The sequence below is a fragment of the Cydia splendana genome, chromosome 26, assembly GCF_910591565.1.
Source record: "Cydia splendana chromosome 26, ilCydSple1.2, whole genome shotgun sequence".
Classification (NCBI taxonomy): domain Eukaryota; kingdom Metazoa; phylum Arthropoda; class Insecta; order Lepidoptera; family Tortricidae; genus Cydia; species Cydia splendana.
This window is the reverse complement of record NC_085985.1, coordinates 4,169,366-4,313,544: the sequence shown is the minus strand read 5'-3', so window position 1 is coordinate 4,313,544 and position 144,179 is coordinate 4,169,366. Positions and strand designations below refer to the sequence as shown.

Below are 144,179 nucleotides of genomic sequence, written 5' to 3'. Positions count from 1 at the left end.
GCTTTAGGAGCCATTTGAAGGTAGATTTTGTTTACATACAAACTTTTATTTAAATACCTAAAGATACAGACTATAGTATGTACCTATTGACCTTATTTTGCCTTCAATAGAAAATATAAAATTGTGAAACCGATATTGTAGGGAATGTTTCCGATGTAACCTAACCACACTAAGCACGTATTATCTGGCTCACTGGCTCCTAAACAAATTGTTGAAAAAACCAGTTCCACGCACGATTTCCCTCGGCTGCCGGTGACACTTGTCATTTTTCCCGCCGAAACAATACGCCGAGCAATAACCAAACGCCAGATGCAAGATGGCGCGTGACTTTAGATTTGACCGCTTATTTTTTAATTTTAAAAAATTTTTGCTTTTCGTGGTCTTCCTTAGGATCTTAGGACTTAAGTAATTAATGTTTTAGATCCGGAATACGAATAGTATCAAAATATTGTTTTTTTTTTATAATATATAATATAAACGGCGAAATGCTAATTTTTGAAATACGAGCGATAGAAATTGGGAATCGAGTGGTATTGACCACTCGTTTTCAATTCTACTAGTGGAATTTAAATGCCTAGTAGTGGAGATATCATTGAACGAAATACACGAAATCAAGCGGTCGAATTTCAAAAATCGGCCCCCAGGGGGGCGATTTTTTAATTTCGACCACTCGATTTCGTGTATTTCGTTACATAATAAATATCTCCACTTAAATTTTACTAACAGAATTGAAATCGATTGGTTTATAGCACTAGATTCCAAATTTCGATCGCTCGTATTTCAGAAATTAGCATTTTGTCGTTTTCCACTGACTTTCGAGCGACGAAATCGAGCGATCGAAATTCATAAATCGGCACCCTGGCGTTGAAACATTAGTCCCATAGAATCCTGTCAGCGGTGGTGTTTAATGGCGTATGAACCAGATAAGCGCTGTTATGGCTGTGTCTAGTCTGGCAAAAAGGAAAGGGTCCGGAAACATGGCAGTTAATTATACCGGAAACGTTAAGGGCGAGTTTGTTGTAGTGTTATCAGGTATTAAATAGACTTTGAAATTTTGTCCCCTGTTCATATGGGGTATTTTTCATAATTAATAAAAAAAAACACTTTCAATGTGTCTCCTGGGTTAACGTTGTTCATAACTATTCCAAATTTCATTTGTATTCCGTTTCCTGTGTAATTTTCCTGAAATTACCGTGAACTTTTCAAACTTTTTGGAAACTTTTCGTAACTTGCATGTCTGTAGAAATAAATTAATACAGACACGGAAGAAAGAATGAGCGCGCCGCGCTTTGACAATACAGACAATACGTCAAGGATGGCGTCTTTCGTACCTTAATTGTCACATTAACAATCTGTATGAAAGTCGGTATAGTATAGATCATTCTTGTCAATATGACAAGTTCGGGGCCTGTTACGAATCGACAGACTAATAGTGTCATTATAAACGTACTTACATAATATTTTTATAGAAATTTGATATTAATTATGTCATTGCCACATTTTGTAACGCAGAGTAGCTTTGCTTAGGCTTGACAGTTAGCAGAAAGTATCCGCCGAAAGTATCTAGAAATGTAATAAAATAACCCCTAGAAAGATCATCATTACGATTTACGGCGATGCAAACCAACAACGAATTATACATCTTGTAAACTAAATCCAGTGTAATTAATTAGAGAAATCCCACTAATCACGGTACACTTGGAAGCATTTAATCTGCGCCCAGGTGTTGGTCGGAGTAATTCATCGTGGTTGATTGATGAATGAGCACGCATGCCGGCGGACCTTAGTTAAATTATGAGTCTTTGCATTGTACTTGTACTGTACAAAACATGCATTATACCTTATACCCGAATGATAAACAAAATTGTCCTACAAGTCCTACAATATTAAAGTTTATAAAGTTACTCTTTGTTCAAAACTGAAAACCCCGGCACGGGTATTGGTCGGGTTTTAGGATTCCGTACCCAAATGGTACAAACGCCTACTAAGACTCCACTGTCCGTCTGTCTGTCCTTCTATCTGTCACCAGGCTGTATCTCATGAACCGTGATAGCTAGACAGTTGAAATTTTCACAGATGATGTATTTCTGTTGCCGCTATAACAACAAATACTAAAAAGTCCGACTCGCACTTGTCCGGTTTTTTAATAACATATCTAACATATTCCTACAATACAGTCTGTGCGGAAAGAGAAGAGTCGTGGAATATAAGGGAACCAATACATTTTATGACTCTTCTCTTTCCGCACAGACTCTACCATCACTCTACCTACTGTGTAGGTAGAGTCATGGTGTAGATAAACCTATCTATTTACAGCCTACAACGAAGTTTCTCATTGTTCGAAACTAACCGTGTACACGGTGACCCGACCCCGACACGGGTACCCCGGTTTTTGCGGAGTTCCATTACCCGCCGCCAAATGACCTGTGAACTGATAACGCGGCGCGAGCGACAGGAGGGAGCGGGAGAGGAAGTGGACTTTGGTCTCCAGAGCCTTTTTGCGGAGATTATTACCCCCTTATTCATATGTCTACTAAAGTTGACAAGCCGCTAATAAGAGTTTGTCCCTTTCCATCATACCAATACGTCGGTAAGGGACAAACGATTATTAGCGACTGGTCAACTTTAGGAGACGTTTATAAATATGGGGGTTAGCCAGTAAACTGATGATAACGAACGTACAAGCTACGAGAGAACATATTAGACAGTGGAGGTAAGTTATTTGTCTAACAAAGGGGCTAAGTTGTTGTGGCCCGACGCACTGTGAGTGAGTGTGAGTGGTTCACAAAGTGGATATTTGAGCGATAGAGAGGCACATAAGATTTGCCATTTCGAGGTTGGCGCTAGCTGGTTGGTGTTGGCCCTGTTACGTGTAGGTACCTAACGTTAGAAAAAACCGGCGGTTTTTTCTGTGAGTATTACAAAATTTAAAAGTGGATAAATTACTGTCTTGGGTGAGACTTGAACTCAAGGCCTCAAAAAAAATACTAAAAGAAAATATTAAAATATTAAATATAGATGGTCAAGCAAATTTTATCAGCAGAAAAAGGCGCGAAATTCAGATTTTCTATGGGACAATTACCCTTCGCGCCTACATTATTTAAATTTGGCGCCTTTTTAAATTTATTCTAAGCTTAATAGCATCGCTCGCAGACGTTTCTGTTTGTTAAAAATTAAAATTAGCATTACAAAAGTTAACATTTGGATACATTTTTTTTAATTTTCATCATAGAAATAATGAGAAGTAGAAAGTTGAGAAGAGTCCGTTTATTTCATGAAGTCTAAAAGAAAGTCGCATAACCTAAATCAATACTAAAAAAAATAGCCCACCTGTGTACAACGAAATTCGCTACAGATCTAGTGCGTAATTGTTTTCCATCGTATTTTATCGGACACGTTCGTATTTATCATGCTTGTTCAGTCAACCTCAAAACTTTTTGTACCGAGACGCACGTTCGTACATTTCCGTGAAAATACGATGGAAAATCATTATGTATACACTCTGTAAGGTAAACGTAATAGTGCTCGACATGCTAATGCCCAATAGATGATACCAAAGGATGACACCTTGCCTCCTGTCACCTCTATTGACAATGACTTAGGTAAGTTTCAAGATGATATGTACTGGGACCGCGTCGAGCACCAGTACCTACGTTTACCTTAATAACTTGTAATTTGGGCTATACACCCCCGCCGCAGGATCATTCCGGGCTGTATTTCACTTATCGCGGGTTAAGCGATTTGCGCTCCGCTGGCTCTAATCAACCGCGCATACTACACAATGTGCCACAACGCCGCAGGTGTGGCATGCGGCAGAGATGAAGTCAACTAAATGAATAGTTGCTTTTTTTCGTTTAGTAGTACCACTGTATATATATTGTATGTAAATAAATGATTAAAAAAAATAGTATCTATGTTAATTATTATATCCCTATTCCCTGCTAATATTCTAAATTTAAATGCGATAGTACCTCCGTCTGTGTGTTGAGTGCCTTGATTCGACTAAAAATATGGTTGTCTGTAAAGTGGGTTTACGGACGATAATTTTGCGTGATAACGACTTTCTTGTGACGTGGACGTAACATTACCATGAAGATCTGTCCACAACGTTACCATGGAGATCTGTCCACAACGTGACACTTTTTCTTGCATGCTACCGGTGTTCATCGATTTATAATCAGAATCAGAATCAAGCATTTTATTCGTGATAAACTTATCGTTATCACGTCAAAATAGCTGCAGTGTTTTCCACGTAGTACCTATGTAGGTACCAGTTCAAAGTTGCCACAAACACTGCATGTCGCACAGTGTCTCCCGTCCTTAAGCGGGTCTTTTCAACGCGTGAGCATTGTCATTATCTGATGATTAACACTTTGGAAGAATACGGTAATGAACTTAATGGAGTGCACCGATTTCTTTCACAAATCACTGAATTTTCGGCCCTTTTCTTTTGAAGTAAATAGGTCGCGCTTAATATTCAGGTAATAAAGGAACTTAAAGTATGATAAGGTTTTTGTTCTGAGAACGTCGAGTTGGTTATTTAAAATATAAAGTATCTTCATAATGACTCTAATTAGGGCCTAATTATGACCTATAGGCAAGGATCGGAACCGGTTTTTCGCAAACTCTTCGAAATAACCATGTATTTCGTATTATTTTATACTCCAAATGTAGGATTCAGTTGTGTTTTAGGTAACCACTTCGTATTATTATATTGCCCAATTAGAAATGAAATAATTAACAAAGAACGAAAAACTAGCGTTTTCGTCAAGTTTTCGTTCCCATACAAAAAATACCGGTATCCGATCCCTGCCTATAGGTCTGCTATAGGTATGTGAATTTACGTAACACATAAGTCACTGATAACAACAATAAAAAAGAAAAGTCTGCAGACATTTTGATAGCCCACGCAGGGCATGTGTTATTTTCAACGTCACACTTCTATGAAATTGTGACGTATTAATAACACTTGCACTGCGTGGGCTATCAAATCGCTGCAGACTTTTCTTGGTCTAACTCTAACAATTTGGCTATGTGTGTACCTAATGTAATGTGAATGTGTGAACTTGGTGGAGGAATTAAAAGCGATGATGGCGCTAGCTGTAGCAAAAACTGTAAAATTTACACAAAATATGATGAAAAATTAATTGGGAGTATTACTGCAATGTTTTACCGCCAGAGTGCAGCACTAGTGCACATAGGCACATAGTATATCATAAAGTAAGTTATACATACTAGGCCTTAAACAATTTATTGACAAGTTTTCACCAAACGGAACCCTTGGAACGCGAGTCCGACTCGCACTTGGGCGGTTTTATTTTATAATTATTTTGAGTTTTGTAATCTTTAGCAGTATCTAAACGCATGTAATGTCAAATCAAAAGGTCCGTCCTGAAAAGACAAAAAAATCTACTTATGACAAGGCAGTATGGCTTAGAGCTTTAGCCTGTCCAGGTGGATGAAAAAAAAAAAGGTCCGTCCTGTCACTGTCAAATTCTGTAATACCTGTTGATACTATTTACGTTAATGGCCAGCTTTTGTGAACGAAACGCATAAAGGAAAATACACCTTCCTTTCTTTGTATTACAGCACAATTTTAAAATTATATTTTATCGTAATTTTTGCACAATACCTCATTTTGGATAGTAGAATGTCAAGTCAATCAGCTGTACATATTTTAGCAATAATAAAGTATAGGAAAATACGGTAAATTTTACGTAATGCGGTTTGTATCGCAACTATTTCAACCATTATTAACTATACCAAAGAATGCGAAAATTAAAAATACAGAGATAACTTGCAAAAGTCAAAAGGTGAGGTTATATTACTTTCAATAATTTGTAGCTTTATTTTGGAATAAAATACATAGTAATCATGTATATTCCTTAATTGACACCCCTGGAAAAAATATATCCATCTAATTTACACAGGTTTTATTCCAAACAAGCAGGTTAATTTGGAGTTTTCAGTGAAAAACAAGTATTTTAGATCATATTTATTAACACTTTAAACTCGCGTTTTGTACACTTATTTAGAGTTAGACCAAGAAAAGCCTGCAGCGATTTTGGTAGCCCACGCAGTGCAAGTGTTATTTTAAACGTCAAACTTCTATCAAATTATGACATATAAATAACATTTTCCTCAGACTTTTCTAGGTCTGATCGCGGTAGACCCGTTTATATCACTAAATACACATTTATTAAGTTCTATGTCAACTTCCTTATAGAATGTGCCTAGTTTTTGGTAATGAGAGGCCTGTTATCTTAAACTAACTTTGTGTAACCATATTATAATAAGTACTTGCTTTTTAAAAATAAATATTTAGTTCTCAAGTGTGTCAACAAACTTATGTGCTCATAAAATCTTGCCCATAAAAATAAAAATAAATAAAAGAGTTTAATATGAAAGTACACAAATATTTATAAACTTTGCAGCTCCTTCTAGAATGTGGTCTCATCCGCCCCACATCCCCCGGCTTCTTTGCCCTCCTGCCGCTTGCCCGGCGCGCCCTAGACAAGCTCGAAGCCCTCGTCAAGTGGCATATAGAGGCAGCCGGTGGACAACAGGTGTCCCTGCCTGCGTTGACAGCTGCTGGGCTCTGGGAGAAGACAGGACGGATTACGGAGGAGTTGTTGAAGGTGCAGGATAGGCATGGGAAGAAATTTGTGTTGGCTCCGGTAAGTATTTATGGATAGATAAACTTTGTGCAACCTGGAGAAGTGGCTACAGAACTGTGACGAGTGGCGTAAAATGAAGGAGGCCTACACCCAAAGGATAGAAAAGGGAGGAGGACCAGGAGGTCCCAGGTTCGAATCCCGGTAAGGACATTTATTTGTTTGTTCATTACAAATATTTGTTCCTAAGTTATGGGTGTTATCTATATCTATCTGTTTTGTAGGTTTAGTCATGTTTTGTTTCTAGGTATGTATTATATTAAGTTCATATGCACTAATTAAAAACATCTATATAAATATGTATATCATCGCCCAGTATCCATAGTACACGCTTTGCTTAGTTTAGGCAAAGAGAATTTGAAATAGAGGCAGATTGTCAAAGTAAATAAGGTATGGTGCAACCTTTCGAGCAATGGCGCGATACCTTTGGCGTAGTCTCGAGTAGTGACGACACTTTTTGATATTTATCAAATTGAACACATATCAGTGCAAGAATAAGGACCAAAGTCAAATGGCGTTCTAAAAGTTTTAATCTTCTGTCGAAAGATGGCAGTAAATTTACTGTGGCTACATAATTTACCATGACAATAAATACTATCGGACATTTTTACACAAATTGACTAAGCCCCACAGTAAGCTCAAGAAGGCTTGTGTTATGGGTACTCGGACAACGATATACACCGTGTTTTTTTGATTTCCGTTAATTTCAAGGGTGCATTCCTGAGCTTAAATCAAGTAACTTTCTCAAAGACACCGATGTTCTAATTAAGTCCATTTCGGAGATAATCCATAATTTATTTTTTTCCTATAAGGCCTCTACAAGCGTGTACACTTGCCTTAGGGCCGGCTTACATATTGATTAGTGTTTAGAATGAGTTCATACATTTGCTACTAAACTTAAGTACAATCTCGGTCGATTGATGTACGAAATGACATTGATATGTCACAGATTTCAATTGTTTGGTTGAGTTAAATGTAATGCCCGTGTTACAACAACGCTATATGCTACATTTAATTACTTTTTAAACAAAAAAGAACAAAAATGAAAACAAAAAAAAATTTTTTTTTTGAAAATTAACTAAGCCATTTAGTTCTTATAAACGTACTTAACTATACCCCGAAGTTAACGGAATTCAATAAAAACACGGTGTATATAATATATAAATACTTAAATAGGTACCTACATAGAAAACAACCATGACTCAGGAACAAATATCTGTATCACAAATAAATGCCCTTACGAGGATTCGAACCCGGGACCATTAGCTTCATAGGCAGGGTCACTACCCACTACGCCAGACCGGTCGTAACAATAACTGTCTATACACTCTATTCTCTTTCGTATATATTGTCCCCAAATATGTATTTATTTGTGTTTCAGACGCATGAGGAAGCTATAGCAGATTTGCTAGCAGATGTCGGGCCTCTGTCCTACAAGCAACTACCACTGTTGTTGTATCAAGTGAGTACCTACTAGAGATGTGCGCCGATGGCAAAATCATCGGCGGCGGCGTCCGATGGTTTTATGACCGGCGGCGGCGGCGTGATCGGCGTGAAATCGGCGTGGCATAATTTTTGATACTGCATGAGAACGTGGCTGTAGAAACTCTACATTAAAGCCTTCTGAGTTTTTACTAGGCTATCCAAAACATATTATGTGTGTCTTCTCTAAATTATTGCCGAAAATTATATCCCATCATGTCACTTGGCAACCATTTATTAGTTTTATTACCAATACTAACCTAACGATTAGCAACGGTTTGTTTAAATATTAAAATAAGAAGGATACTTTAAAACACTACATTAAAGGCAGTATTTTTACTTACTTTGTAAGCGGAATACAAATAAAACACAAAAAAAAATCTTTATATGTTAAGTCTTAAATCTATATTGACTTTTCCCAGCCGCTGTCGCCTCACCTAGGATTTGTTACGAAATAATGATAAACTACATACTTTACATTTGTTTGAACTGAAGTTTAAGAGAAATGTTAGAATAAAGATGGCATCGTTTTCGAAAGTAAACGTCTCTGGCAGGTTGATTCGCTCAACAGAATGTCTTTGAAGTGTCCCGTTTTATGGAATATTAAGGTCTACTTTGTTTTCTTTACTGCTAGCTTAGATCACTAGCTTGCATCATCAGATACCTGGTGATTTAAGTTCCTATAAGTAGGTATAATTGTTTAGGTATAGCTCATTACGAAGCTTTAACCTGACTTTTATAATTTAGATTGAAATATATATTGTTAAGTCTCTGAGGTCTCTAAGTACTCTGTCATTTCATGTGATGTTGAATAAAATTGTTCTATGTCTATGTCTATGTCTAAGTAAAAGAAGCTGATAATCACCATAAAATTACTAAGAATTGATCGTGTGTAATTTTAAACGAAATTGTATATTGTGTGATAAATAAATCAAATCATATCTATCATATGATGACCCTTATGCGTGTCACCAGCATCATACGAGAAATCATAAAATACGCAAATATAATCGTGGTGACAGCTTGCTGGAGATTCTAAGAAGAAAATAGCATGTTTATGTCCTAGGATATGAACCTGTTATTTTCTTGACTTTAGTTCACTGATTAAATTCACAATCAAGAGACTATTGGTGTAAAACAAAATGCGTTCTACAAAAAAGCTGTGCGATAAAATATCAAATAATAACCTGAGATCCAGAAACTAGATCTTGTTTAAATTAACGCTAAATCGTTATCACGGCTAACACCGCAACGACAAAATTGATGCCAATTTGGTTCACTGGCAAATAATAAGCGAAAAAGCATAAGGATCTTTAAATTATACCTCTGACACTATCTACTCACTACGCAACATGGAGTAAGACACGATAGGTATCAAAATTTCCCACGTCGATTATACGCCGGTCAAATTTATCGGCGGCGGCGGCGTGGAAAAATCGTCGGCGGCGGCGGCGCGGCGGCGCGGCGCACATGTCTAGTACCTACATCATACCTACAGTTGCATTAAAAAAAAAATCGGCCAAGTGCGTGTCGGACTCGCGTTCCAAGGGTTCCGTACATTAAGTTCGACTCACACTTGACTGCACATTTCTAATAGGTTTTCCAGTCATGTATAATTCTATAGTAATGATTTATTTTGTGTATTTTTTTCAAAATTTTAGACCCAGAAGTTTCGGATATAAAGGGGGGAATGATAATTTTTTGGCAATTTTCTTAAATAACTTCTAAATAACCTATTTATTTTAAAATTATAAAAAAATATATTTTATAATCTCAAAATGAGCTTTTTCATTTGATATTTAACACGACATAGTTAGATAAAGTTTATTTTTTAACTTTCTCATTTACCCCCACAAGTGGCCCCCATGTTTAAAATTCATTTGTTTACGTTACACGTCCGTCTTTGGGTCACCAATTTACATATGTGTACCAAATTTCAAATTAATTGGTCCAGTAGTTTCCGAGAAAATAGGCTGTCGGACAGACAGGCAGACGCACCAGTGATCCTATATAGGTTCCGTTTATTCCTTTTAAGGTACGGAACCCTAAAAAAAGGCTAGGATAAAATTATGATGGATCTTCCATTTCCAGATCAGCGATAAATACCGCGACGAGCTCCGCCCCAAACACGGTGTTTTACGAGCTAGGTCTTTCCGCATGTTAGATGCTTATGGGGCACACACGCTGGAACAAGCTACAGAAGTGTACCAGCGCGTAGGAGAACAGTATAGAAGGCTGTTTGACTCGCTACAACTAGATGTGCATAAAGGTATATATTATTATATTGTCTATATAATACCGCGACGAGCTTCACCCCAAGCACGGTGTATTACGAGCTAGATCCTTCCGCATGTTAGATGCTTATGGGGCACACACGCTGGAACAAGCTACAGAAGTGTACCAGCGCGTAGGAGAACAGTATAGAAGGCTGTTTGACTCGCTACAACTAGATGTGCATAAAGGTATATATTATTATATTGTCTATATAATACCGCGACGAGCTTCACCCCAAGCACGGTGTGTTACGAGACAGATCCTTGCGCATGTTAGACGCGTACGGGGCACATACACTGGAACAAGCTACAGAAGTGTGCCAGTGGGTAGGAGAACAGTATAGGAGGCTGTTTGACTCGCTACAACTAGACGTACATAAAGGTAGGTTTGATAGACGAATCCAAGCTTGGTGTCATAAGACTCATAAGCCAGATTGTAAACCAAGCACGGTGTATTACGAGCGAGATCCTTCCGTATGTTAGATGCTTATGGGGCACACACGCTGGAACAAGCTACAAAAGTGTACCAGCGCGTAGGAGAACAGTATAGAAGGCTGTTTGACACGTTGCGACTGGATGTGCATAAAGGTAAATATGTAAATAAATTAAAACTATACTATTTGACCTAGTTCCACAGAAAGGGTGTCTAGTTCTAGAGTAAATCTTTTCTTAAATTGCGACTGGATGTACGAGGGGAGGCTCAAATATTCGCGGCTTAAGCTAGAAAAAAGAAGAAGAAAAAAAAAAAAAGAACTGCTACTTTTTTCCTCGCCTCTTTGGCAGTTAAATTATTGCCGACATTACTGACGATTATTAACGATTAATTACTTGAATACTCTCTTTCATTTTTTTTTTGTAAGGTGAACTTTTCGGCCGCCCCTGGTACCTACATAAAGGTAGAAATGACAGTAAAACTAAGCTAGATCCTACGGCATGTTAGTCGCATACATACTAATACAAATATCTGAACAACTCCTATTTTCAGTGGCGGCACCTTGCGGCGAGATGGGCGGTTCAGAGTCGCACGAATGGCAACTACCCGCAGCGGCAGGGGAAGATAAAGTGTCAGTGTGTGTGGTTTGTAGACAAGCCACTGTTGAGGAGCAATGCCAGTGTGGGGGCAGCACTGAAACTGTCAGTAGTATGGAGGTGGGTTAATTTTATATGCATATTGTTATTTTTAGTCCCTATAGTTCGTTTTTTTAGCATTAGAAAAAGACTACGCGATCTTGAAGTCTTAATTTATTAATTGAAAACGCTTTTTAAAAATCAGTAGCTTACTTACTTGGTTGTCGCGGTGACCCAAAATGAGTCTTGGCCTCCAACACAAGAGCGCGCCACTTGGAACGGTCCAGAGCGGTTTAGTAAAATCAGTAGCTATTACTTATGAAAGCAAAAGGATGTAAATAATCGTATATGATTTATAATTGTTACATATTTGCCGTGTTTTCAATAAAAAGACACGTCAAGATGTTTACCTTTTTTCTAATGCTAAAAAAACGAACTGTACGCCTTAAAAACATATTAGGTGTTTGATTAGTCTAACTCCTTAACAATCAGGCAAAAAAATTAAATATTTGAACCTTCGAGCAACACCGGCTTCCGACACGTCGGGAGGGGAGGGGCCCAAGCGATATCTTACCGTACAAATCTTTCTGCCATTTTTTGCGGGGGGAAAGGTGCACCCAGTCGCACTTCTCACACACTTACATACAAAATCCAATCTGTAATGACGACACAAATACATAGAAAATGACACACGTCAAAGACAAATCTTGCAAACCTCGATCTCTTTTTGTGTATGGATGAGTCACAACACGCACACTAACACATTTTCGTCGAAGAATGTTATTGTATTCTGACAGATGAGAAGTCGGATTTGTTGCTCGACCGATCCGCAACTCCGTACTGGGCGAGCAAAATCGATAAATCCAACAATTACATGAGACTAAGATATAATAATTGTGTTTAAACGTAATTAAACGTATAATATGTAAAAAAAATATGTACATGTGAAATGTAACACCTTCTTTTTGTAAATTTGATGTCCCCGACCTCTTTTTACAAAAAAAAACCGTGCAATTAGACATTTTTTCTGCAGCAGTGTTCACGCGCGCGTCTGGACTCGGTCTAGTGAAAAATCCGAGCGCAACTAGTTTTATTACCCGCGCTAGATCAGGTGATCTTGTACCTCGGCAGAGGGGAAATAGTGCGAATGCCGCCTCCCTTCCGTGTTGCTCGAAGATTTGAACGTAGTATTTTTATTTATTTGTACTAGAATTCTGCCCAGTTAACAGAAATTGTGACAGGAGATAGTAAGATTGACATATTTTAACACATTCATTGCCACTAAAGATCGGTTTTTCTAGGATAGCGGTGCCGTCATATAGCGGCCGTCTCCATACTAAATAATACGGCTAAATATGGATGTCGTAGTATTTGTATGGAGACGGCCGCTATATGACGGCACCGCTATCCTAGGAAACCAGAGCATAAGTGCTACGGGCTTCGCTCGTAGCGCATAGCCACCTCTTCGTCGCATGGAGCGCGTAGTCGCTACGAACAGTGTACCCGACAGTCGGGTTCTTGGCGCTGAATGTGTTAAGACACAGTGAAAGCACTCATTTATAAGATGTATGTTTGCAGGTTGGCCACACATTTATCCTAGGAACTCGGTACAGCGAAGTACTGGGGGCTAACTATGTCGCACCAAGCGGCCCGCCGCAGCCTATACTTATGTCTTGCTACGGAATAGGTATTACGAGGTAAGTCCACATGACGACTATGTTCGTCAGTCGTGACGAGTCTACGAGCGCCTAGGGGCTATTCATAAATTACGTCATTTCAAATTAAGGGGGGGGTCTGGACATCGGATGATGATGGTAGCACGACGTAGGACGTAGGACGAAACGGGGTCATTCGAAGCATGTTTTTTGGATGATTTTAGGGGTGAGGAGGGGTCAAAAATTGTCAAAAATAGATGACATATTTTATGGACAGCCCCTATGTGCGCCAGTCGTGACGAGTCTATGCGCGCCTAGTGGCCCTCGCTTAATGCTCAACATTAAAAAAAATACTTATTTAATTTAATATACACATACCACGTTCTACGTTTGACTTTCGATTTCTAACGAATATTTGGAATAAAGGATAAATAGAAAACAACCAAGGGATGTGCTGGGTATATTTTATACACAAGGTATATTCGCCCGTAGCTGGCCACCCTAAACTATATATTCACCTATAAACAGTTCATTTTAGTAAAAGTGGCTAGTTATTGAAGGCAGGCCAGTTATTGAAGCCTTATACTAAAATGAATTCTGTTTATAGGTGAATAGAATTCATTTTTAGTTTAGGGTGGCCAGTTATTGGCCGGTGGCCAGTTACTGGCGAATTAACCCATATCTTTTTATGTCAAATACATTCAGTATGTTTGACATGACCATTTATTTTATAACAAACCTATTTTTAGGGTTCCGTACCCAAAGGGTAAAACGGGACCCTATTACTAAGACTCTGCTGTCCGTCCGTCCGTCCGTCCGTCCGTCCGTCTGTCACCAGGCTGTATCTCACGAACCGTGACAGCTAGACAGTTGAAATTTTCACAGATGATGTATTTCTGTTGCCGCTATAACAACAAATACTAAAAAGTACGGAACCCTCGGTGCGCGAGTCCGACTCGCACTTGTCCGATTTTTTACAGATTACTGGCTGCAAGTCTCGAAGCACTATCCACAGACGCAGCCCTAAGGTGGCCGGAGCCCATCGCTCCATATCGAGCTATACTTATCGGGCCTAAGGTATGTTTGCGTACTCTGTTGGTAGTGTATGGTTTATGAGCCCGTCAACGTGCACACTAGCGCCACTGCTAATTAATCGTGATTATTTAAATTTAACGACAGGTATTTAAAAAACCGGGCAAGTGCGAGTCGGACTCGCGCACGAAGGGTTCCGTACCATAATGCAAAAAAACAAAAAACAAAAAAAAAAGCAAAAAAAAACGGTCACCCATCCAAGTACTGACCACTCCCGACGTTGCTTAACTTTGGTCAAAAATCACGTTTGTTGTATGGGAGCCCCATTTAAATCTTTATTTTATTCTGTTTTTAGTATTTGTTGTTATAGCGGCAACAGAAATACATCATCTGTGAAAATTTCAACTGTCTAGCTATCACGGTTCGTGAGATACAGCCTGGTGACAGACGGACGGACGGACGGACGGACGGACAGCGAAGTCTTAGTAATAGGGTCCCGTTTCACCCTTTGGGTACGGAACCCTAAAAAGGGGGCCGCTACGTACTGTATTGCGTATTTAAGTATCTTTTGAATACATCAAACTAGTTTTTATGTTGCTGGATTCGTCAATTTATGCGTCCAAAGTTAAAACGGCCGTTTTTGTTTTGAGGTCTTAGTTCGACGAAACCAGCAACATAAAAACTAGTTTGTAGTATTCAAAAGGTACTGAAATACGCAATACAGTACGTAGCGGCCCCCTTTTTTAAATACCTGTCGTTAAATTTAAGTAATCACGATTATTTAGCAGTGGCGCTAGTGTGCACGTTGATGGACTCTTAAATAGTTAGAATCTAAATACAGGGGCTGTTTATTTAGTCACCTGCAATAATTTACGGGTTGAATATATAGGTCAGACTGTATGTATGTGTCTTTCTGATATTTTCTGTTTCAGGAAGGCTCAAAAGAATGGTCCGTCTACAACTCTGAGCAAATGCTCGGTTTGTTCGACAAACTGTCGTCCCTACCGGGCCTCCGCGACGACATTATATACGACGACCGCCACTCGATGACCGTCGGGAAACGGATACTTATGGCTGACAAGTAAGTAAGCGGTCAACGTAACCTATGGAAGGTCTATATTTCAGTTTATATAGTAGTACTAGCTTTTGCCCGCGACTTCGTCTGCGTGGAATTAGTACTAGCAGCTAGAGTAAGTACAGCGCCTGAATAAAATCTAATAGCAATTCGAGCATAATATGCTTAATTGTTTACACCAATTAAAAGGCACTTCATTAATTTTCTCATTTCCACCCCCCTTTTCACCCTCTTTAGGGATGACTTCTGACATAAAAACTATCCTATGTCCTTCCCCGGGACTTAAACTATCTATATGCCAAATTTAAACCAAATCCGTTCAGCGGTTTAAGCGTGAAGAGGTAACAGACAGACAGACAGACACACTTTCGCATTTATAATATTAATAATTAATAATAATATATATAGTATGGATTAGTATGGATTCTACTTGAAATAACTGACACCTAATACAGTACTTACTTCACTTCACACTTAAACCCCTGAACGGATTTAGTTTAAATTTGGTCACACATTTTATTATGTAGTCTGACAAAAAAGAGTAGAAATTAAAAAGTGGCAATACTGTTGTGTCGTCCCGTTTTCTTAGATTGATTTGAAAGGGACGACACTACAGTATTGCCACTTTAATTTCTACTCTTTTTTGTCAGACTATAATATACACATTTGTTCGCAGAATGGGCTACCCCTTGGTGATAGTTTGCGGTAAGGGTGTTTTAGAAACCCCGCCAAGGCTCGAGCTGCACTCGCGAGGCGAAACACAGTTGCTAACACTCGGCCAACTCATGTGGGTGTTACAGGGAGGAAACGAGATAGTTGCTAATAAAATGTAAAACAATCCTTATGTATTTAATTTATGTTACCTCCGCCACAGAATAAATAATAGTACTAGGTACAGAAGACTCACTCTCTAGCAAAACGCGTCTGTTACGATCAGGACAGATATGGCCGCTAGGTGGCGACAGCGCCACGCGCGGCTTATGGCTAGCCACCAAAATTGGTGTGGAACGGATGTACTTTTAGCTACCTGTTGCAAAGCGACGACATCGCGGAGTGAGCCACGCCTGCCTCCGCTCAGAGTTAACCCCTTACCAGTGGGGGGCTCTGGCTCAGCATTGCTCCGAGCAATTATTAGGGTTGGCACCACCTAGCTGTGGCCTATTTTATAAAGCTACAAGTTACAATTTACAAGCGGAAGTCTCTTTCTAACCCTATGTGTTAGAACGAGAATTCCGCTTGTAAATCGTAACTTGTAGCTTTATAAAATAGGCCACTGACGTCCCATTCCTAGCACGACCACAGATAAGATAATCTTGAATTTTGATAACCCTAAATAGCCGAAAGGGATATACAGTCAGCAGCAGTAGTTGCTAAGCGGGCGAGGTGTTCAAAATGATCTTGACGCGACTTTGTTAAGAGAATAAGAGCCCGTCAAGGTAATTTTGAACACCCCGCCCGCTTAGCTACTTCTGCTGCTGAATGTACGTATTAATATACCTATATGTAAAGCTGGTCAAGCAGATCTTGTCAGTAGAAAAAGGCGGCAAATTTGAAAAATGTAGGCGCGAAAGAATATCATCCCATAGAAAATTTGAATTTCGCGCCTTTTTCTACTGACAAGATTTGCTTGACCATCTTTATATATTTTTGGTTCAAGCAACTAGGAATATCAAGGTGGCTACAGCACTTAAAATAGCAATAACAGTAAACAAACTATACTCTACTAGTTAGGTACTTTCGAAGTCAATTAGCACTCCACGAGCATTCTGTTGTCCGACCAAGTGCCTACTCCAAAGAGTATGTGTAACTTTTTTTCAACGCAACGCAAAGCGCGCCAGTCGACGGTTGTCTGGCATCCGTGACTGCCGCGCGCTCTGAAATAAAAAAAAATAACTGTCAAAATATTATATTTTTAAATTCGTGTTTTGGACTTTGAGGTGAAACTAGGTAAGTGTTAATTTATTATTTTCGTTGTAGTTTTAAATATTTTATCTCAATTTATCTTAGTGATTTTGTACTCGTAGTTCAGTTAAAGTCCCTAATAAGTTACAACCGGTTCGGCTAGTTAGTGGTCAGACAAAAAGTTTGGCAATTGATTTTGTACTCATTGCTGCAGGTCACTTGTGATTTGAACGGCTTATTTTGAAATTTTTATAATTTGCTGTACAAATAACACGTGAAAAATTTAATATCAATATATGAAACAGTGTAATGTAACGAAATTTAGCAATAAATACTGTTAGGTAGTTTTATATCGACTAAAATTTATTTGTTTTTATTTATTTGTCCTATTGCATCTTTCCCGCTACTTTAACAACTCAACTCCCGTATGAATAAATTCATCTTTTAATTGTTATAACTTTGAATAAATTTCCAAAAACCTGTGAAGTCAAACTATACCTAGTCGATCGTTTTATTTATTAAATTATTTAATAAAAACTGTTTTTATGTATCATAAATACACAAATACTTATTTACCATTATTTTAATTAAATCATGAAAACAAGCAAGTAAACCAAAACGTGATCAACTCATAAAGGTTTTCCTTATTTGTATTAAAACAAAAAAGGACCTTCACTATACGGACTACAGAAAAGATGTGTAATTTGCAACGCAAATAAAAAACACGAAGCTCCTATATTTGTTTGGTTTTCGTATTATGTAGGTATGAAGTCGATGACCCGTTACAAACATTAGCATATGAATAATGTTTCCGGCATATCTGCATCTCATAAATCAGCATATTGGTTTTGGATCAGAATACAGCTATTCTCAAATAATAATATCTTGTTGTACAGTCAACGGTAAAAATATGGGTGTAGACAACTTACCCAAAAATATGTCCCATAGTTCTTAATTCGCTGACATAAGAGTCATTGGGACATATTTTTGAGATGATTTGTACACCCATATTTTTACCGTTGACTGTACCTACATTTACACAAGTACACAATCTATTATTATTAACTTAAAGTTTACTTAATTGTAATTTTTGAAATATTAAGGGTAGGCAAGGAAGGAGAAGGCCAATACAGTTAGGAACACTCCTAATTGTATTGGCCTGTACCTAATTTAGGCCCTACTTTTTACAGTGCTAATTTCTTGCAAGAGTTGGCAATATGTAGTAGGACTAGTAGGTATACAGTAAATACTTAAGTACTTAGTGACTGATTTAAAATAGATGTCTTGTTGATTTGATAATGTACTCTACCAAGTCTATCCAAATATTTAACGTTTACCATTCACACTTTTATGCTGAAAGGTACTGAGCAAGACTACGTCATACTCAAACAATTCTGTTCTCCTATAGTCTGTATCTTTAGGTATGTCAGATAAAAGTAAACAAAAAATTTTTACATTTTCGGGTAGTTATAAGATTTATTTGTTAACCAACCAAATACAAAACCGCCTAGATCAGTCACTGAACGACTTGACTTTAACCAACGTTATTTGATCGTGTAATGTTTTCATCTACCCTCAACTGGCTTAAGGAGCCATTTGAGGGTAGATTTTGTTTACTTTTATTTAAATACAGATACAGAGTATAGCTTTATAGTAAAAAATACTACGTGTATCACTTAGCCTTGAGCATAACTCGCAACTTACCGTAATCTTAACATTATAAGATTAAGTTTAATCTTATTTTCCAGATACGCTCTAAAATCTGTCGTAGGTACAGTCAGCATCAAATTGGTATTGAGATAATGACGGCCAAAGTGGGTATTTTTTTTATGATAACTAAACTATAATCCGCGGCTCCATAACTTTCCGAGCTTTTGCTAAAGACTGTTAATGACTGTTTAGCGCTAAAATGCGTTTATGAATCATGTTTTGTGACATCAGGTTATCAGAGACTAATGATCTGCGCTCTAACGTTTTATGAATAAGGCTGTTAGACTAAAAACATAAAATTCTGGAGTATATTGGAACACACAACACATCCTTATTTCTATGGTAAATCTTAGTTACTACATATATATTTGGCCACTTTGGCCGTCGCTGTCTAACTGTCTATTAGATGCAGACTGTACAAAACGTCATTGAAACTGTATAGCCATTGTACATTAGTTCAAGCAACAGATTTAGTAGGTATTGTTTAATCAAGTTAACTTGGTGTCGTAAAGTGTTAACGTTGTTAGAATTCGGCACGCGTTGCGTTGCCCGATAACAATCACAATAAAAACCGGGCAAGTGCGAGTCGGACTCGCGCACGAAGGGTTCCGTACCATAATGAAAAAAAAACGGGAAAAAATGCAAAAAAAAAGACGGTCACCCATCCAAGTACTGACCACGCCCGACGTTGCTTAACTTTGGTCAAAAATCACGTTTGTTGTATGGGAGCCCCATTTAAATCTTTATTTTATTCTATTTTTAGTATTTGTTGTTATAGCGGCAACAGAAATACATCATCTGTGAAAATTTCAACTGTCTAGCTATCACGGTTCGTGAGATACAACCTGGTGACAGACAGACGGACGGACGGACGGACGGACAGCGAAGTCTTAGTAATAGGGTCCCGTTTTACCTTTTGGGTACGGAACCCTAAAAACTAGGCATTATCAGGAGATTCAACTGCGTGACTTGATTTTAACTGCAATTTTGTTGTTTTTATGAGTTACCTGTTTTTAGCTTTAGGGGGTTTCTAGCAGTTTAAAGAGTATATTACTAATTTATTTTTGTTATCTTGTGCCCGCGTCATCATTTCCCTCGAAGACGGTAAATTAAATTGCTACTTCATACATACATACATTAATGTTACGTATTCGTATTGGTACACACATTCATATGTTAGTTACATATTGTAAACAATGTAAACATATACCTGTGAAAACAGGGCCTTATTAAGCAAAGTCTATTAACAACACATCCATACTACATCATGTTTTTATTTGTAGAAAGTTAATAACGGAAACATTAAAAGGTATAATTATCTTTTTAATTATATGATGCGTTAGATATTAGCTTTCTCGCGCTTGATTAAAGTTTGGTTCATGCTACCATATGCTACGGAGATCTGTCCGATAAGGAGGCATGTCAGGCATGCGACGTTGCTTAAAAAGTAGTTGGTATAGAGTCAGGAGGAATGGGATTCATTCATGAAAATTATTTCATAATGTATATATACCTATATCAACTATTTTAAACGCACTGTTTATGGCGTAAATAACGAAAAAATACCGGCCAAATGCGAGTCGGACTCGCGCACGAAGAGTTCCCTTCCATATATTAGGTCCTTACCTATGAAATTGGCGTTTTTGTTCATAGATATAAGTCTGATCCTAGTTTTTTTTTTTTTTACAAAAGTACATACACAATTACAATAAAACTACAGTGCACTCAATAAACAACGATTTTACATACAATTAATTGTTATTTTTTATTGTTAAGTGTTCAGAATTAAGCCTTGAAAATAGGTCTTTTCATGTGCTGTCGGTTCGAGTATTAAAATTACTTATATTTTTCTAATGGTACCAATTTTCAAGAAATGGAGATATTGAAAACATACCTTAAAGGTGTCAAAAATTACTGGAAAAATTTTGTTTGGTTTGAATTAGCCATCAAAAAAATATCCGCAAAATTAATTGTATGGAAATTCGTGTTTCGTTGAAATTCTCCGAACAAAACGCCAATTTCATAGGTAACGACCTATAACACAAAAAACTGCAAAAAAAAAGATGTTTAGTGTATGGGAGCCCCATTTAAATATTTATTATTAGAGATGCAACGGATAGTTGTTTGGCCGGATACCGGATACCGGATATTCGGCCTGACCATCGTCCGAATATCCGGTATCCGGCCGCCCAATATTCGGCCAGCGGAACTGTACCTACATTTCGGATTTTCAGGTGCGCATTCTGCAGGTTTGACCTGTTTCCTAGTGAACGTTCGCGCGGACACATTTCTAGGTTCGAAATGAGAGCGCGTGCAAGTCAGTGGAATGTTTAAATTGTTTAAAAATAATAGACAAGTACGATTATGACCGTGTCTGTTTCTTAAATCCAATTTGTTTACTCCAAAATCAAGCAATGTTACTATCCGGTATCCGGCCGGATAGTATAATAATGGCCGGATAGGCCGGATACCGGATAGTAACCGAATATCCGGTGCATCTCTATTTATTATATTCTGTTTTTTAGGGTTCCGTACCCAAAGGGTAAAACGGGACCCTATTACTAAGACTTCGCTGTCCGTCCGTCCGTCCGTCCGTCTGTCACCAGGCTGTATCTCACGAACCGTGATAGCTAGACAGTTGAAATTTTCACAGATGATGTATTTCTGTTGCCGCTATAACAACAAATACTAAAAACAGAATAAAATAAAGATTTAAATGGGGCTCCCATACAACAAACGTGATTTTTGACCAAAGTTAAGCAACGTCGGGAGTGGTCAGTATTTGGATGGGTGACCGTTTTTTTTTTTTGCTTTTTTTTGTTTGTTTTTTTGCATTATGGTACGGAACCCTTCGTGTGCGAGTCCGACTCGCACTTGCCCGGTTTTTAGTATTTGTTGTTATAGCGTATAGTGGCAACAGAAATAAAAATTTTAACTGCCTAGCTATCACGGTTCATGAGTTACAGCCTGGTGACAGACAGACGGACAGACAGACAGACAGACAGACAAACGGACAGTGAAATCTTAGTATTGGAGTGTCTTTTAGTAGTTAAGTCTTAGGAACCCTAAAAACGACAACGAAAATAATCTTTACAGTATACATATCATATGGTGCTACTTTACCGCACTAGTGCGATAATTAGCACATTACGTAACTATGTCGAAAATTTAAAGGGCCATATGTATACTATAAAACATTGTACGATACAGGTGATGTGCGAATAGGTTGTAATTCGCACCTCGTCAGGGGTGCGAAACTCCTGACTTCGGTCAAACTCGGCTCCGCTCGGCTCAGCATTGCTCCGAGCAATTATTAGGGTTGGCACCACTTGACTTCCTCAAAAAGAATAGATAGTATAGAGGGGTCCTGTCATTGTAAATTTTGTAGTCACTGTAAATTTACTGCCATCTATCGACACACGACTAAAACTCAAAATGAAAACGTATAAAGTTATCAAAAAATGTATATATATGGATAAATGATTTTATAATTTTTATATCATTTTGATCCATGTTCATTCACTGATATCTATGTGTTAAAATTGTTAAATATGAAACGGTGTCGTCACGCCATCTAGCCGAGGATAGGCTAAAGGTGTGTGCGCCACCTATTCGAGAATGACTTTTACTTGAATTCCGAGGCACGTTTTTTCCTTAGACTTTATTCGTCTTATACGAAGTTACATATGTCTTTGACTTCCTTTTGCGTGCACGACCACAGATAAGATAATCACTTGATTTTTGACAACCCTAAATAGCCGAAAGGGATAGTGCCATATATTAGAAAGGGACAGTATGATTCGACCCTGAACCGCTGTCAAACTTCGTTTTTGTAGGAAATTTCCTTTCTGTACGGTAGTACTATTAATTATTCTGTGACCTCGTCTCGATTTTAAACACTCCCTCGCTCCCTCCCTCGGTCGTTTAGAATTACCTATTTTTCGCACTTGTATCGTAATATAACCCAAGAATCACAAGATAGATCATAGACCACACTAGCCTTGAAAGTAGACATCACCAATCATTTCTCAAGATTGCAATTCAGATTCACATGGACGTGTATTGCAGGTCATCGCCCCACTTACTGGTCAACTCAACTCAGTACTAAAACGCTGTAAGCGCCGTACAATTGATACTTAAGATTCGTCCTTTCGTATTGTCATGTTCTTAGATTGACGTCAGTTCAAGAACGTAGTAAGCGCCGTAGATTTTATACGAAGATTTGTGTTTTCGTTATGGAAGATTGCTATACTAGTCTCAGTTCAAAATCGTTGTAAGCGTCGTACATGTGGTATCAAGATGCGTCCTTTTGTTCTTAAGGTAGTGGGGAACGGCCAATTGGAGATGACCCAGCGATTTAGGTGACGTGTAGGGGCGCAGAGGTCGACGTGATGTTTATATGACAATGACAAGTCATATCAGTTACTTTTCTTTTACTGGTGTGACAACAGTTTGGGAATCGCCTCTATAAGCCCTGTTACACCTTACTTCATTCAAAATCATACATTTTCCCAAAAATGCAAATTATATGTGTACCTACCTATTGCAATTAAGGATGACTCACGCTAGACCGGGCCAGGGCCAGGGCCGGTGCTTCGTTTTCATTGGAAACCACCACGTGATCACCGATAAGCCGTCATAGAAAATGACGTGTCGGACGCCTCGGCCCGGGCACGGCCCGGTCTAGCTAGCATCCAAGCTTTGATGATTCATTTGACATTATGTGACTTGTTGTCACATTTCCCGAAAATTTAATCTAATTTACGTAGGTACTTATGTATACAGGGTGTTTAGTACATACATCGTTTGCCAAACTAAAACGGCAGATAGGTTGAGTCATTTGCTATCTTCCCAGGCCTAGAAATTTTTAATTTTGCGCACTTTTTTTGTTTTTCAGCTCTATGCCAGTTTTTCGTAAATGACTCAACCTATCTGCCGTTTTAATTTGGCAAACGATGTACCAAACACCCTGTATATGTCAAATAAATAATTTGAATTTGTAATTGGAACCTTAAATCGGATTGCTAGGTTAGAAAATTAAAGACGCTAGGTTAGAAATTCTATTATGTAGTCGATAAATCGTACTTAGCCTGTAAAAGGGTTAAGTTAACGCAGATTGGGGACCAGCGTATCTGTTAGTTCAGAGGTCGGTCTTATCGTACTGCTAACGACCCTTTATTTCTCGGTAACTGTAGGCAAAAGAGCTATTTACGTTTATTTGAGAGATAACCGTTGTCCCAGGGCAACACCGATAGCCCAGTTATACATCAATAAATAATTAGGCAGTAGTTACCTGCAATAATATTATCCCAAAAACAATCGTGCAAAGCGCGCAAAAAATGAGCAAAGGTGACGTCCGCTTATCCAGATAAACGTACCTATAAGTATGTATCTTTAGGTATTTAAATAAAAGTAAACAAACAATTTTTACATTTTCGGGTAGTTACAAGATTTATTGGTGGCCAACCAAATACAAAACCGCCTGGATCTGTCACTGAACGACCTGACTTTAACCTGCATTATTTGATCGTGTAATGTTTTCATCCACCCTCAACTGGCTTAAGGAGCCATTTAAGGGTAGATTTTGTTTACTTTTATTTAAATACCAAAAGATACAGAGTAGGTATAAGTGGTTCTCATTTTCTTCTCTGGATATTAACATTACAGATAATATTATTGTTGCTTGATATATTGTTGTTGTGTTGTTATTAATTGTTTTTATTATATCTTTATTGTACCGCATTATTTCAAGAAATAAATAAACGATTATGATTATATCTCCATTTTGTATTTCACGTGCGTATAAATCCCGGTCATTTGATAGGCTTGCGTGGGGATATAGATTCAACACGTAGAGGCCCTTTGGAGAGCTTTATTAGCGTTAAATATTGAAAGTTGACTCGAAGGTTCAAGTTTCGTCGTTTTCTCTTATAACTCAAACAATTAACTGCAATTGCAATAATGCAGGCGACGCATGCATTGTTGCAATTGTACATATTAATCTCATACTTACCATTCGATAGAAGTATTAGAACGTGCAACTAAAAATACATTCACAATATAGCATATGAGATGCGTGAATTGTACTAATTTTGAGGGTTCTGTACAAATTAAATAAAAATAGAATGTACTAAGTATAGGTTATTTATTTTTATCGGTATTACTTAATTATTAAATATTTATCATTCAATATCATCATTTTTAAAGTTAATTTTACCAGCCAAGTCAACATAAGGAAACAGCTCAAAATTGTCATCCAATTACTTTGCCACTCTTGCCTGATTTAGTTAAATTATGTTTTATCCCTTTCTTACAATTAGGTACATAAGTCAAAATGACAGATAAAGACAAACGATTATCTAATTGAGATTTGCAGCGCGTTTATGAATAAGGGGGTTAAAGTAGGTATAATGAGAGCCTTTACGAGCGAAATAGTAGTTTTCACATCACCTAATCAGAAAATGGATTTTTCTTCCCTGCTAGGAGGGATCAAAGTGGCACTTTTCTGTTTAAGGACATTTCATTGCCAGTATAAAATATTAATATAATTAACTATGAACATCGTATGTACAGCCTGGCAAAAAAGAGTAGAAATTAAAAAGTGGCAACACTGTAGTGTCAACACTGAGATTTTTTTATTTTCCTCATAGTTGATGTGAAAAGCAGTATGTGTCACTGGTACTGCTTTTCACATCAACTATGAGGAAAATAAAAAAAATCTTAGTGTTGACACAAATTATTATGTTTCAAAATATTATTCAAGCTAAAAAAAAGAATGCAAAAAATAACAAATACAGTGTCCTAGAACAGAAAAGTGCCACTTTGATCCCCCCTAGCAGGGAGGAAAAGTGCCACTTTGATCCCTCCTAGCGGGGAAGAAAAAGCCCTTTTCCGAATAGGTGATGTGAAAATAAAATTAATTGTTATTAGCCTCTCCCCACGTAACCCCAGTAACTTGAGCACCGTTTTTACTGTTTTTATCGATGAGGTTACTGCTATTTGATCCGAGATAGTTCGAGTAATGCCCTCATATAGCTCGCAAGTCTCGCAATGCGTACATGTCTGTGTAATTAATTATAATTAATAATCAGTGTCTTATGATAGATCGAGTTTTATTGAGGATTGTTGCAGCAGTAAGAACGGTAAGTAGATATTCTTAAATATTAGTTTAATAGCGGTGGTGGCCGAGTGGATAAGACGTCCGACTTTCAATCCGGAGGTCGCGGGTTCAAATCCTGCCTGTACCAATGAGTTTTTTGGAACTTATGTACGAAATATCATTCGATATTTATCACTAGCTTTTCGGTGAAGGAAAACATCGTGAGGAAACCTGCATAGATCTGCGAAGAAATTCAAAGGTCTATGTGATATCCCCATTCCGCATTCTGCTAGCGTGGGGAATAGCCCAAGCCCTCTCGCGCATGAGAGGAGGCCTATGCCCAGCACTGGGACGTATATAATAGGCTGAATTATTTATTTATTAGTTTAAAATAAGAAGACCTGGCGGCTTGTTCGCACAACAAATCAGCATTGCGATACAAGGAAATGCCGCCAGTATCCTTGGTGTGCAATGCCTCAAGGGCCTTTTTAGGGTTCCGTACCCAAAGGGTAAAACGGGACCCTATTACTAAGACTCCGCTGTCCGTCCGTCTGTCACCAGGCTGTATCTCACGAACCATGATAGTTGTAGTAGTGCGAGTGGGACTCGCCCACCGAGGGTTCCGTACTTTTTAGTATTTGTTGTTATAGCGGCAACATAAATACATCATCTGTGAAAATTTCTACTAGCTATCACGGTTCGTGAGATACAGCCTGGTGACAGACTGACGGACGGACGGACAGACGGACGGACAGCGAAGTCTTAGTAATAGGGTCCCGTTTTACCCTTTGGGTACGGAACCCTAAAAACTACCATTTTGCGTTACCCCCTAAGCTTTGCAGTCCTTAACTATGCATGGGTATTATGTCTACAGTAGAGACGTATGTAGCGTATAACCCTAGGTAGGCAGCTATGTTAGGCACCTATAGATATACTATCTGTACCTAGGACACCTAGGTTCTTGTTAAAGCTAGCCTTGATGGATTCCAGACATTTAATGTATCGAGTGACCGTGTCGTCTGCGGCTTTACGCTGACCACGTGCATGTGCAACTATTATGTATAATTATGTGTTAACAAAATTGTAGCAAAAAAACTATTTTAATTATATGATTGATTTTCGTAGTCAACACTGTTCTATTAAAGTTGTTAATATTAGTAATTTGCATCAACATTGCGACATTTACCTTAAGGGCTTACTTAAAATCACTTCAAGTATTAATTTGTTTTTCATGATTACACATCGGTAACTCATGGCATTTAAGTAGCACTTAAAAGATTAGTGATGAGCACACATCGGTAACTCGTGGCACTTGACAATTTCTAACAGACTAGTGATGTGACAATGTTCTTCCTATGCGAGTCGAGAAAAAGAAACCACTAAAAAAAGGAATTAATTAAACTAATCTTTTAAGTGCTACCTAAATGCCACGAGTTACCGATGTGTATTCATGATCGTATTAAAGTTTTCTATCTAGTTACTTACATTCTAACATAATCAAAAGTAGGCATAGTACTTATCTACACTCTCAAATAGCTTTTAAAAAAGATACACCTCTATTTTGTAAAGCGCACTAAATTTACATTGTAGCAAATACTTTCGTAAGCAAACTGCAGAGATATATCCCTATTTCAAACCGATAATCGATGCTGGCTGTACAGCGTATGTACCATAAAATGAGTTAAAACTTCTTAATTTGACCCAAATCAGTTGTTTTTGTTTGATTTCATGGACATGCATTTACACGTTGCAAAACATATACCTATCTCGATTACCTTGGACCATACCCGTGTCCATGTATCCATATATAATTGATTAATGTACGTTATCTACTCATAATGCATTAAAATTCCACTTTAGTCATACCATACATTGTTTGTATGCGATGGTTGATACAATCATGATCCAATTGTTACCTACAACAATCAGGAAACATTGATCAATACTGATTTAGTTACTGATGTTTCGAAAGATTTTCAATGCCATTAAATTTGACAAACAATAACGGTGTCTAATTCAGTTTGAAACTTTGAAACTCATTGTATTCATAACTTTAATGTCCCAGTGCTGGACATGTAGACACTGTTCCAATAGTTGCCACCTTCAGTATTAGCGACGACTCGCGTTAGACCGGGCCGTGTCCGGGCCGGAGCTTCCAGCCCTTACTTTTCCAAGACATGACATGACATGACACATGATAATTTCCATTTTATTCGAAGGTCAGTTAACTATCGGAATAGGCTGTCACTGTCAAATACTAGGACTACGACTAGACTGTACTTAAACTTAGAATAAATGTAAAAGTGGAAAAATTACTACCTTGGTTGAGATTTGAACTCACGGCCTCTGGATCGATACTCCAGCACGCTGCCAACTGAGCCACCAACATCTCATCCATAGCCAGCGAATCTTTCCACAGCATCGTTCGCAGACGTTTCTGCTTGTTAAAAATTAATTTAGACTGTACTTTTCAACAACACTACACTCGTTTGGAAAGCTCTCTTTATTCATGGAAATCTAGATGCATGGTTTCATTTTGAAGACCAACTTAGTTTAGGTTTAGCCACAGAACACCGCCTCTAGAAACCTAATATTGGCCATTTTGTTCCCGACGCAAATCACCAAACTGTGAGGTGCGGGAGGGGTGCTCACGGCGTTGCGATTGGTCGTTTTAAACATGGCGCGCTGACACGTGTAAATGTAGGGATGGGACATGTTCATTACAGGTAGTGGGTACTGCTACCAGTGACATCGAAATTTATTGTGGTAAAATTGTTACCAATTTAGTATACTTAGAGTAAACTTACTTAATAATTATACTTATTGATTAATTTAATATTTCATTAAGTAATTTAACAATGTACCTGAAATTTTTACTTAACATATTAGGGCATTTCTGTTTAAAGTACCCAGAACTTGAATTTTAAAGTTTAGAATTTTTATATTATTTCTACTCAGAATCGCAATCTCTTTCGATACGAGAAAAAAGTGTCGCCAAAATCTCATACAATTATTTTCTTTTGTCCGTTTTATTAAGCTCATAGAAGGTTGCATTGAAAACATATTCAAATGGACCAATAACATATGCCTATTACAAATCAACTCCGAGTTCTCTCGCACTTCTTTGAAGTTCATCATCAGGTCCATCTCGTGACATGAGACCTAACTGCTCACCTAGAGGATTCTAAAAAACCCATACAACATATGTCTATCACAAACCAACACCGAGTTCCCTCGCACTTCTTTGAAGTTCATCATCAGGTCCATCTCGTGACATGAGACCTAACTGCTTACCTAGAGGATTCTAAAAAACCCATACAACATATGTCTATCACAAACCAACACCGAGTTCCCTCGCACTTCTTTGGAGTTCATCATCAGGTCCATCTCGTGACATGAGACCTAACTGCTCACCTAGAGGATTCTAAAAAACCCATACAACATATGTCTATCACAAACCAACACCGAGTTCCCTCGCACTTCTTTGGAGTTCATCATCAGGTCCATCTCGTGACATGAGACCTAACTGCTCACCTAGAGGATTCTAAATAACCCATACAACATTATGTCTATCACAAACCAACACCGAGTTCCCTCGCACTTCTTTGAAGTTCATCATCAGGTCCATCTCGTGACATGAGACCTAACTGCTCACCTAGAGGATTCTAAAAAACCCATACAACATATGTCTATCACAAACCAACACCGAGTTCCCTCGAACTTCTTTGAAGTTCATCATCAGGTCCATCTCGTGACATGCGGCCTAACTGCTCCGCTGGCCTAGAGGATTCTAAAAAAACTTACACAACATGTTACCTATATATTATGTCTAAAATGGTACAATACGGTATGACGAAGCACGAAGTTTCCGCAACTGAAAAACCATCATCGTCACATCACTAGTCGAAAGGGAAAGGGATAGCGCATTGCATTTTCAAGTTGACGAAAAGGGACGGACATACTTCGCCTCTGCTTACTGACCAGTATAAAATGAACCCCGCGGACAAGAAACATTATTCAATGAAATAATTAATTTCGCTTTCCTGTGGGATGTTATTCCATCTGTTTTGTAAGTAGAAGTCTTAGATGACTTGCCACACCATTTTACGCTGCAATATCCCATGATTTCCCAATGAATTCAATAGTTTACGATTTATTTTCTTAGACTCGTGCACACTGCTAACAGGTCGTAACCTTGGGCGCAACTGATCGGAGCGGCGCGCGAACAATCTTATATTTGACCTATACACCATACGGGCGGTGACCGCGAGTCGTCCTATAAGCTCGGTCTATAGGGGTTGGTCTGTGGGTTTAGCTGTTAGTGCCGATTGAATGAATAAAGTGAAATTTTGTCCTCTAGAGTGCAAAGTGATTTGATGCAAAGTTCTTCATGTTAGTGAGGTGGATTATAGGATGGCTTTTAAACGATTTAAATTATGAAAATGTTTGAAATTATGGTATTGATTTTGATTAGACCGGGCTACAGCTAATATTTTTCTCGCATTGATTCATAATTTTGTTTTACATTACCTATTGGAAATAGGGCTTTTTTTCCTGCTAGGAGGGTAACAGTGACACGTAGAGTTAGACCAAGAAAAGTCTGCAGCGATTTTGATAGCCCACGCAGGGCAAGTGTTATATTATACGTCATCATTTCATAGAAGTTTGACGTTTAAAACGACACTTGCCGTGTGAAGACTATATTGTCATTGAACCGAGTTGACAGGGTCAAAAGCCCCACTTTAATTTGATAAGACGCTTCCTCGTGCCGTCGCCCTCATTCGGACCCTTTTGCTTGTTGTTGGATTTATCTGGTTTACGCCCTCCACGGCTGAGTGGGTCACACGTAAGAACTTAACGAATCAGGATCGTATGGAATAAATTTAATATAAGTATGTAGGCAAATATACATTGAAAATTTTAGGGTAGAAAAGGGGTGTGGAACGGCGGCACCATGTCGAACCCAAGCCACCTGGCAGTGGACTTAAAGCGGTGGCGTGTGCCTCGGATGCACATGCTGGTGGCGCGTATAACGGCGATACTGATCCTGCATCTCAGCCAGCCCAGTATGGTGCTTAGTGAGAGGTTCCACCGTTGAGATATAGTTTCTGCCATATGTTTGATAAAGGAAGACATTTGTGGGGTTCATAGACGTATGGAATACTTTAGGTACCTACATAGTACATTTGACCGTAGTTCTGTAGAAAGCGACCAACTTTTTGTTTTTGTCAAAGTGACTTACACCCGATACACCCTAACTCAGTAGCTTTGGTCGCTTTCTGCATTGATAAAAAAATTGAGTTGGTCGTTTTCTGCATAACTACGGTCATTTATCCAGTAGGGACGATAAGTAGTTGTTGGATTTATCTGGTTTTCGCCCTCCGCGGCTGAGTGGGTCACACGTAAGAACTTTAACGAATCGGGTTCGTATGGGATATTTTAGGTACATTTATCCCGTATAGGTACGAATGGTACGATAAGTAGAACAGTTGTTGGATTTATCTGGTTTTCGCTCTCCGCGGCTGAATACACGACACGTACGTATCCCGCATGATCTCGATTCGTTAAGAACTCACAGGATTTTTGATCCTTTGTCAGGATTGCGGGGGGGGACTTGGCCAGTGTCAAGGTTTTTTTAGAAGCTAAAAAAACCTTAACATGGTTAGTTTAGAGGAAAGGGTGAGTTATGCAACTATATAGCTACAGCCTATTGTGGGAGGTTAATGGCCCACAAAAGATTTGGGAAAGGGATTTGATGGGCAGATTTTTAAGAAATTAACGTCTAAGGTATGTCAGGATTTTTAGGGTGATCCGGACTTTTGTCAGGATATTCAATTTTTATACGTCAACACTCTCGGAGCAGTCGAGAACCGAATATACCCAATCTTGAATGATAGAGATTGAATAAATAATTTCATTAGTTGTATCCTCTTAAAACTAGTAAGTAACGTTTAAGACACGGCACGCGGGTCACAGGTCATCCAACCTGTAGGTAATATAGAAGACTGTCCAAGCAATTGTGACCCCAAAGGTTAGCGGCATACGAGTTTAGGTACAAGCCGCAATAGTTGTGAAAGTATCGCACTGGACGATACTTGCCCTCGATTTCACTGTTTTGTTTCGATTTTAAAGGGTTATGTAAATTTTACGTACTTTGGTGTAATTGATAAATACTTACTTACTTGTATTAAATATATACCTATTTAAGTGAAAAAAAAAACTACCTAACTTAACCTAACCTTACATAATGGTAATAGAATACTTACACTGATATACCTACACTTTTTGGGGATCATGCTTCAGTCAGAATTCTATAGTTATTTTAGTTTTTTTTTACAAGCAAACCGTCCGCCTGATGGTAAACGGTTACCGTAGCCTATGGATGTCTGCAACTCCAAAGGTTGCCAACCCTAACACCCTCAACTCCGTTGGTTCTGGCAACCTTAATACTCACCGTCAGGAACACAACACAGGATCGTATGGAATAAATTTAATATAAGTATGTAGGCAAATATACATTGAAAATTTTAGGGTAGAAAAGGGGTGTGGAAGGGCGGCACCTTTAGGATCTAGTGTTATTTACCCCACGTACACAATTTAAAATATTAATAACAAAACTTCCGTGAGACACAGACATATTAAATATATTAAGAACGGGTCACTCACGTATTTTAAAAGTCGAAAAACGCTCGACATGTTTCGAAAAACGGCGCGGCCGGTTCGTCACCGTCAACGCAAGCTCCTGACTTCATGACACTCCTGTCACTCCTTGGTACGGAATGAAACATGTCGAGCGTTTTTCGACTTAAAATACGTGAGTGACCCGTTCTTAATATATTTAATACAATTTAAAACGTCAATATTTGACAGTTTTCCAATCATTGACACCCTGATAGATGTTTACGAGTGGGACATTATCAATGGTACTTTTACGTCCTTACATATACATACAATAAGTAATGATCGTTCTGAAAACTGAGTATGTGGAAAAAACATAATAAACGAACTAATAATGGCATTTAAGAGTTAAATCCAGCTATGAGAAAGATCCCACGGCTATTGTACATTGTTCGGTTTTATCACTAATGTACTACTTTTATTACTTTGTGTACAGTCAGACACAAAAGTGGCTGCAGCTACGCAATTTTTTTTTTTAAACTTTATTGCACATACAAAAAGTACAACAGGCGGACTTAATGCCGTTATAGGCATTCTCTACCAGTCAACCATAGGGCGAAACAGAAAAGCGTCCATGTGGGTGCAGTGAGAAATAAACAGAAAAAAACGAAAAAAACTTTTGAGCGAAGTAAAATATCAACATTCTAAATAAATACCTACTATTTATATATGTGTGTGTCAATAAAACAAGGATAAACAAGGATATATAAGGATCAATTACAATTTGTATAACAATTTGCAAAATCCTAATTTAACCCATCAAATATCATATCATATCATATCATATCATTTATTCCATTGTAATCATGTTCATTTGTACATTTGGTCTTACATTTGGCAAGTAGGTACATGATACCCTATATATATTATTCTTATAAATATTAAGGCACCCGGAAGCCTGGCCAAGTAATGATAATCTATAAAAAAAATCATTTATTTCGGACGATTCCAATTCAATCCATAGTTGCTATTAACAAACTTACAAATAGACTTAAATTACTATGTTAGTAAGTACCTAAACTAAGATGTTGGGAGGTCCAGTGCCTAACTAATGCACTATCCCATCTCCCGGTCACTACGTCCTATGTCATATGTATACAAAACGCCAATAAAATCCGCCTTAGTTATATAGGTACTGCTGTGGCTCACAGCTTGGCACAGGCCTCCTATCTTACTGTAAGAGGGTTTGGGCTATAGTCCCAATGCGGGTTGGGGACTTAACATGGGTACACCTTGGAATTTCTTCGCGGATGTAAGTATGCAGATTTCAACACAATGTTTTCTTTCACCGCTATGCTAGTGATAAACAGCAAATATTCCGTACGTAAGTTTCGAGAAACTCGAACGAAAACGAGCCAGGATTTGAGCCCGCGACGACGTCCAGATTGAAAGTCGGATGTCAAATCCTCTCGGCCACCGCCGCTCGCCCGCAAAACGCCAATCGAAAAGTAACACAATACTTTTTAGGGTTCCGTACCCAAAGGGTAAAACGGGACCCTATTACTAAGACTTCGCTGTCCGTCCGTCCGTCCGTCCGTCCGTCCGTCTGTCACCAGGCTGTATCTCACGAACCGTGATAGCTAGACAGTTGAAATTTTCACAGATGATGTATTTCTGTTGCCGCTATAACAACAAATACTAAAAACAGAATAAAATAAAGATTTAAATGGGGCTCCCATACAACAAACGTGATTTTTGACCAAAGTTAAGCAACGTCGGGAGTGGTCAGTACTTGGATGGGTGACCGTTTTTTTTTTTGCTTTTTTTTTTCGTTTTTTTTGCATTATGGTACGGAACCCTTCGTGCGCGAGTCCGACTCGCACTTGCCCGGTTTTTTTTCAATATATTACATATTTGTAAATTATTTGTAGGTATTTGTAATGCATGGAAATGTTCATGTGTGTTACCGTTTATATCTGTCATCTCGATACGTTTTTACTTTTCGATCGGCATTTGTCCATAAATGATTGTCAATAAGCTTGATCTTAAAGAAAACTTGCCTTTATGTGAGGTTTATGTTCACTAGCTAACAATGATGTTAGCGTGTGTGTATTTTTGTCATATAACAGTCTACTTAGGCGGCATATAGGAACATAGTTTATAATTTGATATAAAAATTAAGGACTTTTATTTAACTTGCAATGTATGTATGTATATATGTTCGAGTCAAAGCTTGCAAACTAAATTAGACCCACTTACCATTACTCAATATGTGTGTGATAAGTGTTTTTTCCACGGGCTAAAAGAAAAATCATGATTTCACCATAACTGCAGATTTCACATCTCACTTCATTTGTCTAGTAACTCTAGATGAGAGGAGAGGTACCTACTTTTGAGGCTGCCTGTACCAATCTGTAACGGTAGATGTAGATATCATTTTACCTGACATTAATTTAGTGGGAATTTGTGTGTGAAACGAATTTCAACAAAGATACTTAAGTGTTTTTTTGCACTAAAGTAAAAGTTGGTTATTAAGATAATCCATGCAACATAAATATGATAGGTCGTGTTATTTTATGTCGGTCAAAAAGGCTCACTGCGTAATTTTTTTGATAATTGAGCGCTATTCATCGTGAAGATTACACCATACCTTTGGCCTAGTCTCGAGTAGATGGCGTTACTTTTTGATATAAACAAATTTAACACATATAGAAAGAATAAGGATCAAAGTCAAATGACGTTCTAAAAGTTTTAATCTAGTAGTTAAAATAGGCATAGCTATCTGTAAGTTTCAATTTAACTCTCTCTACAATTTGTACCAATATATAGATTAAGAAACTAGAATAAGTAACGAAACTGGGTACCTACTGTAACACCGGGTTTCCTAGCTCAGGACCCAGGGTCGTGATTTACTGTATGTTTAAATTTACATTAATTTACAATAATTTTTTTAATTGTCATTTCATTTCATAATCTTTTGTTGTTTCAGAACAAGATGAAGGTGCTTCTGTGTGTCACTGTCGCCGTGCTGGTGTGTGGAGCGTTCGCCAAGAACAAGAAGAGCGAAGATAATAAAGTGAGTCTCCTGGTTTCCATCCATCCATTCCATCTGCAGTATCGTCTTCACCATAAGGACACACGGGGCCCGTGCCCAGGGCCCCCATCCTCAGGGGGCCCCGAAGGACAGACAGTATATTTGATTACCCCAAAAAGTATGTCCACAATTCCACATGCGAAGTCAAACTAGAGTCTTGCATCTCGTCCGGTCATCTGGCCCGTTCCCCATTAATTAATCTCTATATTCATCTGTCCAATAGCTTGGTCCACTGTGTACCGTCTCACTGAGAGAGTGAGACGCAACGACATTGGACAAAGAAATTGGTCAGATGGAATACCACCATTTCCTGCTATTATCCTGGTAAAGTCATCTTATTGCAACTTTTTTTAACCTAACTCTAGCCCAGGGCATAGATAAATTTTAAGTAAGCTTAGAATGTCCAATCCATACATAGATAAAAACCCATTTATACCTAATATTAAGCGAGCTTTGCGAAAACTTATTTGTAATAAGATATAAGGATGTCTTACGCTAAACCGGGCCGGGGCCGGGCCGGAGCTTCCAGCGCTTTGTTTTCTACGGAAAGTGCCACGTGATCACCGAGCCGTCATTGAAAAATAAAATGTCGGATGCCTCGGCCCGGGCCCGGCCCGGTCTAGCGTGAGTCATCCTTTAAGCTAACTTTTAAGCAAGTTTGAAACATATTAAGTAATATTGTTTACCATTACCAGCCATACAACTTATTATTTATTAAGTAAAAAATCTGATATATGGAGTAAGCACTCTAACTTACTTATTTCTATATGCCCAGGGTATACTTTTAAGAGCCAACGGGAGTGGTCATTTCTCCATACAAACGTACTCCTCGTTTTCCTCCGTGGTTTTTGAAGCTAGAGCAATGATTTTTTCAACACAGATTAATATTGTCAATATCTGTGTCGGACCGTTTTGCTTTTTTTGATATTTTTGTTTTTTAAGGCGCTAGAGCCCTTCAAAAATGGCCAAAATGGCCTAATTGACTATGCCGCAATGAGAAGCGTGGCATTCAAAACTGATATCAATTAGCCAAAAAAGCAAAACGGTCCGACACAGATAATTTCATAATCATTTAGATTTCCAAATTTGGTTACGATTGGTTAAGTTTTGGAGGAGGAAACAGAGGAGTACGAAACCTCGATTTTTGAGATTTTTACGCAGGATTTTTCGCCTTGTCCTTATCGCACTACTTTTAGGTGCCGCTTCCGTTAGCGAGACGGGTATATTTACCTAAAATATTTAAAACTCAGCTCCTGTTTCGTCTTAACATGCTTTTAACTAATATACAGACGTCGCACCTACCGATATCAGTTTAACCCTGTACGTAAAGCGGGACTTTCACCATGCCACTAACCCGGAGTTAACCGATTAAACCTGGAGTTACCGTGATTATCAGTATAATTTGACACTGGGTTAACGGTTTAACGGGTTAACCTCGGGTTAGTGGGATGGTGCGAGTGGCCATAAACGGTTAACTCCGAGCTAGTTGGCTGATCCTGGGACGCGCAAAGTAGCCCTTACCTAAGAAGTAGGTACGAGTACTTTTAAAGCTAGTGACCACACAGGACGTACAATACACAAAGTGCTTATGTAAATCCGCGAGTAACGGCTAGTTTTCTACTTTCTCTCGAACTCTTGAGAGTTTTAGCACGTACACGCGTACATTACCATCTTTCACACTGTTCACTGAATAAGTAGGGACATATTTGTAGTTCTTATTGCAAAGATATAAGATCCATCAATGGTGAGTCTCCACTCACATTACTCACTCGTGTTCCTGTTATATTACTCGTATCACGAATGAATTGTCTTATTGCCTTCTTTTCACTTTTGTATCCGTTTAAAGTTTTCACGCTGTCTGGCCTAGTCTGCTGTGACCCTATGAAGCCAATGGTCCTGTGTTCAAATACCGGTAAGGGCATTGATTTGAGGATTACTCACGTTAGACCGGGCCGGGTCCGGGCCGGAGCTTCCGGTGCTTCGTTTTCCTTAACGTCATCCTTAACTCACGCTAGACCGGGCCGAGCCCGGGCCGTGGCGTCCTACATGTCATTTTCTATAACGGCTGATCGGTGATCACGTGGTGCTTTCCATAGAAAACGAAGCTCCGGAAGCTCCGGCCCGGCCCCGGCCCGGTCTAGCGTGAGTCATCCTTTATGTGATGAACACGGATAATTGTTCCGGAGTCATTATGGGTGTTTTCTATTTATCCAAGTACCCACAACGTATATTGAGCATCCTTGATTCTTAAATATAGTTACAATTCAGGTAGGTAAAGCCTGACAACAGTTTATTTGACCCTCGCCATTTTGCGGATTTTCAATGGTACTAATTTCTTTTACTGGCAACAAGTACTCTTTGACAACGAACGTTGGATGTCATCGAATGTCACCGTTATAAACAAACTGTAAAAATCTACGAATATATTCAAATATAAACGGTTTTATTACAAAAATGCCAAAAAAAAATACCAAAGATGTGAAAAAAATTGTAATGAATGCAATCAAATACTTACAGCTTAAAAAAGACGAAGGATTACATAGCATTCCAATAAACAATGTTTTAAAGTTGGTTGTTGACATGACCGGTATTGACATTTTATAGTGCGGTTTTATTGAACTGGTTAGTTGTTTGGTTTAAACTTAAATATTTCCTTTACGGTTTTTTCGTATTTCCGGTTATTTCGTTAATCCTATAATCGAATTGGAGACTGAACGTTTTATAATCGAGGTTGGTTGTCCTGAAAGCGACACAACGTCTGATGAAAATCAGACTTCTTCAGAGTCAGAAAACGATAAATCTATCTATACATATAATAAAGCTGAAGACGGTCGAAAGTCTGTACATGGAAGATATTTGAAAAAAAGTTGGCTGGGGATACTTAGACTCGATAACAGAACACGTTCCAAAAGTTTTTAGAATTTTTGTCTGTTTGTCTGTTTATCTGTTTGTCTGTTTATTTGAACGCGCATCACGTGAAAACGGCTGAACGGATTTTGATGAAAACTTTACTAATCTGTCGAGAAAATTCCCAGCCAGGTTATAGGCTATAAAAATTCAACCCCTAAAAGGGGGGGTAGCGACAACACTCAATTGACTTAAGTTTGCCCCTGAATCTTATGGCGCTACTTAGGAAGGAGGGGCAAACTTTTTTCAAATATGTGCTACCACTATTGAGTACCCTGGTAAACTAACAGATGGCGCTGAATTTAATACTTTGTGACATGAATAAGCCACCGAGGACAGATTTTGCCAAATTAACTCCAAGTTTCAGAGGGGGTACGGATATCAACAAAAATAATTGAATAATTATGTAGATTTAATAAACTAATAATACAACAAAATTAAACGACAGTAAATTAATTGCCCCTCATTGCACAGTGCCTTCTTTTGGGGAACTGAGTAAAAATGAAGTAATCAAGAAAATTAAAAATGAGTTTACATAGTTACGTAGTGGTAAAATAAACACACATATCAACACGCGTATAATTGCATAATTATTTAAAATTATAAATTTTCTCTATTATGAATTATACCTAATCGTAATTATATCGCACCCATATCAAATCCATATTCATACGTAGGTATCGCCTCATTTAAGCACTTAATGTGGGTACTTTGAGAAAAAAACATTGACCTCTGTCATTCGCAGTGCCGGATTAACCCTTTTAAGCAAAGTACCGGGGCACCAAAACCGTAGGCAAAAAAAAAACGCGCAGGCTGCATCAGCATTGCAGTCGTCGTGGAGTAGTGATAACCGATTATGTGGTTTGCTCGAACGCAGCCCTACGGTAGGTGTCAATGGTGACACTAGGACTGGCGCGACCCGGGCTGTCAGGAGAGCATCGCCCGCCATTACTGCGTCGGAGTGTGATTTACTTGAAGCTACGCCTGTTTTCCGAGTTTTATGTATTAAATCCTTTATTTAATGATGTATGGTGTTTTCTCTCTTAACAGTAGGTACAGTCAACGGTAAAAATAAGGGTGTACAAATCATCTCAAAAATATGTCCCATAACTCTTATGTCAGTGAATTAAGAACTATGGGACATATTTTTGAGTAAGTTGTCTACACCCATATTTTTACAGTTGACTGTACCTACATGAAACTTTTATACGTGTACATGTACCCATCTAATAACGAAGGGTCGTAGGGATCAAGTAAGAGAGTGAGGGTACGTAAGAACATCTCCAACGTAGGCTTTCGATTTGACCTTACGCGGAGGCCCTTAAAGTCATGGAAAAAAATCTTGCTTTCGGGCTTGCGGCCAGCCGATTTTTTCGACATAGGTTACTGATTTTATAGCGAATTTTGCTCTCTTGCACGCCAGATTTGTCGGCCAAGCCGAGTTGCTCCTTAGCCGCGATCCTGAGACCTAACTGTCAAAGTGTTATAAGGGGCCCCGTGAAAGCCGAAAACTAAAAGCATCCTATCAAGTAGCGCTTTCGAGTGAAGCCAAAGAGCGAGCAGTAGAAGAATCGTGATTACATGCATAGATTCTATTTCAAGCCACTCTTTTGCAGTTCGGCGTAAAGGTCTTGTGCGAGGTCTTCTGCCTTATGGAAAAGTTGATCTTCTGCCTTAATTACACTTGGGCGTGGATCCAAATCCAAGCTTTCCTCTTTCGCAGCTGGGCGTTCTGCCTTGCTCACACTTCATATTCACTTGGTCAATTCCAAGCTCTGCTTTCTTGCATCTTTTCTGTATGAAAACAACCTCGCTGAGACCCTTAAATATCGAGCCCTATGCGAAGCTAGGCTGATAGAAAACTGTCCCATCCCTTCTCTGTATGAAATTCTGGATTCTCACCTGGTTGGGACTAAAAGCAAAATGTACAACTGTCTATCAAATTGCGTTTTTTATATCGAAAAATTTTCGCGCTCGCTTCGCTCGCGTTTTCAATAACTTTCAAAGATATGGCGACTGCAGCAGCATTACTCTGTTGCAACGTTACTGCTGCAGCACTGTCAATTTTCGTGATAAAATGATGTGACTGATTTCCATACTAAAAGAAAAAATGTACAACTGTCTATCAAATTGCGTTTTTATATCGAAACATTTTCGCGTTTGCTTCGCTCGCGTTTTCAATAACTTTCTAAGATATGGCGACTGCAGCAGCATTACTCTGTTGCAACGTTACTGCTGCAGCACTGTCAATTTTCGTGATAAAATGATGTGACTGATTTCCATTCTCAGCTGTAATGCGGCAATGAACGTCACTCAACTTACCAAAAAAAATCAATGTAATCTCGATGACCCTAGGAAGAGGGGGCACCATGGTCTAGAAATGCTTAGGGCATCAAAATATCTTAATCCGGCACTGGTCGTTTGCGGAGTCAAACGATTTGGGACTCGCATTTAATACGCGTTACCATGCCTTCCCGAAAAAAATCGAATCATTCGCGAAAGTCTCGCAACGCATTGGCTTACAAGGGGCACGTGGTCTTCCTCAGGAGTCTGAAGAAGACCACGGTGAGTGGGTGGCGCTCTAGCCAGGCAGGCCGCTTCGCTTTCGCTCTCGCGCGTATACCTTACTGTATCGTCCGATATACAACTACTTACTACTCTGTCGTTTAAATCACGTGTAAAATTTGAATAAGGGCGAAAAAACATATAGTTTTTGGAGTGTAGTTTTATTTAGTGGTACCTAATTGTAAAATATTTTATCTGGACTACAGTCCTCTAGGATATCCATCTGTCAACTTTACTTCAAGTTCCGCCTCCAGGGGAGACGGAGAGAAATTAGGATTAGAAATTAGCCGCTTACTGACACAGACCGAATTCCACGCGGGCGGAGCCGCGGGCACAGCTAGTATTGAATAATTAGAATCAGGTTTTGACGAATAGGTAAATTGAAAGAACCGAATTCTCTGTAAGCAATGTTTTGACATTATACGAGTATCAACATGAAGCCAATGCCCACTATCCCGACTATACATGACGCACGCACATTATTGCCATACGTAAGCTGTTTGCAGCGACACTATCTCAGGGTTAAATAAACTGTTGTTAGGCTTTACCTAATAATATCTTATAATCCATATTTCCATCCATACGAATACTATAAATACGAAAGTGTGTCTGTCTTTCTTTCTGTTTGTCTAACACCTCTGCACGCTTAAACCGCTGAACGAATTATATTAATTTTGGCATAAAGATAGTTTGAGTCCCGGGGAAGAACATAGGATAGTTTTTATGTCGGAAGTTAAAAAAGGAGTGGAAAAGAGAAAATTAATGAATTGCCTGTTAATTGACGTAAGCATATTATGCTCGAAATTATTGCCATTCGGTTTTATCCAGGCGTTGTACTTACTCTAACGGCTGGTACTAATTCCACGCAGACGAAGTCGCGGGCAAAAGCTAGTACCTATTTATTTAAGAAAAGTGTTTAAACAATAACACTTCGTCATAAAGGAGTGGAGTCGCAAGTTTTTTAGCAAAGTGTACGGAGTAGCGTGAGTCATACTTTGGCCTTCTAGCCAGAATACAATTTATAATCTTACCTACACCCGTCACCAGTAGCTGGTCATCCTTCCGGGTAAATAACCTTTATTAAGGACAATTGACTGCATCAAGCTTTGAATTCCTGACCTATTGACCCTCGCCCTCAATGCAACATGCAATTTGTAATTTAAACTGGGTATGCCACTTACGCTTCGAGCTACTATATGCAACAAGATACTTGAATAATTGGAGCTACACCTACCTAATCTACCTACTCTAAAAATGAACACAAAAATATTGCTTGCTAATCCGCGAAATGATAACGAGCTAGTCAATAAGTGCAAAACCGTACCTACTTGCTTTTTTCGCGGTAGGAGAGTGTTAGGTAATGTTAACATTAATTGCATGCAAAGAAATACGCCGGTGTTTTGCACTGCCACCGATTGACAAGCACTTTATTATTGAATTAACGCAGTTTACTAAAGCCATATTTTTTTTAATTAATATGTATTTCCGTAAAAACGCCTGTCTCAATTAATTAATATAATCGAGTAGTTCACCATATAACTTGGCTTCTTCTTCTTCGTTACACTCTTGACAGAGTGGTCGTCTGGTCGTGGCCATTATGTAGACTCTTGAGTGACTCGTTTTAACGACACGTCGCCATTCCTCCCGTAGAGCTGCTTTCCGTGGGCATTCGCTTACTGTGGCCGACACACTTTGATTTGGTCGGTCCATCTCATTGGCGATCTTCCTCAACCGACAACACAGAAACAGTCTACGTACTTCTAGATACTTTTCTTTTCATTTCGAATTCGAGGAAAGTATAACACATGTCAGAATCAGAATCAAGCATTTTATTCGTGATAAACTTAAAACTACTTCTACATGTGTATTTTATAAAACGTAACTAGGTACTTATCTAAACCATACTCCTATTTATTACAGGTGAAAATAGCGCTGTACTACGAAAGCTTGTGCCCCGACAGCAAAAGATTCATCACGGAGCAGCTGGCCCCCGTGTGGCGGGACTTCAAAGGCTCCGTCAAAGTCAAACTTGTGCCATATGGCAAGAGCACGGTGAGTGTATAGTCCTACAGCATTTACACCGTGTGCCCCGTAGAATAGCGCTTTACTATGCTTGTGCCCCGACAGCAAGAGGATCATCACGGAGCAGCTGGCCCCCGTGTGGCGGGACTTCAAAGGCTCCGTCAAAGTCAAACTTGTACCCTATGGCAAGAGCAAGGTGAGTGTATAGTTCTACAGCATTACACCGTGTGCCCCGTAGAATAGCGCTGTACTATGCTTGTGCCCCGACAGCAAGAGGATCATCACGGAGCAGCTGGCCCCCGTGTGGCGGGACTTCAAAGGCTCCGTCAAAGTCAAACTCGTGCCCTATGGCAAGAGCACGGTGAGTGTATAGTCCTACAGCATTTACACCGTGTGCCCCGTAGAATAGCGCTGTACTATGCTTGTGCCCCGACAGCAAGAGGATCATCACGGAGCAGCTGGCCCCCGTGTGGCGGGACTTCAAAGGCTCCGTCAAAGTCAAACTTGTACCCTATGGCAAGAGCACGGTGAGTGTATAGTTCTACAGCATTACACCGTGTGCCCCGTAGAATAGCGCTGTACTATGCTTGTGCCCCGACAGCAAGAGGATCATCACGGAGCAGCTGGCCCCCGTGTGGCGGGACTTCAAAGGCTCCGTCAAAGTCAAACTTGTACCCTATGGCAAGAGCACGGTGAGTGTATAGTCCTACAGCATTACACCGTGTGCCCCGTAGAATAGCGCGGTAGGTACTATAGTACTTTCTGGCTAATTCTTTTATTTCTGCCTAATTTGGGTTAGGCAAGTCAGCATTACTTAATTAACTCTTATTTATGTTTCAGCACGACAAGGTGAACGGCAAATGGCAGTTTAACTGCCACCACGGCCCTGATGAGTGCTACGGTAACAAGGTGGGATATGATATATTATGGTTATCACAAATTACAGTTATTGTATGAGAATACGGCTCAAAAAATGACAATAACTGACTGTAATAATTTTACTCTTAGATTCGGTCTAACTTTGCACGGTTTTGAATAAAATAATGTGATAGTGTCATTATAACGTCATACTCATATTTTCGTGAAAATTTGACATAAATGATGACATGGCCACATTTTGCCATTACAAAAGAAATGCAGTATGCTTGGGAGACTCTAATTTCATCTTCTTTCTAACGATCATTGCCGCGTCTGACAAATAGGCATGTGTAATTGTGTACAGCCACCGAATAAATAATAGTACTACTAGGTACAGAAGACTCACTCTCTAACAAACTTGTCTGTTACGATCAGGACAGATATGGCCGCTAGGTGGCGACAGCGCCACGCGCGGCTTATGGCTGTCCCCAAAATTGGTGTGGAACGGATGTACTTTTAGCTACCTGTAGCAAAGCGACGAAATCGCGGAGTGAGCCACGCCTGGTACAGTCAACTGTAAAAATATGGGTGTAGACAACTTACTCAAAAATATGTCCCATAGTTCTTAATTCACTGACATAAGAGCTATGGGACATCTTTTTGAGATGATTTGTACACCTATATTTTTACAGTTGACTGTACGTACGCTTATTATATTATCTACAAGATTATTCGTTCTGTTTTTCCAGGTCCAAGCTTGCATCCTGAAGGACAAGGTCCTGGCCGACACGGAGAAGATGGATTTGGTCATCTGCCTCATGGGACAGGCCAGCCCTGACAAGTCGCTCGACACGGTAAGATTGCCGAATTCATTAAAATTTTCAGAAAAAAAAATACATTATTGTAGATATGTAGATAGAGTCTTATCTGTTATTGTAGTATCAATTCCGCAACGACTTGACAGCGCCAAAGTGTAGCACTATAAAAGTCATTTAGGAAGCGCTTAAGACCAGTTCAGACAGCACAATTTTTTTGCACGATCTGATCAAATTGATAATTTAATCAGGACGCGTGATGGACTCGCCGATCCAACTTGATTCGATTGTAAGATTACGACATATCAAATGGAGGAATTAAATCGACCGGGCTCTAATTAACTTCTTGTTACAGTGTCTAGAGAAGATAAGCAAGCTATCAGAGTCGACCAAGCTGAAACAGTGCGCGAGCGGCACTCAAGGAGACAACCTGCTCGCTGGTTACGGAGACAAGACTGATGGCGTACAGCGACCTCTGGCGTTCGTGCCCACCATCGTGGTTAACGAGGTAAGGGACAACCAGGGGGACAGTTAGGGAGACAAGGAGACAACCCCCATACAACCATTTCCAGTCGCCGTTACGACGCGGTGTTGACACATCTTGTGTCGACACCGTCTGTTTCGGTCACAATTCCAGTCGCAGAGTCGTCGCCGTGTCGACACAGTTACCAGAAATGGGGAAGGGTCGACACATGACACAAAGTGACATAAAGTGTGGTCGCCGTGTGCACACATTGTTTCGGGTTTGCGACTACTTTATGCCAAAATCATTCGTTCATTCGTTCATTTTGTTCCTGTCAAATGGAAACTGTCAGATGGAAAAATACTTAAATAAAAATAAGTGACATTAATACGCCATCTCTAAAACGGATTACAAGACGTAATTATATATTGTTTGCATTTATATTACAATAGGACTTAAATTATTATGGGGAATTAAACTGCTCGAGTGATTTGATAAACTAAGTGTAATATAATCAACGCGCCACCACATTGTTTTAGTTTAGCCGGAAATGAAATTGTTTACTTCTCAGTGCCTGTGTTCATAACTATATTATTTGAAGCATTTTTAGTACTTCGATGCGTATACTATACTTAAATAACAGAAATAACGCTTTACATACTACGAAACTTGTTAATTATGATGTATAAATATGGTTTAAGGCTGAGAAATATTGCAGTCACAAAGTAGTTGCAATGTTTCGACTTTGTGTCGACTCTGTGTTGACACATGACACGCGCTGTCAAAAGTAATAACAAAGTTACTGGTATGTTACTGGATTTGCAAAATGGCTCCTTGTGTTGATTTGTTTTCAGATATTCTCAAAGTGTAAAAATGCCGTGGTCAGAGATGGGCATTAATCGATTAACTGTTTATTCGACTAATTAATGGAATAAAAAAAGTTAATTCTCAAATTTTAATCGCGATTAGTTTAGTCGACCTAACATAGATTGAAATTGAATTAATCTGAATATTAATCGAATAAATTATCGATTAAATCTCGATTGAAAGTTGACAGGGGGCCATTTTTGTACGTAAAAATAATAGAAATGTCTTGCATGCAGATGGTAGCAAAACACTTTGTCATAAAAGTCGAGATGGGTGTCGATATATAGGTTTTAGGGAGTGCCGATTTCGAAAATAATGACCATTTTGGAATCCGAAATGGCGGCCATGCACTGTGTCATAAAAGTCGTCATGGATGTCGTTTTATACGTTTTAGGGGGCCCCAATTTTGAAAATGGTGACCATTTTGGAATCCAAAATGGCGGCCATGCACTATGCCATAAAAGTCGTCATGGGTGTCGTTTTATAGGTTTTAGGGGGCGCAGATTTCGAAAATGATGACCATTTTGGATTCCAAGATGGCGGCCATGCACTATGTCATAAAAGTCGTCATGGATGTCGTTTTATAGGTTTTAGGGGGTCCCGATTTAGAAAATGATGACCATTTTGAAATCCAAAATGGCGGCCATGCACTATGTCATAAAAGTCGTCATGGGTGTCGTTTTATAGGTTTTAGGGGGCGCAGATTTCGAAAATGATGACTATTTTGGATTCCACTTTTATGACAAAATACGTAGCCGCCATCTTGGATTATAAAATGATCATCGTTTTCGAATTCTGCACTCCCTAAAACCTATAAATCGACATCCGTGACGACGCAAGTTATCTTTATTTTCAGATCTAACAAATTGCTACAGAATACAAAGGACAAAAAAGAAGCGAGGAGGTAATGAAACAAGCAAAAATACAGATGATTCCTCGACGCAATTGGGTGATTCTTAAATTGTGTCCAGATTTTTTTTGTCATAAAAGTTTTTATTTTTCACATATTACTCTCACAAGTTCCGTGACATTTCGACCTTGTAATTTTTTAAGTAAATGTTTTTGTTTATCTATGAGGATCTCACTAGAATAGTATAATCAAGGTATGTTTATATTTGATGAATGAAATAGTAACGCAAAAAAAATATATATTTGTGTCTTATATTCCTGCCGAAGACTTTTATTTTACCTTTTCCTTCTACACAAGTTTGGCCAAGTAATAAGAATTTAGGGCTCTCAATTTTATTTTGACTTCTACAACAGTAAAGCTACGAGGCCATGTTTGGTATCGTTTTCGTATAAATTCGCAGTACCAAATTTAGTTAAGGTATCACATTGACACCATTCCGAAGTAAAAACATATAAACTTATTAAAATACTTTCTTTTAAACTCCTCTTCACGCTTAAACTGCTGAACAGTTTTAATTTAAATTTGGTACACATATATTTTGAGTCCCGAGACAGGATATAATAAGTTATCTCAAAAATCATCCTTTAAAGGTGTGAAATGAGGTGTAGGGGGGAATTCAGAATTGACTTCTTGAAGTTAATACTGTTTAAGTTTAGGTTTGAAGTCATGTTTTTTCATCATTTTTAACTAAATCAAAGATGTAGACCATCCCAAATTTCATATAAATCGGTTCAGCGGTTATTGATTTCCCGTACAAATTTCCACGCCACTTTTCACACCTTCAAAAGATGATTTTGGTTATAAGATCTATCCTATGTCCTGTTCCGAGACGCAAACTATTTCTATACCAAATTTCAACGAAATCGGTTCAGCGGTTAAGCGTCAAGAAGAGTTTCAAAAAAACCGGCCAAGTGCGAGTCGGACTCGCGTATTAAGGGTTCCGTACATTAAGTCCGACTCGCGTTTGACTGCACATTTCTAATAGGTTTTCCTGTCATCTATAGGTAAATAACTATTTTGTGTATTCAGACGGACATACATACAGACGCACGAGTGATCCTATAAGGGTTCCGTTTTTTCCTTTTGAGGTACGGAACCCTAAAAAGATTTATTTTTATTTTGTGGAATGGTGTCAATGTGATATCTTAAATGGATTCAGCACCCCAGATTTATACGAAAACGATACCAAACACGGCCTAGCACCTTCACTGATATAGATATATCAAGATAAAATTGAGAGCCCTAAATAAACTTTCAAGAGCGGATATCTCAAAAACTATTCAACATATCGAAAAAATTGATTGAATAAACTTGTAACAAATTAAATTAACTTTCATTTTGTATAAGTGGCCATGTCGCTGAGATGCATAGTTTCCGAGATATAATCGAAAAACGGGAAAATGGGACCTTCAAAGCCCCCTCTCTCCCCCCCGCTCAAGGGCTACGGCCGGGGACTTTTGATATGTTCACCTCCTAACTTGTCAAACCGAGTTACGGAGTCAAAAATTGTGTTCCGAGCATTTCCCTCTACAACTTTTGGAGCATTCGTTGCCTGACCTAAGTAGCTTATTGAATTTCTTTAAAAACTTTTCTGTAAAAGGTTGACGGGTGTTGGGTGTTTATATGGTTTCGGTCGATTATTATCATTTGCATTGCCCATGATGACTTACTAGAATTACGAGCACACGAGACACTAATAGTAGTTTGACAAACCTTGGTTTTCAAGAGGTATTTTATATTGACATTTGCTGTCACAAATTTGCTGTCAGATTTAGTCGCAAACCGCACGCAAAGTGCACACAAATGTGTCGACACTTTGTTACGGAAAAGTGTAGACACGGCGACGACACTTTGTTTCGAAACAATTCTAGACACATTGTGTGGACTCTGTTACGACACATCTGACATTTAGTTACCACTTTGTGATTCTGCGACTGGAATGGTTATATGGGCCTGCTCGCTGGTTACGGAGACAAGACTGATGGCGTACAGCGACCTCTGGCGTTCGTGCCCACCATCGTGGTTAACGAGGTAAGGGACAACCAGGGGGACAGTTAGGGAGACAAGGAGACAACCTGCTCGCTGGTTACGGAGACAAGACTGATGGCGTACAGCGACCTCTGGCGTTCGTGCCTACCATCGTGGTTAACGAGGTAAGGGACAACCAGGGGGACAGTTAGGGAGACAAGGAGACAACCTGCTCGGTGGTTACGGAGACAAGACTGATGGCGTACAGCGACCTCTGGCGTTCGTGCCTACCATCGTGGTTAACGAGGTAAGGGTCAACCAAGGGGACAGTTAGGGGGACAAGGAGACAACCTGCTCGCTGGTTATAGAGACAAAACTGATGGCTTACAACCAAAATTTCATACATCTTTAGGTATACTAAGTAAATTAGTAACTTGTAAATAACACAATCCCTACTACATTCCATAATGCAGAGGTAAAGAGAAAAGTTGTGTCTGGCCAAAACAACATAGTCATTTCACATCGCGTCTTTTGAGATTATCATTGCAATAATTATAATTTCATTTCATTTTCATTTCATTTTCATTTCATTTTCATTTCATTTTCATTTCATTTTCATTTCATTTTCATTTCATTTTCATTTCATTTTCATTTCATTTTCATTTCATTTTCATTTCATTTTCATTTCATTTTCATTTCATTTTCATTTCATTTTCATTTCATTTTCATTTCATTTTCATTTCATTTTCATTTCATTTTCATTTCATTTTCATTTCATTTTCATTTCATTTTCATTTCATTTTCATTTCATTTTCATTTCATTTTCATTTCATTTTCATTTCATTTTCATTTCATTTTCATTTCATTTTCATTTCATTTTCATTTCATTTTCATTTCATTTTCATTTCATTTTCATTTCATTTTCATTTCATTTTCATTTCATTTTCATTTCATTTTCATTTCATTTTCATTTCATTTTCATTTCATTTTCATTTCATTTTCATTTCATTTTCATTTCATTTTCATTTCATTTTCATTTCATTTTCATTTCATTTTCATTTCATTTTCATTTCATTTTCATTTCATTTTCATTTCATTTTCATTTCATTTTCATTTCATTTTCATTTCATTTTCATTTCATTTTCATTTCATTTTCATTTCATTTTCATTTCATTTTCATTTCATTTTCATTTCATTTTCATTTCATTTTCATTTCATTTTCATTTCATTTTCATTTCATTTTCATTTCATTTTCATTTCATTTTCATTTCATTTTCATTTCATTTCATTTTCATTTCATTTCATTTTCATTTCATTTTCATTTCATTTTCATTTCATTTTCATTTCATTTTCATTTCATTGCACAAGAAATTTTCTTTTTTTTTTCAAAAAGTGAAAATGATATTCAAATTAAAACGTTTAGGTAATAAAACCATATTTCTATTTACAGAAATTCAGCCAAGAAAACCAGGATGCGGCTTTCACCAACCTGAAGTCCGTGATCTGCCGCGTCGCCACCGGCACCAAACCTTCCGCCTGCTAACACTTCATACAAACATACATACATACAAACTTCATACATACCTATACACATTGATCTAATATTACTATGTAGAACCGGTACAGAGAACCAGTATTTTGCGCCATGAGTTGTTGTTTTAACAAACCCTAGAACCGGCGTGGAGAGCGTGAATCTCGCGACCTAGCGCCACTTGCACCATTCCACTAACCCCGGGTTAACCGGTTAAACCTGGAGTTAACATGGTTACCAGTACAATGTAACACTAAGTTAACGGTTTAACCGCTTAACCTCGGGTTAGTGGGATGGTGCAAGTGGCCCCTAAACACGTAAGCGCCATGAACTTTACGTAGTTTACGACGTTTAGGTCGCACGGTACAGGTTACGATTACGACAATAGGCCTGTTGCAAGTAACAAAGAATCATGGAAATAATGGTTTCAAAGAAACATATATGTTAATATGATTCTAAAAAATGGCCCAATCTCAGTATAAACTGAAGGATTATTAAGATATTCAATAAAATAAAAGTGCAAAATTCTCCAATCGGCCATTATTACTGAAACGCCAATCAGAAGCGTTCCAAACAGTGACGTCATCAATCCATAACATATTTCTTAGAGCAACATAGACAACCTCATTGACCGAAATCTATACGTCCTCACCAAAGAGTTCGAAAGGTGCAAAAAAAAAAATATTTCGCCACTAAACATTTATTACGTCCAATAAATATTATTACACGATATAAAATAGATATCTATTTGTTATTATTTAAATAAAATGCTAAATAATACGATATTTCAACAACAAACTTTTTTAATTATTTGGCTGAATGGAACTATCATTGCCATGTTGGCTGTCGTAATTAGAAAAAATGAAAAATTAAAAAGTAAAACCGGCGCTCGGTGATTTTCACTCAAAATTTACATGTATCTAAATAATTCATCTTAAACTGCAACCGTGTGAGAGTTTTTGTGTAAAATGAGTTATTGTGATAAATTGTTGTAATGTATTTATCATCCCTAATCGTAATATATGGTGCTGAATTAACAATATCATTCGGATTCAAGGGAAATTCGTAACTGTAAGTATGTAAACAATGTCTACCACCCTACCACCAACTAAATAATGACGTCACAAATGGCATGCGAGGCGTTTTCGCGCGAAGTTTAAACTAGCTATAATAAAATGCAATTATCTATGTTAAATCTTATGAGTATAGCTGAAATATTGTGTTTTTCGGAACCAATACAAGTGTACCGACAATAATAAAAGGGATTTCAAAATTTGTCATCAGGCCTATTTCATTGTTTGGTATGGCTTCTCTAGTACCTCAAAGTCTATACATACATAATGTAAAGAAGTGTATCCGATTAATTCATCATCAGTGCACTTTGCACGGTATACAAACATTTTCATTCATGTTTACATATGTATAAACTTCATACATCTACAAACATGCCTATATACAGGACTAAAGGACGTAAATAATGAGTATATATGATCAAGTACACTTTATTATATACTGTAAACTAACTGGCATTCTTCCAGTTTTTGGTTTTTGTTAAATTTTAAATGGAAATTAAGTTTTCGTCCGTTTTTCCGTCGTTGTAGATTTTTTTGCTCAGGTTAACAAAAAATAGGTATAACAATGTTATTTTCAACTAATGTACCTACCTAAACCATCAAAGAATACCTTTTTAACTTTATAAATTTATATCGGAGGGAAAAAGTCACTGCGTGAACCATTATGAATATTTCTTATAAAAAGTTGTCTTTGAATATTGTAGTTTTGATGGCTGACGTACAGTGTAATAATTTATAAATTCAAAGCTTCCAGTTATTTTAAAATAAGTTTAGATTGTAAGAATACTTTTGTAAAATGTTGTGTAAAAATAAAATATGACTAAGACTAAATTTAATCTTTTATTTGCTTTTACCTTGTCGACACCCCTAATTTTCCAGGCATAGGGTAATTGCGTCAGTTTACCGTCCGGTGTCAGTTTCCGTCCACTTGACGGATTAGCAAATAATTAATTTCATTTATAATTTGCTTCTTGCGAAATATAATTTTTATGGAGATATATAAATTGTTTAGATATTAAGGATGCAATAAGTCCAAATTTGTGCAGCAATGAAGGTGTATATTCAAATTTCGTCAAGTCGACGGAAACTGACACCGGACGAAAACTAGCGCAATGACCCTATAGCGCGACATAAAATAAATAGGAAAACCGGTTTTAAATAAAATTAAGCGTCTTCAATAAAACAACAGTGGAATCAATAAAACTATATTTACAAAACAACGCACATATCCCTTAATATTACGATATTTCACAAAACCTGTCTATATTTACAACAACTTAATACAAAATCAGGAACCCTACTTGGGATCACATCTCATTCTCATTTCATAAGTTCTGACTGAATCTGACTACGGATCATTTATGTATTTTACATGTATATCTTATTCTTGACTGTGATTATGTACAGATATTTTAAAGTTAGTTTGTGATTGACAGATTATCATATTTCTATAGTTTTAATCCATTTATTTATTAGTATCTATTTTCTATATGAAAAGAAACACAATAGAATTGATATTTCAAACATGGGCAATGACGCGATGCTTGCTTATAAGACACTATACAGGGTGGCCAAAAAATAAGTGCATTCCCATTGCCAGGGAGGTTTTGGGATTACACTGAGCAACTTTTACTATGAGACCAACCCCGAAATCACGAAAAAAAAATTACCCTCCCATAGAAAATGGACCAGCCAAAATGTATGAAACAGCCAATTTTTTTTTTCAATTTTTTTTGGCACTTATTTTTTGGCCATCCTGTAGAACAAAGTATAAAAAAAATTTATAAAAAGTGTAGAAAAATAACCTGACAATCACAAACTACATACTGTATAAATTGAAAACTACCCCCAAAAACGACAAATATTCAACCCTCTCACCACCAAACCCTTTGCATAACATACATAGTCTAATAAAACATGGTCTTCTCTTCCTACGTCACAATAACATTGCCACTTTGTATGGCGCTATTGCATACTATTATCAAAAAGAATAGATAGTATAGAGGGGTCCTGTCATTGTAAATTTTGTAGTCACTGTAAATTTACTGCCATCTATCGACACACGACTAAAACTCAAAATGAAAACGTATAAAGTTATCAAAAAATGTATATATATGGATAAATTATTTTATTATTTTTATATTATTTTGATCCATGTTCATTCACTGATATCTATGTGTTAAAATTGTTAAATATGAAACGGTGTCGTCACGCCATCTAGCCGAGGATAGGCTAAAGGTGTGTGCGCCATCTATTCGAGAATGACTTTTGCTTGAATTCCGAGGCACGTTTTTTCCTTAGACTTTATTCGTCTTATACGAAGTTACATATGTCTTTGCTATTATATAGCACTGTCGCATGATGACGTAGGCTTGTGTCAGTCACGTGGTCGGAAGAGAGTACCAGGCGGAGTATATTATTATACCATGCATAACATAAAACTACATTGAACTAGTAGGGAACAAATCAAATAATTTTATTGTTTTTAAGTATAGTCAATATAGTACTACTATCTGTTTCAGTTTAAAATATACTTTGAACTGTATAACAATAAGGGGTATTACTGCAATGTTCTGCCGCCAGAGTGCAGCACTAGCTCCTCTAGTAAACCATAGAGTAACTTATACATACTGTGCCTTAAACTGCCTTTTGACAAGTTTTCACAGACAATAAAATATGACATTGATGCATCAAGGCGGTTTGTTAACAGGGGCCTACCGGGAAACGCGAAAATCGACATTTAGTTATCTGCCTCTTTATCGCTCGAATATGCAAGAGTGATAGAGAGGTTAGATAACGAAATTTCGATTTTGTTCGCGGTAGACCCCCAGATTGTGACGGATAGTCGTAGTGGCGCCTCCTACGCAGAGTTTCGCCTAATATTCCCTATTGGTGCACAACTATGACTACGGCGGTGGTAGGGTTAAATTCTATTATTCACATTAAAACAAAAAAAATACAATATGAAAAATAATCAACATAATTTGTCAATAGTTTATCATCCAATTTCATTATAGTTTCACTAAATAAAAAAAAACAATCACACATGATTCATTTATCATTATTATAGTCACATATAATAGTCACAACTATTATTTCCTTTTGAAAATTCATTTATTAAATAATTTCATTTATTCATCATCATCATCATCATTTATCATCATCATCATAATTCATCATCATTTTTATCATTTATTTTATATTAGTCCGATCAATATAGTAACCTCGAAGTTAATATATTTGACTATTAGTTATTATGTTTTCAATATTTTTTGTAATATCAATGAGTCAATGACAATTACATAATAATGGCTGATAATCTCCATAAAACGTGCCTTTTACGAAATAATCAATTATGTACCTATCTATTACTAATTTACTGGAAGGTTTTATCATTTTAAGACCAAAAAAAATGTTAGGGCTTAATAACATTATTATTACTAACTTAAAAATCAAAACAACATTAAAGCGATTTTTTATTTTATTTTATACAGTGTATAAGTTTAACTCGAAATAGTCTTTCCTTTTGGTCGCAAGATATATTGGCTGTGTGCGCGACAGGGGCGCCCGCCTGGCGGCTAAGGGACACATTAGTTACTTGCTTTTGAGAAAGTTAAAATAGATGGCGTTAAACTTTTAATTTTCACCCTGGAGATATCCCCCCTGCACTTAGTACAGTCAACAGCAGAAGTTGCTAAGCGGACCAGGTGTTCAAAATGATCTTAACGCGACTTTATTGTTAAGAGAAAAAACATGACAAGGTAACTTTGAACTCCTCGCCCGCTTAGCAACTTCTGGTGCTGACTGTACAGTCACCTCCAATAATATGTTACTCTTCGAAGGCTGCAAAAATATGTGACACGCTCTTGTGGCTCTACTAATAAGATTGTGTCACATATTTTTGCGGCCTTCGTTGTGTAACATACTATTGCAGGTGACTGTACAATGATCAGGCAAGTTTGTAAAGAGATTTACAGTCTTTATTATGTATCTTTGCTTTAACCTTTTCGACGCCGTGTCAAACACAAAAGCTGTCACTCAGACACCACGGAAGTGTTAAAACTGAAGTTGAACTTTATACCTAGGCATGAATCTAGTATAACTGGATCAGACATAAGGGGTGGGGGGAAATGACCGAACGGGATAGTCTTATGTATCTTTCAGTAGGAGTAGCAGCGAAAGAGTTATTATTGTTTGTCCTTGTCACAGTCTCACATTTTTTTATATCCCCACCGTAAATTTAGTATGGATTATGGTGGGCAACAAATAAACTCGACCAATCATAGTGTCACATTGCGTATGTTCTGTCCCTCACGGACGCACGCGTATAGCACATCTATAGGATCCTACCATCTATGATACGTAGGTCTATGTTGCTCTGTGGTCTGTGACGGATTAATCCGTCTTCGCCGTTGGACGACGATGCGGATACATCCGTCATTGGCGTCAAAAAGGTTAAAGGTCAGCCATATTAATTAATTCCGTAAGTATTGGCATCTTTAAATGGTAAAATCCTCATCACTATCATCAACGGAATGCCTCCTCAGCCGATGCCTCCTCAAATCACTCCGTCTCTTCGTACTATAACTACACTGATCACACGAATACTTACTACCACAGCTCTTATTCTTCAAATGATTCAACGCTTCACTTTTCACATTTGAACTAAAACCGCACTTATCACATGTGAACTTTTCCTGTTTCTTCTCAACCGGATCGTGGCAGCGGAGATGGTAGATCAGACTCATGTTGTGTCTCGCTTTATAATTACATAGATGGCACTTGAAGTTTCTTTCATCTCTATGTTTCCGCTTGTGTCTAGAAAATTGTGCTTTGCTTGCAGTCGTATAGTTGCATGTAGAACATACTTGGATGGTTGTCGAATTCATATGAGCGAGCTCTATGTTATGTTGTATGAATTCTGCTTCGTTGTCCGTTCTGAAGTCACATTGGACGCAGTAGTATGGACTGGAATGAACAAAGTACTCGAAATTTCCCTTTTTCTTTTTTTTCTCCGGCTTTTTCTGTTTAGGTTTTTCTTTGATAAGCCTTTGTAGAGGTCTGTCGTCCTCGTCCGTCTCGTCCGAGACCTCTACCGTGTCGATGTGGGGTTCTTCTATAATGACTTCGTCTTCATCGCTGGATGTGAGAAGAGATATCGGGTTGGGGTCTTCAGTTATTCTGTGGAAAGATTTAGTTTTAGAATAAGTATCAGGCTTAGAAATTAGGCTTGTGCCTGCTCGGTCACTACAGAGAGCGCTCCGCTCTCGGTCAATCGGTCAAACGAACTAGTTCGGTCTTTTAGTTCCTTTAGTTCAGTTCGGTCTTTGAGAGCTGGGAATGTATGAATCGATTTTACCTTAGTTTTTTTTCTAAATTTTTGGCAACTGAATTACGATTCAAGTTGTACGATACAATAAAATAAAAAATATTTGATTTTTTTTCATACTTTTCAGGTTTAGGACTGTTTGTCACTCTTTTATCTCGTTCGCACTCGTGCCAACGTCATTGTGAACCATTTCGTTCAGTCCATTTTCTGTTTCACTCATGTCAAGCGCTCATCAATCCCACTGAACTAAAGGACCTAAAGACCGATTAAGACCGTGCAAAAAGGTTTAGTTCCTTTCGGTCCTTGACGGGATTTCATTCTTAACAGTTCTTAGTTCATGACCGACACAAGCCTATTAGAAATAAAAACGCAATGCCATCTAGTGGGCTTCTTCAGAGGTTCAGAGGTGGTTTTAGGCTTATAGACAAAGTCTAAAATTTCTTGAGAATGTAAATCAATATGATAGGGCTTGAATAATCAATATCATTAGGCTTGAAACGGTATATACTTTTGATATGACAACGATTTTCGCTGTTCGTGTCAGAAAACATAAACTTTCAAAGTCAATAGCATAAGGCTTCAGTCACAGAATAAATAATAGTAATAGGTACAGAAGGTTCACTCTCTAACAAAACGCGTCTAAATATTACGACAGATATGACCGCTAGGTGGCCCAAGCGCGAGCGACGCGACGAAATCGCGGAGTGAGCCACGCCTGCTTCAGTCCTCAATATAGATAATAAGGCTTAAAATTACTATCAGACTTACTATAAACCTGTTATTAGACTCAAAAATTTCCATATCGCTATCCGTATCAGGGCCGTTCTCAGGTAACATAAGGCTCGAAGGATCAATGTCATAAGACTTGAAATATTACGTACTTGTTATCTGCCTCTACTATCTCCATCTCGCTATCCGTGTCAGGGCCATGCTCAGGTAACATAAGGCTCGAAGGATCAATATCATAAGACTTGAAATATTACGTACTTGTTATCTGCCTATACTATATCCATATCGCTATCCGTGTCAGGGCCGTGCTCAGGTAACATAAGGCTCGAAGGATCAATGTCATAAGTAGTGATCGTTATCAACGTGCTGTATTGGTAGCAAAGTATGGTTAACAAAAAACAAATACGCAAGTATTTTAAACATTATATATTTCACAAATATGAGATTTATATACATATAATCATTTATTCAAATTATACTGAATAAACGAGTAAAATTTGCTCAAATCTGTTGAGCACTGCCTATCCTGTGCCATAAATTTGTGTTTTGTGTTTTGTACAATAAAGAGTTTATACATACATACATAAATGACCTTTCTACGTTGACAGAAGTCACAGGAAGGTCAATTTAAGTCTCTAAAATATTGCACGCCACTATAGTTGTATTTTTATGACATTTAATGTCATTTGACGTACATTGCTTTAAAAATATATTAGTGCGGAAAAGGTTTTGTACAGTAAAGAGTTATATCTAGAGGTGTAATGCTAAGATACCTAAGTATTTATTTTATAGTTAACAACAAAAGTGAATATTCAAATGTATTTGTTTTTTGCTACAAAAACTGCACGTTGATAACGATCACTAGTCATAAGGCTTCAAGTATTACTTACTTGTTATCTGTCTCTACTATCTCCATATCGCTATCCGTGTCAGGGCCGTGCTCAGGTAACATAAGGCTCGAAGGATCAACTTCACATTGGACGCTCTCCAGTAACATCAGGCAGTCTTGGGGGCTCTCGGCTCGCGTGTCGTCTGAAAATGTAATAAAACAATCTTTAAAAAACCGGCCCAAGTGCGAGTCGGACGAAGGGTTCCGTACCATTACGCAAAAAAACTGCAAAAAAATCACGTTTGTTGTATGAGAGCCCCACTTATATATTTATTTTATTTTGGTTTTAGTATTTGTTGTTATAGCGGCAATAGAAATACATCATCAGTGAAAATTTCAACTGTCTAGCTATCACGGTTTATTTTATGAAAATGTACTTTTTATGTTCTCATGTAAGTGAATTTGTAATTCTTATGAGAATAAAGAATCTTTAACCGTAGATACAGCCTGGTGACCGACAGACGGACGGCGGAACCCTAAAAACTCACTCTGATCCACAGCGACTTCTATGAAGACGGGCGCGGTTGCCATTATCTGCGCTAACTGGTTGTCCAACTTGCTGGCTATATGGTTCGCCAGCTGGTTCACGTCGAGCTTGTTTGGGCTCACCTGAAATTATCACAATAAAATTTTGTGAATAACGCTATAGTGTCACAGTGTAAAAAGTAACAGTGGACCGACGCCTTCGATGTTTGCGTAAATGCCGACACCGCACAAGAACACAGTAGGGTTGTCACAGACTTTTACACACCAACACAAACATACCAAACATTTCAAATAGGACACGCTCGCCCTGTATCTAGTACCGAGCTACAAACAATGGCGATGTATGCAGCTCGGGTGCGCGCGACCCACCCCTCGCCCCCCACACGATTGCCCTGCGACGACGGCTTCGTTGAATAACTGTATTGTTTTCTAGACTGATAGTGTGCCACGTGTCATCGTGAACCTTCCGTAATGAAAATCTTTATTTCAGGCAACTAATGGCCCATACATAAATACCTTAAAACTAGCATACATATTATATAAAAATATATTTTTCACCACACCAGCTCGGAAAGGCTTACTTTGCACTTTAAAAACTGATAGCAAAGTTGCATTTTATTCACATGTGAGACAAAGTAATCAAATGCAAATTTTGAGTTGGTTTCTTATGTTTGCTGGTAGAAATGACTTTTAAATGATGATTTTGGATGATAAATTTTTAATTACATTCATTTGGATTTGATTTGGTTTGATTTTGTTTGATATTTTACATTTAATATTTGCTTCAGGTTGGTGTGGTGAAAAATTGTGTTTCACTCGGGGGCAAATTTTGTTTAACCCTCGTGCTTTGAAACCCTCACAACGCTCAAGATTCCATTTTTCGAACCACTCGCTATGCTCGTGGTTCAATTTTGGAATCTTTCGCTTGCTCGGGTATCAATATTAGCACGAGCAGTTAAACAACAACTTTGCCCCCGAGTGAAACAAGTAACTATTAAAACTAAACACGAATAATAATAACGACACACATATGGACATACGGGATTGAACTCTGGGGAACGGCCAGTAACTCAAACCTCGAAATTTTACAAAGGTTTCAGAATAATGTCCTAAGGGCTGTAACATGTGCACCATGGTTTGCAAAAAATACAGAGATACATGAATACGTAAATATTCCAACAATCAAAGAGGAAGTTAACAGATATTGTGTTAAATACAAAGAACGACTAAAAAAACATACAAACGAATTCCTCGTTTCTGCCTGTATCTCCGCCTCGATGTCAACCTGCTCAGCAGCCTGTAGCTCCCGTGCGCTCTGGTTCTCCAAGATGGCGGGGATGAGGTCCTCTAGAGGGTCACATGTATACCTTTATGTTCCATAACATCCATGTTAGTAATGTGATATGCATAAAGTATTCTATTCTATTCTAACCTCTTGTGTGTTTTCAGTATTCCTCGTTTCTGCCTGTATCCCCATCAATGTTGTTTGCTTCGGGTTGAGCACTGGAATTAAATTTGATCCCGCGACCTCCGGATTGAAAGTCTACAGCCTAGCTCTTACAGCTGGGCCACCAGCGCTTCCGCATAGAAAAGAACTAACCTCTTGTGTGTTTTCAGTATTCCTCGTTTCTGCCTGTATCTCCGCTTCGAAGTCAACCTGCTCAGCAGCCTGTAGCTCCCGTGCGCTCTGGTTCTCCAAGATGGCGGGGATGAGGTCCTCTAGGGGGTCCGGGTTGAGCCGGTCGGCGAGGGGCGGCTGCTTGATCTGGTAGTTGGTTATCATGACCACCACCGGCCACCAGCAGTTCCACATAAAAAAACTAACCACACTACTACTACTAGTACTACTAGGGTGCCACATGTATACCTTTGTGTTCCATAACATCCATGTTAGTAATGTGATATGCATAAAGTATTCTATTCTATTCTAACCTCTTGTGTGTTTTCAGTATTCCTCGTTTCTGCCTGTATCCCCATCAATGTTGTTTGCTTCGGGTTGAGCACTGGAATTAAATTTGATCCCGCGACCTCCGGATTGAAAGTCCCTAGCTCTTACAGCTGGGCCACCAGCGCTTCCGCATAGAAAAGAACTAACCTCTTGTGTGTTTTCAGTATTCCTCGTTTCTGCCTGTATCTCCGCTTCGACGTCAACCTGCTCAGCAGCCTGTAGCTCCCGTGCGCTCTGGTTCTCCAAGATGGCGGGGATGAGGTCCTCTAGGGGGTCCGGGTTGAGCCGGTCGGCGAGGGGCGGCTGCTTGATCTGGTAGTTGGTTATCATGACCACCACCGGCCACCAGCAGTTCCACATAAAAAAACTAACCACACTACTACTACTAGTACTACTAGGGTGCCACATGTATACCTTTGTGTTCCATAACATCCATGTTAGTAATGTGATATGCATAAAGTATTCTATTCTATTCTAACCTCTTGTGTGTTTTCAGTATTCCTCGTTTCTGCCTGTATCCCCATCAATGTTGTTTGCTTCGGGTTGAGCACTGGAATTAAATTTGATCCCGCGACCTCCGGATTGAAAGTCCCTAGCTCTTACAGCTGGGCCACCAGCGCTTCCGCATAGAAAAGAACTAACCTCTTGTGTGTTTTCAGTATTCCTCGTTTCTGCCTGTATCTCCGCTTCGATGTCAACCTGCACAGCAGCCTGTAGCTCCCGTGCGCTCTGGTTCTCCAAGATGGCGGGGATGAGGTCCTCTAGAGGGTCCGGGTTGAGCCGGTCGGCGAGGGGCGGCTGCTTGATCTGGTAGTTGGTTATCATGACCACCACCGGCCACCAGCACTTCCGCATAAAAAAAAACTAACCACACTACTACTACTAGTACTACTAGGGTGCCACATGTATACCTTTATGTTCCATAACATCCATGTTAGTAATGTGATATGCATAAAGTATTCTATTCTATTCTAACCTCTTGTGTGTTTTCAGTATTCCTCGTTTCTGCCTGTATCCCCATCAATGTTGTTTGCTTCGGGTTGAGCACCGGAATTAAATTTGATCCCGCGACCTCCGGATTGAAAGTCGCACGCTCTTACCGCTAGGCCACCAGCGTTTGCGCATAGAAAAGAACTAACCTCTTGTGTGTTTTCAGTATTCCTCGTTTCTGCCTGTATCTCCGCCTCGACGTCAACCTGCACAGCAGCCTGTAGCTCCCGTGCGCTCTGGTTCTCCAAGATGGCGGGGATGAGGTCCTCTAGGGGGTCCGGGTTGAGCCGGTCGGCGAGGGGCGGCTGCTTGATCTGGTAGTTGGTTATCATGTCTTCTATGTCGTTTACTTCGGGTTGAGCGCTGGAATTAAATTAATGGTTAATTCATTATTCTTGCCGCGCATTAGCTAAACATACTATAGTTCGTTTTTTTAGCATTAGAAAGAACTTGAAAGAAGGTAAGCGATCTTGACACGTCTTTTAATTGAAAAACACTTTTTTAAAATCAGTAACTATTACCAAAAAGAATAGATAGTATAGAGGGGTCCTGTCATTGTAAATTTTGTAGTCACAGTAAATTTACTGCCATCTATCTACACACGACTAAAACTCAAAATGAAAACGTATAAAGTTATCAAAAAATGTATATATATGGATAAATGATTTTATTATTTTTATATCATTTTGATCCATGTTCATTCAACTAATATCTATGTGTTAAAATTGTTAAATATGAAACGGTGTCGTCACGCCATCTAGCCGAGGATAGGCTAAAGGTGTGTGCGCCATCTATTCGAGAATGACTTTTGCTTCAATTCCGAGGCACGTTTTTTCCTTAGACTTTATTCGTCTTATACGAAGTTAGATATGTCTTTGCTATTACTTATAAAAGCCGAAGAATATAAATGATCGTATTAGATTCATAATTGTTACATATTTGCCGAAACTTATTTTTAAAATGTGACTTTCAATTAATAGACACATCAAGATTGTTTACCTTATTTCTAATGCTAAAAAAACGAACTATAGTGCTCGACATGCTAATGTCCAATAGATGACACTTCTATTGACAATGACTTAAGTTTCAAGATGACATGTACTGGGACCGCGTCGAGCACCAGTACGTTTACCTTACATATGTCCCACTTATGTCCCAATTTTGCACATTGTAAGTAGGTACAGTGGCCATCAGATATATCGGAGCGGCCAAGGTGCTCACAAATATCGGAACACGCCTCTATTGTCAGGGCGTTAGAGCGCGTGTTCAGATATTGTGAACACCTTGGCCGCTCCGATATATCTGATGGCGACTGTACTCGTACATTCATAAATTAATATTTTCGACCGTACCTAACGGTTCTAAATAAAATTACCATAATAAAAGTTATATCTGAGTTATTAAAAAGGTTTTGGGAGAATTTGAAATACTTTTTTAGGGTTCCGTACCCAATGGGTAAAAACGGGACCCTATTACTAAGACTCCGCTGTCCGTCCGTCCGTCTGTCACTAGGCTGTATCTCATGAACCGTGATAGACAGTTGAAATTTTCACAGATGATGTATTTCTGTTGCTGCTATTGCAAACATTAAAAAGTACGGTACTCTCGGTGGGCGAGTCTGACTCGCACTTAGCCGATTTTTTAGGGTTCCGTACCGAAAGGGTAAAAACGGGACCCTATTACTAAGACTCCACTGTCCGTCTGTCCGTCAGTCTGTCTGTCTGTCACCAGGCTGTATCTCATGAACCGTGATATTAACCGATTTCTGTTGCCGCTATAACAACAAATACTAAAAACAAAACAAAATAAACTATTCAAGTGGGTCTCCCATACAACAAACGTGATTTTTTGCCCTGTTTTGCGTAATGGTACGGAACCCTTCGTGCGCGAGACCGACTCGCAATTGGCCGGTTTTTTACTTCTATCGTGAGTAAAAAACAAATGACTTACGTTTCTTCTTTCTTATCATATGTCCCATTTTCTCCACCTTGCCTCGTGTTCTGCGAACTCTCTCCATTTTCTATACTCTCTGTTACATCAGTGTCAGTCGTAGATTCGTCCTTGTCTATGACATTATTGTCTGTGGTTATTTCATTTACGTTGTCTGTGGTAGAATCGGCTTTAGCTTTCTCTGTGCTCTTTTTCTCTTTTGTTTTTTTATTTTTCGGGTCCGTATTGGCGTTTTTGTTTGTGTCTATTGTTGGGTCTGTGATGTTTCCGTTTTCTGTGGATGGTGGTTTCTGTGGAAAAAAATATAGATTATATTATTAGCCGCTAAGAGAGTAGAAGGATGAGAAAAATTATGCCAAAACGAAATCCACAATTTTTTATACAATATAAAGTCTAAATCGCGGTCCCTCGACATTATTGTTTTTTTTATTGAAAAAAAAAACATGTGTGTTTGGCACAATTAAAATAATGTACATAAATCCTCACGAAATTATCATGTGATTAAAAAATCTATTTAACAATTTATTTGATTGTTTATAAAACCAATATCAAAAATTTAAAAAACCGGGCAAGTGCGAGTCGGACTCGCCCACCGAGGGTTCCGTACTTGTTAGTATTTGTTGTTATAGCGGCAACATAAATACATCATCTGTGAAAATTTCAACTGCCTAGCTATCACGGTTCATGAGATACAGCCTGGTGACAGACGGACGGACGGACGGACGGACAACGGACAGCGGAGTCTTAGTAATAGGGTCCCGTTTTTACCCTTTGGGTACGGAACCCTAAAAAATATCTTTATTTTGACAAATCAACATTGCCTTTGAGTTGTAAATTTTTCATTTGTGGGCAAATTGAGGCTACACTAAAATATAAAACAGTTAACTACCCTTCAATCCCGGAATAATTAATATTTTAGGGGAACCTGGGGTTAGTTGTAACTTACGGTAGCAAACACGCTGGGTACCGCAGTGCCCAGTAGCCGCCGTTTGCCGCGCATGCTTTTATAGTCTGCGTCAGTAAAGTGTGCTGAGCAGACGTCGCCCCCCGGCGCCCCGGTCGCCTCTATCCAGGCTGCCAGCAGGGACCCGCTGCGGGGGAACCTGGGGATAATTAGAACACTGGGGATGTTTAATGTGTATGAATAAATATCAATGACTAATCTAATATTATAAATGTGAAAGTTTATACTATTAGAAGTATCAGAACAAATTAAATTATTTTCAGAAAATATTTTAATTTGTTTTTATTTCAAGTAGAAACACTACTGTATAAATTATAAACTGCCGCACAGGCAATTGCCGCGATAGCAGAGGACGCTGGTTCGATTCCAGCCTGGGGCACTGGAGGCTGGAGGCCTTGGTCAGTATAATATGACATTTATTTCAGTTTGTGAAATTTTTGTTTAGCTAACCTGGGAAAATGTGGCTTTCACACTGAAGGGTCCTTATGGTTCAAGTGCAATAAGGATGTTTTCATCTGAAATTTCAACAGAAATTGTGATAGAAACATCCTTATTGCAGATGAAGCATAAGGACCCTTCTCTAAGGAAAGCCACAATGTAGGATATATTTAATTTAATTTATAAAGAAGCTGTTCCAGTAATGAATTAAACGGATGATTCTCCTGAACACTATTAATGTTTTTTAAATACTCAACCTGTGGAGCGCCCTAGTATCACACGTGTGATGTTAACTCAATTTGGGTCATAGCGACTTAGTATCAGACGTGTGTTACTACAAATGCGAGGCGTCTTCCTAACTTCCTGCATCCGTATATTTACAATACAGTAGTAAAAGCATGCAACATATCTGAAAAGTCTCCTCTTGAAGCAAAATTCTTAATTAAGAACTGGTTGAAAGGTCTTAACTACAATCAAACTGAGATGCTGTTGAAGGTCATCACCTAATCACTTATAACATTCTCTGTAGCCTTACACACACTCGCGCACACACACACGCACACACACACACACACACACACGCACACGCACACGCACACGCACACGCACACGCACACGCACACGCACACGCACACGCACACTTTCTCATTCCTTTTTCTTTATTTGAATTTCATAATTTCATTAACCACCTATTAGATTACTTTTAGTTTTTCTTAACCTTAGCCTACGAACTGCGAAGTCAGCTGCCACGTTACAGGCTTGCCTAGTGTGGGGCCACAGGATACGTAAACAATTTGTAAACAAGGTTCTTTCAAATATATATATTCTTATTCTTATTCTTCTTCTTAAATAAATATGGGGCAAATTGCTTTACATCAATTTGTTGTATGGTGTACTTTCGACGGGTAAATATGTTGTGCTGACTTAAAGTGGTTAAGGAAGGAAGGAAGGATGGCTTACTTGAAATACTCGACATCTGGACTAGACACATCGCAGCCCTCTATACAGCATGATTTGCCCATGGTGGCGGCTAAAACATCTGCAAACAATATGTAATATCATTGCAAATTACTAAGAAAACTAAGAAAAAAAAAAGATGTAATTTTTTTTAGGAGTATCTATCCAGAGATTGTGAGCTCAAGTCTCACCCAAGACAGTAATTTTTCCATTTTTAAATTTATTTTAAGATTAATAGCATCATTCGCAGACATTTCTGCTTGTTAAAAATTTAATTAGATATGTAATTTATTTCTTTAAAATTCTTTGCATTGCCTAAATTCTGAAAGGGGGAAATTCTTTGGGTAAGCTTTTTATACCATTATTAATACTTTTTATTGTTTAAATATTGCTTGAAAAATTATGCCTAAATCGGATCTAAGTCTGTAAATACCTAGAATGAAGGTTTTTTTTATATGATTACAAGTTTTACATTGTATTATGCACCAGCTCACAAATGTTATGATTTTTTTTTAATCAAAACAATTTGCGAAAATATATTCACACAAAAGTTTTGTTACAAACAAAATCATGGCATAAATAAAACATTTGCCTCCACAAAAACTTAAAAAAGAAAAAAAATACAATTTTAATTGTCGCAGTGAACGCGGCAAAGGCAATAACTTGTCTTGCGTCCGTATTCTAAACTGCCAGGATCGCAACAGAATCGAACACTGGCGCATCACATTTCGACCTTAAAACATAAGGACATAAGGTTGAAATTGCAACAACAAACCGCTACACCAAAATCGAAAGATGCGATGCGATTTACCGAATAAGACGTATTAATTAGTTCCGACAAAGATTAAATTATCGATCTGATTGTGTAGAGAAATGAATAATTTAACTAAATACAGCATTATACAGTATTTAAGACAGGATTTACGCGCGAAAATCATCAAAACAAAGGTTGAAAACGTTCATAAAAAATCATACATACCGAAGATTACTAATGACTATAGCAACTATTCACAACTGAATAACATTATATGTTTTATTCTATATTTCTTTAATGTCACAAATACGCTAAATGCTTATTTTACTCGATATTTCAGTAAAATAAAAATATTTATTCCAAGCGCTTGCTTCGACAAATTTGACAGCTTGATTGGTTTGTTTTTTTTTTAATCCGCCATTGCTTAGGGGGCGGTGAACATTTCGTACTGCCGAGCATGCGTAACGGTGTAAACTCGCGTTTTATTATGTGGCTTAAACGATGCGAGTCTCGGAATCAAAATGTCGCTGTGACGCGTCGATTGTCAAGCACATGCCAAAATACGCAAATGTTATTTTATTTTGGTTTCATTTATTATACGTCCGCATTAAGTCGCTATTTTAACAAACAAGTCCCATTCTGCATTTTATTTTGTACCTGCTCGAGTACATTGCACTGTTTAGGTTTAAAGCGTCCCACAGACTTATCAACTTCGACTTCGCAGAGGCAAATAGGACGTCTCGTGTGGCGTATCAGCTTACCATGGAATTCCTCGATTTTAATCAGAAATAGATAGATAAAGTACATCGTGAAAATTCGCAGTGAGTGTCACAGAACTAGATATTCAGCGTCTGCGGTGAGCGTGTTTGATACATTGATAAGTCTACGGCATATTACAGCGTCTATTCCGTAAGCGATGTCGCTGGATGGCTCAAAGTATGTGTGGGTAGAGTTGGAACCCGTGTGGGGAGGTGCGGCTGGCCTGCACACGAAGCAAGAACTGGATCTCACAGAAAATGTGAAGGCAGAGATCAAATCAGAACCCGAGGAGAACATGTGCGTTATCAGCGAGACAGCTGGGGCCGGCCTGTACTTGAAGCATAAGCAGCCTGAGAGCGCACAGGAGCACATAGACCATGCGGTAAAAGCAGAGCTTAAGGCCGAACCCAAGGACATGTCTGACAGTGAACCAGCTCAAGGCAGTTTGTACAGTCATATAGACCCTGATGTGAAGGCAGCACTTAAGGCAGAGGATGAAAATATGTGTGGTGATGGTGAAGCTACCATACCAGAGCATGAGAGCACATACACCAGTCAGGTAGACCATTTGGCGATGGCTGACACCAAATCAGAGAGCAAGAAGAGTGTGTGTAGCATAAACTCAGTGGCAGAGCAAGCACTGTACCTTAAGCATGAGGTAAAAGATGGACTAGTGGTGGGCCCCGAGGTATACCATAGAGGTAATTAGTTTTTTTCTGTTCAATACACTAATAAACAATGCATTTATAAGACAATTTTTTCTGAGTGTGTTCTCATTTGTTAAGTTCGGTGAACGCACATGTGCGTCGGGGCAGAGAATGTATTAAACTGTATGAGATATTATATACGGTGTGAACAAGTAATCCAACAGATTTTAATCACACATTCCTGAGGTCTTAAAAAAGCAAAATGTGCCTATGTCTTTTGGTCAAATATGTTAATAATTTTTTTTTGTGTGTTTGTGTGATTTATGCACCAACAAGATGCGTTAGTTCTTTTTACATCTTGGTGAAAAAGAAAAAACATTACAACAAATAAGTAAATTTTTTATTTTATTTACTGATAAATTTTGCAAGTTTCCTTTAAGACTTTAATATCTTACAGAAGGTCTAAAAGTCTAAACCAAGTCACATAGTGGCAGCATCAGCTTTATTGGACTTATTATACATATTTTATATACTTGTTACAGCATCATTTGACTTAGCAATAATGAATCCTGTGCCACAGAGAAGTTGCACAGTCAAACTGGAACGCATGCACATAGACACGGAGCGCTGTGTGTGCAGGATCGGAGGCAACACATACAAGTTCCTATTGTGTAGTCAACAAGAAAATGATACAACTGCAGATGAAAGTAAGTTGAATTTCAAATTAATTAATTTTACCATACATATGGTGCTACTCTCCCGCCCCATAGTCTGTACCTTTAGGTATTTAAATAAAAGTAAACAAACAATTTGTAAATTTTCGGGTAGTTATAACTAATATTTATTGGTTAACCAACCAAATACAAAACCGCCTGGATCTCTCACTGAACGACCTGACTGTAACCTATATTATTTGATCATGTAATGCTTTCATCTACCCTCAACTGGCTTAACGAGCCATTTTGAGGGTAGATTTTGTTTACTTTTATTTAAATACCTAAAGATACAGAGTATAGTTTGGTAATAGCACAATACGTGCCTATGTCGAAAATTTAAAGGGCCATATGTTTTGCGTATGTGTATCATCCCAGAATATTTTGAAAATAATGTTTTGTATTACTTAAATGATTGTAAGAAAAACATTCCTAAAAATTCTTTGTCAATATATTTTTGGGCTCTGTCAATACGAAATGATTGACAAAAAATTTAAGATATCAACTGTTCTGTCTTATTAACTTAACATATTATGATCTTACAGGATATTCTCAGCGCAGCGCAGATGATGTTGACGAGCTATACAAATGTCAATCGTGTAGCTTCACTAGTGTACATAAGCATTATATAAGAGTTCATAAAAACATCGCCCACGCTAACGAGAAAACGTCGAAACACAAACAGAGAAAAAACAATCTAAAGAAACCCTACCAATGCAAGCAATGCAGTTACGCTTCCAACCGCAAAATCGGGCTGTCAATTCACAAAAAGGTTCACAGTAAGGAAACAGCCCACAAATGCAATCAATGCGATTACGCTCACGCTCGCAAATATGAATTGGAGGTTCACATAAATACCGTGCACGGGAGTGAAAAGGTCTATAAATGCGACCAGTGCAAGTTTGCTACTGTCCGCGAAGACATATTCCAATCTCACAAAAAGATGCACACCAAAAATATTCCTTACAAATGCGACCAGTGTGATTTTGCTACTAATGTCAACGATTATTTACAAGCTCATAAGAAGACGCACGTTGTGGAGAAACCATACAAATGTGAGCAATGCGATTACGATAGTGCCAGCGAAACGCTTTTGGAAATCCACAAAACTATGATGCATGGCGCCTTCGCACAAAAGCTAGGTAACGGGAAAAGAAGAAAAACAAGAAGAAAACAAAACATATAATGCATAGAATGTATAACGATGACAATACCAAAAATGAAACATCAATTCCATTTGTGCATGGGTGCACACCAAAGATGAACCTTACAAATGTGCCTATAGTTTAGAGTATCTAGTGTGTTTATACGTTTTTAGGTTAAAAATATGTGGAATGAAATTATTGAAGTGCTTCAATTATTGTGATTTATTAAATTTACTTAAAGTGTTATAACTATATTTTATGTAAGTAATAAAAATAAATACAATTAATACAAAATCAAATATCTAGTTTGGTTTTTCGTTCTGTTTAGTTTTGAATACAGGATGTAACAAAAATAGTGATGTTCTGTATAAAAGCTGTATCAGACGGGCGTACCGGACCGCAACCTTTGTCCGGTCCAAAGCCCGTTCGATCGAGTGGAAGGTTGTCCGCCGTACGTCCGTTAAGGACGCAGCTGTAAGTGAGAGCCAGAAAGACACAGCTTGGCAAAAAAGAGTAGAAATTAAAAAGTGGCAGCACTGTAGTGTCGTCCCTTTCAAACCAATATATATAAGAAAACGGAATGACACTACAGTGTTGCCACTTTTAAATTTCTACTCTTTTTTGCCAAGCTGTATGTGCTGACGCAAAAAGATACATGTTTTCCTACGCTTAAATAATAAGCTTTTTTTGGCGCATTATCATACCCCATATTAGCTAAATTTGGGTTACTACACACCGATTCAAATAAAACACATTCTCACTATAAAACCTTTACTGATATAATTTCAATAAATAACTACACTAAGTACTGATATACAAATAGTTATTGCATTATTTACATAAACTAGGACATTTATTTTAACCATTTTCCAGGCCGCACCAATCTACAAGGTTTTCCCGAAGAATCCAAATATATTCCAATTAATCCAGCTTTGATGATTCATTTGAAGACAAGTCAAATTTCCCGGAAGTGCAATCTAATTTGAATCTTAAATCGGAATGCTAAAGTTGAAATTCTAGTAGCGCGTATGTGATCTATAAATCGTACTATGCCTGGGAAAGGGTTAATAAGACAAAAGTTTCATGAGCGTTCTTAAAATATGTTTGTACATTTTAATTTAACTTTTTTGGGTTTTCTCCAGATAAATAGTAGATCGGTACAAAGAGAATGTTGTAGTTATGTACCTTTTTATTTATTTTAATAGGATAAGGTAAACAACCCAAAGATTGGCACTGAAATAAGCAATAAGTCAAATTTGGTAGGGAAGTCAATATTGTACCTAATAATGTACTTCCGGAAATGTAAAGGTAATTCCGAAAGTTCCCACCTAATTCTTTTACCAAAGAAAACCCAAAAGAGTTGTGTTCACTCACGTCATCAGAATGAGGTCTTAAAAATAAAGTGAATCGTTTGAACTGTTAAAATCTATTTTTTATACAAAGTGTATTTATTGAAAGTTATATTACCAAAAATGTCATAAACTATTAGAAACGAATTGCATTTGATTGCACAAAATTTCATGGATTTCACCATTACTATACTTCAAAAACTACATGCAAAAGTCCATTTTATACCAACCAATATTTTGTTTCTTAATTCCATTCAATACAATTAATTTCGTTTTACATTAAAAATTCCATACATTTTATTGCACTCGTATGTGTGTAAAAAATATGTATTCTGAAGCTATATTTGCTATTGGGTTACAATTTTGTCATGCACTTAAAAATATCATATAGTGGGATTTTAAATAGTGGAGAGTTGGGTGACTACAGACTTTTAAGGAAAATACTACTATTTAATAATACAATATAGAGAATACTATTATGCATAGTACGGTAGATGTCGCTAGGGCGCCTCCCTAAGGCATATGGTGGAAATATTTGTTGTTCTCGAGTGAGATCTCGGTGATTTTTTTCCACTTTTAATATATTTCTAAGCTAAGCTTGATTGATACTAAAAATTGAAATAGAGGAATATTCTCTCGAGTAGATGGCGATACTTTTTCACATTTAACAAATTTAACACATATCAGTGAAAAAATAAGGATCAAAGTCAAATGGCGTTCTAAAAGTGTTAATCACGTGTTGAAAGACGGCAGTAATGTACTTACTGACAATTTACTTTGACAATATTCATCTAGTCTCAATTCTCTTTGTACCTGGTTTGTTAGTGCACGACACCTTGCACATTGTGACTATGCGCTGAAACTTGGCACAGTTGATTCTTAGCTGGTCTTGAGCAGATACAGACCGGTAGACATCGAGAGCCACGTCTCATTTAGTGGGGGGGGGGGTAAGTTCGACGCCGCCGCGCTTCACTTGGAGCAACATTTCTCTAAAACTATACCTATTAGGGCATGTGATATATCATTTTCGGATAAATTAAGGATGAGAAATCTAGTTTTGGAACAAAAACAATGCACTTTCTAACAAAAAAAGCATAAAGTAGAAAAGACTAAAAAACGTATTTGTCGATTCGTCGAAGTTCCCCCCCTGCCCCCCACTAAATATGACGTGGCTCTCGATGTCTACCGGTCTGTATCTGCTCAAGACCAGCTAACAATCAACTGTGCCAAGTTTCAGCGCATAGTCTCAAAGTGCAAGGTCCCCATACAACGGTGTGCAGTAACAAGCCAGCTATTGATTGATTCCAGTAATTTACCTGATTTAATAAACCCTAATCAATGCATGTCTTTCACAACGTTCAAGAACAAAGAATCATATCACGAAGACAAATTCACTTCTGAAAACTCCTGAAGCGGATCACTCCGGTCATCGGATTTTGAGCTTTGCTCCGTTGACACAGCGCCTATTTGCTCCTTATCATCAGAGTCATTCGATATATTTTCTATGTCAATATCATCAAAATCTTTCTCGGTTTCTGTTGGAGTGACTGATCTGCATTTGGACGGGCTGAGGTTCTGTACAGCGGTCTTGGAGACCGTCTTGAAGAGTTGATCGAGATTGGTCTCAGTGGAGAGTTTGAGGGCGTTCTCCCAGCCCTGGAGGGTTTGGGAGTGGAGGGTTACCTGTCGGTCAGCTAGTTCAAGGAGGAGGGCTTTGATCTCAGAGTGGGTTTTTGGTATCCAGTCGGAGAGCTCAGAGCGGATGGCTTCGGAGGCTTGTTCTAGTCTGGAAATAAAATGGTTATTTTTTTACGCTCTCGTCTATACTGAAAGTTAAGTAAGAAAAATCTAAAGTCCAACCATGATTGACCGCCTTTGTCTAGCCGCCCACGTCAAAATTTGCCACGACAAATGCAATCACGGTTTGTCATAATAAAGAATGAAATGGGAAAACATTTTATAGGCCTTTACGCGGGTCGAGGCTAATATTAATAGAAAAAGAAATACTGATTATTATTTACCTGTTATGAAGTTCATCCGAATTGTTGCCCGCCACAAATGTTGCTGAAATAAAAAAAATATTAGTATTGACGCAAAATTTGTTATATACTGAAAATTGATCAGGACGTGTTTAATATTATTCTTAATTTATGTTCGATTGTAATAGGGAATATTAGGCAAAGCTCTGCGTAGGTGGCACCACTAGCACATACAGTACACAAACCTCATTGACATCATCAATGACACATCATGCGTATCACATGGCCTACCGTGAAATACGACAATCGGAAGTTCGGTTTTTGCCTCTCAATCACTCTTGCTTATTCGATCGATATAGGCAGATAAAGAAATTTCGATTATCGCGTTTCGCGGTAGGCCACCTGTAAACAGACCGCCTTGGTGCATCAATGTCATAGTGAATACTAGTCAAAAAACTGTTTAAGGCCTAGAATGTATAAGTTACTCTATGGTTTACTAAACAAATTAGTGCTGCACTCTGTCGGCAGAACATTGCAGTAATACTCCCTATTGAAAATTGCTGTCTTCCCACACAATGTAAAGTCGTACGAGCTCTAACTAAAGGTTGTTAAGAGACGTACCGTGCAAAGCGTCCCTCTGCCGTATCTTGTCGTTGTGCGCGGCGGCGTAGGCGGCCAGCAGCGGCAGCGCGGCGCGGTGGCGCAGCCCGCCCCGCCCGCGCGCCGCGCCCGCCGCGCCGCCGCCCGAGCCCGCCGCCGCCGCGGCCGCCGACACCGGCCCGCGCTCGCGGACCGACCACGCGTCGCAAACACGCTTTAACCTACAAAATAACACTTTCTTAATAGGGTTATTGCGTCAGTTCACCATCCAGTGCATGTTTCCATCCACTTGGCGTAGTTGCCACAAAGAATTGTGTATAATTTCAATATATAGGGGAGATGTTGACATAATGATCCCTCGGAGTAAAATGATTCCCCATCGTATCTGAGCAACTACTGGTGCCATCTATCTAAATATGCAATAAACGTATGCCCTGTGACCCCGCCAGTTGCCTCTTAAAGTGTCATGACGGTACGAGCATGCAGCGAGATTTTATTAGGAAATAATTAAAAATATATGTCTAATGAGTCTAATCTACAGTATGCCTTTTTTCCGAATTCCATTACTTTTAGCATGTTGCCTTTTATTCAAATTATGTTTCACTATCGGATCTTAATGATGTTTATCTATACTTTAAGGATGTTAATACTGAAGCAAGTTGAATTCGAAAGTTATATTTTTGTCGATATTTCAAATTTGGTGTTTGAGGTCAAATGATCCCTTTTCGTAGGCGTAAAATGATCCCTGGAATCATTTTACCCCCTAAGTAATTTACTATGAGCATTTCCTGTACAGGCCATAACATACCACGTCGCGAATTTATGTGCGCAAAGCCACTTACTTCCTAAAAAAATACCTTAGGAAGAAATGCTAAGGGCTCTTAATGCGATTAAATTATTGATTGCCTTTTAAAATAGCAAGCAGAATCTGTGCCTCTGATGGCGTTAAAAAGAAAGCCAAAAGAGAAAAAAAATCAGCATTTATCTTCTGAAAATAAAAAAACACTGTGGAATCGACCGGCCTAAATGATTTAGAGTGTTTAGACAAAAAAAACCTGATATCACAAAGGCATCATCTGTGATCATTTTAATCCTACCCTAGGGATCGTTTTACCCATGCATATGTATAAAATGATCCTTTACTAGACTTTTAAAAAACATAACATAAATAATAAACTACATACAAAATATGAGAAATGAGTATGCAGTTACTTAGATAAGTAAATGGACTATTCATAAATATCTAAATCTTGTGTTTATCTCTTCAACTTTGAACACAGTAAAGTTTCTCCCTTAAGGGGATCATTATACCCACATCTCCCCTAGGTATATATTAAAATTACGACCAATTATTGTCCAATTACCATGCGTCATGAGCACGCTTTAGTCTAGAAAAAAAAATGTTTCCTAGGATTTCATGATCTTCTAAACTCTGAAGTAACAAACTTTACCTCTCTTAGCGTTCTACACATGTTATGGGACATTTTTTACACAAATTGACTAAGCCCCACGGTAAGCTCAAGAAGGCTTGTGTAGTTGTGTGACTGTAATGGAGTAAATAACTAAATAACATAAAAATTGAAAAAAACTTTCTGAAATAAGATAGAAATTAGAATATTATAGGCAATTAAAATATGCGCGCATAAAGCCATTTGGATTTTTCCGAAATATATCGAATATTTGCTTCTAGGTAGCTCAGTGCCAAGCCAAGTAGATCCCTTATACCTACAGTTTGGTGGTGAGACCACAGAGCGACGTCAGTTTCCGTTGCAACAACTGCAGGTAGCTGAATAGGGTATTTGACTATTTAAAATAAATTATGTTGCACCATGCATGAAATAAAGCATCAAATGATTAATGGAGAAACGTAGGCAGCAGTTATTTTTAGACACAATTTCTATTTTAAAACCCATAGAAAACTATAAAGAGTAGGTAATTTGATTGTAACGTCACATGCTAGTGTTTTGTGTATCAAAATCGTTTTGACAGTTCGAAAAAAGGAACTGATTTGACTAGTAGGCATAAACCCTATTCCGGATCCTTTACAATGACGTATTGCATCGTAAGCTGTGCCAAGCGAAGTGGAGCCCTTATACAATTCCGGATCCTTTACAATACACAACAAGTATCTAAGCCCCACTTGCACCATCCCACTAACCCGGGGTTAACCTGTTAAATTTGGAGTTACCATGGTTACCAATTTGACACTAGGTTAACGGTTTAACCGTTTAACCCCGGGTTAGTGGGATGGTGCAAGTGGCGCTAAGTTATTGAAAGTCTTACCCGATGAGTTCTGTGCCAAGCGAAGTGGAGCCCTTATACAGTTTGGTGGTGAGAGCGCAGAGCGACGTTAATTTCTGTTGTAGCGACTGCAGATAGTCTCCGGCTGCGCTGAATTCCGGATCCTTCACCCTAAAGTAAACAATAAGTTATGATTTTATATTAAAGAAATAAATTGAAAAGGTCGCGGGAGTCCGCTGGATGCGGGTGGCGCAAGACCGGTCATTGTGGCCCTCTGGGGAGGCCTATGTCCAGCAGTGGACTTCCTCTGGCTGATATTGATGATGATGAATTGAAAATTTTCCCTTTAACATAAAAATTTGTAGTATCACTCGCAGACGTATGATTGTTAAAAAATAACTTAAGTTATTTAAAAAGTTTTTGAGAAAGATACTGTCAGTAGCGTATACTTTCAATTGCCGATCGACTATCACAACTTCTATTCTCTACAAAAGTGTTCTTTTATTTTAAAAGCGCTAAAGTAGGTTTTTTTGCATTTACTTGCTTCGTCGTATAAAAAACTGGCGCGAAGGCTTAAAAACGCGAACTAGTGATAGAGAGAAGCCAATAATATCTTAAGGGGCCCACTGATTAACAGTCCGCCGGACGGTAACGCCCTGTCAGTTGTTCGGAACTGTCAAAATTTTGTTCTAACTGACAGGCCGATACCGTCCGGCGGACTGTTAATCAGTGGGCCCCTTTAGACTTATGTCGACCGGGATATGAACCCAACGCACGAATGAGGGTAGAGCGAGCGCGGTCTACACAACTTTGACACCCACCCACTATCATGTAACTGCTCATGTAAGTTACCCGTGAACAAGATGCATGTAACTGCGTCGAAATATCGGGAGCTCGAAAACAACACAAAAGGTAATCACGGTCCAGATCCCGGTCGATATAAGTCTAGTGAAACTAACCGAGAATCATTCAGGACTGTCAATAATATCTTAATTTTTGAAGTGAAAACTTCTTTAGCAGCGCTGTGCACTTTTTGGGATGGGGAAAAAAATTTAAACTCGCGACAGGTCACGTGTCCGTAAGTTTCGTAAGACGTAAGACGGACACGTGACCTGATCGAAAAACTGTTACAATGTCATTGGGTTTTCCTTTATTGATTTAAATGCCATCTAGTGAGTTTCCCTCTAACTGGTACTAATATAACTCGAGTACTAACAGTGATGTGCTTAGGGGTTTCAAGTAATGCGACGAAATAATGCTAGATGGCATTTACCTCAATTATACATAGTGCTGCAGACATTTTGCACTCGATGCCGCTGTTATTAATATTTTGACGTAAGACGTAAGACGCTTCGTACGACGGACACGTGACCTAATCGAAAAACTGTTACAATGTCATTGAGTTTTCACTTCTGCCGGCACTCCCGGAGTGCAACCCGTTGTTTTTTTTACTTACCTGGCCCCATTAGCCGGTTTGGCCTCGCCGCCGCTGTACAACGAGCTTAAACCCCACAAGTTGAGGGCGCTGCTTTCACTTTTGAATACCTGATAAAATAAAAAAATCTATTTCCAATATGGAGTGACAGTAAAGCAGGTAAATTAATAGGGAATATTACGCAAAACTCTGCGTAGAGGGCGTCACTAACTCAATCACATGGCCTACCGTGAAACACGACAATCGAAAGTTCAGTTTCTGCCTCTCTATCACTCTTGCTTATTCGATCGATAGAGAGGCAGATAACGAAATTTCGATTTTCGCGTTTCGCGGTAGGCCACCTGTAAACAAACCGCCTTAATGCATCAATGTCATAGTAAAAACTTGTCAAAAAACTGTTTAAGGCCTAGTATATGTATAAGTTAAAAAGCTGAAAGCTAGGCTAAGGGATAGGATTGACGCATTCGAGATGTGGTGCTGGCGTAAAATGCTGGGAGTGTCGTGGACTGAACGCCGCACCAATGCTTCAATCCGAAGCCAACTAAAAGTCCTCACTCCTCTCTCTGTAGTCTACTTGCGGAGAGCTCTTTCTTTCTTTGGACACGTGGCGAGACGAGAACCACACAACCTCGAGAAAAACATAATGATTGTGTCGAGGGAAAAAGAAGTAGAGGCAGAGCTCCAACTCGCTGGACTCCTCCTCTCTCTTTCCTCTCCTGGAGGCAATTAATAGTGGCACACAGTCCGCACTTCATCAGGCTCAAAACAGAGCGGCCTGGAGACTTCTTACAGATAGAGCAACTTATGGTGGTCACGACCCTCAGCTCTTGAGGATAACGACGAAGAAGAGATGTATAAGTTACTCTATGGTTTACTAAACAAATTTGTGCTGCACTCTAGCGGCAGAACATTGCAATAATACTCCCTATTAGAAAAATACATATTTTGCGGTAGAGCCGTAGGAGCTCGATGCTGAAAGACTATTTAAAAATCAAAACTGCATGTTATTTTTTAAAGACATCCAATGTATATAATTAACCCAAGGTTTACCTTGTCCAAGTCTTCGTCCGGTGTGGTGAGAAAGAGACGGAAATCGTCACTATGGGTTAGAATAGGATGCTTTGCGACGCGATCTGTAAAGAAAAGTATCGTTTCTTAGTGCAAAATGTTAATTTTAATTATTTTGTGGTGAGCGTTCCGATCGAACGTCTAAACGCCCAATGAATACAACGGCCTCCTAGCCTAGTCGGTAGTGACCCTGCCCACGAAGCAGGAGGTCCCGGCTTCGAATCCTGGTAAGGGCATTTATTTGTGTGTTTATCACAAATATTTGTTCCTGAGTTATGGATGTTTTCTATGTATATAAGTATTTATATATATGTGTATATTATATATATATCGTCGTATGGTACCCACAACACAAGCCTTATTGAGCTTATTGAGCGTACTAGGTCGATCTGCGTAAAATTGTCCTATAATATTTATTTATTAATAAATGCAATCTCTATTCATTTTTAACCCCCGACGCAAAGAGCGGTGCTATATGTTGGACGCCAAATTGTGGGTAGAGGTTGGTTACTTACTAAGGAAAGCGTCAAGCGCCATAGCGCGGAGCAACACGAACGATGGCTCATAGCGGTCGAGCTGCTGGCGCGCTGAATGCAGCGGCGGCAGCGGCGGCGGCGCCAGCCATGCGTGGGCGTTCGTCAGGCGACGGTGGAGCACCTGCACCACATAATAAATAATAGTACTACCGTACAGAAAGGAAACTTCCTACAAAACCGAAGTTTGACAGCGGTTTTTTAGCAGGTTTCGGCTATTTAGGGTTGTCAAAATTCAAGCCATTATCTTATCTGTGGCTGTGCACGCAAATGGATGTCAAGTTGTGCCAACCCTAACAATTGCTCGGAGCAATGCTGAGCCGAACGGAGCCGAGTTTGACCGAAGTCAGAAGTTTCGCACCCCTGCCTGTACACAAGTCGTTATTTATCACCCGTGGCCGTGGTTACATCACATTACACATTTTAAAATCAAGGTAGACCTTAGCGGGATTTAAGAAAACATCTCTTGAATACTTTTTTAATAATTCATTTAACTACGGTAATCGAATTTAATAAGGCTACGAGTATAATAAGTATCAATTTAACAAGTCAAAACCTCATACTCATCAGAAAACCTGTGTAGACCAGTAAAATTGTATCTATGTATAAGTATTGTATTGTAGAGGTACAGGGGTATCGGCCCCGAGTATATTTTTGTGCCATTTGGGGTTTGAGCCCCATGGCCCGTGGGGTCCTAATGCTCTACAACTTTTTAAAAAGCTATCAAAAAGACTAATCTACTTCACTGGTGACCGCAGCTGAGCTGGCAGCTTTCTCACACAACGTATTAGCATCGCAATACAGCGGGGAAATGCTGCCAGCGTCCTCGGCACCATGCCAAAGGGGCTCAATTACTTAGATGTATTTTAATTTTATTTAGTATTAGTTTTATTTTATAGATAAGTTAGCTTATTTGTCTTTTTAATGTATCTATGTATAATATAACTCTGCTTTTATTAAACGAGTTCAGATATTTGAAAAAGGTTTGTTTATTGGTCGACTACTATAAAACGTAGTGTACCTTGAAGTGGTTGTACCGCCGGCGCACGTGCGGAGGCGTCGGCCAGCGTGCGCACACGCAGCGCACGCGGTATGTCACGAACGTCTCCAGTGTTGAGAGCTGCTTCATTGGGGCGTCCACCTGGTAAAAGGTAAAGATCAATTTAAGGGGGGGGGGGGGGGGGGGTGGTTAGAATTTGGTGCTCACAACTAGGATTATGTAGGAAATACATTATTATCAAGATTTATTTAAATAATTACACAAAACGTTTAAGAAATGCATAATGGTGGAATTAATGTCAGATACACAGAGGCATATAGAAATGATTGAACTTCACAAGATTATTGGTAAGAAACTGTATTTTTATTTCCTTGTATTCATGTTACATAATATTTAATTTTCATAAGATGAATATCCACATTGCTGTTAAATTGTAAAAATAAAGATTACATAATAATAGAATTATTGGGCAAAACTAAGTTTAATATACATCAAATTATGTAACAATATTTTCCATAATGTTAATGTCCTTAGAGGAAAATAAGAACTATGTTTGTATGGCGAACCGGTCACATGACTTTGTCAGGCGTGGCTCACTCCGCGATTTCTTCGCGTCACTATTACAAGTACATGCGACCCACACCAATCTTGGTGTTTAGCCATAGTAGTTGCCGCGCACCGCTACGGAACGGACCACTGCTCGCGCTTGCGCCACCTAGCGGTCATATCTCTCGTAATAGACGCGTTTTGTTAGAGAGTGAACCTTCTGTACCTCTACCTAGTATTATTATTTATCCTGTGACTTTGTCCCTTTTCATCTTATGAGCAACTGCTCTTGCTAGCCATTTTACTATAGCTTCTAAACGGACATAACATATTTATAACGATATAATACCTTAACAGCTATATCATATCCATGCTCCATGATGAGCGGGGATCCATCCTGTGTGCCTTCAGTGACGCTTGGTGCGTCCGTGTCTTCAGTTGGGTCATCATTGAGGTCTAATACTGCGGAACTGCTCTCACTCGCCATTTTGCTGCTACTGATCTGAACGGACATAACATATTGATAATTAATACTAGAGCAACAGAGACACTCTAAAGGACAGGACACTTTGTGACATTGTTGCGAGTTGTTGTCAAATAGAGATAAATGAGATGGGAAGACGAGTTCAGGCAGGTGGCTGGAGCCTTGTGGAGAAGACAGGCTCTGGACAGGGACGCGTGGAGGAATATGGGAGAGGCCTATGCCAAGGGCAACCAGACAAAACGTCTGCGGAGAAAGGCTAGCAGTAAGCAGTAAGTAAGAGATAAATTAGTATTACCAAAAAATGTCTACATTTTAGGGAGTCAACTGTTATATTGAGTAATCTTTTATAGAGTTCTTACTGTATATGGAAATCTAAAGAATGGACATTATTATAGCTCAAAAACTTAATATACTGTTTGATATGAATAAAGTACTATTTTATATACTGTATGTAAGTTAAGAAATAAAAAAAAGTTCCATTTTTTTTTTTATGAAAAGGCATTAATATAGCTGGTCAAGCAAATCTTGTCAGTAAAAAAAAAACGCGAAATTCAAGTTTTCTATGGGACTATATCTCTATGCGCCTACATTTTTCGCATTTGCCGCCTTGTTCTACTGACAAGATCTGCTTGACCAGCTATAACTTAGCAATGCAATTTTTTTTAAAAGAGTTTCACAATTAGGTAACAGTTTGATTTCTTTTTTTCATGATTCTTTAACTTTATCTTAATAATTCCTACCTTAATAATGTCTTAAGTGTGTGGTTCAATTTATAAAATAAAATTAATGTTTTGAAACCTGACCAGAGGAAAGCAACTTGTTGTGTCATACCTGACTCAATTATGTACTACTTGAGGAAGTAGCAACCATATTAAATTAAATTATAGCTCAATTACACAGATTTTTAAATACTAGTATGAGTACTCACATAGGTACTCATGTAAATAAGTACTTAATCATTTCGTGTTTACTTTGGAACTATTTTTGGATTTTACATTGTCATTGTCCACCCACTTTTAGGTTCTTTTGTAAAATAATCAACTTTAACTGAGAAAAATTACTACTTACTAGTCATTGCAGTCGGGAAATTTAATTAGTAGCATTAAATTAATTAATACTTGCTTATTGGAAGGTAAACTGCCGACTAAATTATACAGAACAGTTTTTATATCTGAAATGGCCACCGGTCAGTACAACACGTAGCATAGAAAGAAATAAAGGGCGTTTCCGGTATTCCAATTGCATTATGACCTAATGATAACGCAAAATGAATAAAACCACACAAACATTCTGCCCTACTTATAAAGTATGGGTCGATAATACGTTGCAAAATTTGTTTACACGTAGCACTTACAAAATCCACTGTAGGACGGAAGGCAGTGATAGTAACTGTTTATTTATATTCACCTTTTATCACTGGGTATTGTATTGTAATACACTAATAAAGTTATTCTATAATTTAAATAACAAATAAAGAGGTCTACGCTCGAAGCTCGAAAGGATGACAGATACAGATTGACAGGAAACATACCGTTTCTTTACACGTAGCTTACATGGACCGTCATTTTGGTTGGATCGATATTAAGTTGGCATATTAGCGTCATCGCAAAGCGTAAATAGGAACGCTATAAAGCTGCGCATAAATTAAGTATATATTTGAGCGTTTATCCAAATAACTCAAACAAATTGTCGTCTGTTTCTTTTTAATTTTTGACAGTTTAGTTTACCTTCTCTTGTGGAATTCGTGAATGTGGCAAATGGTATTTGTTTATAATTATCGATTATTATTATAAATGATACACCGTGAATTTTCTATGCGCTTCTAAAAGTTATTTTACGGAGAAGTTTACAAAAAGCTACCAAGATTAGTGCCAAAATGCAGGGCGTGAGCGCTCCTCGCGAGCAGCCTCCGCCAGTCATCAGTACCAGCTCCACAATCCTCAATATGAGGGAAAAGGAGAAATACATAGAAGATTTCGACTTTCCCTTCTGTGACGAGTCTTCTAAATATGAAAAAGTCGCTAAAATCGGCCAGGGAACGTTCGGAGAGGTCTTTAAAGCGCGGGCTAGAAACTCGTCGAAAAAATTTGTTGCCATGAAAAAAGTCCTCATGGACAATGAGAAGGAAGGCTTCCCGATCACGGCTTTGCGAGAAATAAAGATCCTACAGCTCCTCAAACACGAGAATGTCGTTAATTTGATAGAAATATGCAGAACAAAGGCAACATTGCATAATAAATATAGGTCGACATTTTACCTCGTTTTTGACTTCTGTGAACACGACTTGGCTGGTTTATTATCAAATATGAACGTTAAATTTAGCTTGGGAGAGATTAAGAAGGTCATGCAGCAGTTATTGAATGGTTTATATTACATACACAGTAATAAGATATTGCATAGGGACATGAAAGCTGCAAATGTCTTGATAACCAAGAATGGGATTCTTAAACTGGCTGATTTCGGTCTAGCGAGGGCTTTTAGTGTTGCCAAGTCTGGACAAGTCAATAAATACACAAACAGAGTGGTTACATTGTGGTACAGGCCTCCAGAACTGCTATTAGGTAAGTTTTTAATGTATTTCTACTATAGTTCGTATCTTTAGGCTCTTGTCCCACCGCCGACGATGAGCGACAAGTGAGTAGAATGATAAACTAGAAACGAGCGGGCGAGCGGCGAGAAGCGATTGTTAGCTCCAATAATTTTGTCACTCGGCTATAGGCGAGTGTTTGAGTGCGACAGGCTATTACTCGTGTCACTCGCTCGGGCGGTGCAGCGTAGCCGAACACGCAGACTGATTGGTCTCGCAGCTTGAGTTCTAACTACGAAGCGAGCATCGCCGAGCAAGTACCGCTGAGCTAGTTTTATCTTATCGCGGTGACAAACTAGTAGAGCGAGTGTTCTCGCCGGCAGTGTGAACAGCCAGCGATGAACTATTAATATATGTGTCTCTTTTACTAACACATGATCCTAATCTTTTGTTAGTTTCTTGGGCGAGAAAATCGCCGATAGTTAATCGCTTACTCGCTCTTGGTGGGACAAGTGCCTTAGATTGGATTCAATATTGTTTGCCTCCTACATCATAAAAAAAATTAAAGCTCACATATTTTAGACACTTCAAAACTAAAACATATTTTAGGTGACCGAAACTACGGACCTCCAGTGGACATGTGGGGTGCAGGTTGCATCATGGCTGAGATGTGGACACGGTCACCCATCATGCAGGTATGTTGGTTAACACATTCAGTGCCGAAAACCCGACTATTGGGTATTTTATGACTTCATTCCCAGGCCGGACGACCCGATAGTCAGATCGTCAGATCGTGGTACTACAGCTTTTTATGACAAAATTATTGTGGCCTGGCGCGGATGTCTTGTTTGGATGTGTGTTAAAATGTAGCAGCTTAAGAATTATAGATCAAAAATAATACAGAATGGAACGGTAGCATCTGCAAAACTAAAAGGGCTATTAGTATGAGGTTGGAAGAAAACTGCAATTCAATTCAAGGCAATCTGAACCATATAACATATAAATCTATTCATTTTGAAGTTTTGCAGCGGTAGCAAGAATAGTGACTGTGCAACTTAAGTTTAGCACTTAATAACCTTACTCTCTTCTACAGGGCGCCACTGAACAGCAGCAACTGATCCTGATCTCCCAGCTCTGTGGGTCCTGCACCCCGGACGTGTGGCCCGGCGTTGAAGCCCTAGACCTGTACAACAAGATGGAACTGCCCAAGGGTCAGAAGAGGAAGGTCAAGGTGGGTTCAAAGTTCAAACTAAAGGGCTTGAAATTATCTTCATCACATGATATACCCAGTCCTTTTTAATCCTTAGGGAAAACTGGAAAACTAACTTTTTTGAAGTTACTAGTGGTTTAGTGAGACCTAGTGAACCCCATGTCTCCTCCGTTAACTCCATAACTGTATTGCTGAGTGGAGACCATTTCAGCCTCACATCCTAATCTGTATGTTTTGTATTCTTTACCTTCACTTTTTTTTTCCTTTTTAGGGTTCCGTACCCAAAGGGTAAAACGGGACCCTATTACTAAGACTTCGCTGTCCGTCCGTCCGTCCGTCCGTCCGTCCGTCCGTCCGTCTGTCACCAGGCTGTATCTCACGAACCGTGATAGACAGTTGAAATTTTCACAGATGATGTATTTCTGTTGCCGCTATAACAACAAATACTAAAAACAGAATAAAATAAAGATTTAAATGGGGCTCCCATACAACAAACGTGATTTTTGACCAAAGTTAAGCAACGTCGGGAGTGGTCAGTATTTGGATGGGTGACTGTTTTTTTTTTTGCTTTTTTTTTTGTTTTTTTTTTTTTTGCATTATGGTACGGAACCCTTCGTGCGCGAGTCCGACTCGCACTTGCCCGGTTTTTCTTTTTGTAATTTAATAATGGCCTGAGTAAATATTATTCTTAAAAGACCTATCCAACGATATCCCACAGGGTTGAAGCGAAAAAAAATTACACCCCCCTTTATTATAATTATTCTATTCTATTATGAAAAAAATTAACCTCACATAATTTCACGAGAATCTATCTGACAATACGACATACAAAATATTTTTTGTCAGCCTACATAAACAAAGACGCGCTCTTAACTTTATACTTTCAAACATAATACATAGTACATAACCTATATCTTTTGTATCTAGCCATTCTAGCCTAGACTCAAGAAAATATTATTTTTTGCGTTTGAAGATTAAATTTAACCTTACCATAATTCTAACCCGTATCTGGCAACAGGAAAGGCTAAAGCCGTACGTGAAGGACCCCTACGGCTGCGACCTGCTGGATAAGCTGCTGCAGCTCGATCCGGCTAAGAGGTGAGTTTGGCACTCATCTCAATATACTTTCCTCTCAATAATTACTTCATTTTGAATTTTTAACCGATATTTTAGGTTTAAACGTTGGGTTTAAAGAACTTTATTTCACAAAGAAATTTACATTTCGCTTAATGAGAAAAATTACATGAAATACAAGGGGCTCCACAAAGCGCTCAGCAAATGCCTAAGGCAGGCCACAGGTGATCCTCGGATCCTGCTTTCTCGCGCAAAGATTGGCCATAGCAATCCAGCGCGGGAACGCTGCCTGCGTAATGGGCACCTCACCAAGGGCGCAAAATTTTGATAGGTATTTTTAATTTTTTAGCTTTAGTTATTATTTGTAGTTAATTTTAGTTTTATATTCGATTATTATACAATAAATGAGTTAACACCGAGTATATTTATCTTGAATTGCAATATTTAGCATTATCTTCTTCCTCGCGTTATCGCGGCATTTTGCCACGGCTCATGGGAGCCTGGGGTCCGCTTAGGGTTGCCAGATCGAAAGGCGCTATTATCGGGAAAAAATATCAATTTTTCGGGATTTTGAGACTTAAGTCGGGAAAAAATAAACATTCAAATTAAAGTAATTGTATTAAAAACAACGATATTTTACATTATTGGCACTACGTCAGTTGCTCTGCCCATAGACGTTTTTCGACGTCGATCGACGCGGGTCGCTCGCTCGCTCGACGACAGTTCGGAACTTGAAATTATTGTTTTATAACGTGCAGCTGTTTTTCGGAACAATTTCCACTTTGTCGGGAATCGGGAACACATGCTAAAAATCGGGAGAATCCCGCCAAATCCCGACCATCTGGCAACCCTAGGTCCGCTTGACAACTAATCCCATGATTTGACGTAGGCTATAGTTTTTACGAAAGCGACTGCCATCTGACCTTCCAACCCGGAGGGGAAACTAGGCCTAATTGGGATTAGTCCAGTTTCCTCACGATGTTTTCCTTCACCGTAAAGCGACTATATTTAGCATTATATGTATATGAAATCGTTACAAGTAACTTTTCCAGACTATACCTAAATAAACAAAACGAGCCGCCTAACGGGGAAATCTGCGCGAAGCTGCTCGCTCTGTGTAAATATATTATGCCTCGGGCGAGGCACGTGTCCACCGACCGGGCGGCTTCGCGCGGCAATTTCCTATTTATATTTTAACGTTATCAGGTACGATGCCGACACCGCACTAAACCACGATTTCTTCTGGACGGACCCGATGCCGTGCGAGCTCGCCAACATGCTCGCCCAGCACACGCAGAGCATGTTCGAGTACCTGGCGCCTCCGCGCCGGCCCGGGCACCTGCGGCACCACCACCACGTGGCCGGAGCGGCGCCCAAGCCCCAAGCCTCCGTGCAGGACTCAGGGTACCAGGACCGCGTGTTCTGAGTCACGGGTCCAAGTATCAGTCATTGTCAATAGGTTAAGGAGACGGGCATTTTGAAAGGTTTTCTTAGATTTGAAACACAAAACCTCCGTATTCTTAGATTTGGAACACAAAACACACAGTCTGAGAAAAACGGAGGTTTAGTGTTTCAAACTTTCAAACATTGAGATTTGAAAATGTTAAAATTGTAAGATTGAATTTTGTGTTCATTAATAGGCGGGTCACACACGAGCCTCGCGTAGCGTCTCGGTTTGTGCAAAAGTGCCTCGGGCGAAGCAAACGCATACGCGGCAGCGATGCCGCGGGCGAGGCATGTCTCCACAGACCGAGCTGCCCCGCGCGGCAATATCCTCGCGAGGCGAGTCGTTCTATGTAGACCTGCCTAATAAAGAAACTACTAGCACAACAAACTTAGTACATCGACCTGCCTGTCTGTTCTTCTCTATCGTAGGCGCTAATTATATTCCTGACGCGCTCATGATGACGGCGGTCAATGACACTGAGCGAGCGGGACATAATACGCGTGCGATAGAGATAAGAATAGGCGGGCCGATGTACGGAATTCCTCGTTCTAAGGGTCCTTACTTTAGATATGGTATTATATAAATACATATTTATTACACATTGAATGTAGGTAGATATTTTGGAAAATTAATTGAATTGATAGTTCGACTATCTATTTTAAAAGACTGGTAAACAGTTGTATGTATGTAATATACAAAAAAAAGGGTTTTATTGATGTCTGTAACTTCCTACTGTTATAAGTTTTATAACTCACTCTTAAGTGGAGTCCAGACGGGGTGATCAAATCGACCGACAGAAATGAAATTGTCGTCAATTTCCAATTTAATCACCAATTTTAGATTTATGGTGATATTAGAGCCCTTCAAATTGAAAAAATGCCCCAAAACGAAAATATTGGTATTCTTGCGTCCGCGCCCCATTTTATCGGTAATATCGGTCATAATCGGCGGTTGAATTCGGCGAGACAAATTGGCGTTTGCGTCCGTCCTGATTTGATCGGACAATTTAATCAGATTGGCGAAAAATTCGTCTGGACACGGCCTTGTGTATAAACCTATAAACTGATTTTGTTGTTATATTTTGCTCTGAATAATACAAATTAATGATTTTATGTGAACAAAAATACTGCCTAAATAGATATAAGAGGGGAATTATACTTTTTTTAAAGCCTTAATTAATTGTAATTTTCATTATTGTCATACATAATATGTGACGTTATCTATGAAAAGGGACCTTATTGTCGATGGCGCTTACGCCATTATTAACGATGCTCCGATATAAATAAAATGCCGCGCGACGCTGTGCAGCGTAAGCGCCATCGACAATAAGGTCTCTTTTCATAGATAATGCCCCATATTCGAGTGATTAGAAATAGGCAAATTTAAAACTTATGTTATTAGATAAGATTGCTATTACCTATAGATCTATAGAATTACATTTCTGCAATAATTTTGTAACTTTCGCCAGATACTCACAAATATAAATAAACACATCTCTATAGGGGGTATTACAACAATGTTCTGCCGCCAGAGTGCAGCATAAGCATATATTGTAAACCATAGAGTAATTTATACATACCTACTATGCCCTTAAACAGTTTTTTGACAAGTTTTCACTATGACAATGATGCATCAAGGCGGTTTGTTTACAGAGAGCGGTAGGCCCTCAGTATGTGCTAGTGGCGCTCACTACGCAGAGTTTTGCGTAATATTCCCTATAACCAAGGCTTAAGAGTGCGTGTTCAGATATTTATGAGCATCTTGGCCGCTCCGATATATCTGATGGTGACTGTACATCTAACTGTAAAAGTAAGCCGACTTTGACTTTATGATTCTTCATCGTTATGATATTATAATATTGTTGATAATAAACCCGTGTATAGTAAGAGTTTTCTGAAATGATTTTTACGCCTAAGACAACAAAAGCCATTGTTTCTTTTGTGCGAGCGGTCAGCTCCCGTGTTCAGCGCGTGCCAAAGCAACAATGTCGATTAAAAAGCGGCTGTATCGTGGTGATTTTAAGGTTCAAATCTATGTAATAATATGAGCGCTCGCTTACATTGAGGTGGTCGATCGTCGTGTTAATACCAAAACGTGTTAAGAGCTCTGAGCTATTACATAGATTTGAACCTTAAAACTATCACGATAATGCTGCTTTTTAAACGTCTTGCTTTGGCACGCGCTATACACGGAAGCTGACCGCTTGCACAAAATAAACAATGGCTTTCGTTTATTATGCGTAAAAATCATTTAAGAAAATTTATACTACATGTATAAATGTGTATGTATATTGTATACATCTTGTTCTGAACTAAGTAGGTGCCGTACGTAATTTGTGTAAATATGAAAATAAAGCATTTTTCTACGTAATTTAGACTTTTATATTTCCTAATTTGTTTTATATAATCTTTTATTTTTTAACGTGGTACAGTCAACTGTAAAAATATGGGTGTAGACAACTTACTCAAAAATATGTCCCATAGTTCTTAATTCGCTGACATAAGAGTTATGGGACATATTTTTGAGATGATTTGTACACCCATATTTTTACAGTTGACTGTACAATTGTACATTAAATAAACAACATACGAGTTTGAAACTATGCAAAAGTTAATTATTCACGAAAAAATTTCATAGCAATCATTTCAATTTTAGGTTCGATAGTTAGATAGATGTGATGTCATTTCATTTTTGGAAATAATGTTCTAAATGGCGGAAGTAAGGGTCTCTGGCGTTAAGGTCCACTGTTACATTTATTTTCTTAAGCTTATCGCGACATCTACAGCTCACAGAGCCAATGGTGTAAATTTAATGTTTGTATATGATCGTGTAACAAGACCTCTGTGATATAAACCGTAAACCAAATCATATGTTTGCTAAATAGATATAATTTAGGTAGTATTGTTGAGACAACTAAAAAAAACTATAATAAATGGTTAGAGTTAGACCAAGAGAAGTCTGCAACGATTTTGCACACAGTGCACACGCGCACGCAGTGCAAGTGTTATTGTCATTCTTTCACTGCGAGGGCTATTGATATCGTTTCTTCGTGGTGTAACTCTATTCAGCCTTTATTGGGGAATTCCCGTTTAATTTTTTTAGCCATTTTCTTTAAACCTTTGTAATACTGTGGCAGAACTGTGCTCAAGAGCTTCTCTGGAAAGATAAATTCGTTAGTTATTTCCAAAACATACGAATATGGAATCTTTTCCACCGCAAAAGCGTAGTCGAAGCTTCCTCCGCCAGCCGCGTACAATTGTCCAGCGCTCATGATTTTAAACTGCCGCCCTCCTGCTTTTACCACAACAATATTTTTGTGCAAGACGATGTAACTTTTTCCGTTCATCTGGAAAACTATTATTTGTATAACCCCAAGGATGAAGAACATATTCTCCGTATGAGTGTATAGACAAATACAGCTTTATACGTTTAGAGTTTTCCTTCATAACTTTACGAACTAGTCTCGTCTCGGGTTCAGAGAAGGCCTTTTCGCCGGCGTATGTTTGGAAGCTGCAGGGATCGAGGGAAGCGTCACCAGTACCCCACTTGAAGCCGTAATTCCGATTGATATCTGCTCCAAAGCACTTCTCCTTCCATGTTTTTGATCTTGATTTTCTCCATATACGGTTCTGTAAAAAAATTGGTACTTGTACACAAACGGTTCTGTGAAACAAAAGTATTTATCTCCCTCGCCCAGTCCTCTCAACTTGGCAAACTTTTCTACCTTCATCCGATCTTTAGGGGACACCAACACATCAGTAGTGTCGTTCAGCCCGTGGCTGTGTTTCATTATATCCACGTCATCTGAATCGGTGAGCGTCTTCAACTGCTGATCATAAGCCGTGATTTTTATGAGAGTGTAACTGAAATAAAGAGGAAAGTGAATGTCCGACGTACTCGAAGCAGTGGGGAGACACTCCTCCTTTCGGGCAATCTCGGCTCCATTCGGCTCAGCATTGCTCCGAGCAATTATTAGGGCTGACACCACTTGACGTACTTTTGCGTGCACGACCACAGATAAGATAAAGACTTGCATTACGACAACCCTAAATAGCCCAAAGGAATAGATAGTGCCATACATTAGAAAGGCATAGCATGATTCGTCCCTGAATCGTTGTCAAACTTCAGTTTTGTAGGAAGTGTCCTTTCTGTACGGTACTTAGTACTATTATTTATTCTGTGCTCGAACCATGCTTGTAGGCGACCGGCTTACCAACCTTTGTGCTGGTAGCCTTGCCGGTAGGAATGCCGTTGGTGGCGCACGTTTTTTGTTAATATTTATATCTTATCTTACTCACTTATTATATTTGTTTGCATTTACTTGCAGGCGACCGAGAAGACCTGAAATTGTTGCAATTAATTAACAGAATTAGGTATAATACGACTCATCAGAACGGGAACGTTCTAAGTGGAAACTTGCATGAAATTTTCTCATGAAAGTTTCCAGAAATTCTGGATATTTTGAGAATGTTCAGTAACTTGCACATTGCTACTCATATTGTACTTATTTATGTCTTAATTTGTATATCCCTCCCCCGTCTATCCCTTACACTTATCTACCTCGCGAATCCTGCCCTAAGGCCAGGGGCGTATTTGCCCTAGGGCCATCCGGGCCATGGCCCGGGGCGCTAATCCGCTAAGGGCGGCGTCCCTGGCGGATTGCATTTTGATTTTCTTCCTTGACTTTTGGGGCGGCGAAACTTATTGGCCCGGGGCGCCAAATTTTAAAATACGTCTCTGCCTAAGGCGCGCGCGTAGAGGCAGCACCCACTAATGGAGTAGGTGGGGATAGTCTATCGATTTGTAATAAGCCCCGATGCCTAATGTGGCCTAATCCTTTGTATATTGTTAAGTAAACCCGCTCGTGCTACCTGCCTAAACAATCGTTCGTTCACTTTAACCGGTTATTGAATTACAACTCCTATGGAAATTGCAAAACTCCAGGGCAACATTTTAGTGGGCTGAAGCTACTGAGATTAGAGAAGTCCCTGTAAATAAATACTTTCTGAATAAAATTACTATCAACTTGGCCATTTTTCAGTAGAGTTGTAATGTAAGAGAAATTGGCAAGAAGCATTGTCTTATGATTCTAATCAGCTAGTATTCAAAAGCCAAGTGCACTCTGTGCCTAATTAATGTCATGGCTAGGCCTATGCAATACCGAATTATTAATCACTCAATTATCTACAGGTTTCTATAGGAAATTGGATGAATAATAAATACATTAACGTTTTACAGGGTACCACTTAATTATCTCAAGCGATTGATATAGAATGGTGATTTTGTTATAGTAGAAGGTAGCAGAATTTTGGGGTTGAAACTAGTTTATTCCTATAGACTAGAGGTACCTACACCATGTTACTTACAGACAGAAGTAGACAATAATTACAGTATCAACTATATTACTTATTATTTAAATATAAATAGTACAATATTATCAACTGAGAAATGGCCAAGCTGTTAGTAATTATATTCAGTAAGTATATATTTACGTGATACTTCTCAACTCACTCCTAATCAGATTGCCTTTGCTTTGAACCATTGTATATACAACTTTACAATCGCTTTATGGGGCCCATTTCTAGAACCTTGAACGGTATTAGTCTAATATTAATAGTGTGTTGCCATGGTAATCCGTACGATTTGACAGTTCGTGGACTAATATAATTTAGTCTAATACCGTTCCAGAAATGGGCCCATGGACGGTCATGTGTAGAGTCTGTGCGGAAAGAGAAGAGTCGTGGAATGTACTTATGGGGCCCAATATGTACTTTTGTTTATTATTTGCAATAATTGCAGGTATCCTCGGTCACCTTTGGCAAGTAAATGGGCTAAATAAATATAATGAGTAAGTGTGATTTACATCTAGGTATCTATATCTACACCTACACTACTATTATACACCTTATAAAAAAAGTTTCTCACCGCGTCTGTCTGTATGTTCGCGATAAACTCAAAAACTACTGAACGGATTTTCATGCGGTTTTCACTTGAATAGAGTCATTGTTGAGGAAGGTTTAGGTGTATAAATTGTTAAGATTTTGTGTAAAGGAAGACTCACGCTAGACCGGGCTGAGGCGTCTGACATGTCATTTTCTATGATAGCTGATCGGTGATCACGTGGTGCTTTCCATAGAAAACGAAGCGCCGCAAGCTCCGGCCTGGCCCCGGCCCGGTCTAACATGAGTCATCCTTAACCCATGCGGACCGGGGGCGGGTCGCTACAACGCATTCATTATTAGGTCTATTTTGGTTACACTCTCATACAAATCACGCCGACAACCAGCAGCTATATCCCACCTCAATAAAAATTTAATATTTTCAAATCATTTATTTACATACAATATATATACAGTGGTACAACTACTAAACGAAATTAATAACTAGCTTAAATCTAAAATAGGCCCCTGAGGCATTGTAAATTTAATTAGCGCGATATAGAGGTCACTGGTCTCGGTACAGCGCCATCTAGGGTGATATTTGGTAAACCTTTTTATATGAAAGTCTACGGCCTCAAATAGCGCTGTAACGCTTCAACAGAAAAGTGGCACGCTAAAGGTTTAAAGTTCATGTTTCAAGTCTTTATTTTAGCTATACTTTCATACAAATCACGCCATACGACAACAAACAGCTGAAGACGCTAATGACGCTCACTGATTCAGATGACGTGGACATAATGAAACACAGCCACGGGTTGAACGACACTACTGATGTGTTGGTGTCCCCTAAAGATCGGATGAAGGTAGAAAAGTTTGCCAAGTTGAGAGGGATGGGCGTTAAACTTGTAGATCATTATGGCAGGTGAGCTTTTATACTTTTTATATCATTGACGTATAAATCTCGACTAGCCTTACGGGCAATAAGAATGGGGCCTGTACAGCGGTGTGACATTGCTACAACGCGATTGGTTGATGAGTTCGCATCACGCACGCGATTGGTTGACGAGTTCGTGAGCGCGCGATTCGTCGTGCAGCAGTGTGATAAGCGCCAGACCAGCCCTAGTAGCACGGTCGCATTTTTATCATTTGTCACCATGCCTGTCACGTTCTAACAAGTATGTAAGTGCGAAAGTGACGGGCATAGTGATAGTCAATAAAAATGGAACCATGCTGAGCCCGCAGGCGTGACTCACTCCGCGATTTCGTCGCGTCGCTACAAGTACATGCGGCCCACACCAATGTTGGTGTCTAGCAGTAGTAGTTGGCTACGGAACGGTCGCCTGCTCGCGCTTGCGTCACCTTGCGGTCATATCTATCGTAATCCATACGTACCGCTGCGCTGGTCGCTCTTCACTAAGACGTGAGACCCTACCCTAATATACTCAGGCTTTGATCCTTATTAGTTTACATTTTTCAGATATTTTGATAAGGAGGTAGCCCTAATAAGAAAACATGACCAGTACCAGTCATTACAATATAATTCCTACCAAGATGTAAGTATTGTATTAAATTCCGTTATAATACGAATAAACTGACTTTGATAAAACATGGCATCCACCGGTAGAATACCTGTTTTATGTTTTCACATAAAAAAACACACCAGTTTAATAGGGCTTTAAGAGCTACGGTGCCACAGCCACACACAAAATGGTAAAACTTACCTATAAGGTCGCGGACTGGACGCAAGCGGCGTGCGGCGCGGCGAGCGGCAAATCAAGGCAATTCATAGGTATAGTTGCTCTAAGTAAAACCGCACATGCCATTACTTGAAAAATTCACAGATTCGTGCCTCACACGACTATCGAGCACATTGGAAATGAATCTACGGAATTCGAAAAAATATTGTCGCTGAGCGACGAGAAAGTCTGGATAAGGAAAAAGTTACGAAATAAAACTACAACGTTGAATGATAATTATTTTATTCTTAGACTAACACAAGTATCCTGGACATAACGCATGTGAACAAACAAATTGCAAAATTTCCACACGCGTATCCAAGTTTGAATAATTGTCGCCGTGGCGCATAAGTACATACATATTTCATTTCTCCCTCTCCCTCCCCCTCCCTCTCCCTCTCCCTCTCCCTCTCCCTCTCCCTCTCCCTCTCCCTCTCCCTCTCCCTCTCCCTCTCCCTCTCCCTCTCCCTCTCCCTCTCCCTCTCCCTCTCCCTCTCCCTCTCCCTCTCCCTCTCCCTCTCCCTCTCCCTCTCCCTCTCCCTCTCCCTCTCCCTCTCCCTCTCCCTCTCCCTCTCCCTCTCCCTCTCCCTCTCCCTCTCCCTCTCCCTCTCCCTCTCCCTCTCCCTCTCCCTCTCCCTCTCCCTCTCCCTCTCCCTCTCCCTCTCCCTCTCCCTCTCCCTCTCCCTCTCCCTCTCCCTCTCCCTCGCCCTCTCCCTCTCCCTCTCCCTCTCCCTCTCCCTCTCCCTCTGCCTCTACCTCTACCTCTGCCTCTATCTCTATTTCTATTTCCACCACCACAAGAATGCATAGATTGTCGAATAGTGCGTTATCTACGCCCGTCTCAAACAGGATAGATAGAGTTAGACCAAGAAAAATCTGCAGCGATTTTGAAAGCCCACGCAGTGCAAGTGTTATTCTGCCGTCATAATCCCGATAATTCACAACAAACACCGATAACGAACTCTGCGAAACATGAAGTCATAAATGTCCTGTGAAAAATGTCGTTCTGACTTTTTGACTATTTTAAGGTTAGGCTACAGGGCAAACCCTTAACCCGATCGTCTTTGTTTTAGGCTCAAATTGTAGCTGACTAAATTGTCCAGAGCCGTTTTTCTCAAATTTTTGATATCATTCTTCGTTTCCAAATTATCGAGCACCAAAATCAAAAATCCGGAAAAAATTGAATTTTATTTTCACTATTTCGACCATAACTTTTTTTGTTTTTGACTTTCTCGAATAATTATTTTTGCACCTTACAGCTCTCGTGATTATGCGTCTTTTGAGCCTATTTTTTAATATCATATCTTCACAACTTTCCGAGATATAAGGGGATCGCACTTTTTCGTGAAATCCGACCGTATACTGGAGCGAACGAAAAAGACATTTCCAATGTCAAAAAAGGATCGCACGTGCCGTTTTACTTAACAATAGACAAAGGATTTGCCGTTCGGGGCCAGCTACGAATCGAACGACTATACATTGCGATTAACCGCCTTAATTAGCTGCTCGCCGCGCTGCGCAAACCGCGGCCTAACACCCGTTTTTGCTAAAAAAAAATTACTGGATTTAATTACATTTTTCACACAAATTTTAGATATCAAAGCACTTAAAAACTGTATTAAAAGAAAATCGCCGATATGTAAGACTGCAGGATCTTGGAACGAGTTACGAAGGTCGAGTTATGACCCTGATCAAAATCTCCGCTAACCACGGAGCCCGGAATCCTATCATCTTTATAGATGCAGGTAAATAACACCCAGTCCCAATGGGGTTGGCAACTGTCAAAGGTTTGCATATATAGATGGCGTTATCTCATCTTGTCCCTTTTTCTATGAGATTTGGCTTAAAGGGCTCATATAGGACATAAAATTCCATTAAAAAAAATTGGCACAATTCTAGAGCCCCGCCACACTCGTGCGGGAAGCCGCGAACGCTATGCTGGCACCATCTGCTAAATACTTCGACCGGCCAACCCCATTCAGTCCCACTCACAACCTAGCACCACAGTTGCCCAGTCGCTTTGCCAGTCCTAATCGGATTCTGTTCTGGTCAAAGTTATTATTGGATGAACATTAATTAAACACCCAACATTTCAAGATCTTTTTTTGTTTCACGCATGCAGCAAAATTGAATTTAGCTTACTGTTTGTACATTAATGTATATTCGAATTGCGAAGGTTAAAAGCCTTGCACCTTATTCCTTAAAGTTTTAATTTAACTCGCAGCAAAAATTAACTTTGGTCTCTTGTTGTTACGCAAGTACCTATTTGGTCACTAAAAGTCCCTCTTAATGCATAAGTAATTATTAACATGTATCATGGCAAGTTTAATAATTTGAATTCGAAATGATTGAGTTATCTAATGTACCTGCTTATTTAAAAACAACGATCAATCACCTACATTTTCAAGGTGCGCATGCAAGAGAGTGGGCAGCCCCTGCATTTGCGATGTACATAATCGACCAGCTAGTGATGACTTTAAAGAAAAAAGACGAAACGGAGTGGCTGCACGGCGTGGACTGGTACATACTGCCCGTGGTCAACCCTGACGGCTATGAGTACTCGAGATCGGACCCTGACGTGAGAACCTAGTGATCATTCTATCCTCCACCTTACGAAGCATGTCTATGATAAGCAGGAAACAAGTTATTTACTTTATTAGTAATATTTGATCACTTAGTTGCAGACAGGAGCTGTACTCCTCTCCTTTCTTTGTGTATCAAGTAACCTACATCTCGAGCTCAATTTCTCTTTGTATTTCCGTCGATGAATTCCTTTGGCTTCTTCCTTCCAACTCAGTGGCGGATTTGCAGTGTCTGCCGCCCTAGGCCCCAAGCCCTGTAGTAAGTTCTAGCCGCCCCTTTCTCGGCACTCATCATATAGGTAGACTGCCGAGTGCCGCACTTAATATCTCGCCACTCTTAAGCCCGGGCCTACTTGGCCTTAGGGTAAATCTTCCAACTACATCATTCGATCAGTTCCATGTCATGGACGCTCGCCATTGTGGCCATATTTTAAAGCTGGGAATCATACTATAAGTACCTATTATTTCACAGAACCGTATGTGGAGAAAAACAAGATCGAAAACATGGAGGGAGGAGTGTTTCGGGGCAGATATCAATCGGAATTACGACTTCATGTGGGGCTACAGAGGCGCTTCCTTTGATCCGTGTAACTTCCAAACATACGCTGGGGAAAAAGCCTTCTCTGAGCGCGAGACGCGACTAGTCCGCAAAGTAATGCAGGACAACTCCAAACGTATAAAGCTGTATATATCTATACACTCTTACGGAGAGTACTTTATTCATTCTTGGGGTTTTACTGGGAGTTACTTGCCAGATGAATGGGAGAAGTTAAATCGTCTAGCACAAGTGTATTCTAAGGCTGTGGTAAAAGCAGGAGGGCGACCGTTTAGAGTCATGAGCACCGGGCAATGGTACCCAGCTGCCGGCGGAAGTTGTGATTATGCTTTTGGCGTAGTAAAGATTCCGTACACATACACTTTGGAAATTACTGACGGCTACCAATTCAACTTTCCAGAGGGACTATTACACACAGTTCTGCCACAGTACTACGAAGGTTTGAAAGTTATGGCTGAAGAAATTAAACGAGAATTTCCGAATAAAGGCTGAATGACAATTCATAATACATTTTTCCTTTTTTGCAATCACTACACGATCTAACTAACTTACCTACGAGTATTATCCAATTTTATATGGAGAACCATACATAATTAACATTCGCGTTGCTATCTCGATGAAATAGCCGTATCATTAATTAGGCTCAGAGTTTACTTGGCTTCCGATGCTAAAACTGATTCGACGTATAGATATATCTACACAATGTTTCTTTTTAATTTCTCTTCTACAGACAGAAGTAGAGAATAATTAAAGTAAAATACCTATTATTTAAATATAAATCATAAAATATTATCAACTGCGAAATGGCCAAGCTGTTAGTAATTATATTCGGTAAGTATACAAATACACTTCCTCCTTATTCCACAACTTAAAATAAATTTACAACACATAAATAATTGCATTGCAGGTATCCTCGGGTGCTTTTGGCGAGTAAATGGGATAAATAAATATAATGAGTGAGTGTGAGCCGTATAAATATAAAAATATTTAATGCGTCAGGCCGCGGACAAGACGTAAGAGGCGAGCGGCGAGCGGCAAATCAAGTCCGTTGATACAAACAGCAACACTCGTAACTGTACATCGGTGGACCTTGACCTTATGCCTTTTATAATAAGTTAACAGTATGGGCGATGGTATATAGGTACATTTGGTCGAGCGTAATGTATGATAATTGATCGACCGCGCGCCGTTCATTATCAGGCATTCATCTTCTGCTTCATTTTAGCTACACACTCATACAAATCACGCCATACAACAACAAACAGCTGAAGACGCTAATGACGCTCACCGATTCAGATGACGTGGACATAATGAAGCACAGCCACGGGCTGAACGACACTACTGATGTGTTGGTGTCCCCTAAAGATCGGATGAGGGTAGAAAAGTTTGCCAAGTTGAGAGGGATGGGCGTTAAACTTGTAGATCATTATGGCAGGTGAGCTTTTATACTTTTTATAAATATATTATTGATGCCAAACAATACTATACTTAGAGCAGGCTGTTTAAATCCCTTGAACGCTCGACGCAACGCTGCACGCCCCGCTCTACGTGCCGCTGGTCGCTCTCCAATAAGGCCTGAGGCCCTGAATGGACGCTCGAAGAGGAGCGTTCGGCGGGGCGTGCAAGCGTGGAGTCGGGCTCACAAGTGATTTGAGCAGCGTGCACTAAGGCCGCTCCTATACGTTTGCATTTGTTTAACATGCACGCCGCACGCCCCGCCCCGCTGCACGCTCAACTCGAGCGTCCACTCAGGCCTTACACTTAGTACTTATAACATTTTTCAGATATTTTGATAAGGAGGTGGCACTGATAAGAAAACATAACCAGTACCAGTCATTACAATATAATTCCTACCTAGATGTAAGTATTGTATTCAATTCCGTTAACATAGTGAACTTTATAATTAATGGCCAACAATAACAAAAAATATAACATACCTAAGTACCATTTATTATTGATGTTACATAACTGTATAAGTTAAGTAACATGTCTAACATAGAGCTAGAACTATATTTCACCCGTTTAATACGAGCTACGGTACCATACACACATTACACACGAAAGATACACAGACATAGCCTGTGGCGGATTTGCCCTAAGGCCCAGTAGGCCCGGGCCTAGGGCGGCTAATTGTGACAAAAAATTCGCTGATGATAACAAGAAATAACTGCAAATGTAGTCAATATGATGGGTGCTGAGAAAGGGGCAGCTACAGGGCCTGGGGCCTAGAGCGACAGACTGCAAATCCGCCACTGCACATAGCGGTCTAATTTATTTAGTGGAATTGATTCTAATATAACTTGTTGACTTTTGACACTCAAATTACAGATATCAAAACACTTAAAAACTGTATCAAAAGAAAATCGCCGCTATGTAAAACTTCAGAACCTTGGAAGGAGCTACGAACGTCGAGTATTAACCCTGATCAAGATCTCCGCTAACCACAGAGCCCGGAATCCAATCATATTTATAGACGCAGGTTAGACTAAGCTAATTCTTCAGCGCAATAATTTTACCACTTAAAAACTTAAAACATTAAGTATACAAAACATTACCATTAAGTGGGTACATTTTTAAGGTGCCCACGCACGAGAGTGGGCGGCCCCTGCATTTGCGATGTACATAATCGACCAGCTAGTGATGGCGGCAAAGAAACCGACCCACGAAACGGAGTGGCTGCAGGGCGTGGACTGGTACATACTGCCCGTGGTCAACCCTGACGGCTATGAGTACTCCAGATCGGACCCTGACGTGAGAACCTAGTGATCATTCTATCCTCCACGTTACGAAGCATCTCTATGGGTGGTATTCCATCTGTGCAATATCTTTGTCCAATGTTTCTTGCGTCTCACATGGTAGTGAGACGCAATTACATTGGACAATGAAATTGGACAGGTGAAATACCATCCTATGATAAGTAGAGATGCCACGAATATTTGGCAACTATTCGGTATTCGGCCTATTCGGCCACTTTGCCGAATATTCGAATAGTACTACACATTCGGCCGAATACCGAATAACTGTTGCAACTACCTAAAAAGAAAAAATACACAAATAATAACCAAAAGCTAGGTATATTTAATATTTAAAATGTATTCTTGAAAAGTAGTTAAATAAAAAGGCACGTTTTTGAGCATTTGTTGATTCGAAAATATTCAATTTTTATCATGTGTCTGATTTGATTGATCTACATTAATTGATTCTGTTCAACATAAAAATATATCATCAAACGTTGTGCTTTGCTGGCGAACAGTTTTCATAATAATTGTGACTCAAAATGTTCGCATGTCATGCTGAATATTCGGTATTCGGCCGAGAGGGAGAGGGAAATTCACTATTCGGGGCATCTCTAATGATAAGCAGGAAACAAGTTATACCTACTTTATTTGCAATATTTGATAACTTCGTTGCTGACCGAGCTGTACTCCTCACCTTTCTTTGTGTATTCAGTATGTTCATACATCTCGAGCTCTCTAATGACCAACTCTAATCTCAATCTCTAATGATCAATTTACCAACTGATCATCCGATCAGCTCTATGTCAGCATATTTTTGCAGTGTGCATTTAGCCATTTAGTAGCCAAAGCTGGTAATCATACTAGAAGTCTTATTTTTTTCACAGAACCGTATGTGGAGAAAATCAAGATCGAAAACATGGAGGGAGGAGTGCTTCGGGGCAGATATCAATCGAAATTACGACTTCATGTGGGGATATCGCGGCGCCTCCTTCGATCCCTGCAACTTCCAAACGTATGCCGGTGAAAAGGCCTTCTCTGAACGCGAGACGAGACTAGTCCGCAAAGTAATGAAGGCTAACTCCAAACGTATAAAGCTGTATATATCTATACACTCATACGGAGAGTACTTTGTTTATCCTTATGGTTTTACGGGGAGTTATTTGCCAGATGAATGGGAGAAACTCCATCGTCTTGCACAAGTGTATTCTAAGGCTGTGGTAAAAGCAGGAGGGCGACCGTTTAAGATCCTGAGCGCTGGCCAATGGTACCCTGCTGCCGGAGGAAGCGATGACTACGCTTTTGCAGTGGAAAAGATTCCATATGCATACACTTTGGAAATTACTGACGGCTACCAATTCAACTTTCCAGAGGGACTTTTGCACACAGTTCTGCCACAGTATTACGAAGGTTTGAAAGTTATCGCTGAAGAAATCAAACGGGAATTTCCCAATAAAGGTTGAATGACAATTCATTATACAATTCACGACATGTATGTGTCGTATTTTCGACATGTTCCTTAGATGAGATTTTTAGTTCTCGTATATTACAACCTCACTTCTATGACAATTTTTCGACTCTTATGATTTCAAATACAAATATAGGTATAAATCTCTTTATATATGATATTTACTTTGAGAATTCGCATATCTAGTTAACATTCCCATCCGTAGCTGTCTAGTATACAAGACAACGGCGCGGCGTAGAGAACCACGAAAAACTTTGAAAGGATCAAATATTTTGATAGACTTATTATAAAATAATGGATTTATGTAGGTTCTTTAAAGTAAATATAAGAAAAAAAAAACACCTATACTATTAACAAGAGTGTAAAGTAACTTACATAATTTACTTTTTTACACTTATTGAATTTGTGTAGTATGGCGGCGTTTCATGATATGCCTAGGAATATCTCGATATGCCCGATTTTACAATTTGCCGCCGACATATATACAAGATGGCAGCGCCAGTGTATCGTTCTACCGTTGTATGTTATACAGGACAACCGGCGGTCAAAGGGTTTTAACCTTTTCGACGCCGTGTCAAATACAAAAGCTGTCACTCGGACGCCACGTCACCGCAGTGTCAAAACTGAAATTGAACTTTATGCATATGCACGTAGGTCTATGTTGCTCTGTGGTCTGTGACCGATTAATCCGTCTTTGGCGTTGGACCTGCGGTGCGGATATATCGGTCATTGACGTACAAAAGGTTAAAGTAAACCGTCTATTGACTCTTAAGCCGCAGTGGTGTGTATTCAGGTTTAAAGATAAACTGCTTAGTTTAACTTATTAGTATATTATCTAATTTCATTTTATATCAAGATACATATCTATAAATATTTCTTAAAATCCTAACAAAGAAACGGATTTACGGCTACATACTAGCGTCAATTTATTATAGCATTCATCCCTTTCCAGGTTTCAAGTAAGAAATTCATCCGAGAAAAAAGGCATTGACTTACAACCATAAAAAATACCCAAAATGAAATAATCTGTGGTATTTAAACCGTATTAATAAAGAGATGAATGCTATTAGTTAAATCAAATGGCGTTCATACACGCGTCATCACATTTAGAAACAAAATAAGATTGCCTTAGAAATATAACATTATAGAATAGGAAAAAAGTTACGGCAAAACAAATAGATGTTACGTCTATCCATATTTTATAACAACAAATAAAAATAACTTGAACAGTTTATAGTAAATAAAATTGTACCTATAATACTTATTGAACAAATCGTTCAGTGGTAAATATGTATTTTTAGCCACTGTCAACTTTATCCTCTAGCGGCCTACCATGCAAGAAAAATTGGCTAGAGTTAGACCAAGATAGCATACGCAGTGCAAGTGTTATTTATACGTCATAATTTCATAGAAGTTTGACGTTTAACACGTGCACTGCGTGTGCTATCAAAATCGTTGCAGACTTGTCTTGGTCCTGCTCTATCTAATATGAATCACTACCATTATTTAATCAATAGAAATGATTTTATTTTGTTTACAAATCGAACGAAACCAAATGCTACTCTGTTATAAGTACAAAAAAAAATTGAAGGTAATTATTTCTAGTATTATGGCGCTGGGACGCTAGAGGATTCGTTAGTGACCAGTTGACCACAACATTGTTAGATCTTCATCTTTCTAGGCCTCAAAAGCGGGTAATTTTCGTTCTCTCCGCGATCATACATAATACGAGTACAATCTTGTTTTTATATTCCATATACTAAAATGACAATTCGATTGACCCGCGTGGACTCCGGCCACAGGTCGCTGGCATACGAGCATAAATGATTTGCGCGCTCCTACAAACATGACACCTGTGGCGCCCTATAGGTACACACTTAAGGTCGGGCGAATTCGGAGCGCCCTTCGCGCGCTCCAATATAAAGGGCGCCTGCGGCGCATTCGGAGCGCCCTTCGCGCGCTCCAATATAAAGGGCGCCTGCGGCGCATTCGGAGCGCCCTTCGCGCGCTCCTACTTAGAGGGCCGGCGCCCTTCACACTAATAGGTCGGGCGCAGCCTGACTTTCGGGCTGATCTGTTCTTTCAGTATAACATTTATAAAAAAACATGATAATAATTCAAACTGAAATGTTCTTATTTGGGATATAAAAACAGGGTTAGTTCCCGATTCGCCAGATTCTTGTTTCGTCAGATTGTCGTAGGTATATTCGGATTCTGACCTACGAAACCGGGAAACCGGCGAAACAGGTATCCTGCGAATCGGAAACTAACCAAAAGAAAAACTTTGCACTTTAACTATCAATGACATTGGTGTAAGTGTAGTGTCTACTATAGCCGTTAAATGTTAAAACTGTGCTTTATAATCACCTTCAGCATCGATGATATTCTGCAAACGCTGCCTCATGGAACCCACCAAACTCATACACAACTCCGTCCCTCTGTGGGACTCCCACAACTCCCCTACATGCTGTTTCAAAGTCGAAAAATCTTTAACTTTCTCCACATCCCACGCCCTGACTATCTTATCCCAGACATCATGTATAGGATTCAAGTCTTGGGATTTAGGCGGTAAAGCTATTTCGGCAAGATTCTCCTGCTTTTTAATCCATTCTCGCACAAACCTGGACCTGTAAGACGCCGCACCATCTTGGACGAATTGCAGCGGCAAACTTTGAATGACCGGCGATGCTGTGGGTATCATAACATCTTGTAGGATGCCGATATAGTCGTTAGCTGTCAATCTGCTTTTCACGTCAGTTATATGCCCAGTACCCCCAGCGGAAATCCATGCCCAGAAGCTCATAGTTAAACCTACGCTTTTGAAGGTTAGACGATTTTTCTTTTTCCTTCCTAAAGAAATTTTCCCATCTAAACAATTCACAGTTATAATGTCAATGAAGATAGCATTAGAGAAGTCGTAGTTTAAGTATTTCTTGGCGAAGTTTAGGCGCTGGGTCTTGTGTCTTGGGGACAGGATGACTTTGCGGACGGGGGTCTTTTGGACCCCTAGGTCGTGAAGGCGACGGCGGATGGTGGAAGCTGAGACGGAGAAGTTTTGCGCCAAGTCTGATGTGGTGATGCGACCTCCCTCCTGAAAAGGAAAAAGAAATGATTGTTTGGTGATGCAGCTTGGTGATTTTCTAATTCTTGGTGACTTTCCGTGTGACAAGCCATTTTTCTGCTATTTATTACTTCTAGGCGTAGAGTCAAACTAGTTTTATCGCGTCACAATAGACAATGACAAGTATATTCTCTCAACGCCCGCCTTCAAACTCATCAATGTTAGTGTTTTGGGTGGGCATATTTTAAAGTAGCCATCCAGTCTTATCCCTGAGAGGGTTAAAGAAAATGATGGCGATATTGGATCAACAATGAAAAGCGGGATTCTATTTATAAAAAATAGTTCGGTTTTGTGTCTAATTTGGAATTAACATAGGTAAATGCATTACCTGAACTTTCTCGACGATCATTCGGTCATCATACGCGCAAGTCTTCCTCGGCCTTCCAAACGACACTCGATTCTTCAACACGCCCTCCGTCTCATACCGATGACACCACAAATACACCGTGTTACGCTGAAAACAATACCTTCTTCTTTTATACCACGTTGGTGGCAAACAAGCCGCAACTCCGGGGGTGTACATGCGCGTTGACGAACCTTTAGCCCTTTGACCGCCAGACTTCAACTGACGCGCGCGGCTACAACCCAATATCAACCTTCGTGCATTCCCACAAGGTTCAGGATGACGCGCCGCACACGAGTGGCGTTCGACGGGTTAACAACCCACATTTCTTTTTTTAAACCCCCATACCTGAAGTTTCTCTAAGATTTGGCGGTCGTCAAAAGGGCAGGTCTTCCTTGGACGGCCGAAGGAGACGCGATTTTTGAGCGCGCCTTCCGTGTCGTACCGATCGCACCACAGGTACACCGTTTTTCTCTAAAACCAGAGAGTAGAGTTAGTACATCGTGATCGTGAGGCATATAATCCATTAGATAATAAATTGTTATAAAGAGTGGGGATATCGTTTAGACGTTTATAAACAGATAAAGTTAAATTACCTCCTCACGAAACGTACCCTTAATAAGAAACTTCACCAGCTTAAATGAGATGAGTTCATAAGTAAGTAAAGAAAATAATTAAGTTGCAAGTGCAAATATAAATAAAATGTTTTATCACCTCAAGATCACGATGTAAGAGCAAAAGTAATAAAGTAGTGCCGTGAAAATAGTATTTAATTTTACTAGATGGCCTTCAATGGCTCACCAGTTAAATCCATCTATGTATATGCATGGATCAACGGACTTTCTCCTTTCAGATAGGAGAAAACAGCCTATCAAAAGAGATGTTGTACCACATTCTACTAACAATACTAACATGTTTAGTAGTAGTAATGTGCAATGGTTCATTATGGAAAAACCATGACAAAAATAAGGGAACATGTGGTAAGAAAAAGTTGATCTAACCATTGTGTTGGGTAGGCACTTTTTTTACTTAGGCACTCTCTCTCTCTACTCTCTGGTAATACTGTGGACAATTTTAAGTGACCGGCCGGCGTCTCAGAAAATATACTATTATAAAGATTGTCAATGTTAAACATAATATTCGAAACAGTAATTAAAAAAAACCGTAGATATGATAAGTACTTCAAATATAAATGTATTAAAGCAAAAGACCTAAAACTTTAACAAGGTAAAAGAAATTACTATTGATATTTTTACATTTACTGAACAGTTGAAGTTATGTCTTGTATACAAGACGGTGCCGCCAGTGTATCATTCTACCGTTGTCTTGTATACAGGACACGGGCGGTCAAAGGGTTAATCCTGTCCACTTACTCCTTTATTTTCACTTTAACACATTTAGGGCCAAGAACCCGACTGTCGGGTACACTGTTCGTAGCGACTACGCGCTACATACGGCGAAACCGTGGCTACGCCCTACGAGCGTAACCCGTAGCACTTAGTGGCAATGAATGTGTTAACCTTTTGAACGCCACAGACGGCAATTGAAGTCAACGCAAAATCGTGACAACGACGCCAAAGACGGCATTTTACGTCGATCGTTTTTTGATGAAAATCTACTGAAAAACATCCGACTTTTAGGTTAGCATAATTTATTCACAAAACGAAATTTTACCCCCGTGGCGTCAGTGGCACGGCAAATGGATGCGCCGTTTGGCGTTCAAAAGTTTAAACAGAAATAGTTGTCAAGTAAAGAAATGTCAAACAATATAATTTAATGCTGCCAGCGCGAGCTACGCGCTACGTTCGTTAATTTAATAGGTTTTTTCCGCTAGGGACTGTCCATAAATTACGTCATCGATTTTTGCCCCCCCCCCCCCCCCCCCCCCCCTAAAATCATCCAAAAAAGTACTGACATTGACTGAACTAAAAAAAGAACTTTTTTAGCATGACAAATAGGAATGTTTCCAAGAAAATACGATGGAAAATAATTTTGCAAGTACAACTGTAACTGTAAACAACTACTGCAAGTGGGGCTTTACTTATACTCTGTATCTTTAGGTATTTAAATAAAAGTAAACAAAATCTACCCTCAAATGGCTCCTTAAGCCAGTTGAGGGTCGATGAAAACATTACATGATCAAATAATGTAGCTTAAAGTCAGGTATCGTTCATTGACAGATCCAGGCGGTTTTGTGTTTGGTTGCTTAACCAATAAATGTTAAAACTACCCGAAAATGTACAAATTGTTTGTTTACATTTATTTAAATACCTAAAGATAAAGTGTCATTCTATGGAACTTGCTAACTATGTAAACAAACCGCCATATTGAAACTGTCATAAATGATAAGTTTACTAGTGACTTTTCTTTACATAGTTAGCAAGTTCCATAGAATGACACTTTACAAAGTATAAGTTTTTTACTTAAGGGGCCCACTGATTACCCGTCCGCCGGACGATATCGGCCTGTCAGTTGTTCGGAACTGTCAAAATTTTGTTCTAACTGACAGGCCAATACCGTTCGGTGGACTGTTAATCAGTGGGCCCCTTTATACTAAGATGTTGTGGTGAATTAAACAAGCTACTTACCGTTAGCCCCAAAGACTCCGCTATTTCCGTCACAGTGTATCCCTCTTCTTTTAAGAATATAATCCGATGTTTCGTGTAATCATCCAGGCGATACATTTTAACCTTCTCTTTTTCTTTGGGTTTATCTGTTTTGGGATTCTCCATCTTGGATATAAATTAATTACATATACTGGTTTACAAATTACTTTGGTTGACACTCAAATAGTTATCTCAGGCTTTTGCTGTGATTTTCATCTTCAATAAAGACATTTGGCATCCGCAGAATTTCTGAAAATGTAAAGTTATTTTTGTTGGAAATGAAAGGCTGCTAAGGGCATTTACTTGTATATTTATCACAAATATTTGTTCCTGGGTTATGGATGTTTTCTATGTATAGAAGCATTTATATAACTTGCTTAGTTTGGGGCTAAGCCGAAGATTGTCCCCAAATATTTATTTTATTTACTATTTATCTACCAAGGAGATTCTTTGAAATTGCATTTTGTTGATTAGCACAACATAAGACCATTTAATTACATTGATTGCTTGGCCCTAAGTTTAAATCTTGACATCATTATTAACTTGTAAGTTTATCACAAATATTTGTTTCAGTTATGGATGTTTTTTGTTTTTTGTTATATTTATCGTGGCCCCATAATATTTATATACATAAAATGTACAATCAATAACATAGAAGGCAGTATTTGACCTTTTATAAGTCTAAAGATAGCGAAAGTCATTAATATCCCGAAATAGAACACATAGGTTTAAATTGAATAGTTGACTTTGATTTTTCAATAAAATTCTTCCAAATTTAATCATAATTAATTTAAAAGGCAACTAGCACACTGAAAAAGTAGTATTATAAGATTTACAACCAAGGCGTTGTCTGCGCCCATTTTAGCTGTACACGTAACAGCTCATATACATATATACAACGTATGACCCAAAAATATCCATTCACAACTTTAACTGATTATTAAGTAGCGTTTGGAAACATTTGAGTCGGCTAATTACTCACGTAATAGAAAAGACGACTTTCTATTTACTATTAGTAACAAATATTGCGATATTTGCATAATACTTACCGTATAGAACCGCATCAGTTTGCCATATGAAGTAAGCGAGTCCAAGTCACTTATAACAAGAAGTCACTTAAACTAAAGATTAATGTTATTTGTTGTACTTGTAGAACAATTAAGGAGCTATTTATTACTTTATTTGTATTATGTTATTGTTTTGATTCATCATTAATCTGAGAATCTGACAACCATTAATAAAAGTGAAGGAAATGATTATAAATAGACGAACGTTCCGAAATAAAAATATTTTGTGTTGAATGAATTTAAAGGTTTCTTTGCGGTTGAAAGTACTTCCTAACAGTCCATTTTTTGATTAATCCCCAATTAAGTTACTTTTATTAATTTTTTGTTTAATCTAGCTTTGTTAATAGATCGATTTAGTAAAATTATATAAGGATGAAATTATAAATAAATTACAATAGTTTTCTAGTTCTGAACGTGTATGTTTAAATGACATTTATTAAGGTGTTGCCATATAATTGAAATCATTTTGCTAGCGACATCTAGTGTCGAGTAGGAAAACCTCAAAATAAATTGTATTTCATTGGAATAATTGATAATAAATATAATAATCTCTTTTTTGTTCAGTTTAACTATTTTCGAAGAATAGTTGTTTTTTCTATGATTTATTATAATAACACGTATCATCTCCATGTTCTGTCATGCTGACTCGACGTTTGATCACCTCAATACTCAATACCTCATTGGGTATCTGAGGGGCTACCGCGAAAACCGAAATTCGCAAATTGCGGGGATCTTACTCTTTTACTCCAATGAAGGCGTAATTAGAGTGACAGAGAAAAATGCCCGCAATTGACGATTTTCGGTATTGGCGGTAGCCCTACTGATTTTGATTTGGTCATGATGACTTTGACGTTTATGTTGTGCTGCCAAGTTGCCAATGTTAAATGCTAATGTAGCAGAGAAATCACAAGACCGATTATCGTAATTAACTCATTATTTATGTTTCACCCAGTGACCTCAGTGAGTCAGCTATATGCTTATCCTCAATACATTTACGATACTTCTACAAGTGGCGTTCATTGTGTTTATGTCACTACTTTCCATGAACATTATTCGTCACTTCACTAGCGCGAAGAGAATGGCTTTGATCGCTCCAGCCTTGTTTGTGAACCATGGAGGCGGTCCCATGCCGCTTTTGGGGGACAAGGACCATGCTGGACTCACGAACTTTCTCAGAGACGGTGTGAAGAAACATGTCGACTTTAAAAATGTTAAAGCGATTATTTTAGTGACCGCGCACTGGGAGGAGAATAAAGTGACTATATCTTCTGGTAATCATCACGATTTATACTTCGATTACTATGGCTTTCCACCAGAATCGTACAAGTATAGGTATGACGCGCCTGGCGATCCGAAGTTAGCTGCGCGCATTCACGAAACATTGAAGAAAAGCGGCATAGACTCGCGTCTTGATCCTTCGCGAGGCTGGGACCATGGAGTCTTCGTCCCAATGATTTTAATTAACCCTGAAGCTAACATACCTATAATACAGGTATCTGTGCTAAGCAATCAAGACCCAGAGCAACATTACAAGCTTGGACAGGCTTTACATCAGTTCAGAAAAGAAGGTATTGCTATAATCGGCTCCGGAATGTCATACCATAATATGAGAGAGTTTTTCAACAGTCGTAGAGCAGGACATGTTATAAATAAGGAGTTTGATGACTATTTGAATGATGTATGTACAGCGGAGGAGGAAAAACGGAAAGAGGGGTTGATATCTTGGAGAGAAGCAACGGGGGCTAATGAGGCTCATCCCCCGCGCGCAGCGGAGCACTTTATGCCTCTTGTTGTGGTAGCAGGAGCTGGTGGCTCCAAGCCTGGTGAGAGGATTTTCAATTGGGACATGAGTGGTGTCTTCAGGTTAAGTGGTTTTATATGGAAGGAGGAGTGAGCATGGTATTCTGTTTCTGACATGTTTATATGCTTAACTACAGCAGCTAGTTAAAAGTATGTTTAATGTAAGATAAACCTAACTGCCATAGTCAAAGTACACATTCACACATGTCAAAAAAGCTAAAGTATTATTTGTGGACCTGTATAATTTAGGGCTAAAACACAATTACATGAAGCAATTACAATGTTAGGCGACAAGATGACCTTGCATTGTGTCATTGTGTTTTGACCCTTACTTAGATAAAAAGTAGTATTTAATTTTACACACCCAATGCAAGAATACACATTTATTACACATATTAATTTTTTAACACATGTTTATGCCCCCAATCCGCATTGGGCTAGCGTGGGGACTATAGCCCAATCCCTCTCACGCATGAGAAGAGCCCTGTGCCCAGCAGTATACAGGCTGAAAATATTATTATTACTTATTATTTTTATGCACCAATACAGTATCATGATCACTTCAATATTTTCTTTCAAGGAGGCCTATGTCAGTGGACAAGCTAGAAATAATTAAAAAATAGAGGAAATAACATAAAACCTCTAACTACACATAATATCTAGCAATAAAGGCTTTCTTTATCTTTACCTTTATCTAGCATGTCTTTGTATAAGAGGTACATATGTTTTATATTGTACAGCAAGCTGCAAAATTGCATGGCTACATTATGAATGGATTTCCTTCATAACGTGGTCATGTACTTTGCAGCTAACTATGATGTTGCCAACAAAGCTTCTGCCAAGGCAACCTTGCTATAACTCTGTATCTTTAGGTATTTAAATAAAAGTAAACAAAATCTACCCTCAAATAGCTCCTTAAACCAGTTGAGGGTAGATGAAAACATTACACGATCAAATAATGTAGGTTAAAGTCAGGTTGCTCAGTGATTGATCCAGGTGGTTTTATATTTGGATGGTTAACCAATAAATGTTAACTACCCGAAAATGTACAAATTGTTTGTTTACTTTTATTTAAATACCTAAAGATACAGACTATTGTTCCCAGCCATGTGAAAGTATGTTTAAATGACTGTGATCTTGCCAGGTGACTTTATAGGGAATCAGACAGTCTGTGCGGAAAGAGAAGAGTCATGGAATGTATGAGAACCAATACATTCCACGATTCTTTTCCTTCTGCACAGACTCTACTTTGTGATTAAAGTTTAAAGCAATAATCTTTTGCATAATAAACAAATTAGAAAATAGACTGCTATGTGACTGAAGTTTTAAAGTAAAAATCAATACATTTTATTGATGCTTGGTTGCTTTTTACAAACAGATTATTAATGATATCATATAGCGCTGTCGCATGATGACGTATGCTTGTGTCAGTTAGGTGACCTAGAAAAGACGGGAATGGAGTACCAGGCGGAGTATATTATTATACCATGATCTGTAATAGGTGCATAGGAAAACTCTAAGGGATAACTTAGAAAGCGGGATGATTTTAAAAATTGCTGCCCTGCACTTCATACTTTCAAGCACCAACAGTTAGTAAAGCATGTTGCTTACAATTGGTTGCGAAATTAGAAAGTACTTCTAGTTTAGTAAATATTTGCAATTGCAGGTACATTGGGGTAATTTTTAAAATGCTTACTGTTAATTCTAGATACAGTATTAATACCATTATTAATACACTTTAAAAATGGAAAGGATAGTATTACTTGGGTTTGGGACATACGAGTAAGATAAGACAATAACTAACAATGACATTATTTAATTAAATAAATAAATAAAAAATCCTTCTTAATGTCACAAGTCACTATGAGATTAATGTTTACTTATTATTGACTTCTTGTAAATGAGCATAATGGTGGTCCCACTGTTAAATAACATTGTGACAGGGACAACTTAATAAAACACTATCTATCATGGACGTGTATCTCAGAACGGACCTTACGGGCACTAAAAATGGTACTAGTTCAGCGGTGTCACTCAGGAATTCGAGCCAATCGTGCAGTCTAACGCAACTAGTTGCGACCAATCGCGTTGTAGCGGTGTCACACTCACACCGCTGTACTGGCCACATTCATGCCTAATGACCGTAAGACCAGTCCTGAGATACATTTCAATGCTATCAATACTATCATGTCCCTGTCACACGATGTTATAACTTATAAATGTTATACTTATAACATTTTATAACAGCCAGTGTGGGACCGCCATAATATACCTTATTATTCTTAGTTATTATTATTAATAATTAAGTATGACTTTGGTATACGAGTTTTATATGAACGTACTATTTTCGTAGTAAGGTACAGCACGCCTGAAGCAGTTATTTAATTTTAAGAAAAATAATATACACATTCGTTATAAAAATCTATAAACCAGTTTTTTTTCATTCCTGCTTCCTACCCTACCAAATGCAAACTTTTTCCTGTCAAAGTCTGAGCACTATCTAATCACTAGTATTTTTCAAATAGTTTGGGAACGGACGGACACCATTCTCAAGCCATTTGCTGTCATGTCAATACATATTTTCAATTTATGGTTAAAATTATATCAAGATGACAGCTGTCACCATACCCAAGCTATGTGAAAATACTATATCTTACAGTAATAAGTGTAATAACATATACTAATCTATGACTATAGTCTGTATCTTTATGTATTTAAATAAAAGTAAACAAATAATTTGTAAATCTTCAGGTAGTTATATAACATTTATTGGTTAACCGACCAAATACAAAACCGCCTGAATCTGTCACTGAACGACTTGACTTTAACCTACATTATTTGATCATGTAAATTGTAATGTTTTCATCTACCCTCAAATGGCTTATGAGTCATTTGAGGGTAGATTTTGTTTACTTTTATTTATATACCTAAAGATACAGAGTATAGGTAGGTGCCTACATATGAGACAGCTCTTAAAATAAAAGTCAAGCAATACTTCTCCAAATCATTTATTCATACAGTATTTATAAAGTACATCAAATAACCTAATATTATGTAATGTATAATAAGTTACATGTATTACATGTTAGATGTATTACACCACCGATTACCATTAGTTAATTCGTAATAACAACTCTTAACCTTTTTACCGCCATGTCAAGTAGCAAATTTTATATAAGAGAATGGTATTTGTATGGAGAAATTCCATACAAAAAATGTACCATCGAGAGCTGCAGCTGTCAAATTTCATATAAAAAAATGTACTTACGTTTGCCTTTGACCAGCTGACACCATATAAAAGAATTTACCACTGTCGAGGGCGTCATCTATGTTTAGTTTTTAGTGACCTTCCAAATGACAAAATTTCAATAGAATTTCAACTTTAGCATTCCGATTTATGGTTCAAATTAGATTGCAATTTTAGGAAATGTGACTTGTGCTCGATTGGATCATCAAAGCTGGATTAATTGCTATATTTGGTATATGTTTGGACTTTTTGAGAAAACCTTGTAGAGTAGTGCGGCCTGGAAAAGCAAACGGACATAGTAATACAGCTACAGTGGTAAAAAGGTTAAGACGTGTTGCTGAACTGAGAAAATTTAAAGGGTTGCCCATACCTTCTTAAAACAAAATCATGATTTTTTAAAGTATTTTACATAACAATAAGTCAAAATGGGGTTAAAAGACCGGTTGTACCAAACCATATAAAGCATAATTCGCCAGTAACTGGCCACTTTTAGTAACTGGCCGCCCTAAACTAAAAATGAATTCTATTCACCTATAAACAGAATTAATTTTAGTATAAGGTTTCAATGACTGGCCAGCTTTCAATAACTGGCGACCTTATACTAAAATGAATTCTATTTATAGGTGAATAGAATTCATTTTTGGTTTGGGGTGGCCAGATACTGGCGAATTGCCCTACGTTTGCTATATTTTTTATTGAGCGCAAAGTTTATTATTTTCTGCAAAGCTATGTTAATCAGTCCGTTGATTGTGTTTGGTACACTGAGCGGTGCCCTCGCAGTTTCAACCCCATTGTTAACCCATTAAACGCCACACTGCCCGATTCGAACTTTAAAATACGTCAATTAATAGATCTAGAATCGATATGGATTAGATGTGTCAGTATCAAAAGTGACGTTTTTGTTTGACGAAACGTCACATTTGACACTGACATATCTAATCCATATCATTTCTAGATCTATTAATTGACGTATCTTAAAGTTCGAAACGGGCCGACAGATAGCCAACAAAGGTTAAAAATGAACCTTAATATTCTAGTAATGTTTACTATTGCGTGGTATATTTTAATAGTCGTGGCGGTCAGATGATAATTTTAATATTCAGTATTATGCTACATAGGCTTACCATTATGGTAAAAAACAGTTGCAAGATTTTAGAAAATAAATTTTACGACTATTTTGATTTATCCTCCTAAGACCCAGCCATACAAATTAAAAATACAAAATAAGCCATTGAAATTTGAACCTATAGTGTAAGAAATAGAGTTGATTTTGCGTTGTTGGAAAATTGAATGAAACAAAGCAAAAGCGACTCTGTTCCAATTGAATATGATTTAAATTTCATCGGATTGATGAGGTACTATAGGTAGGACCTTGGGCCTTAGGAGGCCAAAAAATGAACAAAAATGTCTTGGTGTACATTTGTATACTAAATTATTTACAAATCTTATATCTAGTAGCCTACCTTACTCGTCACGAGCGCATACACAAGTCTTTATGTCTAAAGTATTAGAGCGTGAATAGCGACCGCGAGTTGCAAGAATTTTCAGTATAAAAAAATTTAGTATCGGAACTTTTTTGGAGACATTTAATACAGGGTGAAATTTTAACCACCTGTCATAGTAGTAACTCTACGTAGTAAATTTATAGGTCATACTGAAGTCCGTCACTGAATGTGTTTTTATTGCATTGCGCCGTAAGCTATGGTATATTTGGTACCATATCCTGACTTCTTTTGGGGTATTATTTGTAAATGTGTAGGTTTGTTGGCAAGATACATGTACTACCGGCCATTTCTTTGTGTTATTTGCCGAGAAAATAAGTCCTGTTTTAGAATAATAATTATGGTTACTATAGATAGAATCAATGTATTTTGTAAAGTAACTACCAACGGGCGAATATCAAAATAATTTTTTGTCGAAAGAGGTGTGTCCGGGTGTTTTATTTTAATAACGTAATTTGAACCTTGTCATACAGTAAATTGGGATGAATTTCGTTTATTTGGGAAAGAAATGTTACATTATTTGGTTTATAAAAATGTTCTAAATAGGTTCAGATTGAAACTGAAGTAAACATTGTAATGCACATAGGGCCTTAAGAGGGTAAAAAAAACCGGACAAGTGCGAGTCGGACTCGCCCACCGAGGGTTCCGTACTTTTTAGTATTTGTTGTTACAGCGGCAACAGAAATAATGGAAAATTTCACAGATGATGTATTTCTGTTGCCGCTATAACAACAAATACCTAGTCAAAAGTACTGAACCCTCGGCGGGCGAGTCCGACTCGCACTTGTCCAGTTTTTTTGATTCCCATACAACAAACGTAATTTTTTTGCTGTTTTTTGCATAGGTGGTACGGAACCCTTCGTGCGCGAGTCCGACTCGCACTTGTCCGGTTTTTTTTATGTTGGTATCTCGTTTAGCTCTTGTTAAGATGAAGGTAGTATAGTGTAGTGTAGTGGTGTGTGTTACTGGTGCAGCTGGTGCGGCGCGAGCACGGCCTGCGCGAGCGGCAGCGCCGACGTGATGGCGGGCGACGCCGCGCTGACGGCCACGCCGCCGCCGCAGAAGATCACCTGCACATCAATAATAATTAAAATCGGAGACCGTGCTTTGCACGGAAAACATATAAAAACTCAAAAATTCGCGTTTCCCCAGAGATAACGCCTAGCTAGATGCGTTTTTCGCCCCCCAAAACCCCCATATAGCAAATTTAATCGAAATCGTTAGAGCCGTTACCGAGATTCCCGAAATATATAAATAAATATACAAGAATTGCTCGTTTAAGGGTATAAGACTTGTTTTGCAACGAGGCAAAGGTGTTGTTTAATCTCTCGTGGTAAATTGATACCCGAGCAAGCGAAAGGTTCCAAAATTGAAACACGAGCGTAGCCAGGGGTTCGAAAATTTAATGCAATGCCTCGCATGTGGATAAAATGCAATTTTCTTATCAGTTTTTGAACAATCAAGAGAGCCTTTACCAGCTGGTGTGGTGAAAATTAAATATTTAGGGACAATCTTACATAGATCAACCTAGCCCCAAATTAAGTTTTTTCTTCCTCGCGTTATCCCGCAATTTTGCCACAGCTCTCATGGGAGCCTGGGGTCCGCTTGGCAACTAATCCCAAGAATTGGAGTAGGCACTAGTTTTTACGAAAGCGACTGCCATCTGACCATCCAACCCAGAGGGCACACTAGGCCTTATTGGGATTAGTCCGGTTTCCTCGCGACGTGCTATCCCCAAACTAAGGGCCAGTTGCACCAACCACATTTGACAGACTGATCAACGTCAGCAGCGTTACTATAAAACTTTCCATACATAAAAAATTAGCGAACTCTTTAACGATACGAACAGTTTGGTGCAACCGACCCTAAGTGACAGTTATAAAGTAACGTACCTGCTGCACCTGCGGGTTGGCCTGCTGGCCGCCCGGCGCCGCCAGCACGTACTGCTGCCGCACGCCGCCCACCTAACATCACATATATCAATCATTATATTCATTTAAACTAACACGATTTTCAGATTTTCACTCATAATTTAACCTTTTGAACGCCACAGACGGCAATTGACGTCAACGTAAAATCTTGACAACGACGCCAAAAGCATTATTTATTCACAAAACTAAATTTGACCCCCGTGGCGTCAGTGGCACGGCAAATGGATGCGCCGTTTGGCGTTCAAAAGGTTAAAAACTAACACGGGACTTAATCGCGCAAAAACTTACGTCACAAAGTTGATGAAATTTGAACCTTAGGTATTTCTACTTTAAGTTCAAATTTCTTCAATTTTATATCTCGAGTTATTAAGTTCTTCCCGCCGTGTGGTGATCGCGTTATTCATAAACGCGTTACTGGACTGAATTAGCTATGAATCGTTTGTCTTTATCTGTCATTTTGACTTATGTATTTGTAAAAACATCTTAGTGGTAGGCTTGAGTCGGTCCTGAACTAAGAACTATCAAGAATGAAATCCCATCAAGGACCGAAAGGAACTAAATCTTTTTGCGCGCTCTTAACCCGTGGAGCGCCCTAAACAGACACGTGTGCTGGTAACTAGTATAGGAGTTCCATACTGGGGCGCTCCAGGGGTTAATCGGTCTTTAGGTCCTTTAGTTCAGTGGGATTCGAGAGCGCTTGACTGAGTGAAACGTAAAATAGACGGAACGAAACGGTTGTCAATGTCGCTGGCACGAGTGTGAACGAGATGGAAGAACGACGTGACACTCCTAAGCCCGTAAAATATGAAGGAAAATCAAATATATTTCGACATATTTCACATTTTTAAATTATGTTAAGGTGTTTTAATGTTTAATACCGACACATCGTATCGTACAAGTTGAATTGTATTCAGTTACCAAAGATTGGAAAGAAACCAATGAAAAATCGACTCCTATTCATTCCCGGCTCTCAACGACCGAACTGAACTAAAGGAACTAAAAGACCGAACTAGTTCGTTTGACCGATTGACCGAGAGCGGAGCGCTCTCTGTAGTGACCGAGCAGGCACAAGCCTACTTAGTGGCGGAGAGGAAAATCTTCTTAAGATTCTGGGGCCTATCAGATATGAAGATGGAACTTGGAGGCGAAGAAAGAATAGGGAGCTAGAGGAGCTGGTTGCGATGCCCAATATAATCGGCGAGATCAAAGCCACACGACTCCGCTGGCTTGGTCACCTCGAGAGGATGGGGGAGGATCGTTCTGTGAGAAGAGTGTATGTGGGGCACCCGGGCGGAAAACGTCCGTCTGGGCGTCCCAGATACCGCTGGAGTGACGAAGCCCAAAAAGACCTGTCCGCCCTCGGAATACCCAACTGGCGTGAACTGGCCGGATAGGGCAGAGTGCCGCTTTCTTGTGTTAGAGGTCTTCCTTTTTGAGTCACTGAGCCAGTGATGTATTTGTAAGAAAGGGATAAATTGTAGTTTGTGTTACAAGGGATCAAAATGATATATTTCCGTCAAGGGCGTACATTGAATCCTGAATGAAGCGATGGATTCTACAATAGAATCCCGAACGTAATGACGGATTCAAGTGTTAACGCCCAAGACGAAATGGTAATTTTGATACCGTGTGACACATACTGCTTTGCACATCAACTATGAGGAAATTGTTATGTTCCAAAATATGTAATATTTGACCAAAAAAAAATTGTATGCAAGAAAGAAAAAAATCGTGTCCTAGAACAGAAAAGTACAACTTTGATCTCTCCTAGCAGGGAAGAAAAGTGCCACTTTGATCCCTCCTAGCGGGGAAGAAAAAGCCCTTTTTCGAATAGGTGACGTGAAAACATAATTTGACTAAATCAGGTCCGTAAAGTAGAATGAATAAGGTTCACTTGCACCATTCACTAACCCCGCGGTTAACTGGTAAAATCTGGAGTTTCCATGGTTACCAGTACAATTTGACACTTGGTTAACGGTTTAACTGCTTAACTCCGGGTTAGTGGAGTGGTGCAAGTGGGCCTAAGGGGGTAAATAGTAACCTGGTGTATCTGCTGCTGCTGAACTGGCTGCCGGTGCGCGGCGTCGGCCTCCACCACAACCTGCTCCATGTAGTTGCCGCCCGCTGCAAAAAAAAAATCATACAATTACTATGTAGGACAATAGTTACAAGGGGGCAAAGTTGTTGTTTAACCGCTCGTGCTAATATTGATACCCCAGCATTTTGCTACAGCTCATGGGAAGCCCGGGGTTCGCTTGGCAACTAATCCCAAGAATAGGCGTAGGCACTAGTTATTACGAAAGCGACTGCCATATGACCTTCCACCCAGAGGGTAAACTAGGCCTTATTGGGATTAGTCCGGTTTCCTCGGGATGTTTTCCTTTACCGAAAAGCGACTGGTAAATATCAAATGATGAGACTTTGAGTAAATAAATAAATAAATATTATAGGGACATTCTTACACAAATTGACTAAGCCCCACGGTAAGCTCAAGAAGGCTTGTGTTGTGGGTACTCAGACAACGATAAATATAATATATAAATACTTAAATACATAGAAAACAACCATGACTCAGGAACAAATATCTGTATCATCATACAAATAAATGCCCTTACCAGGATTCGAACCCGGGACCATCGGCTTCATAGGCAGGGTCACTACCCACTAGGCCAGACCGGTCGTCGAGTTACAAGGGGGCAAAGTTGTTGTTTAACCGCTCGTGCTAATATTGATACCCCAGCATTTTGCTACAGCTCATGGGAAGCCCGGGGTTCGCTTGGCAACTAATCCCAAGAATAGGCGTAGGCACTAGTTATTACGAAAGCGACTGCCATCTGACCTTCCAACCCAGAGGGTAAACTAGGCCTTATTGGGATTAGTCCGGTTTCCTCGGGATGTTTTCCTTTACCGAAAAGCGACTGGTAAATATCAAATGATGAGACTTTGAGTAAATAAATAAATAAATATTATAATAATAATAATAATAAGGGATTCAGGATTCTCTGCCTCTGGCTTGCCTTAGCCGGCCGGCCAGAGTGGAGTCGTTAGAGCTATAAGCTCCAGGGGTGGAAGTGAAATATGCATAAGACGCGAGTTGGCACAGTGGCTGTTAACAGCCACTGGGTAGAAAGCGGCGCACACCTCTCGACACCCCTGAGCCGCTCACACCGGTGTTGCCCTTGAGCCATCCTAGATGTCGCTTTTTGTGGGGGCCCATCTTGTGAGGGCGAGTCACCGTCTGCCGGAAATAAAATTGCATACCGTTTTATTAGGCAGGCGTCCGGTTTTTTACCCCATAGCTCAGTTCTTAGTCCATCGCTTTCACCCAATAACCTAGTTCATTTTAGATTCCATCAACTCTCAATAGTCCTTACACCCTGGCGGGTGCTGCCTCTGCGTGCGTCCCATGACACGGGCAAGGGCAGCCTCCGCTCGGTGTACCCCTTACATTTCATTAAAGTGTCAAAAGGGCCTCTACGTGTTGGCTTCGGCTCCGCGCACGCCTCCCAAAGGTCCGGAACACCATTGTTCCGTGATGGGAAAGACATACAAATAATAATAAATAATAAATAAATATTATAGGGACATTCTTACACAAATTGACTAATTCCCACGGTAAGCTCAAGAAGGCTTGTGTTGTGGGTACCCAGACAACGATATATGTAATATACAAATACTTAAATACATAGAAAACATCCATGACTCAGAAACAAATATCTGGGCTCATCACACAAATAAATGCCCTTACCGGACTGTGACATGGTCATGCGTCCGGCCGTCAGTTGTTTTATAGACTGTGACATGGTCATGCGTCCGGTCGTCAATTGTTTTATAGACTGTGACATGGTCATGCGTCCGGTCGTCAATTGTTTTATAGACTGTGACATGGTCATGCGTCCGGCCGTCAGTTGTTTTATAGACTGTGACATGGTCATGCGTCCGGTCGTCAATTGTTTTATAGACTGTGACATGGTCATGCGTCCGGCCGTCAATTGTTTTGTAGACTGTGACATGGTCATGCGTCCGGTCGTCAATTGTTTTATAGACTGTGACATGGTCATGCGTCCGGTCGTCAATTGTTTTATAGACTGTGACATGATCATGCGTCCGGTCGTCAATTGTTTTATAGACTGTGACGTGGTCATGCGTCCGGTCGTCAATTGTTTTATAGACTGTGACATGGTCATGCGTCCGGTCGTCAATTGTTTTATAGACTGTGACATGGTCATGCGTCTGTGAGAGTTTTCGTCAATGGAGTAATAATCTCACCGGCGGGTTGCGGTGCGGCGCTCTCGCAGCCGAACAGGCAGTGCTGCACCGTCCAGCGCGGCTCGAACGGGATATGTGTCTTCACCTGTCATAAATACGATCATGTAAAGTTATAAACCATTAAATAATAAATACCACAAATATTAAGGCTAGAAAAATCTTTAAAAACTGACTCATACGATGCATTTGACACTAGGATGATGGTATTCCATCTGTCCAATATCTTGGTCCAATGTATATTGGCGTCTCACATTTTGCTTAATGAAAGAGTGAGACGCAATGCACATTGGATAAAGAAATTGGACGGGTGGAATACCACCCTTACTCGCTACACTGGTGTCGACAGTACCTACAGGTTTTTTTTTAATAGTTCACTGAGGGCAGCTACCAGAACCCGTGAACCCCAGAACTACCTTAAATTGGCTTCCAAATCAAATGTTTTGTATTTTTTTAATTCCAATCGATTCCATTTATGGCCAGGATCAAAAGCTTCTTAGAGATCAACCTAAGTTACGGCACTAGAAAAGCCAAAAATAAAAGAAAAAAGTTTTTTTACATTGGCTACAATCTTCTTCTTCAATGTGAGTCTTCTGTAATAGGCTAATGATTATTTAGGCCCCAGTACACAGTGGTCAAGGATGGTCCATGAGAAGCCATCGCCATTGTGTACAGGGGGCAATGCTATACAATGGCGGACGACCGGGTAATCGGGAAGTTGTCGGTTTTTTGACACTTCAAAGGCATCGTGGCGTAGCGTGGCCCATGGCAGTGGCTTATCATTAACCACTGTGTACTGGGTCCTTTACCTTCAGCTCGGTGGTGAGCATGAGGATGTGGCGGCAGGGCAGCCGGAACACCTTGCTGAAGAGGCAGGAGCACTCCTGGGTGGACGTGCCGTACTTGCAGATGGCCCCACTGCTGTGTCTACACAAGGACCAGGAGTATACCTTCAGCTCGGTGGTGAGCATGAGGATGTGGCGGCAGGGCAGCCGGAACACCTTGCTGAAGAGGCAGGAGCACTCCTGGGTGGACGTGCCGTACTTGCAGATGGCCCCACTGCTGTGTCTACACAAGGACCGTGAGTATACCTTCAGCTCGGTGGTCAGCATGAGGATGTGGTGGCAGGGCAGCCGGAACACCTTGCTGAAGAGGCAGGAGCACTCCTGGGTGGACGTGCCGTACTTGCAGATGGCCCCACTGCTGTGTCTACACAAGGACCGTGAGTATACCTTCAGCTCGGTGGTCAGCATGAGGATGTGGTGGCAGGGCAGCCGGAACACCTTGCTGAAGAGGCAGGAGCACTCCTGGGTGGACGTGCCGTACTTGCAGATGGCCCCACTGCTGTGTCTACACAAGGACCAGGAGTATACCTTCAGCTCGGTGGTGAGCATGAGGATGTGGCGGCAGGGCAGCCGGAACACCTTGCTGAAGAGGCAGGAGCACTCCTGGGTGGACGTGCCGTACTTGCAGATGGCCACACTGCTGTGTCTACACAAGGACCAGGAGTATACCTTCAGCTCGGTGGTCAGCATGAGGATGTGGCGGCAGGGCAGCCGGAACACCTTGCTGAAGAGGCAGGAGCACTCCTGGGTGGACGTGCCGTACTTGCAGATGGCCACACTGCTGTGTCTACACAAGGACCAGGAGTATACCTTCAGCTCGGTGGTCAGCATGAGGATGTGGCGGCAGGGCAGCCGGAACACCTTGCTGAAGAGGCAGGAGCACTCCTGGGTGGACGTGCCGTACTTGCAGATGGCCACACTGCTGTGTCTACACAAGGACCAGGAGTATACCTTCAGCTCGGTGGTCAGCATGAGGATGTGGCGGCAGGGCAGCCGGAACACCTTGCTGAAGAGGCAGGAGCACTCCTGGGTGGACGTGTCGTACTTGCAGATGGCCCCACTGCTGTGTCTACACAAGGACCAGGAGTATACCTTCAGCTCGGTGGTGAGCATGAGGATGTGGCGGCAGGGCAGCCGGAACACCTTGCTGAAGAGGCAGGAGCACTCCTGGGTGGACGTGCCGTACTTGCAGATGGCCCCACTGCTGTGTCTACACAAGGACCGTGAGTATACCTTCAGCTCGGTGGTCAGCATGAGGATGTGGCGGCAGGGCAGCCGGAACACCTTGCTGAAGAGGCAGGAGCACTCCTGGGTGGACGTGCCGTACTTGCAGATGGCCCCACTGCTGTGTCTACACAAGGACCAGGAGTATACCTTCAGCTCGGTGGTGAGCATGAGGATGTGGCGGCAGGGCAGCCGGAACACCTTGCTGAAGAGGCAGGAGCACTCCTGGGTGGACGTGCCGTACTTGCAGATGGCCCCACTGCTGTGTCTACACAAGGACCGTGAGTATACCTTCAGCTCGGTGGTCAGCATGAGGATGTGGCGGCAGGGCAGCCGGAACACCTTGCTGAAGAGGCAGGAGCACTCCTGGGTGGACGTGCCGTACTTGCAGATGGCCCCACTGCTGTGTCTACACAAGGACCGTGAGTATACCTTCAGCTCGGTGGTCAGCATGAGGATGTGGCGGCAGGGCAGCCGGAACACCTTGCTGAAGAGGCAGGAGCACTCCTGGGTGGACGTGCCGTACTTGCAGATAGCCACACTGCTGTGTCTTCTGGAACAAGGTGTGCTCTTACTACCTGGGTTTACATGTTTTATATAACTAAAGTCAAATAATTACTGTGTATGGTGACCAACTGACAGATGCCGCTAAGCCGAAACTTAGTTGGAGGACAGCCAGCATCAAATAGACAGTGACGGCCAAAGTGGCCAACTTTATCGTAACACATCTTTGTTACCATATAGATAAGGATGTATTCAAATATATTTGGCCAGTGGCCACCTTACGATGAAATCACCATAAAGAAATCAATAATGTAATATAGCAGTTTTTCCAGCCGCTTTTTTAGGGTTCCGTACCCAAAGGGGAAAAACGGGACCCTATTACTAAGACTCCACTGTCCGTCTCTCTGTCTGTCTGTCTATCTGTCACCAGGCTGTATCTAATGAGCCGTGATAGCCAGACACTCCAGACAGTAGAAATTCTCACAGATTATGTATTTCTGTTGCTGCTGTAACAATAAATACTAAACAGTACGGAACCCTTGGTGGGCGAGTCCGACTGGCACTTGTCCTGTTTTTTTTTTAATGCCCAAAGTCGAAGACCAACCTTGGCCAAAGCCAAACGCTCGGATCCTGCACTGCGCTTCGAGCGTCCTTGCGTGTCCTCATCCCAGTATTTTTTTAAGGTGGAAGGGAACCTAAAATGAATATAAGTTTTTGGCCAAAAATTTAATTTTTGGTACAAGCTTTTATCGCTGACTGTACTTTTCTTACGACAGACAACTAATACTCATCGAGACAATTCTAAAAACCCCAAACACGATTAGGTTGCGTTGTTTCATCACAGAGTTCCTATGGCCACCTCCTGTCTCCATCATGCAATATTATGGTAAATAATATTGCATTGTCATCCGATTTATACATGCATGCAAAATTTCAGCTCAATCGGAAACCGGGAAGTGGATCAAATTTAAGATTTGATTACAGACCGACAGACAGACAGACAATGGACAGATGAAACTAAATAAAAGCTTGTAATAAGAGCGAGTTTAGGGCTGATTGAAGTAGATAGATGCAGGAGGGAGTCCTACCTCCCAGCCCGGTCGTCGAGGCACTTCTGCGCGATCTTGGTCTGGTGCGACATCAAGTTGTACGCGTACTGCGTTATGGTATCCGTGGGTGACTGTTTCAGCGTCTCCGTGTCCTGAAATGAAGACCAATTGTTATAAAGAGTCATTCTATGGAACTTGTTAACTATGTAAACAAAATTCATCATTCAGAGACAATTTCAATATGGCGGTTTGTTTACATAGTTAGCAAGTTCCATAGAATGACACACTTTACAATATCATATGGTTATTGTGCGGTCGCACTGTAACTATTTATGGTGTTGACAAAAAATGGTACAATTTGGGTGGATACGTTCTCAACAAATTTCCAAGATATTTACTAAATTTCATAGATTTTTGTTAGGATAATAAAATGTTATCGTATGGCGGCGTTTTACTGTGGGTCGCCATAAACCAAGTGAACCTACTGGGCGTTTTATACTTTACCGTTGACTTTCATGTCAAGGGCATGTTTTATCATAAATGTATGAGATTATACATTATGCAGTCGCTTTTAAATCACCGTAAACCATATGCATATACAGACGAAGTTTGAATTTTGTAGTAGTAGTAAAACCATTATACAAAACAAGCATATAACACAGAGAAAATATAATGGATGTGTAAAGTCAAATGTAAAAATATGTCCCATAGCTCTTATGTCAGTGAATTAAGAACTATGGGACATATTTTTGAGTAAGTTGACTACACCCATATTTTTACATTTGACTGTACAAAGTCGAACGTATTCTCAGAGGGAAAATTTACAGTGCTGAAGTCACTGTTCTAGGAAGGAGAATAGTGTTACCCGTAGCCTGCAAACTGCGAAGCTTCGCCGTTCGTCTTCCAACTGGTTGGCCACGTTGAAGAACAGAGAAACAAACTCATCTGGTAGCAGACCAGAGTTTGGAACTTCGTCACCAGCCACTCTAGACTCTGATAGTAGTGATAGTCTTACCCGGAGTCTGCTGACTGCCAAGCTTCGTCGCTCATCTTCCAACTGGTTGGCCACGTTAAAGAACAGAGAGACGAAATCATCCAGCTGCATTTGACTGCGGATCTGGGTTTGGAACTTCGTCACCAGTCGCTCTAGACTCTGATAGTCTTACCTGGAGTCTGCTGACAGCGAAGTTTCGTTGCTCTACTTCCAACTGGTTGGCCACGTTGAAGAACAAAGAGACAAACTCATCCGGCTGCATCTGACTGCAGACCAGGGTTTGGAACTTCAACACCAGTCACTCTAGACCCTGATAGTCTTACCCGGAGCCTGCTGACTGCGAAGCTTCGTCGCTCGTCTTCTAACTGGTTGGCCACGTTGAAGAACAAAGAGACGAACTCATCCGGCTGCATCTGACTGCAGACCAGGGTTTGGAACTTCAACACCAGTCACTCTAGACCCTGATAGTCTTACCCGGAGTCTGCTGACTGCGAAGCTTCGCCGTTCATCTTCCAACTGGTTGAGAACGTTGAAGAACAGAGAGACGAACTCATCCGGCGGCATCTGACTGCAGACCAAGGTTTGGAACTTCAACACCAGTCACTCTAGACCCTGATAGTCTTACCCGGAGTCTGCTGACTGCGAAGCTTCGCCATTCATCTTCCAACTGGTTGAGAATGTTGAAGAACAGAGAGACGAACTCATCCGGCTGCATCTGACTGTGGACCAGGGTTTGGAACTTCGTCACCAGTCGCTCTAGACCCTGATAGTCTTACCCGGAGTCTGCTGACTGCGAAGCTTCGTCGCTCGTCTTCTAACTGGTTGGCCACGTTGAAGAACAAAGAGACGAACTCATCAGGCTGCATCTGACTGCGGACCAGGGTTTGGAACTTCGTCACCAGTCGCTCTAAACTCTGATAGTAGTGATAGTCATACCCGGAGTCTGCTGACTGCAAAGCTTCGTCGCTAGTCTTCCAACTGGTTGGCCACGTTGAAGAACAGAGAGACGAACTCATCTGGCTGCATCTGACTGCGGACCAGGGTTTGGAACTTCGTGACCAGTCGCTCTAGACTCTGATAGTCTTACCCGGAGTCTGCTGACTGCGAAGCTTCGTCGCTCGTCTTCTAACTGGTTGGCCACGTTGAAGAACAAAGAGACAAACTCATCAGGCTGCATCTGACTGCGGACCAGGGTTTGGAACTTCGTCACCAGTCGCTTTAGACTCTGATAGTAGTGATAGTCATACCCGGAGTCTGCTGACTGCGAAGCTTCGTCGCTCGTCTTCTAACTGGTTGGCCACGTTGAAGAACAAAGAGACGAACTCATCAGGCTGCATCTGACTGCGGACCAGGGTTTGGAACTTCGTCACCAGTCGCTCTAGACCCTGAAATGTAAGAACTGTGTAAATTTTTCAGTTGGGTAAAAGGAGCTGGTAGCTTAGCGGTAAGAGCGTGCGCCTTTCAATCCAAAGATCGCGGATTAAAACCCCGGCTCGTACTAATGAGTTTTTCGGAACTTAAGTACGAAATATCATCATTTGATATTTACGTTGCTTTTCGGTGAAGGAAAACATCCTGAGGAAACCGGACTAATCCCGATAAGGCCTAGTTTACCCTCTGGGTCGGAAGGTCAGATGGCAGTCGCTTTCATAAAAACTACAACTAGTGACTCCGCCAATTCTTGGGATTAGTTGCCAAGCGGACCTTAGGCTTCATGAGCCGTGGCAAAAATGATAACGCGTGGAAGATGATGATGATATTCATTGTAAAATTCTAAAGCAGCATTGTTATCGTAATCTTAACCTCCCTAAGGCCCAGCCATACAAATGAAAAACCCAAACTTTGCAACTGAAATAAGAACCTGGAGTGCAGGGAATAGAGTTGATTTTTATTTGTTGGCAAAATTTACGAAATAAAAGAAATGCGACTCTGTTCCAATTAAATATGGTTTAAAATTCATCGAACTGAAGAAGTACTATAGGTAGGACCTTGGGCTTTAGGAGGTTAACTTAAATTTCAATTTATCTACATATATCGTTTAGAAAGACGTTAGACCCAAGCACGCTGTCACTTAAAAACATGAGGTACTTTTAAAATTCGTTGTTTAATGAAGGTACTTAGAGCATACTGAAAATTCCTGGACTGGCCACTTAGAAAAAATAAGTCTTCGCATATATCAGAATCCAGAAACTTTCAGTATGGCCCACGTATAACGTTACCTTGTGCAGAATATTAGTATAGTTGTCTGGTTCGAGCCAGGAGTCCAGCTTGGCGACGGCGCCGCCCGGCCGGGTGAGCGACTCCCACAAGCGCAGAGTGCCGGCTCCGGTGCCGATAATGCCTCGTTTCAGGACCTGGAGAGAAAAACAGAATAAAATAGAGGTACAATCTAAAATGAATGTTTTTGTCTAGCCCAGTTGATACTTCTTTAGCTTTCTTGGTCCAATAATCTAGACTCTAGATATTCTCTCTAGATTCTAGAGAGAACATCTTGAGGAAGAAACAGCTTTGTCTTTTTACCTGTAACTGACAAGGGCTTGTGAACAAATCACGCGAGGTTCGATAGGGGGAGGAAGGTCACGAAAAAATCACGATAGTGATCTATCGTTTTATCGTGAAGTGTGAGTGATCTATCGTTGGGGGAGGGGGGGTATAAGGAAACCTAAACTAGGAAAGTAAGAAAAAAACTACCACATGACTAGATACTTTTTCTCGGTTTCGTTAAACATAAATCTTCACTCTGCACTTCAAAATAGCGAGTCTTTTTAACGAAAATAGAAAAATAAACAAGATTCTCTATATACAATACTATTTATCATGAAATTAGGTCGAATGAAAAAAAAAAAAAAAACATCTCGTGAGGTTGTGTGGGGGTAGCCAAAAACCTCACCAAATATAACCAAGGGGGAGGGGGGGTCTGGAAGAAATTGGCCTCCTAAGTACTGAAAAGTGACAAAACCCTCTAACTTGTGTAGAGAGTTTTGTTCAAGCAAATTGCTAGTTAATTACTGGTTTGATTATATGTTGGAGAACATGAAAAAATAATGGACACGTGTTTTGCTCTTTCTTCACCCTCAGTAAAGCTAGACTAGAGCATAAGTCTCGATCCTCGCTGTTACATCATCAGCCACTAGAGGAGCATCTCTGCCCACCCAGTTCTTCTCTCTTCAGCTATCCTCATCTGATCCTCGGTCCAATCATCAGAATATCTTAAGACGGGGAGCATTCCGACTGTGTCATTACCTGCAGCTGTGCCGGCGTGTGTTCCCCCCTCAGCAACGCCAACGCGTAGGTCTTGGTCCGGGCGGCGACGTCGTCGGCCGCGAGCGCGGCGTCCTCCCTCCTCGCCCACTCCCCGCACAGGCGGGCGGCGGCGCGCGCGGCCTGCCACACGGAGCACGTCACGTGGGACGACGGGAACGCCGCGCGGACAGACTGGAAATGTACCAATATCACAGAGTAAATAATAGTACTAGGTACAGAATTCACTCTCTAACAATAAATAAAAATAAATAAATAAATATTATAGGACATTTTACACAAATTGACTAAGCCCCACGGTAAGCTCAAGAAAGCTTGTGTTGTGGGTACTCAGACAACGATATATATACATAATATATAAATACTTAAATACATAGAAAACATCCATGACTCAGGAACAAATATCTGTATCATCCATGGTATAATAATATACTCCGCCTGGTACTCCATTCCGAGATTCGCGTATGACCTAACTGACACGCGCCTACGTCATCATGCTGTTTACAGGTTCTCAAACTTTGAAATGTGGGAGAATTTTAACCAACGGTGAAAATTATTTTAACGGCATTAATTTTAAGTTATTCATGTAGAAACATAGTAAAATAAAACAAATCTAATGTATTAAATTAAACTTTATTTATCTATACAAGACAAACGTTTGAAAAACTAATTCACAGTTACACATTAATTACCAAGCTTACGGCGTGAAAAGTTTGGAAAACACTGCGACTGCTGACACTGAGCGAGAAGGAAATAACAATTAACACGCGTTCGACAAGGATGACGGTCAGGGCATGAAGTTATCTAGATCCGAATTGTCAAATGTGCACAGCGCTATCCTGTGTTGCCAGTAGTATAAACAGAATTACCCGAAAGTCTGAAATTTCTTTCGTGAATCGGAAGATATTGCTAACGAGTAATTAAAAATGACGTGTTATTGTAAAATTTAAGCTAAACTACATATAAATGAAAATTATAAAATTATAAAGAAATATTTTAACTTATTAACCATAGGTATAATGTACCCATGTAACATGTTATGTTCAAATAAAGTGGCAATGTTATTGTGACGTAGGCCCGTGTCACTCTGGGAATGGAAGACCATGTTTTATTAGACCATGTGTATCATCATACAAATAAATGCCCTTACCGGGATTCGAACCCGGGACCATTGGCTTCATAGGCAGGGTCACTACCTCGCTCGCTCGTGCGCCGTCATGTGACTGCAGTTCTTCCATAGTTTAAAGGCTGACTCACCTGCTGACATTTGGTGGGGTCCGCCACGACGCACCGCACCTGCCGCCAGGCCGGGTTGCACGACTTGAAAGTGTCGAGCAGCCAAGTTAGATCATCACCGATCAACGCCGATATGCCTACACACAAAAATAGGTTTTAATTACAATTCGATACTCTATTACAGGGGTCTCCAAACTATGCCCTGCAAACCCGATTCTTGGACCAGTCCAAGAACCCTTACTTTTGGCTCGCAGAAAAGTTAGAAATCAAAAAGTTTTGAGATTGCCTTATTATAAAACTACCGACCCCGGCTTCGCATGGGTTAACAAATTATACACCTAAACCTTCCTCAAGAATCACTCTATTGATAGGTGAAAACCGCATGAAAGTCCGTTCTGTAGTTTTTTGAGTTTATCGCGAACAAACATACAAACAGACGCGGCGACTTTGTTTTATAAGGTGTAGTGATTATTAATAAAGTGAAAGGAGCTACTGAAATAGAGTTCTATGGATGTATTTTTAAACCCCGGCACAAAAAGAGGAGTTTTAAATGTTTGATGCCAATGTCTGTCCGTCTGTGACATCGTAGGCATCGTAGCTCTCCAACGGGCCAATTTCGATCCAGCAGTTCGAAGAAAATCAGTTCTTTTACAAAATAATGTAAATTGTAAGGCATTTATGGATTTTGTTGGCATATAGAGTAAAGGGTTTTTATAGTTAATAATTACTTCCAAAGTCGACGAACCTCAATACGTTTTCTTAGACTTTATACCGCTCAACATACCCGCGCTGACGATGACCGACTTCCCGTTCCCGTCTTCAGCTAGGAACAGGGTGACGTTGTGCTTCACGCTGGGGCTGCCCGTCCCGCCCACTGTTGGGATGGTGCTGTTGAACTCGATGCCTGTAGGAAAATTACAAATCTTCTTAAGCCCACCACCATCTTTCTAACCCAGGATTAACCAGTTATGGTTAACCCTGGGTTAGTGAATGGTGCAACTGGCCCAGAGTTCGAGATGCCAGCGGGCTTCAAACTATACACTAAGAGAGAATTATTTTTTATGAAAATATTTTAAATTTGTGTTATTGCAAGTAGAAACACTACTTTATAAATTATAAACTGAAAATAAATGTCATATACAGAGGAAAAAGTGGCCAAGGCCTAGTGCCCAGGGCTGGAAGGGAGGCCTTGGTCACTTTTTCCTCAGTTTCCAACTACATACCGTGGCTCACACTGACAATCCACAAATTACTGTCAGTTAAGAGTGTGACTATAAGTGATTTAAAAGACATGACAGCTCATGTTGTGGACCTTTTTTTGCCTAAGGCCTAGGCTTGTGTCGGTCATGAACTAAGAACTGTTAAGAATGAAATCCCATCAAGGACCGAAAGGAACTAAATCTTTTTGTACGCTCTTAATCGGTCTTTAGGTCCTTTAGTTCAGTGGGATTGGTGAGCGCTTGACATGAGTGAAACAGAAAATAGACTGAACGAAATGGTTCACAATGACGCTGGCACGAGTGCGAACGAGATAAAAGAGTGACAAACAGTCCTAAACCTGAAAAGTATGAAGAAAAATCAAATATTTTTTCTGTATTTTTTATATTATTTTATTATGTCTAGCTTTTTGATGTTTAATCGTCATATAGTATCGTACAACTTGAATCGTAATTCAGTTGCCAAAGATTTAGGAAAAAACTACTGTAAAATCGATTCATACATTCCCAGCTCTCAAAGACCGAACTGAACTAAAGGAACTAAAAGACCGAACTAGTTCGTTTGACCGATTGACCGAGAGCGGAGCGCTCTCTGTAGTGACCGAGCAGGCACAAGCCTACTAAGGCCCACTTGCACCATTCCACTAACCTGGGGTTAACCGTTTAAATCTGGCGTTGCCATGGTTACCAGTACAATTTGACACTAGGTTAACGGTTTAACCGCTTAATCCCGGGTTAATATAAACCTGGCCTAAATATTTACATTATCTGATATATGTCACAATTATTTACCATCCTATTTTCACGGAAATATACGAACGTGTCTTGCTATTTTAGTCAGTCTCGGTACAAGAAGTACCGGAACGGACTGAAGTAGCATGACAAATACAAAGTTTTCCGAGAAAGTACTATGGAAAACAATTCATCTGTAAGTAAATGGTTAGTTTTCTAACATGTACCTGTTTCAATGCACAGGAACTGAGGAACAGCATTGAAGGCCATCTGCATGCTTGGAGTTGTGAGGTACACGCACTGGATGCAGCCCGACGGCGAGTGGAGAAGTTTCACTCCGGCATCTGCAGACAAGCATGAGTTACATCCTCTAGCCGCCCAGAGGCCTATAAAAAGGTCTCCCGTTCCATTCTAATTTGAATCTTTATTTTGACAAATCAAAATTGCATTTGTATTGGCAAGTTTTGATGTCTGGGCGGCTAAAGGATATAAAAATTCTAGAGTCTAAGCTAACTCTGCACCAACTTTGACAAAACAAAGTGTCATTACGGCGTGTTTTCGTATAAATTTAAAGATATTTTTCACCACACCAGCTCGGAAAGGCTTACTTTGCATTTTGTTCACATGTGAGGCAAAGTAATCAAATGCAAATTTTGAGTTGTTTTCTTATGTTTGCTGGTAGAATTGACGTTTAAATGATGATTTTGGATGATAAATATTTAATAACATTCATTTGGAATATATTGGTTTCATTTTGTTTGACATTTTACATTTAATTTTTGGTTCGGGTTGGTGTGGTGAAAAATTTTGTTTCGCTCGGGGCCAATTTGGTTTAACCCTCATGCTTTGAAACCCTCGCAACGCTCAATATTCTGTTTTTCGAATCTTTCGCTTGCTCGGGTATCAATATTAGCACGAGCGGTTAAACAACAACTTTGCCCCCTTGTAAAACAAATAACTATTATTGAGGGAATAAAGGTGCTTAAACGCGCAAGCCCGAGCAGGCGCCCGTTCTGTAGAGACGTGCGCAGCAACTGCTATAGCTGCACACCAAAATTGGTGCGGGCCGCATGTACTTGTCCTTGTACGAAATCGCGGTCTGGTGGCGTTCAAAGGATTCAAATGCCCGAAGGCGCGCGAAATAAATAAACACTTACCATAGTTAAGCTGGAGTTTCCTCACAACGAAATCGTACTTCTGGTTGAGCCAGCGGACGGCGCCGGTGCCCGTGGCCACCAGCTGTTCCTCCGTTGTGATCACCGACGGCTCAGAGCTGCAAGCAAACAGGGTTCCATCAAACATTGTCATACAACCATGCGAAAGAATCGTGAAAATAAATCCTCAGTGGCATTTTTGTCGATTAGTTGGTAATATCTGGGAGACCGAGATATGCTCGGAAAACATATAAAAACTCAATAATGCGCGTTTTCCCAGAGATAAGACCTAGCTAGATCGATTTCTCGCACCCGAAAACCCCCATATAGCAAATTTCATCGAAATCGTTAGAGCCGTTTTCGAAATTCACATTTCAAATATATAAATAAACAAGAATTGCTAGTTTAAAGGTATTAGATATATATTTTATTTAACTTGCCCTGATAGTATTAGTTGTAGTAGTCAGCAGCAGAAGTTGCTAAGTGGGCGAGTTGTTCAAAATTACCTTGACACACTCTTATTATCTTAACAATAAAGTCGCATATGATCATTATGAACACCTTGCCCACTTAACAACTTTTGCTGCTTCTGATGTTAGTGTGGATCATATCTTAGAATCTAAATTTGACCCACTTCCCAATTTCCGATTGATCTGACATTTTAAATACATAATGTAAATCTGCTGACAAGGCAATAATATGATGACATGGAGCTCTGATGATGGAGATAGGTGGCCATGGGAATTCAGTTATACCTAAAACCCAATGTTTCTCTTATCCCATCTAACCTTAATACAATACAATAAAAACTCATTGGTTGGGTATTGAATTGTATTTCGGGACGGATATGACCTCCAAACCCTCAAGATTAGAGCGCACTCCTATCTTTAAGTCCGGCAATGCACCTACAACCCCTCTGGTGGTGTGGGTGCCTATGGGTGACAGTAATATCTTACCATCAGGCAATTCATCTGTTGCCTCAAAAAAAAAATAGTTACCTTTCAGCATTCTCCGTAGGTGGATTCTCAATGATGGCCACCTCATACTCTTGCGGAGTCTCAACAGTCTGCTGGTTGTTGCTCATCTCATACTGCTGGTAAGTGTTAGGCTGTTCCTCTACTTGTTGCTGAAACAGGTTGTGGGATAAATATGAGGACTGAGGACTATGGGTTCAATGGTCAAAGTATTTTACAGATGGTGCCAGCATAGATTTTACCATCTCTTATGAATAGTGTTGTATTCTTGTTTTTATTTATGGTCTGGACCAGGGCTCTCCAAACCCCGGCCCGCGGGCCAAATCAAGCCCGCGACGCATTCTAATTCGGCCCGCCGACCCAGGCGTTCAGCTTGTTCAACTTGACATCCCTTTGCATGCGCCACCACAGATAAGATAATCACTTGAATTTGACAACCCTAAATAGCAGAAAGGGATATCATGATTTGACCCTGAATCACTGTCAAACTTTGGTTTTCTAGGAAGTGTCCTTTCTGTAAAGGTAGTACTATTATTTATTCTGTGCTGTGGGTAAGATTCTTAACGTAATGAGAACACATTTTAGTTCCACAAAGTTTTTTTTACTGCATGTGTCATGCACATGTGTGTTGATAACACATAAATTATGTTTCGATCTGACTAACTGTCTCATTGAGTTTATTTAAATGTCTTATTATTAGGTTGATATAGTAAGGTCTTAGAGCATTTAATAACCGGAGTCGCCTTTAAGAGCTTACCCCTCTGCTGTGCTTGCCTCACAATTGTGCAAACTTTTGTATGGACTGGCATGGCTTTGTAGGTTACATACACATCATGAAGAAATAGCAATACATTTGACATCCTCTCCCCTGCAAAAATCGGCAAACAATTTTGTACAGAAAATGACAGCCAAGGCGTCTCCAGTTACTACATGCTCTAAGAGTGAGGTAGACATAGCCCTCAGTTACTTGTCATAAAATGAATTTCACTTACATTGCTAACTTCAGGTGTGCCCTGTACAAAAGTGGTTCCCTCCTCCTCCGGCTCCCCCTTAACATCATAAATGGTTTCCGCCATCACAATGCGGCCCGAAGAGTCCATAGTCCACATTCCACCAAACGCAAAGTTCGAGGGATTACCGCTTTGTTCGTAAAGAATCACTGTATTTGGTCCCAGTTGGACAGGCTCTCCTTTCATATTCACGAAGACGGGCTGCTCGAAGTTCCCTTCCACCAGCTGCCCGGTATGCACTATCTGCTGCCCTTGCTCCACAGGGACCTCCACAACTTGATTTACAACCTCCACTTTGTCTTTATCCTCCTGAGTCTTCGCTCGGCTCACCATAATTTTTTTCTTCTCGCTTTCCCCAGGATCGTCACTTTTCCGTTTTATCACAGTTTTCTTTTTGTTTTTCTTGTCCATTTTTATTTGTTACACTATGTAATTGCACTAAAACGCGCATAAAATACGCTGGGACGTGATATTATTTAAATATTTGAAAATAAAAGTAACTACAGTAAACAGAGGTACGCCGCACCCATTTGACAGCATTTTTCCTGCGGATTAATGTTTTAATGCGAAGAAATTAAACTAAATATAGCCACTACATTAACTGCTGCATTAATAACAGCAAAAATGCTTGTTTGATAACATAAAATTGATATTAAACCGCCGTATTTAAGTGCGAAAGGGACAACTCAACTCAAAGAAGGGACGCCATTTTTAATCGCCACACATTTTACTATTAATGTTGCCATGTGGAAGCAATTTTCTCGTAACATGCATCCGATATGCACGGACCTAGAGAGTAAACCGGACAGAGTACATTAGCCAAAAAGTGTGTCCACATGAGAAGTCAAGGTGGGCCGTTGCATCTCTTTCTAATTAGGGTGACCATAAGTCATATGTATGTGGGATAATAGGATAACATTGAATATATAGTTTGGCCAGGATCTTTTGTTATTCGTGCATAGTTATAGAGAATCATACTGTATTTTCGCTGTACTAGTATTATGGTCTGAAAAGGGATGGATATAGTTTTTTTCTCTTCTGTAAAACGCTTCACACAACCTTAGGCACTTAATTTAGTTGTTCTAAAAGCTGTTGCTAATAGGCGCACTGGACCACGAACATGGTGGATCGTCAGGAATGTGGTCCGCCGTAACGTCTGTCAAGAACACGGGTATGAGTGAGAGAGATAGAGAGACAGGTATGGTGACAGAACCAGAGGGTCTACCACGAACCAAGTTCGACGTGTTGCCTCTCTGTCACACTTACGTACGAATTTACAAGTGCGACAGAGAGACAAAATGTCGAAAGTGGTTTGGGGTAGGCCTTCAGGGCAGTGGGGGATTTACAGTATTTGCCGTCCTAGGCCCCAGGCCCTGTAGCAAGCACTAGACGCCCCTTTCTCAGCACCCATCATATAGACTGCCACCCTAGGCCCGGGCCTATTCGGCCTTAGAGCAAATCCGCCACTGCCTCAGGGTCGCGTGGATCCGCTACGCCCGTTTGTTATAGTTTTTAACTAGGACGCTTGTCACTGGAGCATAAATTAAATTAAAAAAATAAATATCATTTATTATCAGGCGACTAAGGCCCATAGATACATACCTTACAAACTAACATACGTACAATAGTAAAAATCTTACAAGCTAAAAATTATTTCGGCGTCACCGAAAACCATAAACACCGAAGTTCGCAAATTGCGAGCATCTTTCTCTGTCACTGTAATTACTCCTTTATAGGAGTAAAAGAGAAAGATGCCCGTAATTTGCGAACTTCGGTGTTCACGGTGGTAGGCCATCTGTGCGAAAAGAGAAGAGTCGTGAAATGTAAAGAAAAAAGTGATGTGCCGTTCCCAGTAAATTTTCCAAAGAGCGCTCGTGCTTATGAGGGCTAAATTCCCAGTAACGTTTCTGGTATCGTTCCAAAAGTCAGTAAATTACGATAAACTTCTATTTATCTTTTATTATCTATGTGCTTTTTTTATTATTATAACAATTTATAAATGTGTCTGTAATGTTTAAGGACTTTGGATTTCAATTTTTGCAATTATTTATTCTGTATTGGCTCTCATTTCACCAATTTAAACATGCCGAAATAAATACATACCTATTTATGAAAACTTACGTTTAAGTACGTAATAAGAATTGTGTAAAACCATAAAGGAAGTGGTTAAACTGGTTCTCATCGTGCCGACATCATGGTCACCCTAATGAGTTTGACAATGTCTAACTTGTATTTTTATCGTAAAATGTAATAATTGTGCCTTCCTTGTGAAACGATATTACACAATAAGAAATTATTTCACTCCCACAACCTTTAACGCAACATTTCTTCACCATTTTTAAGAAATTTTGCATTCACGTGTTTTGTAAATATGTCATCAGGTTAGGGATACCAATTGTGGTATTATCTATGAAAAGGGACCTTATTGTCGATGGCGCTTACGACACTAACATCGATGAGCACTAAACGTAGTAGTTTAAAATTGGTGATTCTGGCCCATTTTAGTTATTTTGATTTCCAATTTAGCAATTAAGTTTCTTTGATTACCACCACCATATTTACAGACTTTTACAAGGATTTCATGCATTATTTTCTAGTATGTATAACTTCAGTCCTTGAACTACGTTATTGCTTGTCAGAAACACGACGGCTCATTATTTTCTCGATAGAATCTTAAGTTGAAAACATGCCTAACACTGTCTTTATTTCCTTATGTTAGAAGTACTAGGACGAAAATGTATATGAAACTTACTTCAGTCGATAGCTTTTAAGTAAATCTTCATTATTGCTTGTCTTTTTATCGATACGTTAATTTTTTCATTCATCATTTGATGAATTCAACATTTTGCCTACTAAATTACACCATACGCGGCAATACCTAGCGCCTATTCCTCACGCCAGTACGCCCGTGACCACTGTCAGCGTCGGACCTGTGCTAGTTTAGCGGACGTTTCATAAAATGGGTAATTACAGTATAAATATGCAAATATGTTATACACACAATGTTTTTCAACATACTTACGAAGAAAAGCAAAATAATTCTTAAATACGGTGACATTTCAGACATTCGTCCGTGATATTGTCATTTTATAACAAGTTGGGCAGCAAAGGCACACACCCATCTAACCAATCCGGAATTCAGTCACGATTGATAAATTGTGTAAACATATTTTAAAAGGCTATAAAATTAATCAAATTGAATAATTTAGACTGGTCACATTTTTGTAAAAATCGATTTCTACTGGCAAAACATATTACTTTTTGGCAACCGGGTTTTTTAACCTAATTAGACCCCGCTGAATCCGAATTTGCCGGTTGCTAGATCGAATTCTTGACTGGAAGTGAGATATGTGATATTAAAGGTCCCTTTTTTTAGTTTTTCGTAAATAACTCGTAAACGGTGGCCAATATAAAAAAAATGAACTAATAATCTACACAAAATTTTCAATAAAAAAGATTCAGTACATTTTTAGCAGGGATCAATATTTAAAAAGATAATAAAGAGGGAAAGTTAATTATAATAAATTCTAAGGTTCCTTGTTTTTATTTTTTCGTTAATAATTTGAAAAGTATGACTCATAGCAAAAACAAATCTTACACATAAATCATCATCATCATCATCATCTCAGCCATAAGACGTCCACTGCTGAACATAGGCCTCCCCCTTGGACCTCCATACGTGCCGGTTGGAAGCGACCCGCATCCAGCGTCTTCCGGCGACCTTAACAAGATCGTCTGTCCATCTTGTGGGTGGACGTCCTACGCTGCGCTTGCTAGTCCGTGGTCTCTACTCGAACACATTTCGACCCCATCGGCCATCTTCTCTGCGTGCAATGTGGCCTGCCCATTGCCACTTCAGCTTGCTAATCCGGTGGGCTATGTCGGTGACTTTAGTTCGTCTACGGATCTCCTCATTTCTGATTCGATCACGTAGAGAAACTCCGAGCATAGCCCTCTCCATAGCTCGTTGAGCAACTTTGAGTTTTGAGATGAGGCCGATAGTGAAAGACCACGTTTCGGAGCCGTAAGTCATCACTGGTAACACACATTGATTAAAGACTTTCGTCTTGAGGCACTGAGGTATGTCGGACGAAAAGACATTACGTAGTTTCCCGAACGCTGCCCAACCGAGTTGGATTCGGCGGTTGACCTCTTTCTCGAAGTTGGACCTACCTAATTGGACTACTTGTCCTAGGTAGATGTACGAGTCAACAACTTCGAGTACCGAGTTCCCAACAGAGACTGGGATGGGCACAACATTGGCATTTGACATAAGTTTCGTCTTGTCCATGTTCATTTTCAAGCCCACCCGTTGTGAAACTCGGTTGAGGTCATCGAGCATCATGCTGAGTTCCTCCATCGACTTTGCCATGACTACGATATCGTCGGCAAACCGAAGGTGAGTGATGTATTCGCCGTTGATGTTGATGCCAAGTCCTTCCCATTCCAGGAGCTTGAAGGCGTCTTCCATTACGGCAGTAAACAGTTTCGGAGAGATAACGTCTCCCTGCCTTACGCCTCTTTGCAATGGAATCGCCCTCGTGCTCTGCTCCTGTACTCGGACCGACATGGTGGCGTTATTATACAAACACTTCAACACTTCGATGTACCGATAGTCAATATGGCATCGCTGAAGAGACTCAAGCACCGCCCATGTTTCCACCGAATCGAAGGCTTTCTCATAGTCCACAAACGCTAAGCTTAATGGCAAGTTATACTCTTCGGTCTTCTGTATAACTTGCCGCAGCGTATGGATGTGGTCTATGGTACTATAGCCTTTTCGGAAACCGGCTTGTTCGGGAGGCTGGAAGTCATCAAGTCTGTGTTCGAGACGGTTCGTGATGACCCTTGAAAACAGCTTATAGACATGGCTCAGAAGCGTGATGGGTCAGTAGTTCTTCAATAGGTTGTTATCACCTTTTTTGAAGAACAGCACCACCTCGCCTCTATTCCATGTTTCAGGCGTTATGCCCTCGGACAAGGCGGAATTAAAGAGCTTCTGGAGGACTTTAAGTACCGGTGTTCCACCCGCTCTCAGAAGCTCTGAAGTGATTTCGTCTTTGCCCGGCGCCTTGTTGTTCTTAAGCTGCTTCAGGGCCATCCTAATCTCGTACAGACTGATGTCCGGGATATCTTCGGTATAATGTCGGGACAGCTTGGCTCTTGGATCTCCTACCAAGCTGTCAACGGGCTTTGCGATCGAAGTGTATAACTGTCCATAGAACCTCTCGATCTCACCTAAAACCTCCGCTTTGCTCGACGCTATGCTGCCATCTTCCCGTTTCAGCTTTGTCAGCTGGCTTTGCCCAATAGACCCTTGCTTTGTTTGCGTTGCTTTGTCCTTTGCGAACACTTTGGAGCCTTGGTTTCGCTCAATAGTCTCTTTAATACGGTTAGTATTAAAGAGACGCAGATCATGTCGCAAGGACTTAGATATACGTCTATTGAGCTGCCTATATGACTCCGCGTCATCGGGAGACTGCAACTGTAGCGAGCGTCGTTCAGCCATGAGGTTTAAGGTTTGCTCGGTCAATTTCTGAGGTCTATCTTTACGGCGGGGTCTAAAAAACTTAGACCCTACTGTGTGGACAGTTTCCACTAGCCCGTCGTTGATTTCGTCCACTGAAGCCAAGTTCTCTAGGCAAGCAAAGCGGTTAGAGAGCTCGAGTTGAAAGCTTTCGGGGTTTTGAACATGGGCTCGAGTAGGTCGGAGCGTAGACTTCATCAGGCTGGACCTTTCAAGTTTAATATTGATATTCAGTGTGCCTCTTACGATTCGGTGATCACTACCGGTCTTTACCCTGTTGATCACACATAAATAATAAACATAAAATTTCCTACAAGAAACATGTAGAACACTTTTCGCTAGGATCAATATTTAAAAAGACAAAGCAGCCGGTAAGTTAATTACAATCAATTTTAAAGTCCCTTTTTAGTTTTTTGTAAATAACTCGTAAACGGTGTCCCATAGCAAAATAGGTTTTATGAATAAATAATCTACATAAAATTTCCTGCAAAAAACATCTGAACACTTTTCTCTAGGATCAATATTTAAAACGATATTAAAGGAAGAAAGTTCATTACAATCAATTCACATGTCACTTTTTTTAGTTTTTAGGGTCCCGTACCTCAAAAGGAAAAAACGGAACCCTTATAGGATCACTCGTGCGACTGTCTGTCTGTCTGTCCGTCTGTCACAGCCCATTTTCTTCAAAAGTACTGGACCAATTAAGTTGAAATTTGGTACACACATGTAAATTCGTGACCCAAAGACGGACATCTTACGTAAACCAATGAATTTTAAACATGGAGGCCACTTTTTAGCCAAGGGGGGTTAGTTAACATTAAGAACCTATTTTGCTATGGGCCACCGTTTACGAGTCATTTACGAAAAACTTAAAATAGGGACCTGGAAATTGATTATAATTAACTTACCCCCTTTAATACCTCATTAAATATTGATCGTAGCGAAAAAGTGTACAAAACCTTTTTTGTGGACAATTTTATGTTCAATATTTATGTATAATATTTTTAGCAACTGCCCCCGTTGCAACCGTTTACGAGTTATTTACGAAAAAAAAGCGACCTGTGAACCGATTGTGATTAACTTTCTTCCTTTAATATCGTTTTAAATATTGAACCTAGAGAAAAGTGTTCAGATGTTTTTTGCAGAAAATTTTATGGAGATTATTTATTCATAAAAACCTATTGTGCTATGGGACACCGTTTACGAGTTATTTACAAAAAACTAAAAAGGGACTTTAAAATTGATTATAATTGACTTACCGGATGCTTTGTCTTTTTAAATATTGATCCTAGCGAAAAGTGTTCTACATGTTTCTTGTAGGAAATTTTATGTTTATTATTTGTGTAAAATTTGTTTTTGCTATGAGTCATACTTTTCAAATTATTAACGAAAAAATAAAAACAAGGAACCTTAGAATTTATTATAATTAACTTTCCCTCTTTATTATCTTTTTAAATATTGATCCCTGCTAAAAATGTACTAAATCTTTTTTTATTGAAAATGTTGTGTCGATTATTAACGTTTAACAATTTTTTTTATATTGGCCACCGTTTACGAGTTATTTACGAAAAACTAAAAAAAGAGACCTTCAAAAAGTGATTATAATTAATTTTCCCGCCTTAATATCTCTTTGAATATTGATCCTAGCGAAAAATTGTACGGAATCTTTCTTGTACGCAATTTTATGCAGATTACTTATGTTTAAGAAAATTTTTGCTATGCGCCACCGTTTAAGAGTTATTTACGAAAAACTAAAAAAAA

The 144,179-nt window shown here is 39.5% G+C and overlaps 9 protein-coding genes and 1 long non-coding RNA gene across 10 annotated transcripts; 6 read left to right on the top strand and 4 right to left on the bottom strand.

The window, feature by feature from the left end:
- Positions 1-5,656: 5,656 nt before the first annotated feature.
- LOC134803451 (probable proline--tRNA ligase, mitochondrial) lies at positions 5,657-16,098 on the top strand. Its single transcript, XM_063776269.1, has 9 exons — positions 5,657-5,813; positions 6,435-6,677; positions 8,056-8,136; positions 10,248-10,425; positions 11,415-11,578; positions 13,076-13,194; positions 14,133-14,229; positions 15,117-15,265; positions 15,936-16,098. The coding sequence occupies exons 1-9, from the start codon at positions 5,721-5,723 to the stop codon at positions 16,090-16,092; spliced, it is 1,281 nt and encodes a 426-aa protein (XP_063632339.1). The 5' UTR covers positions 5,657-5,720; the 3' UTR covers positions 16,093-16,098.
- A 9,774-nt stretch (positions 16,099-25,872) lies between these two features.
- LOC134803458 (GILT-like protein 1) lies at positions 25,873-50,968 on the top strand. Its single transcript, XM_063776277.1, has 7 exons — positions 25,873-26,013; positions 35,578-35,664; positions 43,075-43,206; positions 44,017-44,085; positions 44,784-44,888; positions 45,205-45,357; positions 50,508-50,968. The coding sequence occupies exons 1-7, from the start codon at positions 25,969-25,971 to the stop codon at positions 50,598-50,600; spliced, it is 684 nt and encodes a 227-aa protein (XP_063632347.1). The 5' UTR covers positions 25,873-25,968; the 3' UTR covers positions 50,601-50,968.
- Positions 50,969-56,027: 5,059 nt separating this feature from the next.
- Positions 56,028-66,439, bottom strand: LOC134803055 (uncharacterized). The gene is made up of 10 exons (XM_063775760.1): positions 66,345-66,439; positions 64,929-65,085; positions 63,983-64,272; positions 62,182-62,395; positions 61,685-61,888; positions 61,190-61,456; positions 60,695-60,961; positions 59,097-59,217; positions 58,610-58,751; positions 56,028-56,842 (listed from the first exon to the last, which is right to left on the bottom strand). Exons 1-10 carry the CDS (start codon positions 66,404-66,406, stop codon positions 56,161-56,163), a joined length of 2,406 nt encoding a protein of 801 aa, XP_063631830.1. The 5' UTR covers positions 66,407-66,439; the 3' UTR covers positions 56,028-56,160.
- A 1,255-nt stretch (positions 66,440-67,694) lies between these two features.
- On the top strand, positions 67,695-70,582 carry LOC134803512 (zinc finger protein 43-like). Its single transcript, XM_063776310.1, has 3 exons — positions 67,695-68,555; positions 69,044-69,208; positions 69,760-70,582. The coding sequence occupies exons 1-3, from the start codon at positions 68,012-68,014 to the stop codon at positions 70,398-70,400; spliced, it is 1,350 nt and encodes a 449-aa protein (XP_063632380.1). The 5' UTR covers positions 67,695-68,011; the 3' UTR covers positions 70,401-70,582.
- A 2,426-nt stretch (positions 70,583-73,008) lies between these two features.
- LOC134803320 (sorting nexin-7-like) lies at positions 73,009-83,029 on the bottom strand. Its single transcript, XM_063776111.1, has 10 exons — positions 82,949-83,029; positions 81,460-81,612; positions 80,586-80,705; positions 79,547-79,688; positions 79,014-79,096; positions 77,985-78,073; positions 76,571-76,699; positions 74,309-74,508; positions 73,730-73,772; positions 73,009-73,494 (listed from the first exon to the last, which is right to left on the bottom strand). Exons 2-10 carry the CDS (start codon positions 81,595-81,597, stop codon positions 73,086-73,088), a joined length of 1,353 nt encoding a protein of 450 aa, XP_063632181.1. The 5' UTR covers positions 81,598-81,612; positions 82,949-83,029; the 3' UTR covers positions 73,009-73,085.
- A 275-nt stretch (positions 83,030-83,304) lies between these two features.
- On the top strand, positions 83,305-90,106 carry LOC134803506 (cyclin-dependent kinase 9). The gene is made up of 5 exons (XM_063776305.1): positions 83,305-84,155; positions 84,731-84,816; positions 85,215-85,352; positions 86,350-86,429; positions 87,612-90,106. Exons 1-5 carry the CDS (start codon positions 83,471-83,473, stop codon positions 87,829-87,831), a joined length of 1,209 nt encoding a protein of 402 aa, XP_063632375.1. The 5' UTR covers positions 83,305-83,470; the 3' UTR covers positions 87,832-90,106.
- Positions 90,107-90,513: 407 nt separating this feature from the next.
- Positions 90,514-92,233, bottom strand: LOC134803472 (uncharacterized). The gene is made up of 3 exons (XR_010145983.1): positions 92,151-92,233; positions 91,577-91,715; positions 90,514-91,481 (listed from the first exon to the last, which is right to left on the bottom strand). It is a non-coding gene; the product is annotated as an uncharacterized LOC134803472 (long non-coding RNA).
- Positions 92,234-93,254: 1,021 nt separating this feature from the next.
- On the top strand, positions 93,255-102,804 carry LOC134803112 (carboxypeptidase B1-like). The gene is made up of 13 exons (XM_063775820.1): positions 93,255-93,328; positions 93,652-93,700; positions 94,444-94,653; positions 95,209-95,284; positions 97,062-97,212; positions 97,876-98,045; positions 98,522-98,924; positions 99,513-99,561; positions 99,831-100,040; positions 100,390-100,465; positions 100,934-101,084; positions 101,184-101,356; positions 102,228-102,804. The coding sequence occupies exons 1-13, from the start codon at positions 93,301-93,303 to the stop codon at positions 102,801-102,803; spliced, it is 2,322 nt and encodes a 773-aa protein (XP_063631890.1). The 5' UTR covers positions 93,255-93,300; the 3' UTR covers position 102,804.
- A 7,993-nt stretch (positions 102,805-110,797) lies between these two features.
- Positions 110,798-113,111, top strand: LOC134803520 (uncharacterized). Its single transcript, XM_063776319.1, has one exon. It carries the CDS (start codon positions 110,919-110,921, stop codon positions 111,837-111,839), a length of 921 nt encoding a protein of 306 aa, XP_063632389.1. The 5' UTR covers positions 110,798-110,918; the 3' UTR covers positions 111,840-113,111.
- Positions 113,112-114,735: 1,624 nt separating this feature from the next.
- LOC134803433 (uncharacterized) lies at positions 114,736-137,626 on the bottom strand. The gene is made up of 15 exons (XM_063776252.1): positions 136,874-137,626; positions 135,906-136,033; positions 134,911-135,026; positions 133,981-134,097; positions 132,589-132,708; positions 131,826-131,941; positions 130,551-130,742; positions 129,527-129,661; positions 128,555-128,692; positions 126,353-126,465; positions 125,193-125,313; positions 122,695-122,779; positions 120,467-120,549; positions 118,387-118,458; positions 114,736-117,564 (listed from the first exon to the last, which is right to left on the bottom strand). Exons 1-15 carry the CDS (start codon positions 137,300-137,302, stop codon positions 117,457-117,459), a joined length of 2,073 nt encoding a protein of 690 aa, XP_063632322.1. The 5' UTR covers positions 137,303-137,626; the 3' UTR covers positions 114,736-117,456.
- Between the last annotated feature and the right edge of the window lie 6,553 nt (positions 137,627-144,179).

Bases quoted from the DNA above. Each gene is read 5' to 3' on its own strand.
- LOC134803451 (XM_063776269.1), top strand. From the start codon at position 5,721: ATGCGGTTTGTATCGCAACTATTTCAACCATTATTAACTATACCAAAG. The intron at 10,426-11,414 runs GTATATATTATT...TCCTATTTTCAG, and splicing joins ACAACTAGATGTGCATAAAG to TGGCGGCACCTTGCGGCGAG. The intron at 11,579-13,075 runs GTGGGTTAATTT...GTATGTTTGCAG, and splicing joins AAACTGTCAGTAGTATGGAG to GTTGGCCACACATTTATCCT.
- LOC134803458 (XM_063776277.1), top strand. From the start codon at position 25,969: ATGATAGATCGAGTTTTATTGAGGATTGTTGCAGCAGTAAGAACG. The intron at 44,086-44,783 runs GTGGGATATGAT...CTGTTTTTCCAG, and splicing joins ATGAGTGCTACGGTAACAAG to GTCCAAGCTTGCATCCTGAA. The intron at 44,889-45,204 runs GTAAGATTGCCG...TTCTTGTTACAG, and splicing joins CTGACAAGTCGCTCGACACG to TGTCTAGAGAAGATAAGCAA.
- LOC134803055 (XM_063775760.1), bottom strand. From the start codon at position 66,406: ATGGGCAAATCATGCTGTATAGAGGGCTGCGATGTGTCTAGTCCAGAT. The intron at 64,273-64,928 runs GTAAGTTACAAC...TTTTTTCCACAG, and splicing joins TACCCAGCGTGTTTGCTACC to AAACCACCATCCACAGAAAA. The intron at 59,218-60,694 runs GTTAGTTCTTTT...TGATAATTTCAG, and splicing joins ATACTGAAAACACACAAGAG to GTGAGCCCAAACAAGCTCGA.
- LOC134803512 (XM_063776310.1), top strand. From the start codon at position 68,012: ATGTCGCTGGATGGCTCAAAGTATGTGTGGGTAGAGTTGGAACCCGTG. The intron at 68,556-69,043 runs GTAATTAGTTTT...TACTTGTTACAG, and splicing joins CCCCGAGGTATACCATAGAG to CATCATTTGACTTAGCAATA. The intron at 69,209-69,759 runs GTAAGTTGAATT...ATGATCTTACAG, and splicing joins TGATACAACTGCAGATGAAA to GATATTCTCAGCGCAGCGCA.
- LOC134803320 (XM_063776111.1), bottom strand. From the start codon at position 81,597: ATGGCGAGTGAGAGCAGTTCCGCAGTATTAGACCTCAATGATGACCCA. The intron at 78,074-79,013 runs GTAAACCTTGGG...TTATTTTATCAG, and splicing joins CGGACGAAGACTTGGACAAG to GTATTCAAAAGTGAAAGCAG. The intron at 76,700-77,984 runs GTAAGTAAAAAA...TGTTTACTTTAG, and splicing joins AAACCGGCTAATGGGGCCAG to GGTGAAGGATCCGGAATTCA.
- LOC134803506 (XM_063776305.1), top strand. From the start codon at position 83,471: ATGCAGGGCGTGAGCGCTCCTCGCGAGCAGCCTCCGCCAGTCATCAGT. The intron at 84,817-85,214 runs GTATGTTGGTTA...TCTCTTCTACAG, and splicing joins CACGGTCACCCATCATGCAG to GGCGCCACTGAACAGCAGCA. The intron at 86,430-87,611 runs GTGAGTTTGGCA...TAACGTTATCAG, and splicing joins CAGCTCGATCCGGCTAAGAG to GTACGATGCCGACACCGCAC.
- LOC134803112 (XM_063775820.1), top strand. From the start codon at position 93,301: ATGGCCAAGCTGTTAGTAATTATATTCA. The intron at 98,046-98,521 runs GTGAGAACCTAG...ATTATTTCACAG, and splicing joins ACTCGAGATCGGACCCTGAC to AACCGTATGTGGAGAAAAAC. The intron at 98,925-99,512 runs GTGATTATGCTT...ATTGCATTGCAG, and splicing joins CCCAGCTGCCGGCGGAAGTT to GTATCCTCGGGTGCTTTTGG.
- LOC134803520 (XM_063776319.1), top strand. From the start codon at position 110,919: ATGCTTATCCTCAATACATTTACGATACTTCTACAAGTGGCGTTCATT.
- LOC134803433 (XM_063776252.1), bottom strand. From the start codon at position 137,302: ATGGACAAGAAAAACAAAAAGAAAACTGTGATAAAACGGAAAAGTGAC. The intron at 130,743-131,825 runs GTGAGTCAGCCT...GTACATTTCCAG, and splicing joins ACCCCACCAAATGTCAGCAG to TCTGTCCGCGCGGCGTTCCC. The intron at 122,780-125,192 runs GTATACTCACGG...TATTTATGACAG, and splicing joins TGCTGACCACCGAGCTGAAG to GTGAAGACACATATCCCGTT.